This window comes from Alligator mississippiensis, chromosome 4 (assembly GCF_030867095.1).
Source record: "Alligator mississippiensis isolate rAllMis1 chromosome 4, rAllMis1, whole genome shotgun sequence".
In the NCBI taxonomy this organism is placed as follows: Eukaryota; Metazoa; Chordata; order Crocodylia; family Alligatoridae; genus Alligator; species Alligator mississippiensis.
Genome location: NC_081827.1, coordinates 142,690,672 through 142,820,672, shown reverse-complemented (window position 1 = coordinate 142,820,672; position 130,001 = coordinate 142,690,672). Strand labels below are relative to the sequence as shown.

The 130,001-nt window shown below is 43.1% G+C and overlaps 2 protein-coding genes across 6 annotated transcripts; both read right to left on the bottom strand.

The window, feature by feature from the left end:
- Window positions 1–23,902: 23,902 nt before the first annotated feature.
- Window positions 23,903–44,088, bottom strand: PARP11 (poly(ADP-ribose) polymerase family member 11). Of its 5 annotated transcripts, none has more exons than XM_059726701.1 (9): window positions 43,966–44,071; window positions 39,654–40,009; window positions 35,984–36,112; window positions 35,766–35,886; window positions 33,289–33,364; window positions 31,966–32,038; window positions 31,706–31,836; window positions 27,051–27,202; window positions 23,903–25,854 (listed from the first exon to the last, which is right to left on the bottom strand). In XM_059726701.1, the coding sequence occupies exons 2-9, from the start codon at window positions 39,681–39,683 to the stop codon at window positions 25,541–25,543; spliced, it is 1,026 nt and encodes a 341-aa protein (XP_059582684.1). In that variant the 5' UTR covers window positions 39,684–40,009; window positions 43,966–44,071; the 3' UTR covers window positions 23,903–25,540. The 5 variants fall into 5 exon arrangements, with proteins under 5 accessions (XP_059582684.1, XP_019337725.1, XP_014461889.1 ...); XM_019482180.2 differs by lacking the exons at window positions 39,654–40,009; window positions 43,966–44,071 and adding an exon at window positions 43,741–43,833 and having other exon boundaries at window positions 23,903–24,613; window positions 25,497–25,854; XM_014606403.3 differs by lacking the exon at window positions 39,654–40,009 and having other exon boundaries at window positions 43,966–44,088.
- Window positions 44,089–49,188: 5,100 nt separating this feature from the next.
- Window positions 49,189–84,167, bottom strand: DYRK4 (dual specificity tyrosine phosphorylation regulated kinase 4). Its single transcript, XM_059726210.1, has 15 exons — window positions 84,117–84,167; window positions 82,790–82,864; window positions 78,467–78,550; window positions 76,371–76,520; window positions 73,320–73,461; window positions 71,726–71,889; window positions 70,335–70,471; window positions 68,609–68,749; window positions 65,319–65,457; window positions 63,761–63,842; window positions 60,880–61,052; window positions 58,877–58,937; window positions 57,886–58,015; window positions 55,042–55,223; window positions 49,189–54,498 (listed from the first exon to the last, which is right to left on the bottom strand). Exons 1-15 carry the CDS (start codon window positions 84,165–84,167, stop codon window positions 54,341–54,343), a joined length of 1,869 nt encoding a protein of 622 aa, XP_059582193.1. The 3' UTR covers window positions 49,189–54,340.
- Window positions 84,168–130,001: the final 45,834 nt, after the last annotated feature.

Genomic DNA, 130,001 nt, shown 5'->3' with positions numbered 1-130,001 from the left:
TTGGCCGGTGTCATAGCAGAACCACTGGCACGGCTGTTTGAACACTCGCGGTGCTCAGGTCAGGTCCCGGAGGACTGGAAAAGGGCCAACGTTGTCCCTATTTTCTAGAAGGGAAGGAAGGAGGATCCAAGTAATTATAGGCCAGTCAGTCTCACCTTCATCCTTGGAAAAGCCTTTGAAAAGATTATTAAGGATCATATTTGTGGTAGTCCAATGGGAAAAATAATGCAGCAGGGCAACCAGCATGGATTCGTAGCAGATAGATCATGCCTGACCAATCTGGTTTCATTTTATGAACATGTCACAAAACGCTTAGACACAGGAGTAGAGGTGCATGTCATTCTCCTGGATTTTAGGAAGGCCTTCGATACAGTATCTCATCCCATTCTCATAAATCTAAAGAGACTTGGGGGTCATCATTGACCACAAGATGAACATGAGCCTGCAGTGCGATGCTGCGGCTAGTAAAGCGACCAAAACGCTGGCTTGCATCCATAGATGCTTCTCAAGCAAATCCCGGGACGTCATTCTCCCCTTGTACTCAGCCTTAGTGAGGCCGCAGCTGGAGTACTGCGTCCAGTTTTGGGCTCCGCAATTCAAAAAGGATGTGGAGAAGTTTGAGAGAGTCCAGAGAAGAGCCACACACATGATCAGAGGTCAGGGAAGCAGACCCTGCAATGACAGGCTGAGAGCCCTGGGGCTCTTTAGCCTGGAAAAGCACAGGCTCAGGGGTGATCTGATGGCCACCTATAAGGTTATCAGGGGTGATCACCAGTATCTGGGGGAACGTTTGTTCACCAGAGTGCCCCAAGGGATGACGACTAGGTCGAATGGTCATAAACTACTACAAGACCGTTTCAGGCTGGACATAAGGAAGAATTTCTTTACTGTCCGAGCCCCCAACGTCTGGAACAGCCTGCCACCGGAGGTGGTTCAAGCGCCTACATTGAACACCTTCAAGAGTAAACTGGATGCTCATCTTGCTGGCATCCTATGAACCCGGCTGACTTCCTGCCCTTTGGGCAGGGGGCTGGACTCGATGATCTTCCAAGGTCCCTTCCAGCCCTAATGTCTATGAAATCTATGAAATAAATTAAGAGGCTGTGACTTGGATGTTTACACAGTCCGGTGAGTGGTAAATTGGCTTGGGGGGTCGCACCCAGAGAGTGGTAGTAGACAGGTCGGTATCAACCTGGAAGAAGGTGGGTAGTGGGGTCCCCCAGGGCTCTGTCTTTGGACCTGTACTCTTCAACATCTTCATTGGTAACTTGGATGTGGGTGTGAAGTGTACTCTGTCCAAGGTTGCAGATGATACTAAATTGTGGGGTGAAGTGGATGCACTGGAGGGTAAGGAATGATTGCAGGTGGACCTGGACAGGTTGGTAAAGTGAGCAGAACACAATAAGATGCAGTACAACAAATTAAAACGCAGAATGCTGCACCTAGGGCATAAAAACATCCAGCACACCTACTGGCTAAAAAATGACCCTCTCAGCAGCACAGAAGCAGAAAGGGATCTCGGAGTCATAGCGGACTCCAAGATGAACATGAGTTGTCAGTGTGACGAAATCATCAGCAAAGCTAACCACACTTTATCATGCATCAGCAGATGCATGACAGATAGAACCAAGGAGGTGATACTTCCCCTCTGTGCAACATTTGTCAGACCGCAGTTGGAGTACTGCATCCAGTTCTGGGCATCGTACTTTAAGAAGGATGTAGATAGCCTTGAGAAGGTTCAGAGGAGAGCCACTTGTATGGTTAAGGGTTTACAGGCCAAGCCTGTAAGAGGAGGCCTTCTGTATGAGGAGAGACTAAGAGACCTGGACCTCTTCAGCCTCCACAAGAGAAGGATAAGAGGTGATCTTGTGGCCACCTACAAATACATTAGGGGGGCACAGCAAGGTATTGGAGATACTCTGTTCACCAGGGCACCTCTTGGGGTAACAAGGAACAATGGTCACAAACTAACAGAGCAGATTTAGGCTAGACATCAGGAAAAAATTCTTCATGGTGAGGGTGGCCAAAATTTGGAATGGGCTTCCAAGGGAGGTGGTCCCCCTACCTTGGGGGTCTTTAAGAAACGGCTGGATAGGCCCGACCCCTGTCTCTTATTTCCTCTGTGCCTCCCCACTCCCAATCACTTGCCCTCCTACCTGCCTCACATGCTATGCTATCGGATGCCTCTGCACCAGGTCCCGTGCCACCCTGTGTTGTCGCTCCCTTGGCATCATTGGCTGCAGAAGCTGGTGTGCTCTCAACCACACTAGCTGGACAGCTGTTCAGGTTCTGACACGCCTTTGTCAAAGCCCTCCATTTTTCCTACTGTGGTTTAATGTTAAGCACAAAGGGTAGGATTTTCAATAGCATACTTTCTTAGCCCAAACTCTACTCTTACTGGAGTCATGGATAAGAGCCCCATTGTTTTCTCTCAGAGCAGTTAAGCCAATGCTGAGAGCTTTGGAAAATCCCAACCAGGATGCCCGGGTATTACAGCTTGCTTTGGACTGTTACACTAATATTAAAACAAGGAAGCTGGTTCTTCTACTAGATTATGACAATGCTAGAGCCATAAACAGCAGCAGATTCCTAGCAGAGAGCCACCTGCAGTACTCAGCCAAGGAATGCCAAGCACAATGAAAAAAATTATTTAAATAAGACTCTCAACATTTCAGTTTACTCAGGGTGACAGGTGCTTATCTTATTCTTGAGAACTATCCTACTGTGGTGCTGTGAGTGCAGCTGAACAGCCAAATGCTTAAAGGAAAGTAACAGACCCTTGCATTTTCCATGCTGATGTGCTTCTTAATTGCCTATGAAGCACATGAGCCTGAGGAAACTTGACAGCCTGGCCAAATCTTGGATTACCAAGATAATTCCTTTCATACCACTATAAACCTTGCTATATCATTGCTGTCAGGAAGCCTGGCTTGGACAAATGAAGCTTTGTTTTGTTGTTTTCCATATAAAGCAGAGGCAAGTTCACAATAAAACCCTGGCTCTAAATGTTCTTGCTAAATTTTGGGATGGGTATTATCTTGGAATCAAAAGCCCAAATCTTGACCCAGATCAGATCTCTGTGGCACATACTCCTTCTGGCTAGGCAAATTAACAGCCAGACACAATAGAATGCAATAGGAATTTTTGCCTTTACTTCTCTGGACTTTGGATAATTCTCAGTTACAAATTAGTGGAACACTGCCAACATTTTTTTAAAAAGGGCTCCCTCATATATATATATATATATATATATATATATATATATATATATATATATATATATATATATATACCCTGCACTAAAACTTAAGATCACAGAGAATAGGGATCCTGTGATGGATGAAAATGGCTCCTGTATCACAAGAGTAACCCAATAGGGAGGCAAGCCCTGCAGAAGAAACATACACTGCTGGAGCACTATCCAGCATCCTAGAAAAATGGTTGCAAGTGTTGCGTGTATGGAAGCGGGGGGGGGATGAAGAATGAAGGGCTGTTTAGAATTATTTGTAAAAGCCCAAGTGACAAGCAGTGTTTGGTGGGTGTGATTTGGCACTATCCAAAGATGCAGCGGAGCAGGGAGGAGGGTGGTGTGGAGATGAAATTCCCACCCAGGCAGATTGATCAGCCGAAACTTTTCCCTTTCATCCAGTCATATTTTAGCAGTAGAGCCTTCCCAAAAGTCCTAAATCTTAATACATTTGAAATCCTGCGTACAGAATTGTAAATTGAGCCTACTTCGTATATAATACCCTGCATCTATCTCTAGATCAAATTAGCTTCCAAAATAGGGTTTTAACATTTAATTTTAATTATGATTGTCTGACAAACACAAGATCCTATCAAGCTTCAGACGGATATTAACATAGATCTCTCTTTTCCAGTTAATGTAGGGAAGTCAGAAGTAATTTTAACATTAGGCTTTTTATTGCTGTCTCATTTAATCACATTTTGCCATTCGTTATGTCCTTTCAACAATCAAAGGCTCTCTCAGCAAATGAGAGAACATACAGTAATAATATAATGCCATTACACAGGACTTTTTATCTTTAAATTTCAAAGGAGGTCAATATCATTATCCTGGTTTTAGAGATGGGGAAACCAAAGCACAGGGCAGTGAACTGACTTGTCCTGGGTCATCCAGCAAACCTCTGCCAGAACTAGGAGTTCAGTGATGGTCTCCTGAATTGGAGTCCAGTGCCCTATCCATTAAGCCATGCAACAGCTCACAGAACCTGATGCTTTATCTCCTGCAGCAATCCTATCAACATTGGCACAACGTTGTCCTATATGTTCCAGAGAGGATAACATACCTGCACTATAAATTCAGAGGAAGAAGCAGCTGGCAAGTTTTACCTGTATTCACCCTGGAGTAATTCCATATCTAAGATCCTCCAGATAAGAACCGTTTCAACATATGCCCTAAAGAAAAGTCACATGTATTTCAAAAGCAAAGTAAAATCATTGGCAAAACTGTATTTTTCCCTGAAAAGTACATTAGCAAACACTGAAAGTGTATGTTTGGTAGCATTTCAATATGGGACAGGCTTGTTAACAAGTTAGAGTTTGTAAAGCCGAATTTTAAACATTAATAGAGGTATTTTATAGAAATACCTCCATTAGTTTCACTTTTAGATATTCCCCTGTGCTTCACAATCCAGTTACTAGAGTGCTCTGCTAAATGATACAGGTCAGAATTTTTAAAAGACCGATGGGTGTTGGGTATCTGGATTCCAGTGAAATTCGCTAGGAATTATGTGCCTAACCCCCTGAAAATTGTACGAGCTAGAACAGGTGACTGGGAATCACTAGAATTCTATTTTTGGATCTGCCATTAGTTTCTTTCTGACCATCCAAGTGACTTTAGCTATGTGTGTCTCAGTTTGTCCGTCTATAAAATGGAGAAAAATACCATCTAAAGTACTACAAGAGGCTTGGAAGAAGAGGCAATCCTGTCTGCATGGAAAGTGTAATTATTAGCACATGAAACTCAGATGGGAGGCATCGCTGTAGAGACATGAAACTGATTGCAAAAAGTAAGCAATATAAATTGTGGGGAAAAAAAGATTTTAAATCAATTTCTACTTGAATGTTTTGTACATGGGACTGCTTTAACAGAGCTGCCACTTCAGGAGCAGCCAACATCAGAAGAAAGATCAGAAAGAAACATTGAAAAGAAAGATATGATTGTCTGCAGCACATGCCAATTCACCAAACTTGATAGCTACTGTATTTGCTCAATGTAAGGGGGAAATACCCCTTGTCTTGGATTTGAGTACAAGGTGTTGGGAGCAGGACTGGGGCGCAGGCACTTTCTGCAGCTCTGAGCCTGGGTTAGGGCTGGAGTTAAAACATGTTGCAGCCACTTGCTCCCCCTGTCTTGAACAGCCACTTACCATCAGTCCTGGATCCAGCCCAAATCCAGCCTGGGGCACGGAGCACATAGTAACTCAGGTGACAGGGGGCAGGCACTGTGGGGCACAGGTACGATGGGGAAGTGGGCACAGGGAGGAGGCTACAAGCCCTGTGGGGGCAGGGCGGTGCAGACAATTTCTCCTCCCCCACCACTAGCCCGCGCTACGCTGTTTTCCTTGCAGCAGCCATGTGGGGATGAATTTAAGATAATCCCCCTATAATTAGATTCTATACATGGAAATTGATTACAAATTTATTAAATTTTCCATGTACAGAATCTAATAACTGGGAGATCATCTTTAACTCAAAGTTGTCTTGGATTTGGGTAAATATAGTACCATGCATTTCTCTGGCTCTCAGTTAGCATCACATCTCCTAAAATGTGACCTGTACCTGTTGTCCCCAAAGGACAGTGAGTTCGTGCCCGGTGCGCTTGTGCCAATAAACACACAGGGGTGAAGGATCCAACTTAATCTTTATTTCTGAGCAGAAAGCAGTGCTTGGCAATCGTTCGCAAAGCAAGCACACCCACCCAAGTGGGCATCAGCCTTATATAGCCTCTTCCAGCCTTACACGCTATGCAGTTACTATAGGTTGCCCCTTTTGGTCCATGCGCACTTCACCCTAGCTACAGACCCCTCCCTAGTCAGTTTAAACTTGCCTTTGTGACAGTGTAATTTGCTGATGTGGCACCTGTTATTCAGCAAGCTCAGCCAGTAACCCCCCTTACCAACCCCTTAGGGACCTTGCTGATATGGCTTTCCCTCTAGCAAGGCCAGCAATTAAGCAACTAGGCAACAAGCGATCACCCCCAGCCTAAACAACCTACTCTATGCCCTTGGTTAGATAAAATACTTTTTCAAAACATACAAAGCTGTTACCAAAGTATAAAAAAACCCTACGAAAGTTTCAGGGGTACTCATCATACCCACTAGGTCAGAGGTTCCCAATCTGTGATACATGTACCACCGGTGGTACACAGACAACCTGTCAGTGGTATGCATTAACAGACTTATTATAATTACTTTATATGACAAAAATTTGCTGGTGGTACTTAAGGTTGTATCATTTTAAATTGGTGGTGCCCAATCTGTCAGAGTTCGGGAACTGCTGCAGTAGGTGGTATCAGAGAGAAAACGTTTTGAAGGAACCTTCCTGAAGAATGGGCTGGCTGTTGAGGACAGAGGTACAGGAAGAAAAAGCATTGACGGCCCTGTCAGGAAGGGGATCTTCAAACAGGAAAGTTGAGGAAGGACTAGAGATCTGGCACTATGGCTCATTTTGAAGGGGAGAAGTGAGCTAAAGGGGGCATAGGACAAGAAGGAGGGACAGAAAGGTATTGAGAACACAGCCTTATCCACAACTTCCTAACAGAGGATAATAGGCGGACAAGGTTCCTTGGGTGAATTTGATATCTTTTATTAGACCAACCCAAATGGCTGGAGAATAGTTATTAAGCAAGCTTTTGGGTTCAAAAACCCTTCGTCAGGCTAAGGAAGTTTCAGCAGTTGGTGTGTGCTCTTCCTGGATGGAATGAAAAGTAAAGAAGCCAGCGGCTGGGCTGGGCTGGGGAGTCAGTTGCCAGGCGGATTATAATGTATCAAAAAGGAAGCCAAGAGACAGCTCTCTGACACCACCTACTACAAAGAACTACAAGAAGATCCTACTCCCCTTTTCACCAAAAAACTCAATACCATCAAATCATTTCCATCAAGACTATAAGAAAAACTACAGACCTTGAATCCCCCGCTTCCTAACCCGGGGACTTTTTACATGCTCCCTAAAATCCACAAACAAGGGAACCCTGGCAGACCTATCATATCCAACCATGGGACCCTAACTGAGGAAATATCAGGTTTCGTTGAATCAATCCTAAAACCGCTTGTCACCCACAGAGCAAGTTTTGTACAAGAAACCACAGACTTTCTACAGAAACTTAAAAATATAGACCACCTTCCCAGCAGCACACTCCTAGCCACCATGGACGTTGCCAGCCTATATAGCAACATCCCATACCAGGATGGCATCCAAGCCTGCCTTACATATCTACAGGAACAAGATTACAACCCAGAATACAGGCCCAAAGATATTACTGACCTTATACACTTCATCCTCACACACAACAATTTCACTTTTAATAATCAACACTTCCTCCAGATGATGGGAACAGCTATGGGCACTAAAATGGCCCCACAGTATGCCAACCCTTTTATAAGCCACCTGGAAGAAGACTTCCTTAAGAACTGCACCATCAAACCCTTGCTATACTTAAGATACATCAATGACAACTTCATCATTTGGACTGAAAACCTGCAATCTCTGATTGAGTTCCACCAGAAATTCAACAATCACCATCCCTCCATCCGACTTTCTTTAGAATACTCCAGCACCAACATCTCCTTTTTAGACACAATGATCAGTATCCAGAAGGGTAAAATACAGACCACAGTATACAAGAAACCCACAGACCAACATACATATCTGCACAGAACCAGCAATTACCCTAAACACACCAAAAAAGCTGTGATATACAGCCAAGCCCTCAGATACCACCGCATCTGTACTGAAGAGAACACCCGGGATTGCCACCTCACCAATCTTAAAAAGGCTTTCACCCAACAAGGACACTGCTCCAGAGAGGTAGATCGCACATTTGAAAGCCACCTGGATACCACGTGAAGAACTGCTGCAGTACAGAAGAAAAACACCCACAAATCGCACACCGCTGGTTATGACGTATCACCCCTCCCTTGAACCTGTACGGAAAATCCTCAAAAAATTGCAACCCATATTAGAAAGAGACTCTATTCTTAGAAAGATCTTCCCAGAGCCACCCATCCTAGCCTTCAAACAAGCACCAAACCTTGCCAACCTCATCACCAGAAGCAAACTTCCTCAAGCCCAGAACACACCAAAAGGATCCAGACCGTGCCAGGACAAGAAATGCAAAACCTGCCAACACATCTCCACCACCCCCACAATTACTACACCCCACAACAGAGCCATCAAGCATCCCTGGATCTTACAGCTGCACCTCCAGAAATGTCATATACCTCATCCAATGCACCAAATGCCCTGATGGAAGATATGTAGGAGAGACCAAATAACAACTGCGCACCAGAATGAACGCACACCGGAAATCCATCAAAGACAGAAACACTCAATTACCGGTGGGGGCACATTTCTCACAGGAAGGCCACATTCTCTCCAATCTCTCAGTTCTGATCCTCAAGGGAAACTTACCCAACACTTCCCAGAGGCGAGCCTATGAGCTCCATTTCATCAACCCCCTGGATACTAGAGATCATGGACTAAACATAGACATTGGATTTTTGATACATTATAATCTGCCTGGCAACTGACTCCCCAGCCCAGCCCAGCCCAGCCCAGCCCCTGGCTTCTTTACTTTTCATTCCATCCAGGAAGAGCACACACCAACTGCTGAAACTTCCTTAGCCTGACGAAGGGTTTTTGAACCCGAAAGCTTGCTTAATAACTATTCTCCAACCATTTGGGTTGGTCTAATAAAAGATATCAAATTCACCCAAGGAACCTTGTCTGTCTATGTCCTTAGACCAACACAGCTACAACCCAAACCCCTGTAACAGAGGATAAATCATTGGACAGTATTCTCATGCCTTTCAGCATGTAATGTAAGCTATAGTCAGCCAAGTTTAGATATGATTTTTTTTTTCAACATTCCAATCCAGCAAATCAAAATCTTGCCACAATCCACAGCGTTTCTTTTTGTTGTACAGGTAGCAGATTCTTTCAACTGGAAAGTAGGCATAATGGTCAAGATTTTCCAGTGACACAGATGTTTTGTTCCTGGACACACAGTACGTAACTGAAGTCATTAGTTGCTTTTTAGAATTTTGGTCAATGAATGTCTTTTCCATAATGTAAATAGAGATATTAAGAGCAGCACATACACACACACACACACACACACACACACACCCATAAGCTGGTAAAGCTGCTGAAAATCAGTGTTGTTATGAACGTATAAAAAGTAGAAAACACTAGGGCTGTGAGAAATGGAAGCATTCCATTTCGACCAGCGTTTTGATGTTTCGACAGAGCAGTGATTTGTTTCAACTTTTGTTTCAAGTCGAAACGGCTGTTCCATTTTATTCTGTCAAAACATTTTGCCATTTCGACGTTTCGCCCATAGGATATAATGTGGAAGGTCGAAACAGGCTATAACTTTATCATTTCTGGCCAGATTTGGATGAAACTTGCAAGAATGGTAGCCCCTTCTGAGGGCATGCGGTGTGCCATGTTTCAAGGAGATAGGTGCAGGGGGTTTGGAGCAACTGTACCCCAAAATCCTGAAAGCAAAACTTGTGTCATGTATGTGTGTTAAGACACAGTGGAGTCAAAACTGCAGGCTTGCTAGCCCCTGCTGAGGCCATGAAGCCTGCCAAGTTTCAAGAAGTTCAGTGCAGGGGTTTGGGAGGAACTGCACACCAAATTCTTGAAAGCAAAGCTCATGTCACGTGTATGTGTTAAGCCACAGTGTGGTCAAACCTGCAGGGGTGGTAGCCCCTGCTGAGGCCATAAAACCTGCCAAGTTTCAAGGAGATAAGTGCAGGGGTTTGGGGGAAACTGCACGTCAAGCTGTGGACAAGCAAAACTTGTGACATGGGTGCTTGTGGAACTGTGTCTGTCTTGGGGCACAGGGACAGGGGGACTACTGCAGGCCTGGCTGCTAAGTTACTGTGTTACCAGTTACCAATTAATCATGATTCACTCAGGGACCAGCTCAATACACAATACCTAGCTACTACATAACAAGTTAACGAGCATGGATTAACACCTACAAAACCACAGACTAAGCAGAGGAAATAATCAATACAGACAATCAACTGCCCCAAAGTAGACAGTCAGTTGCCCAAGCACCCATGTCACAAGTTTTGTCTGTCAGCAGCTAGGGGTGCAGGGCCCCAGAACCCCCCTGCACCTATCTCATTGACAGCTGGCAGGCTTTGTGGCCTGAGCAGGGGTCACCACCCCTGCAGTTTTCAGCCCGCTGCGCCTTAACACATACAGGATCATCTATGTCACGAGTTCTGCCTGTCAGCAGCTTGAGGTGCAGTTCCCCCCAAACCCCTGCACCTATCTTCTTGAAACTTGGCACGCTTTGTGGCCTCACCAGGGGCTACCACCCCTGCAGTTTTGACCCCGCTGTGGCTTAACACATACATGTGACATGCATTTTGCTTTCAAGAATTTGGGGTGCAGTTCCCCCCGAGCCCCTGCACATAAACTCCTGGAAGATTGTTTCAGATTCATTTCAGACTCAACATTAGGAAAAACTACTTCACAACTAGGGTGTCCAGACTGACCATTACTCCTAGTTTTCTCCAAGGGTGCCCTGTGAACAGTAGTTCACCAAGCCCTAGACGTACGCTTCTGATGTAGTGGTAAGCTACTACCAAGTCCCCTCTCAGCCTTCTCTTTTTCAGGCTGAAGAGTCCCAGGTCCCTCAGCCTTTCCTTGTATGGTTTGCCGTGCAAGTCTCTGATCATATGGGTAGCCCTTCTCTGGACTCTCTCAAGATTTACCACATCCTTGTTAAGGTGCAGAGCCCAGAGCTGGATGCAGTACTCCAGCTGCAGTCTCACCAATGCTGAGAAGAACAGGAGAATCACTACTTTGCAATGGTTTTGCTGGAGATGCATCAATTGATGCACACCAGGGTATGGTTGGCCCTTCTGGCTACAGCATCGCACTGCCAGCTCATGTTCATACTGTGGTCAATTGGTGATAAGTGATGAACCTCAGGTCTTGGTGATAAGTGATGGGGGATCTTCAGTCCTGCTGCCTGATGAGAGGCAGCAGTTGCACAAGCACCCATGTCACAAGGTTTGCCTGTCAGTGCTAGCAGTGCAGGGCCCCAGAACCCCCCTGCACCTATCTCCTTGACAGCTAGCAGTCTTCATGTCCGCAGCAGGGACTAGCAGGCCTGCAGCTTTCACCCTGCTGAGCCTTAACACACACAATGTTACCCATGCCATGAGTTTTGCTTGGCCGCAGCTTGAGGTGCAGTTCCCCCAAGCCCCTGCACTTATCTCCTTGAAACTTGGTAGGCTTCCTGGCCTCAGCGGGGGCTAGCATACCTGCAGTTTTGACCCTGCTGTGGCTTAACACATGCACATGACATGAGTTTTGCTTTCAGGATTTTGGGGTTCAGTTTCTCTGAACCCCCTAAACCTATCTTTCTTGAAACTTGACACACTTTATGCCCTCAGAAGGGCCTACTATTTCTGCAAATTTTATCCAAATCTGGCCAGAAATAACAACGTTATAGACTGTTTTGACCTTCCCCATTATAGCCTATGGGTGAAACATCAAAACAGCATTGAAACGGGGCAAAACATTTCAACTTGCCTCGTTTTGTTTCGAGGCTGTTTTGACCATATCTGTTTTGTTTCAATTTTGCTGTTTCCACCTTGAAACAGGTCGAAACAGCCTCAAAACAAAACTGGTGGCAAAATTTTGCACAGCCCTAGAAAACACACTTTTTAATGTGTATGTTTGTTTAACTGAAGAATATTTGTATTGTATCTCATAGCTTTCTCTCTTGAAATAACTCCTAGGCAAAACAAGATGGACCTGATTTTCAGAAATATCTGAGCACCTAGAATACCAGCTGATATTACAAGGTCTCAAGATTTATGAAAGTGAGGTCTAGTAAATCAGGGTTTCAGCAATACTGAAGATAGTGGGGGAACTAAGATTAAAAAAAAATATACAGAATATATTCACAAGCAAAGCAGCAAATCTTACTGGGCCAAAGCAACTTATTTATGTTTATACAGATTGGTAAGAGACTGCAATTCTGTATTTGCAAGCCTGGAGTAATAGTTTGAGCTAGCATACAACATTTGCTCTTCCAGTCTTTTAAGTGTTTAAGTGACATCAACTTAGATTCCTTTACCTCACAATTTGGCCCATCGCTTTTGATGTTTTGTACAAACAAGATGTTCTCTGGTGAGATAATGCCATCTAGTGTTAAGCACATTTCAACAGAGCTCAGCTCGATTTATCTAGGCTGCCCTGGAACTATTAAATAATACATGGGATATACTTACAATCATTCTTTAATGTATCATAAATAAACAACGTTGAAAATAAGATTTAATATGCACCAATTTGGATTGGAAAGAGGGTTTTTAAAAACACATTTAAATTGTAATTAGCTCAAACTGACACGATAGTGTAGTTAATTAGGACTACTGCATAAATCAGTACTTCTTTTCAGCTAGGTTACATCAAACTCAGTCATAAAGAACAGGGTTTAACAAACAGAAAATCAGCAGTTCAAATATTAAGTAAAGACATTTACAAGCCCTTAAAACCTTTAATGAATGCTTTGTCTTGTGTCCCCTCCTGCACTCATGGCCCTTGCCACCTCATGCTCAGTGTCAGAGGGACTGCAGCTCAAAGTGTCTTTATGCCTGACAGAACTTAGAAGCATCACTTGCTCCCACTTGATGTTTTTCCAAAGCAAAATTAAAATAACCTTGTTATCTGCAATGGCTGTTTTTCCCCCTTCAGGCTGGTTTCATCTTTCTGTGCTGCTCTGAGCTCCTTCTCTTGGGGATAAATCAAACTGCCTCTAGAGTCAGCAAAAAATCCTATGGGAGCTGATGGAGAGCAGTGAAAATTCCCAGTGGGAGCCGTCTCATCTTGCAACCATATCCCATAAGATTTATCAATGCACCATGGCTTAGCTTTTGAATAGAAAATGTGTTTGTGAAACCCAGCTACAGAAGGTGGTGTCAGCAGTGATTCAAAAGATGACACTGTACCAGCAAAGTCTGTGCTGAACCAGTGCACCAATAGGATTTAGAACACTATGAATTGCTGGTCATGTAACCACCATCTTGCCAAGATATTGTCATCAAAGATTTTGGGAAACTTCATAAAAAGGGTGCCTTGACCCCTGTGCCAATTCAATTAATTACACGCTTTCTAAATCCTTGATAGTTATATTAGATACAGTATTTCTTTTGCACTTTCTGGGATGGGATACTATCTCAAAGATAATGAAAGATTTTCCTCCCCCATAGAAAAGGTTCAGGTTTTCCAGAGGATACGAGATATTGTCAGGCAGAATGATTTTGCAGTGGTTAGGGCTACTTGTATTGCCCCTTTATATACCCTTTGGAAATTAGATTGGGGGGCGGGAAGGTATTTACAGTTGGATCTCAATAATAAATGAGGACCCTCTTCAACTAGATTCAGGACCAAACAGATGCCCACAGCTGTTCTGAGCGGACATAGATTTTCCATTCCAAGGGCTAAAAGATGTTGCCCAGGCTGTCTAGGAGTTTTGGAAGATATTATACACTATGTTTTAGAACGTTCTTTATATAATGACATGAGAACTTGTTTATTACTGTTCTTGCAGAAATTGATGCATTTTTCAAACAAATTAATTTGGCTTTTACAGCAAACAGATCAAATTTAGAAAACTGTCTTGCAATTTTTGCTTATAAGGCGGAGGTGATTAGAGTTAAATATCCTTTATTACTGATATGAGTGATACATTTCAACATTAGATTTGATTATCTCAATTATGAATCTATGTACAATATTATAGATTCATGTCTTGATTTACTACTGTATTTATATTAATAATGTTTTTCTGTTGGTGGGCTCTATTTTTAGTATAAAATTTGTAGTTCGGTTACTTAGTTCGAACTTATTTATATTATGATCATATATGTGTTATGTTGTTTTCAGGAGCATGGCATTTAGCCAGAATCCTTAATAAATTGAAATTAAAATTGATACAGTATTTTTGTCCATGGCCTGTTCATCTATTATATATTACTGCTGTGAAGAGTTTCACAGCTTATGTGGTCTATCCCAGAAGCACTACAAGTCATTGATGACTGTGAAGCTTAAGCTGAGCTGGGCCTACTCACAAAAGTTAAAATACAAAATAGTAATGACAATTGCATAGTGCAAGAGGATGTAAGCTTGTGGCTGGACCTTCTGAAAAGGAATAATGAGGCATTACTTTCAGCTTATCTTATTATACTTATGATGATTTTAAGCAGGCTCCTATGCGTCTGGTGACTGTATGAAATGTCTATTCTTGATTTATTATTATAGTAAATATTTCTTTGCAAATAACTCATGCTTATAAGCAGGAAGAGACATTCTCCATATGTGGCTTTAATAGGCGTCTACTCCTGATTTACTTGTTTTGCCTCAGAGGTTCCCTTGATCTTCCAAGGACAACTCCTCAAAAACTTTGTGTTTTTCCTGGTTGTTAATCAATTTCTTGATATATTCCAAGTCAGTAGAAACTGATAACCCTCCTGTTATTGAGGAAGGTAATTCAATCAAAATTGGGGCTTTCTGATAACCAATAACAAACAGTAGTGTCGTGCAAAATTTCGGCTGCTGTTTTGGTGCCCAAAATACCGAATCCAAATCGAAATGGAAGGCTTTGAAACATCTCCAAAACAAAATGAGGCATCTGAAACATTTCCGAAATGTTTTGGAAAATTTCGGAGTTTTGGAGCCAGGTTTGCAAGGAAACGGCTGTACACTGCTGCCCTGCCACATAACCTGGCTTTGCAGGGAGCAGAGATCTGTGCTGGGGGTCTCCTCGCCGCTGATGCCTACCCCACACTACCCCGGCAATGCAGGGCTGCGCAGGGCAGGCAGCAGCGGCGAGGAGACCCCCAGTGTGGATCTCTGCTCCCTGCAGAGCCAGGTTATGCGTTAGGGCAGTGCTGGTCCCTGCCGTGCGACCTGGCTTGCAAGGAGCGGAGATCCGGGGCAGCACGGGGCAGGCAGCAGTGACAAGGAGATCCCCGGCACAGATCTTTGCTCCCGGCAGAGCCGAGTCACACAGCAGGGACCAGCAGGCTTGCTTGCTGATCTGTGCTGCTTCCCTGCCCTGTGACAGGGATCAGAGATCTGTGTGGGGGGTCTCCTCACCTGCATGGAGGGCAGCAGCCCTTCCCCTCCCCAAGATGAACCACCTACAGCCCTGCCCTGCTCCCTGCTGGGGCCCTGCAGCCCTGCCTGGCTGGGCAGTAGGGCTGTGCGAAGCTTGCACATCGTTCGAAACAGATTTGGAGGAGATTTGCCAGAGCCAAATCTCCAAAACAGATTTGGCTGAAATGAAACAGGATGGTGATCTGAAACACCAAAATGAATCTGTCCTCCAAAACTGCTGAATCCGAAACCAAATCAAAACAGCTGTTTCACACAGCCCTATCGAACAGTTTGATTAACAGGATTTTCCTGTTAATTATTGCTTGGGTCTTCTCTCATGATTTACACAACTACAAGAATGCCTTGAAGATGCTGAGCTGAAGGATATAAAGAGGAACCAAGCAGCTAACAGGGCGCGCTTCAAGAATGAGAAATCATTCCAAGAACTGCTACTGCACCCATCTGATCTGGTGAACAGATCCATGCCTGGAGAAGCTGACAAGACTAAGACTGCCTCTTTGCCTATATAGGTGAGACACTATCACTTTTACAGCTAACTATACTGGACTGTTTTGCTTTAGGCTCATTTAATACTGAATAGTCATAGTAAATAAAACCTTTCTGTCATTTATCAAACAAGTTGTCGTATCAATCCTTTATACGCTAGTCCTGAATCCCATTTCATAACTTAATCATTACCAATAGCTGAAGTTTTCTATTTACTTACTTCATAGGGTCTTTAGTTAGGTTTGATTTAATTAGAAAGTGCAGTATAAGATTATATTTTTGCAGGAAAGGAAAGCGTCTGGTGAAGGGCTCGCAGGTCAAAGTAAAAATAGGTTAACCAGTGATAGTGGATGCCAGGAAGGGTAATGATTAAGGGATAGATCACTCCAGATATACCTGTTTCAATGCTCTCCCTAAAGCATCCATTCTTGTCACTTTCAGAGACAGGATGCTGGGCTGGATGGATCACTGGTCTGACCCAGTATAGCACTTCTTATACTTCTTATGTTCTGACTTTGTTTGGTAGAAACTTGAGCTTCCTCTGGTTCTTTTGGAAAACATTCTGGGACCTATAATTAATCAAGCGTGCTGATTTTAGTAATTCTTAAGTACTAACCGAGAAGAGTGTTTAATTGTACTAGGTACTGCAAAAACACAGACCAGCAGAGAAACAGCTTAGAAGCTAAATTGTTAATGTCTATTCTGTTCAGACAGCATCATTTACAGGTGAGTAGGACTGACCCTTCAGAAGGCAGAAACATTAGGGAAGTCTCCAAACACTCTATGTCTTCATCAGTAAACCTGGGGTGATCAGTTAGGACAAGCAAGTTAAAATAGGTATTTTTATCTTGGCCATATTCTCAACATCAGTTCAGAGTTTAAAACTTGGGGCTGGAACAAGGAGTAGCAGGCAGTTCACAATGATCCTGATTTTAGGCAGCTCCAAGGGCCAGACTGGAACTCAAATTTAGATATCCCTAAGGACCTATGTAAGTTACAGCAGTCTAACCCTAACACTATAATACTGTGTGCTTTGACTATGTCCTCACCCTGCCTCTGACATTCAGGGCTTATCAAGGGTTCTAAGACAAATCGCCCTCAGTTCCTGCCCTGACAGAATTATCTCCTGGTCAGATCAAGGCCTTTTTGGTTCCCTTTGCACTACCATGGCCCTTCATCTAGCATACAGAGGCCAGCAAAGACTTGACAAATCTTACACAAGGCCTCCCAACTCTCAATGCAGTGTTCTATTCCCACTAGAGTACACTGAATAGGAGATAAACATCAAGAAGACTAATAGCATAGTAGGTACATTTGGAACAAGTTAAAAGCAGAGATACTAGGATTTTTACATCCTACTTAACCTTAAATTTTATTTCAATGCCTTTCTTTCCTAAGAGTTGTTTCTTCACCTTTTTTTCTCTCTCACCTTCTATGTCAAAGGATGTGTCTACACATGTGCCCAACTACACAGTTGTTACTGCGCAGTCATTCAGTACTTGTTTTAGCATGGGTCGTTTCCAACCCTACTGCATGCACAGTAGCAATGAGTTACTGCACACTAACTTGTTGCTACTGCACAGTAGCAGTGGCATCACAGGACGAGCCCACTGATGCTACATTGCCACAGTGTCTCATGTAGATGCACACAAACTCAGCTTGAAGCCAACACTTGAAGCCAAGCAACTGTTAATACATAGTAGTTGGTTGGTAATGGGTTGATGTATATACAGCTGTAAGCAGTTTCCTTACCCTGCTCCCTTAGCAAAGTGAGTCAGCTCTGGTTTTAGGTTTCAAAAGTTTTGTTTCTTTCAGCAAAGCTTCATAGCTTTGAAAAATTTATCAATTGCTCAAACATTACCAAGATCATACACAGACCATTTTTTTCAGTAATACAGGCACAATTTGAATTAATGTGCTCAATAGCATCTAGAGGCCAAAACTAGGCTATGGGCACTGAGTTTCACTGTGCATTTGTACAGCTTCTAAACACAATCCTTGCTCTTGAGAGTTTATAAAACTACACAGACGAACAGCCAAACAGACAAAAAGAAGTGAAGTGATTTCCTCAAGGTGACATGTCATTTCATGGCAGAGCCAGGAGCAGAACCCAGTCACCTGAGTATCCATTTTGTTTCCTATCCATGGAACTACACTTCATATTTAAATTTAACTAGTTCAAAATCTATAATCTTTTTACATGAAAAATGTAATACTGAAGTCATGCCAGCAAGAATTGTTCATTTGGGGATAACAGTCTTAAAAATTTCAAAGGATTTCCTACATTGTTTCCATGTGAATAAGGTGTGTTTTAAGTAGCACTATTACCTGGGCTCCCAAACTCATTGCCCAACTGATGTTTGCTTAAGTATTAGATAAAGACATTAAGAGCATGACATACACTTAAAAATGCATTCCCAACTAGGACTTTGCTATTTTTTTATGCTCGGTGTACTACCAAATTGGTGAGGAAGCAGATTATTGGTGCACACAGAAGTGACAATTTTCACCTGATCTGGCTCCTGAAAGTGCTCTACAGCTGTGACTAAACAAGTGCATGGTTGCAGAGTGCTTTAAAAGGGTTACATGAGGGTTCAGATGAAGGAAGTCCAAAGCGGAGCACCTCCATTAACTTGCGTCTGCTCCCAGCACTGCTTTTAGAATGAGAGGCCTGGAAGGGAGTGGAGGGAGCTCATTCTGGGGATTGCCCAGCTGGTGCTGAAGGGTGAGGCAGGTGGACTTGAGCCTCCCTGAGGTTGAGGGCTCCAGTCCACTCAACCCCCCTCCCCACTGCAGCCCAGGCTGGGGAAACCTCAGAACAGATCTCTCTCTCCTGCCTTCTCCCCCTTCCCATCCTGAGGCAGCACAGGGAGCCAGAAGAGGGGGCCCAGGCTAGGAGAAAAGCTTGCATAGATGCAGACTCTCTCCCTGGATTGACTCCAAATTGGAGATCAACCCCCACACCCTCCTGACCCACCAGCTAATGTCTGCTGGGTTGGGAGGACTGGTCTAATTCATGGCACTTTCGGTGAAGCACCATCAGTTAGCCTAGGGAACTGCACTTCTGTCTGCACCTTCTATACCTAGAAACAGTTGGATAAAGTTCACAGTGATATTTCCCCTACTACTCATTTCTGAAGAGAAAAGAAGGGCAAGCATATAGGTGTGGGCAAGGAATATTTTTAAAAAGTAAACAAGAAAAATGAGTAAATTAAAAAGATTAGGAAGAAAGGAGGTGAGTCACTAACCCAATATCATATTGTTTGATTAACACTATTACAAAAAGTCATTTTGAATGCCAGAATAACCTATGCTAATGTCCATTAACTTTAGTTTACAGGACATATTTTAAATTAGAAGGCTGAACTTTCCCTTTCAGATTGTAAAATTGTCAATGATCTGGGCCTGACCAACAGACAATTACAGTATTTACTTACTCAACATTCAGAAGCATGAGTAGTGCAACTCAGCTCTTTTCTTCCTTAGGTTACTCTGTTGCCCTTGTGGGGAACTCCACCAAATTAAAAGTTTACACTACAGCATCACAGCTGGGTCAGCCAGGCACCACCTTCTTCCATATCATTTGCATACTACAATCCTATTAGTCAAAATGCCTTAAGCTCTTCAAGCACACAGCCAAAGGAGGAGCCAAGAAACTTTTACAGTGTTTACTTTTGTTTTCTTCAGATTTTGAAAAGTAGAAATATTTTAATTACACAGTTTGGTCCTAACACACAATTGGTTTAACTCTCTCCGAAACCATTCAGCGTTTCCTGCTTGACTATGCAAGCAGGAAGGACAGGAAGCAGGTTTAGGAGATCTCGATAAAAGGTTGGGCAGAGTTTCCATCCTCAGCCACCCTGTACAGATACACACGCAGTTTCTCAACCCTAACCCACAGCAGCTTCCGCTAATGTGGACAAATACGTTCTCTTCTCATTCTTCCTCCTTCTAAGGACAAATCAGACAAGGCTCAATATTTAGAAAATTTTAAATACTAAGCTCAAAAGTAGGAGGAGGTTATCTCCCCCAGCTTACAGAGAGCAAAGTGGAAGAACATCAGCTAATGACATTCCTAAGCTCACATGCTTAGTGGCAGAGATGGACCCAAACCCAAGTCTAAGCTGGGGCCCTCACATGTCTGCACCCATTTCTCCCTTCACTAGACTCCAGAGTTATTACTTCATAGTTCAAAAGTGCCAGTGCAGAGCTCGGGGCCATGGACTCAGACAACCTTGCACTAAGTCCAAGTTAAAGGTTTTCTTTGCAAGCATAAGCTTTCTTTTTTAAAAGTATCTAGATTGTAGCAGAATATGAAATTCTTAGCCTATGAACTCAAAGTTATCAATGCAATGCCTGCCCAACTCTGCAACAGGAGCTGAGATGGACCTGCGATTCGATCCACCTTAAGACAATAATACTAATATCCAACTACACCCTTTTTATGTTACCATCCATTGCACTGCTGATTAAAAAATGGAAGGAAGAAAGACCTTTGTATGAAGATCCATATGACTGGCACCTTATTTTGGTGTCAAGTATGCAGAATTCAGAAGACTACATTTTCCCTTCATGTGAATACTGCATCTTCCCCCTTTCTCCCCCACGCCATCTACCCCCTCCACAAAATGTCAGAGTTCTTCCTGCTTACTCCCATACACATCCATCTTTGTCACTTGTTTCTGCACACTAAAGCAGATACCATCATGCCTCTTCTTGTAATCTATTATATACAAACACACACACACCATGAACCCTCTTCCTCTATACACAGAATCTCAGACTGGTGATGTAGGGACCAAAAAAGCACCAAATTGTAACCACTGCCTATCCCTTCACTTCCTGTTTAACTGAGAAATGTTCTCTACAAAACCATTAGTTGGCCTCTGCTGAACTTTGCTGGAACATACTTTATTTTTAACTCCTAGATGGTGAGTAGAAGACTCCTGCAAATTACGTATAATACAAGAAGACCTTGCTTGTCACTACATAGTAAGAAAAATTAGGATGCTAACAGCTTAATTCTTATGTTGCTGCTTAAAGAATAGAGTCCCCCTCTGATTCCCAGTATTGTATCCACAGAGGGGAAAGGAAGGCAGCTGATCAGGTGAATGCTTGTCCTGACAAAGGTAGGCATAAATAAATATCCTGCAGTTGGGAGGTGGCTCCCTTTTCTAGTGGCCAAGATGGAAAAAGCAAGCAGTATAAATTAATTAACTATGACATACAATACTGTAAATTCAGCAAATGAAAGCCCACTTAGTACAGACAATGCTCTATGAAACAGCAAGTGGAAACCCCCTATCAGGTCTACAGTGCCAACAGGCCATGACTGCCAAAGGGAATAATCTTTGGATACCAATAAGTACCATGGTTCTAAGTGCTAAAGATAGCTGAAAGATTGGGAAGAAAGACTTAAGCAGTATCACAGGCACTCTGGGACCTTTACTGGTTACAGAGGGGGACCCATCATAGGCTATTTATTTATTGGCTACTCTTCAGCTGTAGAGTTTGAAGCAATCCTAACATGTAGACTCTTGTGCCTTAATTCTGCTGATCCGAAAGAGAAACTGAGAATATGCCCCTTCTTTCCTTTGCTCAAAGTTGTTCACATGTGGATCAGATTTAAGCAGTGGGAGTCTCAGATGTTGCATGCCTGGATCCTAGAATGGAATAACTACTAACTGAGGAAGATTTGAGGAAGAAAAGGAGCTTTATGTGGAAAGGTTTTCACACAGAACTCTAGAAAAAACAACATTAGGCATGTCTCTCTGATCTTAGTGTGCTTAGGAAGGGTGGCAGATGAAGCATCAGATGAATGTCTTCCTCCTAAATCAACCCCCCCCCCCAAAAAAAAACCCAAACAAACAAAAAACCAACAACAAAAAAAACATTTAAAGTGCCAAGCACTGAGTGGAAGAAGAGTTACATCTTAAACTCAGGAGACTTGATTTGCACCTTATCAGCTGGTACTGTACAGGAATGCCATCTCTGAAAAACAGAAATAGGGGACGGTAAAAATCAATGGCTAATAGGCAACCATTGATCCATGGTGTACTCATAGGAGGTCTATTCAGGTGTCTGATGAATCTGCTTGCACATAGTCCTGCAATTATCACACTAAGACCTTCAATGCATACACCTCAGCGAAAGTACAGAAGAGTGCAAGATGCTCAAGACATATCCATTCCCACTTTAGACCACTGAGACGAGAATCCAAAGACCAGACCAAATCCAAATGTTTAGTGCCTCGATGATTGTAGCTTCTGCCAGAGAGCAACAGATGAAAACTGCTGCTGACTACCTAATGCCTCAGCAAGGGAGCTTTTGTGAGGTCCCTTAGCCTTTCTCTAGCCAAGAAACTACCCACAGGGCAGTGGCGACTAGGGTTTTGAGGTGCCTTATACTGACCTCACTCTGGAGGTTATAACACTGTTATTTTATAGGAGCTACCCTACCAAAAGTAGGCCCACCGTGTTGCCACCAGGACCTCCAGTCAGATGCTGTTCATGATCATATCCAAAAATCAATGGCCAAACTGTATCCAATCACTAACAGCAAGAAAACCACAGATAAACAGGCAAACACTGCCACGGGTTCTGTCTTGCTGCCACAAGTGCTAATAAAACCTGTGACACATTTAGCTCATTCCATTCTTTGTGCCCTTGTGTAAACGGTCACTAGGACAGTTAGAGCACAGGTATGGCCCTAATGAAACCTGATGTCCAAAGGAATCCAGTGCTGGTCACATGTACATCAAGGATGGAATCCACATAGACAACTATTTGAAGAAGTTGCTCATAATGTATTCTCCAGGAATAAAATTTCACCCATGGAAACTGATTAGGCTACTGCTTTTATTTGTTAAGAGAGGGACAAAAAAACAGCTTTTCTGAAACTGGAATTACACTCACCTTGGCATCAAGTATATAGCTGAACTAAAAAAAAAATACACAACCCCCCCATAGCTTTCAGTAAGAGTCACGTTTGAACTTTCTGGCAGGCTACAGAAACTGCTGTAGCCTTTAAAGAATGGTTTTCTAGTAGCAGTATGCTTGCTTGTAATCAGCAAGTCTGAAAACAAAGGGCAATTTGTACAAGCAGCTCCTGTAATAAGATAGGACCAAAGGAGACTCTCTCTCCCAGTATAAACAATGTAGCCTTTAGATGGATTGCAACCAGTTCAGGTAACAATTGAACATATCTCAGAGCAGGTACAAGAGGATTGTAGACAAACTAGAAAGACTCCAGAGGATAGCAACAAAAATGATTGGAAGTCTAGGAAACATGATTATGAAAAAAGGTTGGAAGAACTGGAATTATTTAGTTGAGAAAGACTTTCAGTCTTCAAAGACTGGAAGAGTGGTTGTAAAGAAGGCGACAGATAATTCTCTGGGGTCAAAGGGGACAGGATTAGAAGTAACGGTTTTAAATTGCAATAAGGGAAATTTAAATTAGATATTATGAAGAACTTTACCACTATGAAGGTGATTCAGCACTGGACTAGATTACCTAGAGAAAGTATGGAATCCCCATCCTTCGAAATGTTTAAGAGTGGCTGGAAAAACAAAATTAGAGAGGCTCGATCCTGCCTTGAGCAGGGGGTTGACTAGATGACTTCCTGAAGTCCCATCCAGCCCTTTTTCCAGGATTCTAAGATCAACAGAAGCAAGCCAGCATTATAATAGAATGATCATATTATCATCCAAATGTAGGCCACAGTCACTTTCTAGTCAGGCTCTGTACGAGGCATGTGGGACAATTTCATCCAGTTTCAGCGTTGGTGCTCCAGCTGCAAACCAACGAGTTAAGTGGAGGCAGTACTACAGTGGTTCTCAACTGAGGTGCTGCAAAATTAAGAAAAAACAATTATGGATGGGTGCCTTGGATCTAGAATTGCGAACCACTGTTCTTGGCAATATAAATAATTAACTTTATTTTCTTTGTTTGTTTGTTAGTAAGTTTAGCACTTAATGGATTTGGGAAATTAGTGAAAAAACAAAATCAATACATGATGTTGTTGCATCCATGATTTTTATTTCAACAACTTTTCTTATAACTGCGTAAAGGAAATGCATTGTAGAATCTTTTTGTAAAAAATAAAGAGGACTCTAATATGGGAACTCTGTACAGGCTTTGCTATGAATTTTTTATGAGAAGTGGGGAGAGGGGTCTGTTTTTACAAGTCTTGTGTCTTAGCAAAGGTCATAATTGTTTGTGTTTGCCAAGCAGTCAGAGGCCCCAGATCAATGGCTTACTGTGCCAGGCAATTTATACATTTATAGTCTCTGCCCTGACCAGTTTAAAGACAGAAATCTAGGAAATGTTTCCATTAAATTTTAAAGAACACAAGAGAGTGACACATGGTCCAAGTGCACACTTTGCTGACAAGCAAAGATAACAGGACCAAGGAAGGAGAAGGATATATTTCTGTCACCTAGGACATACCATCAGGCTGTGCATGTACAGCAACCAGCTGCCTCCCATCCCATAGATGTAAGTATGTCTGTCAAAAAGATCTTATGTACAAATCCAAGAAGGCAATTTCAAAAAGGAGGGCCCAATTTGTTTTTTATTCATTTAAAACCTTAAATCAATTGTTGGTAATGTAGCTCCTCCCTTCTTTAGGTATTTGAGTCTCTGTGATCCTTTTCTTTATCCATTTCTGATCCCTCTTCTCCTCCCCTAATCAGGTTCTTCCTGGAAAAATAATCCATACTTTCTGAATCTATGTAAATAGAGAAAAATTTGGTTCACAAATAACCACCATGCATAAGCATTCTTAAAAGCTTCCATGAAGTGTAAAAAAAAGGAGGGGGTGGATTTTTTTTTTTTTAAAAAGAGCTCAACATTGGTTTAACTTTGTTTCCCATTGAATTTAAGACGATTATTATATTCTACTTCAATGACGAGGATAAACTGACAGTGAGTGCTGCTTTAGATCCCAGCCAAACTGTAGAAAATAAAAGTAGCAGTAGTGTATTGAAGCCATCCACACACACACATACGCCCCCCACCCGCCCAAAATGGAAAACCCTGCAATGTTAGTATGAAAACAATTGCATGGATCATAAGTATCCTACAATTAATACTCCAGCATTGGACTCAATGGTTAAATACCCAGCTAAATACTGACCAATGATCACACCCACTGTAAAGGTATTTATCTTTCTGTCACAATGAAAATTCAACTTACATTCTGAGATCACAGTATTAATGAAACACTGCCTTAAGCAGTACCAGATAACTAAGTTTAAACCTAGCAGCTGTTCAGATGGGTCTAAACCCTTTTTCCTCTGACAGACAAGTTTGGACATTTAAACCCCAGTCTAAAAAAGATACAAAATGCAAAGTTATAAGTAGTACAGTACATCAGAAGAAATACTAAGTCCTCTGTATTTTATAAAATTATAAATCTTTATAAAAGATTAGTTTTACTCATGCACATATTACATCATATATATATATATATTTTAACATGAATAAATACATACCGATTTTGAAAATATATAATAGTAAGACTAGTTCAAAGATTTCCAATGCCCCTTTTTACAAAAGAAAGCCAATTTTACAATTTATATATTATATTTCCTTTGTGAAGTCATACTTACCATCCGAAAAATCTAACCTAATATCCAGTTCAGCTCCCTGCAACTTAACTGAATTCTATTAAATATTCAGGATAGATTTGGTTGGCATCAAAGATAACAAAGATCTTCGGATTCCAAGTGTTATCCACACAGCTGTCATATAAGTTCACAAAACTCCCATCTTTTGAGGGAGGCCTTACGTATTTCGGTTCGCCATTGATATAGTCACCAGTTAATACACGGGCAAGAAACATGACTTTATATGTTCTTAACAGATGGCGCTGAAAGTTCACACCATGAATCTGAAAAGTGTCTCCATGTTTCATATCTTCTTTGCAGAACCGACTAGAGTATGAAGCATCTTTTGCAAAATATGTCCCTTTAAAAAAAAAAAAAAAAGAAAGAAAGAAATTGATGATCATGTTGTCATCAGTTATACAATTCTAGGTTGTCCAATTCTGATCCTACTTTCTTTAAATGTCAAAATGGTAACAGTTAAGAATCAAACCCTGGTCTTCTATGCTTGTATGTCAATCCAACTAGCTTAAAAGAATTACCATATTTACTCGAATTTAAGACAACCATGAATTTAAGATGACCCCCACATTAAGACAATTAGATTCTATACATGAAAAAATTATGTTTGTTATAATTTTCCATGTACAGAATCTAATTATTCGAGGGTCATCTTTAATTCATCCCTCAATACTGCAGGGGGGCAGACAGTGGGGATGCAGGTGCTATGGGGAAGTCAAACAGCTTGACCCTTGCTTGTGCCTGCTCCCCTGCCATCTCTGCCCCCACAGCCTCAGGCCCCTGCTTCCCCCCGCTACCCAGTCTCTGCTCCCTCCACCCCTCCCCCTTACCTTTGCTATGTGCAGACAGGCACCATCCCTGTTCTAGCTTGGGAAACAGAGCATGGCCCCAGCCCAGCCCCTGCAGTAGCCATGTGGACTTTGTGTTGCTGCTATGGGCCAGGCCCAGTGCCCCAGGCTGCAGCATGGACAAAGCCTCCAAGCATGGAACAAAGGTAGAGTGGGACAGGGGGAAAAGACGGCAGAGGTAAGATGGAGGGGTACAGGAACAGTTGGGGGGAGGGCATGCAACAGCTGTGAGTATGGCCCTGACTCTCTATAGAGGCTGCAGCCTGAGCTGCAGTGGTTCCCCCTCCCTCCCTCACTTGTGCATGATTCTAAGATGAAGGTTTCCCTCCCATGTTAATTGGGGCAGAGGTGACTTTGTCTTAGAATTAAGTAAATACCAAATATTAGTGGAGCACACCAAGATTTTAAGGCGTGAACATCATAAGAAAGACTGCCTCACAAACTACCTCACACTGCATGCCAATTCAGTTATGGAAACTATAAGAACTGCATACAAAGAGCCTCCAATCATTGTGCTAAGTTTAACTAAAAACAGTTAAAAGTATGGAACTAAATTGAACAGGTCTCCATACACATGCAACAAATACCTCATGCAAACCAAAGTATGGGAAACACTGCACTACAATGAGATAAAGAAGATTGACAAATGTACTATTCAAATTACATGGTTGGTAAAAATGTCATATTTTACCCTTTCCATATATGGAAGCATGCATGCCATTTATTCTCCAGTCAAAGTTATGAATGCATATTGCTTCTACAAATTCATTGCTAGTGCCATGAAATAACATGTGCTCATTAATGGTAGGAACATTTCTTTTCTTCTTTAGCTGAGCTTTCTTCCTGAAAAACAAGTACAAGAAAAACTTTTGTAATCAAAATGAAGCTAATTGTATTTCCAAGATGGAAAAGCTACTCCAACAGTTGAAGAATTTAAGAGCTAAAATTCAAAGTCACAAAGTTACCCAATCAAAAAATGACTGAGACTAGGAACAGTTGCACATAAACGGGTTTAAGTAATCAGGAACAGGTTTAAACCTGTAACAGAAGTTCAGTGTACTTAAACCACTTTCAAAATGGCCAAAACTAATTTAAAATAAACCTGATTGGATGTAGTATCAGACTTAACTGATTTAAGTCAAACCGGCTTATGGAGCTTCTGTCCCAGATCCAAGAGTTAAATATCGAAGCAGGTGTTGAATATTCAACATCAGAATTTTTACGCAGATTAAACAAAAATACGCCAAGAATGATTTAGGTATAGGTGATCCTGTCTTGGGTAAGAAGGGTGGATTAAATGAATTTGAGAGGTCCCCTCCATCCCAGTTTTCTGTGGTTCTAAACGTTGATACTATTCTTCCATCAGTTCAGACCTCTGCCATTTAAGATTACTTTAACATGACATACAAAACATTTATTTTTGGAAGTACTTAATATAGAATTATTGCAAGTAAAACCCAATATTATTAAAACAGAAAAAAATACCTCTTTTTCTTCTAATGGTCTTTTGTCCATCTGACAGCCCTTTTGGTACAGTAAGTCATTACTCATAACCAGGAGTAGGCCAGGAGGCATGAGCCCCAGACATTTATGGGTGCCAGAATGGACAGAGGGGTTTTGAGGCTTCAGCAGCCATAGGCTCTGGCTGCACAGAACAGAGGAGTCAAGGAGTTAAGCCTACTGCCTGCCCCTGACCTCTCCTCTCCTCTCCAGCAGACACCATGAAATTAAAGGATTTATATCATCAGTCAGCATGGGACTTGGTGACAGTTGTGGGGACATGGGAGCAGGACAGGCAAGAAGCTGAATTACTTGGCTAGGGGAGACACCTTTCCCTGCTCCAAGTAGCCAGAGTTTTTAGATGCTGAGAGCCTTGAGGCCCTGCCACTCCCTGGGTCCCACAAACCAGTTGGAGCCTATAGCTGCCTAGGATGCAAACCCTACCTATATCTCTGTGGTAACTTTCCGCAAATGGTCTTTCACAATGAAAGGAAAAAAATTAAAAAGGAAAACACAGGATCAAGTAATGTGTTCTACTGACGAACAAGGCAAAAATTAAAAATAGTATGTTCATTCCAATAAAGATTTTTAACCAACAGTCTTCAAAACTTAACTGCCTATTAAAAAAATTAAGTTAAATGGATACCAAATAAAAGAGTTTTAGTTCAGTAGCTGAGATTCGTCTTAAAACCAGTAGCCCACAAGAACCACAGTGCCACTAAACAACACAAACTTCCAAAAATTATTTAGGTACAAAATTTATGTGGTATTTACTTAGTATATACCACAGGCCTAGCTGTGCCATCAAAGCCACACTTATGGGTTTCACAAGATTTGAGAAAGGTGGTCAAGAGAACACCTGTGATAAGGAGTGAGTGCATATATTTCCTTCCCCAATTCTCTCAGTCATAGAATCATAGAAAATCAGGGTTAGGAGGGACCTCAGGAAGTCATCTAGTCCAACGCCCTGCTCAAAGTAGAACCACCCCTAACTGGATCATCCTAGCCAAGGGTTTGTCTAGCTGGGTCTTAAAAATCTCTAAGGATGGAAATTCCACAATCTCTTAGCACCTGATCCAGTGCTTTACTAGTGAGAAAGTATTTCCTAATATCTAACCTAAACTTCCCTTGCTGCAACTTGAGACCATTGGTCCTTGTTCTGTCATCTGTCACCACTGAGAACAGTCTAGCTCCATCCCCTTTCAAGCCACCCTTCAAGCAGTGGAAGGCTGCTATTAAATCCCCGCTAGGTCTTCTCTTCTCCAGACTAAACAAGCCCAGTTCTCTTAGCCTCTTCTTGTAAGGCATGTGCCCCACGCCCCTCACCATTTTCTATAACCTATCAGCATCATCCAGTCTTTTCTAGTTGAGTTTCAAACAGCTGAAAAAAAAAAAAAACTTTCATCCAAAGACTCATTCCCACTAGGCAACCAGCAAACCAGTTAACCTTTCCAACTAAATCTGTTGAAACAGACACAAAACTGAGATTTAACCACTACACTGATGGTGAACCCTTCTTCCCACCCATAATTTATTTGTCTGTATAATGACAGGAACAGAATCTTGCAGCAACTGGCCTAAAAGATAAGAATTTATTTCTTTTTCCACAAAACCGAGTCAATGTAGACAATTCTGATGTCAGCTCAATATGGTATCTGGAGTGGGAAGACAGAATGTATCTAGTACAGTCCACAGCAATAAATAATCTGCCCTCTAAAGAGTTGAGTACTACCTATTATTGAACTAAGTCTACAGTCATTACTCTCTCTTACTAAAAATACATAACAACTATAATATTCAATCACTAACATAAGAGCTTTTATGACAGAAAAACTAACATTATGGTGGCCAAAATGCATAATGAACAAATTGTGTCAGAAAGTGCATGCTGTTTGTATTCAGCTACTTATCTCCTCAAAGAAACAATATGCTTTTTTTTTTTAAAGAAGTGGAAGAAAAAAAGATGTAATTCTTGTTCTTAAATGGCACAGTATGTGCAGCAGTGCCAGGGAGGTGGTTTTCTGGGGGGAAAAAAAAAGAAAAAAAAAAGCCAGAACAGGTTTTTTTTAGTATTCAAGATCATATATTTAATGAGCTTCTGACTCTAAAGATATCAGTGTCCTGAATCCTCCTTTTTCCCCAATCATCAATCACAGATTAATACATGTTTTTAAACAAAAAACCAAGTTTTTACCCAGCAAAGCAGGCTTGTATTACAGCAGTGTTTTCTGCTTGCTCTGCTCCTCTGGAATGTGAGCTTTCAAAGCTGCAAACTCAAACACTAGAAATTCTGGACATGCTAAGGTTTACTGCATATCAACCAGTTTGTTACCCCATACAGGGTACAGGGGCAACCGTCTCTCTCTCCAATAGAGATGTCACAAGGAGTCTGGAATCCTTCTCTGTATCACAGGCTTCTGGAGAATGTTCACTTTATTGCTGATGAGTTCCACCTGCTCCTAATGACTGGGTAAGAGACACAAGATGGCTTATTTCACCCCAGACATACTTGGATGGATAGGCTGAAAGCAGCTGACCTTTGAAGATTGCTGCCAGTACCCTACACCCACCTCTGTACTGAAATAACCATACTTTATAACATTATATTAGATTTCTATTCCTGAATTCATGCTTCCAAGAATATAAGAGTGGGAACTTGACAACTTTAGAGCACAATCTACCACACTGAAGGAATAAAACAAGAGACCCTGCTGCACATCAATTCCTTCTCTAAGCAAAAAGTTAGAGAAATATAAAAAACATATCTGCACCAAGAACTCAGTAGTGAACAAAGTTACACTATAATTTGCCAACAGTTATTATTCACAAGACACTAGAAGTTACCGTATTTATTTACGTACTGTACTCACCTCTACCAAAAATTGGGAATAAAAAAATTAGGGGAAGGAAGTGTGTTGTTGTTTTTTTTTCATTCTGCCTTCCCAAAACACAGTGCATGGCGTATTTAAGGGCATACGGTATGTAAATAAATATGGTAAGTAGCCTATAACAATGGGGAAACCTTGTTTATAGAACTCTTGAAGCAGCAAAATGGCTATCTTTTTATTATATACATATTTATACATTTAAATATACTCCATACAAATAGGTATAACAATAGATTAAGACAGAAGAGTGACCCATTCAAAAGACTGGAAAATGAGAAAATTAAGACTGAACATGCAGCCATAACTCATCATCTTTTATTTGAAAAGTAAATTGTGATGAATATTTACAACAAACACACTGTACAATTAATTTTTTTATCTTAATATTATTCTTTACATTGATCTAATTCTCAGAATAATCCAATATATCTTTATGCTGCCCCTTATACATTTCTTTTTTAGAGTATGCATCTGCACCTCTAGGGGCAACACTGTAATAATTATTTATGGTTCAAAAGAGCTAAGGCTAACCAGGGAAAAGAGGAGGGAACAAAATTCAGGAACTTTTAATTCTTTTAGCACTGTTCAATACATAATGGGAGAAAAAAGCGGGGTTCCTCCCCAACCAGAAGAAGCTTTAGTAATACACTGAGTCTCAATTTATGGTGTAGAACTGTATCCAATACACATCACCCTACACTAGGTTTCATGATAAGAAGCTAATGGTAAGCATCATTAAGTTCTATACCCAGAAAATATTAGGATCTGTGACAGGAATACTGCCATATACAATGCAAGCAAATAACAATTAGACAAATGAAGAAAGAGTTGATGGAGAAAGGATGCCGACACTAAACAAATATTTAAAATACATGCACTTGAATGCTTCTGCTACATTCCTTTAAAATTTGTTCAATTAACTGACTTTACTCAACATTTATTTTAGAGATAATCTCACCTGCAATAAAACTCCCACAAGTCCAGGTTTTGAATTCTCTGAATTCTTTTAATTCGGTTGCTATCCATTGTTTTCGCAAAGAAACCAGAAACCTCATTATACTCATTTGTCTGTTTTTGCAAAGGAATAAGCTGTGTGTGGGAAGGAGGAGGGAGAGAGAGAGGGAATAAAAAGGTTAGTATTTTCATTGAGGTCTGTATTCCTTCATCCTGCATGGATGTATACATTTTACATTTTTCAAATCATATCTTATCTCTTACCTGATATGGTTCATCTGTATTTACATTCTCCCAGTGTGGAGGCATTGGAATAGCCTCGTTTTCACAGATGTAACTTCAAACACAAAAGAAAAAGTAAAAATAAATGACTCAAGAGCTGAAGCTTTTTCTTCCTCCTACAGAATTCCTACTTTGTAAAATATTTTGTACAGAATGGATAATTTAATAGGTAATTCGGTCTTGAAGTAGAATTCAAATTCAAAAGATGTTTACAGTCAACTACCAGGGACAAAAGCAAGAGATCTGCTAAAACCACCACCTATAGTTAACACCTGGGTGAATCACTACAAAAATGTTTCAGTGCCATGCTGTGTTTTTTTAGAAATAAAACAGTTTTACTGTGGAACTCATCCAAATTCGAATACAATATTGGAGGGCAGTAATAATAAGTAAGTTTTACCATGATCCAGCTACACCAAATGCTAAAAGTTAGGCATCCATAGATATTGATTTAGAAGCCTATGTGGTCTGCATTTTTACAGAAAACTGGGAGCTGCTTAGGGTCAGCTAACAGTTGAATTTATGATTATTGTTACAATGGCCAATTCTGGACAATTTCTACCACAGCAAAATTAACTGAAATTGAGAATTAAATTAAAATTCTAAAAGACTATATTCAAACTAGGAGATAGTTGTGGCAGTGTCACTGCAAAAGTCAGCTTACTTTGCTTACAAAACAAACATTCACAACTCATGACTAATGCCTGTTTCAAATGTGAAGACACCAATTTATAAAACTCAGTGCAATCAGATTCACATGTGTATTCTCATGTGCTGGTATTTCACATCCACTTCAGTGTAAATGACTACACAAGGTGGGAAGGCCAGACAGAATCTCTCGAGTGTAGGCTCGCTGACAAAAAGAAAAGTCAAGTATGTGTACTGTACAAATTAAAATGAGGTCATTAGCTATTATGACAAACCTGCTCTCTTACCATGTCTTTTCTTTCACATTTTTCTTCCAGTTTTTAGCTCTGATTTGGCAAGGTACTTAGCAAGGGCATCAGTGGGATTCCTCACCTGCTCATTGCTGGGCATAGGTTTCAGAATCATGTTGAATCAGGGTTTAGCCTTTGATATACTTCACAAGCTATTCATTCACATACTATACTTTCTCTAATAAAAAGTGTCCTTTTGTCATGCTTCCTCCACCAGACCTTTTATTTCTATTCTCACTTCAATCAGCCTCTTCAGATTTAATTTGATTTAAAAAATGAAGCAGAAACTGTAAAAAATATTTCCAGTTTACTTTACTCAGAGGTACGATGAATTAAATTCAAACAGTGAGTGACCTATACTTCTTACCTGAAAGCACTGATAGAAAAGGGAGCTCGCTTTATTGGACGTTGTTTTTCAGTAGTTAAATTCGTTTGCTTCATCACTGTACATAAAACCAAAATTAAGTGAAATCCAAAAGCATTCAGGCTAGAGAGAGGTGAAGCATTTAAATACAGTGTATTATGCAGAAAAATTACACTGTTAGAATTGCCCAAAAGGAACTGCTGTCTCAAGTTAATATGTTCAGATAAGCACTTCAAAACATTTAGCCTCCAACTCTACTCATATTGCAATACAGAAATATTAGGACTTCCAAATACCATGGTAGTTAGCACGCTTTAGATGAGGGCTATCCAGCTGGTGATGCCTGAGAAGCATTCAGCCTCTAAGCTCTGTGGGGCTGGCAGAGCTGACTGGAGTGCAGCTGGCTCTGCCCGCCTCTCAACTGCGCTCCGATCGTCTCTGCCAGCCCCGTGGAGCTCAGCCCGGTGGCTGAAGGCGGGCAGAGATGGCACTGCACTCCACCTCCCACCACTGGGCTGAGTTCCACAGAGCTGTGAGCCACTGGGAGCTGAGAAACTCTGTCCCCAGTGCTGGGAAACTCAGCCCAGCTGGGGGAAGCGCTTCCCCCAGCCAAGCTGAGTTTCTCAGTGCTGGGTCCCAGGCGGCAGAAGCAGCCTCCTGTCATCCAGCAGGAAGATCGGGGACTCACCTGCACCCCGGGGAGGGCTGCGGGCTCTGCCAGACTCCTCCCAGGGGTGCAGGCTCCCGATCTGCCTGCCAGATCACAGGATGCTGTTCCTGCTCCCCAGCTCCTGCTTGTCAGCAGCTTGAGGTGCAGTTTCCTAGAAACCCCTGCACCTACCTTCTTGAAACTTGGCTTCATGCTCTCAAAAGGGGCTACCATACCTCCAAGTTTCATCAGAATCAGGCATGAAATGACAAAGTTATAGGACGTTTTGTGCTTCCGCATTATAGCCTATGGGCGAAATGTCGAAACAGCAAAATTGTTTTGACGAAACGGAACAGAACAGTGCGTTTGAAACGAAACTCAAAACGAAATACTGTTCCGTCGAAACAGAAGTCAAAGCAGAACACTGCTGTTTTGCACAGTCCTATTACTGACCCTGTTTCCTCTTTAATGGTCTTGATGTTCCACTAATCAAGCTAGCCCTTTTTTCTCCAATTCTGCTCTGTTAGCTGCTCCTGATAATGTAGCTCCTATTTCACAGTCTTGGAGACTGTTTTTAACCCATTCCAATAAAGTTATATTTGCTTCTGTATCAATCTTAAACAGAATAATACAGCCCTAGGCCCCAAGCTTATTAGTAAAGCTTCTGGTTTCTTTTTGCTTGGAGAAAAATGTATATTGTGTTATATATGATGATGCACCTCATCATGCACACCTGCCTTTTCAAAATCCTATATCTGTCCATGAATATACTCATGTTCTAACAGTCCCTTTAGCCTCAGTACTGCTGAGCAGAAACACAATAAAGAAACTGTTTTATGCAGTACAGAATACCTGGGATCCCATAAGATCCTTTCAAGGATGCTGTGGGGTGCCAAGCCATGTTGGCACTGGTAAGTGTGCAGACATAATTCACAATATAAACCCACTATTTTAAACACAAAATAAGAATGAGTGTTAAAAACCTTCTGACCTATTATGATTCTTCTCAGTTCTTTGCAACAGAAGAATTGTTTTATTTTTACAAAGTAAAAAACCAGTGAAAGCTAAGAGCTGGCAGTTTCCAAGGAGTGACTTGAGTCTAAGAAGGCTGAGAACCACAGGTATAGAACATCCCTTCCCCTGAGCCTGATGGCAAGACTTTCCAGAATTTAACATGAAATACTACATACAACCATAGGTGCAATGGTTGGAAATACTCAAAGAGAAGTTATTACAGTGCAATTGTTAAAAAGGTCAAATGCATTTACAATTTAAAATGTTGTGGTAACTATAGTGAAAACTAGTGGTAACCTGTAATAAAGGGTATGTACAGTATAAATGAGATTTTGACCTAAAATAGTTTTCCAGTAAATTGTATCTGGTAATACTCTGATTCTTAAAGCAGAATTTGATTGTTGCATTGCCTGCTAGTTGAATTAGATCATCAATATTTCACAAAAAGCTTCCATTATGTATTAGTACTATTCAGTTTCTGAAATTGGCAGAAATCTTTTTGCAACACAGTTTGTGGGGATATTTAAAAGAAAACAAGCTGTGTGCCCTTTTCAGTGACTGTATGATAAAGCATCTCTTATACAATGAAAGGGTCAGGACAAACACTAGAGGCTTCTGAACAAAGCATACTACATACATTCTTTTGGCTAGAAAACTGAACCACACAACTGTCTCCCTAAAGCTTCACATGTATGTTCATGTAAGAAAGGCCTTCTCAAGCCTGACTCCTTTGCACTACCAAACAAGAACTGGTTAAATTCTGGTTAATTCTTGTCACAGGACACTTACAATTACTTTATTTTTAGAAAAGACATACCTGAAAAGTCTAACCTGTAGTTAAATTTTGCAGTAGTAAAACAAAGAGAGCCATGTGGATTCATTCTGAAGCTCCTTTCAATGTCTTCACTGCTAACTGAACACTGTGTGTTTGAGTCAGTCTTCAAAACAAACCAGAAAGCACAAGTTTAAATGTTTAAGTATAGCCAGTTTGATCATGTGGAAGTTATCATAGCCAATATCCCCATGTATAGTTACCTGAAACATATGCCATTTACCACATTCAGCCAAATAAAACCAACCCCACTGGGTATCAGTTGTATCCATGTCCTCCACAGCATTCTCCATCTTGGTACAGAATTCATCTGCTGCCCCTTGAAGAATCTCCTGAAATGTCCATAAGAAACAGCTTCTGTGAAAAACGCATTATTTGTGGAAACCCATAATTTCAGAAGCACAATTGAAAAAAAAAGATCAAGATAAATTCAGCATAAAATGCTTATTTAAAAAGAAAGTTGGGTAATAACTTTACAAAGGCAGATCCCAGATACCTTCACAACACTGCTACCTCTTAGTAAATACTGCTCCATAAATGTACCAGATTAATAGGGGTGTGGTGAAAGAACGGTTAAAACATCCCATTATGGATTCAGAGATGTGAGCTCCAGCCTGGCGCTGGATTTATTATAAAAGCTGCCCCCAGGCAATCTATCTGTAAAGGCTGAGTCAAAGGTGGCCAGATGTGATGGCCAAAGGTGGACACCCTTTCCTTTGTGCTGTCGGCTACCGACACTGGAATGCCTTAATTATGCTAACTCAGTGAGCAGCTAGGCTCAGGATGGCTATTTGACTGTATGCTCACTTAAACTCTTCCCATGAGAATCCTCTTAAATATACGAAAGAAACAAAACCTTGCAGCAAGCTCTAACAGACAACAGATCCAGGCTTTCTGAGACTAAGGGGAGACAATGAAAGAGTTCCAGAATGGAAGGCTCTGCCATTAGGCCAGTCCCTATGTAGCCAGGGGAGCTCAAACACTTCCACTGCTTTCAAGTCCTACCCAAACAAGGAGAAAGGTAACCAAAACCAGCTTTTTAAATTTCACTGGGTAAACAAACCGGAACTAGTGCCAATCATGGAACAAAGATGTAACAGCCATCTGAAAGTCTTCCAAGTTTGATCTTAATGGAGACTCTTAAAATAATCCAGGCTTGAGACACAGGTAGCTGCAGCAAACTGTGCATCCAAACTAAAGTTTACAGCATGAAAAAGTCTTGTGGGAAACTGCTGCTACTGGGCAGCCAAAACCATACAGAAGTTCATTCTTGTGGCTCTTTTGATAAAGTTGCCAAAAAAAAAAAAAGCCAATATGTGTTACCAATTCTAAATGCTGATTTAACTATTGAGAACAATTTTAAAATGCAGCTTGACACTTAACAAAAGTGAAAGTTATTTAGCAATCAGCAAACTGTCATTCAAAATACTCTAATAAGATTAAAAATTAAGAATGTGAATAAATGTATGCTGAAATATATAATTCTTAAAAACCTGTGTATAGAAAAAGTATACCTCTAGTTAGCAAAAAGTAACATATTTAGCATACAATGAACTAAATCAAATAAACTTTTTTTTTTTTTAAACAGAACCAGAGAAGAATGCAACCTTATTTAGGAAAACAACTAAGAAATGTAAATGCAAATTAAGAATAAATTTGATTAAGATGGACAAGGTTTCCCACTCGCTGATTTCCCTATGATTAGCTGCTGCCCACCCAGTTACATATCTCCCTCCCACAAGCAGAGTCCAAGACCCACTTTTCTAAATCTCGGCCCCCTTCCTCTGGTTCAGAGAAGTCTGTGTTGGTATGCAAAACTTCAAGTTTTGAGGGGGCTCCAAGGAGGGGGCTCCAAGGAGATAATGCCGAAGGTCTAAGGTGCCCACCTTATGGTGAGGCACTCCTCAATTATGGAATAGTTTTGTTCTCATGGGCGAAGCTTTTTGTCTTAAATACAGGACCATGTGTTCTCCGTGCCCAAAGCTCGGAGAGAGAACTTCTCCAAGGCCTTGCTCTGAGGCAGCTGTCTGTAAAATAAATTTCTGACTTGGGTCACAGTCAAGACTGCAGCACCACAGTAGTATAAAGTATCTGTTTTATTTTCTGAAGACACCAACACATGCTGGAGACCACTGCACTGCTCTGGGTGTTGTCTTGTATAGCTCATCGGTTAGTGGGGTAGTAATCGATGAGAACTGCAGGATAAAGTCTTGATAATAACTTGCCAATCCAAGAAAAGACTTTAGCTACTTTTTGGATTTGATACAGGGAACTCTACACCAAGGCCTTTACTTTATCAAAAAGGGGTCTAAACTCCCCACTGCCTAGCACTTACCCCAAATATCTGGCTTCTGTACAGCTCAGTCAGCATTTTGCTGGGTACAACATTAGGCCTGTGGCCCAGAATGACTGCCAACATGCTGCAGATTTTCCCACTACCACACTTGAGATATGCTTCAGCATACTCTTGGTGCAGCTGATGCATATTAATCCATTATAGGCTGGAATGTGGCTGAGGCACCAAGGAGATCAAAGGGGAAGGCTCTAAACTGGAAGAACCCCCAAGGTCTGGGGAATGCTATTAGTTCTCACAATTCCAAAGCAAGGAGGATTTGCTAGTACCTTTGTGGCCTTCCCCAGCTATTGTAACAATTCACCAACACAACACGGGGCACAAAGTATGCCTCAGCTTATGGAAATCAATGCAAAACCAGAGCATCTTGTCCACTTTGGGAACCAATACGATCAAACTACACCATTCATTTGACAATTCTTCAAGCATCCACACATGTGGCATATTCTGTACTTCCTTTCTTACCATTTCTGATACTTGCTCTGATACTCAGAAGAACCCCTTTTGGATGGGACACCCTGGTTTCAGGACAATATGATGACTAATTAGGGTGCTAACTCCCTGGTCAGGTTGTAAATGCTTCTGGAAAGTCCTCCAGCAGGGACCTTGTCTCTTTCTGATGAGCTGTGGACTGGTTTTCCCCACAGAGCTACCTCAGTGGTTGGGAGTCAAACTGTTTTCTGCATTTTCTGAATGTGCTTTTAAGGCTCACCAGTTTCAGATATGGTTTACGCAGTACATCTGGGACCTGTGCCATCTCCCTTCCAGATGAACTTCATAATCTACCACTCCAACTCATCTTATGATCTCAGAGGGAAAGTCCCTACCATTTAGTAAGCATTTTGTTTTCTAACAAGAAGAGCAATCCCCAGTCCCAAGCTGATACATGCAGAGTCATGCATTCTTATAACAGTGTTGTTCTTGAGTCCAGTGCATAGTCCTGGGATTCTCCTGGGTGAATACTCCCACTAGATTCAGCTGTCCCTGTAGTCAAAGTACATACTGTATGACATTATGACACCTCATGCCCTGCTTCTGCTAGGTCTTGTGAAAGCAGTCCAAAATGCCTCAGAGTTGTCTCCTGTGCAGGAGTTCAAAAGGAGAGAAACCCAATGAGGATTGGGGAATCTCATGGATAGCAAATAAGGTAGGAATGTATGCTATTTCTGGGGTCCTTGTGCCACAAACTTCCTCAACATCCCCTTCAAAGTCCAATTTAATTTTTCCACCAGACCATCCATCTGGGGATGGTAGCCAGAGGTCCTGATAGGGTGGACTGTTAAAAAGAGTCCATACTTCTTGTAGCACTGAGACAAACACCATAGTTTCTGCAGACCTAAACACAAAAATATTTTTAATAGCTATGTGGCCACTGTTTGGGCCAAGGCGTTACAGACAGCTACTACTGCTGCCTACTGTGCAGTGTAATCCATGAGCACAAAGATTAAATGACACCTAATTGCGTTTGGTTCCAACAGTCTAACTAAGTCTTTGCCAAACCATTCAAAGGGAGTACCCACCAAGGGCAGAGGCACCAATTCCTGGGGCATGATGCCACCGACTGGCACTCAGTGCAGGACTAGCAGTGGTCTTTAATATCCTGATAAATCCTGGGTCAAAAGAACCTGGCAAGTACTCTATCTTCATCTCCATCAATGATTTAGATGATAGGACTGAGCATACATTTAGCAAATTTGCAGATGATGCCAAGTTGCGAGGAGCTGGAAACACTTTGGAGGGTAGGGCTAGAATCCAGAATGACCTGGACAGACTGGAAAAAATGGTCTGCAATCAAATCAAGGAAAGTGATTCTTCCACGCTGTTCAGTGCTGGTGAGGCCTCACTTGGAGTACTGTGTCCAGTTTTGGACCCCATGCTGCAAGAAGGACAGATTAGAAAGTGTTCAGCAGAGAGCAGCAAAAATGATTAGGGGCCTGAGTTATGTTTAGAACTAAGACTTATAAGGAAAGGCTGACAGAGTTAGGGTTATTCAGCTTGGAGAAGAGAAGACTGAGGAGGATTTGATAACAGTCTTAATATACCTGAAGGACAATTCTAGAGAGAATGGAGATGGGCTTTTTATGGTGGCCATAGAGGACAGGACTAGAAGCGATGGCCTCAAATTGCAGTATGGGAAATTTAGGTTGGAGATTAGGAGGAACATTCTGACTGTAAGGGTGGTCAAGCACTGCAACAGGCTACCTAGACAAGGTGTGGAATCTCCATCCTTGGAAGTTTTCAAGGCCAGGTTGGACAGATACTTGGCTGGGATGGTTTAGTAAGGGATGATCCTACCTTGAGCAGGAGCTTGACTAGATGACCTTATGAAATCCCCTCCAGTCTTACTTTCCCATGATCCTACAGAGTAGGTGGCAGAGCACAGCAATGGCTCCAGCATCTCGTTAGGGACCCTTACCTTCAAAATCCCCCAGCAATTCACCCTATCCCTTTTTCTTCTTCAATGTCCTCATGAGGTCACTACAGAATTGACGAGATGATACCAATTCTGCTACTAACAGTAACCAATGACCCCAGATGCGTAGCTTATTTTTTTCCAAACATAATCAAGACTACCCCAAGGCTACCACAATATGCTTCCGACAGTGGTACTCCACCCCTGGCTTACAGATAACAGGTTGGATGCCAGATTCTTCAACACTGCTCATGGCCATTTACAATTTAAAAGTAAAGAAGGCTGACGAGGATTGCTAAGTATGGGTTGTCCACAGCTGCTTTACTTGCACAGTATTGTTGGACAGGGGACATCAGATGTTGAGAAACACTGGATTACAGGGTGGAATGAATTTGAGCTAGCAATCACAGCAAAACCCTGATTTCCAGGGTTGTTGATGGGTTCAGAACCAGCTAGAATTTTAACCACATCTTCAAATATACTCCTTCAGACACCTGCATTCCTTTGACAGGATACCAGTCACAAAATACAGGGGGAAAAAATCAAAGGAGTAAAGTATCCTTAGCTAAGATTATAGTGATACAATTATAAAATAATTTCCAGTGGTTTTCAAACTAAACTAATACACAATCACCTAAACGCTCCTCTTAGAGAAAGCTTTCCTACCAAAAATCAAAACAGCCAGATCAATAACCACCTGATAAGAACCATTTATTGAGGAAGGGGGTGGGTGGATGGGATGGGATGGGGGGAAACCACGACTCCATGAAGTCCACCAGGGATCTTCCTGTACAGATCAAATCATGGCTGATAGGCTATACAGAAAGTTTCAGATGGTGAAGCACTGGAAAATTTCCAAAGTTTCTCCAAAACTGGATCAGTTATTTTTTTTTGGAAGTTTATCTTCAGAACCATATGGGACAACAGGTTTTTTTTCGATCAGAAAATCAAAAGACCTGACTTCAAATCAATTCTGATTGTGATAATATACTAAGCCAGGGCTGCCCAACTTTTGAATAGCTTGGGGGCTGCATGCTATCAGGCCACACAGCAGGTGCCCCACTCACTCCCACTGCATTGCATGGGTCTCACAGGACCACAAATCTTCAGTGCTGTTAGCCTCTTGGGTTCCACAAGCTGCATGAAACCACTTTGCCCCTCAGGGACACGGGCAGGAAGCAGAAGCTAGCAGAGGGAGGGGGAGCCTGGAGGCCCCCATGAGTGCAAAAGGAACACTAGAGGGAAGGGTGCCTGCACTGAGAACCCAGAGGCCACAAATTAACCCTTCACAGGCTAGATATAGCCCACAAGCCGTAAGTTGGAAAGCCCTGTACTAAACAATCCCTGTTCTGTTTCTCTAAGCATACCTTACCATTTAAGCAATACTTAATTAGGCATGGCTTTGCAACATGCTAAGACTATAATGAAGATGAATGTAATTTGGAGCTGCCAGCACAGGTGCATCATGTCATGGTGGGGAGATATAATGTTTTTGTCCTCCGTACTGCTTTGGAATGCAAGTAGTTTTAGGAGACATTGACAAACTGAAGAGGATTCAGAGAAAGGCTTTGAAAAAAAAAATCTGAGGACCTGGGGGGATTGACTCATGAGGGAATGTGACTAGGTGACCACAGTAGCCAAAAGATGACAAATGGTGCGGGGGTGGGGGACACACGACATCATGGTTATCTGTATTCTACTGGCTCCAAAATATGCTATGTACTGTCACATACATGCATGCTCCTAGCAATGAATTTAAACTCTAAGGGTGCCTATACATATGCAGGGAGGCTGCTGCAACACGCTGTAATTACAGCATGTCTCCATTAATCGAGTTTGCTGCAGCATGGTAATTATTGCATTTCAGCAGACTCCAGCGTGACGTGTATCAGTGCCCTCATGCTGAAAAATGGTGGCTGGTGACTTTAAAGCTCATTTGACAAGCTGTAGTACACAGCATCCTGCTGCCATTTTTCAGCACGGGGATGCTGATACACGTAACACTCTGGTCACCTTAATTAGCACAACTCTGAGAGTGCCCCCTCCTGTCTTCTGAAGCACGTATATAAATGCCCTAAGGTCTCAATCCAAGGCGGATCCCAGCATGTGTTTTTTCCATAGGGTTAAGACCTAGACTTAAAGCAACACTAACAGAACAGGCAAACTGCTGTTTGGACTCAGTAAAAATGGCATTCTACCTTTGCCTATTCATGGTGCCCCCATAATTTTGCATCAAGTCTGCCCAGTGCACACCAAAGTAGATCTTGCTGATTATTCAAGTAAATATTAACTGGAGTTTGCAAGTTGCCAGGGGTCCCTTTCTCACTCAGAGACCCAAGCCAGCAACTGGAACTTATTGAGGCAGCTGGTAATGTAAACGATAGAGGAGACATCAGGTCCCATCCCTTGGCCTGTGGTGGCAACTTTCACAACAGCACCTCAATCAGTCAAGGAAGCCTGGGCTTGTCTGAACATACATGGCAAACCTGCCTCTATTTCTCTAGTTGCAAGCCAGCTGCAGCATAACAGCTGACCCTTGACTTGAGCCACCTCTCTCACGTCATGCAGGACAGGTGTCTGACTTGGACAGCTGACCTGCCACTCGGGTAGCTATGGGCTGGGGAGGGCAGTGGCTATTCCTTATGCTCTTGCTGTGTGCCCTGTGTGCTCCCATCTCATCTGCCTTGCTTCTTGGCTTCTGGTGGGCTAAGGATCAAGTTTAGTCACTGCACTGGTCCGATCCCTGAGCCAAAATGAATTTAAACAGCAGCGTATAGTGGAGAGTGCACCCCTGTTCAAGTACGGCCGGGACTCCTTAAGAGAGCCTCATAGTTAGCCTCCCACAGGCCAGTTTCCAGTGGGAGGATCTTGGTTACATGCCTACTTTATGGAAATAAGGGACTCCTCCCTAGCTCGCTCCTGCTGCCACTGGCTGAGGGCAAGGGGTACATCTGAACTGCAAGTCTCCCGGCCTGGGCCTGCACGTAGGATGCCGGCAGAGAAGCCCCACTGCTGACAAGTCCGGGGTGGGGGGGGGGATACTTGCCGGTTGCAGGGGCACATACAGAGCTTGAACAACGCTTAAATCAGAAGGATTCAGATCGGATCTGACTAATTTGACCTGGGACACGAATTTTTTTCCAAAAAATACATTAAAAGGTAAATAAAAATCTGCCGCACAGCCAGGTCCTCACCCACGTCTGCCTCACACCACGGGGGTCCCAGGCCGGGCCCCTTGGCGCCTGCCACCACATAGGCACAGCTGGGGCCTCTCCTTTGGGAAACACTCCCGGGGAGAAGCCTGTTTGGGGGCCGCGCGTGCGCAGGAGGAAGAGGCGGCGGGGGGGGAGGGGGCGGTTGAGGGGAGGGAGGGGACGCCCCGCCCCAGCGCGCCCCGCCCCGCCCCTCCTCGCACTCACCGCGTCGGCCGCGGGGCCCGGGGCCGCTCCCCACATGCTGCTGGGGGAGGGGGGCCGGGGCCCGGCCGCTCCGAGCGCGACACGGCTGCGGCCGCCGCGCGCTTCCGTTAACGACAGCGCGGGAGGGGGCGGGGCGTTCCCGCGCGGGGCGCTGCGGTCACACAGGGGGGCGGGGCGCTATGCAAATGAGGCGCTGTGGGGGAGGGGCGCCTCGCACCAGCCCGTCGGCCCGGCTGGATGGCAGCGCCGCGGTGCGTCCGGGCCAAGCTGCTGCCTTGCAAAAGACTTGCCCCCGGGAAATCCCAGCATCAGCTCAGTCATACTCTCAGCACTTGCCTTCGGGAAACATCTCGAGGCCCAACCAACCCTTCTTGCACCAGCCGAGGTGGTGGTGCCGCGTGAGACCCGGAGCGGTGCTGCTCAGCCTTTTTGGACTCGAGGCCCATTTCCGTAGCTTTTGTGATCTGAGGAGCCCCCGATTTCAAAACTCGACCGATCCCTTACAACAACCTTCTCTGCCTTTTTCGGACGCGGACCCGCTTGCAGACATGGATGGCCAGGCTCCGCCCGGTGCCCCTCACCCCCGACCCGCTTCCCCCAGGCGCAGCCAGTGTGTGGGCCATGGCGGGTGCCAAGCAGCCCGCCACAGGCTGGAAGTCTCCTCTAACAGAAAACCCATTCTTAAAGCTTGTTGATCTGTTTAAAGTTTGTTCAGGACCCTTTCATATAGTCTTGTGTTTCGCAGGTTGAGAAACCCTGCCTTACAAGACTTACCTTCTTGCAGAGGGGCTGGGATCTGCCAGGCAGGGACGGGCCTCAGCTTGTCCGTATCTGTTTAGCTAATCTGTTTTATCTCCTCACACTTTGCTTCTCGCCTCACAACTGGAGGCATCCCCCCCTCCCGATTTTTGTTGCACTCCCCTGGGCTCTCTCCAGTTTGTCCACATCCTTTCTGTAGTGGGGGGCCCAAAACTGAACACAGTAGTTCAGATGTGGCCTCACCGGTGCTGAATAGAGGGGAATAATCACTTCCCTTGACCTACTGGCCACACACCTACCAATGCAGCCCACTATGCCATTTGCCTTCTTTGCAACAATGGCTCACTGTTGCCTCATATTCAGCTTACTGTCCACTGTAACCCCCAGATCCTTTTCTGCAGAGCTGCTGCCCCACCAGTCAGCCCCCAGCCTGTACTGGTGCATGGGATTGTTCTGTCCTAAGTCCAGGACTTCGCAATTGTCCTGGCTGAACCTCATGAGATTTCTTTTGCCCCAATCCTCCAACTTGTCTAGGTCACGTTGAATCTTAGCCCTACCCTCCAGCTTGTCTACTACTTCCCCCAGCTTGGTGTCATCTGCAGACTTGCTGAGGGTGCACTCTATGCCATCTTCCAACTTGTTGATGAAGACAGTGAAAAAACCGGCCTCCGGACTGACCCCTGGGACACTCCACTTGATACCAGCTGCCAACTAGACATCGAGCCATTGATTACTACTCTGAGCCCGATGCTCCAGTAAGTTACTCCTTGTTGTGGCAGCCCAGCCCCTTCCCTACCATCTGCCCCGAGGTACACGGGCCAAACAAAATGTCTTTGTGTGCCATGCTCTGGCACCTGTGCCTACCCCTGGGCTAACGTAAAAAGGGTGCATAAAAACTGTATAAAGCAAGAACCAAGCACAGGGGGTGCATGGGAATGCAGATCTGTAATGATCAACAGTATCTCCATACCTTGCCTCTGAGTACATAAACTGAAAGGGCCATTTTTTCCCCAACATAAGCACATGCTGGCAGATCACCAAAGGTGTTTCACTAACATAAACACTGGATGGTCAAGGAAAGTGTGTGATGCTTGCACCTTTGGGACCAAAGGTCTTTTTTTTCACAACCTGTACATCTGTACTGATGGGGTTGAAATGCCCAGAATAATTCTGAGGGAAGCAAGCCACTTCTTTGAAGCTTTGGTTCATGAAGCCAGCCACTGGACAATAGGACAATGAGAAAGAAGGATTCAGTTACCATTTAAGCAGGTCCAGGATTACTGTCGAATGTGCTATCCTTGACTTAAAAGACTTACAATGTCTTGTGACTAGTCTAGGTCTCAGCGAGTCAGCTTCTCTTGTTGTTACTGCTGCATACTTTGTGTTGCATATTTGTGAAGCAAATGGGGGAAGCTTTGCTAGCAGGGAGGCAAGAGGAAGTATCTGCTGAACTTGAATTATTAGGTATAAGAGCTGTTACTAAAATCCGCCCGGGAGCTTTTCTACTGAGAGAGGCCTTCCGAGATCACTTTAGTGTTGTGTCTTGAAGTGCATGTTTATTGTATGTTGAGGTTTTTTTCTATTGAATATTTGTAAAAGACTGAATAATGGAATGTGCACTGTTACTGTAAAAGCATCTCAGGTGGAATAAGGGGATGCAAGATGTTACTGTAAGAGCATCAAAGATAACATTGTTATGTTACACACAATGACTGTGTTCTCAGCAGTCCTGTGCAGATGTGAAGCTTGGACTCTAACAACAGCACTACAACACGTTAAGCCTCTGAATTTAGATGTCTCAGAAGAATTCTACAGATCCCATATAACAGACATACAGACTAATAATTCTATTAAAGAAGCAGTAACTGGAATAATTGGATCTTATGAGCTTCTAATACTAGAAGTAAAAAGACAGAAGCTGAAATAGTTTGGCTGTGTGTCCAAAACACTGGACCTCACAAACATAGTACAGCAGTGAATGGTGAAAAGGAAAATGAAAAGAGGCTGTTCAGAGACAATGGGTGTGTATACACGTGTGCCTGACTGCACAATTGTTACTGTGCAGTCAATTAGTATTTACTTTAGTGCAAATCTGGTGGCTCATGGCTTGTTTCTGACTCTACTGCGCAGTAGCGTCAGCATCATGATTCATGCCCACCAATGCTACGTCACCATAGTGAAGAGTTACGTTGCTGTATCTCATCACTACAGTGACACAGCATCTCATGTAGACAAGCCCAATGTGATGCAAAAATATTACCACATGGACAGGAAAATCACAGGTGGAATGTGTCCAAGTTGCTAAAGCCATTTGGAAGTGGAGAGAGATTATGATGACTGTATCTCAAAATGGCATCCCTACAAGTGTGTTGGTCATGAGGTCAAGGAGGAAGGAAGCTACTGAGATATAGTCTTGATATATGCTATTTCACAGTAAATGAAACTTAGGCATTGTAATAAAGAGTACAATGAAATCATTCCATGCAAAGACAGACAGTAACTGCAGCCTGTGTGCAGAAAAACATGAAAAATACACTCAAAGCATTTGGTCAGTGTGAAAAAAAATTTTTTTTTTAATTAAGTGATTTCAGAACTATTGCATCATCGTTAAGGAAAGTGCAAGCTTTGCATGGAGCCTGTAATACCCAGGGTTTATGTATTTGGAGTCCGTGCCTAGCTTGTTTTCCACAGACATGGAAAGGAATAAATAAGAGTGTTAGTTCTACCAGCACTTTTCTGTAGGGCAGGGGCGCTCAACCTCTGGCTCATGGGCCAAATGTGTCCTGCAGAGCCATCACGTCTGGCCCATGGGACTCCCTATGGGGCTCCTCACAGGCCAGGAAATTTGGTGGTGGTGGGGAGTGGTGGCCACTAATATGGCTACCCTCCCCTTTGCCAAATTCCCAATTCCCAAGCCCTCTATGCCCAGTTGGGGCAAGACTACAACCCGTCCTTGGGTCAGGCCACCCCCACCTGCTTCTGGATTGGGGCCTGGCCATACCCCCTTCCCTCCCATTGGGACTTACTTGGCGCCTGGCCATGCTCTCCCTAACCCCCAAGGACAGGTCACACCTGCTTCTTTTTGGGCAGGGCCATGTCCCCTTCCCCCATAGGATTGGGTTGAGACTTGGCCAGGCCCCCTTCCCCCTCCACAGGGCCAGGTCAAGCTCCTTTCCCCTTCAGGGCTGCAGTGGGGCCAGCCTACCTTCCCCATCTGACTAGACGGTGCCCGTTCAGGTGCTGGATTGGGAATACCAGCTGGATATGGCCTGCAGATGGACTGGGCACTGCCAATCCAGTCTCCAGGCAAAAAGGTTGAGCACCACTGCTTTAGAGGGGTGTTAAATTGCTCCTCAAACAAAGCATTGCTATGTGAACCACAGGAAGGATTCTTATGGCATTTCTGCCCATACTAGTCTGCTAGATCTCCTAATTCTTTCTGTTGGCAGCCTCTGTGGAGTGAATACAACATGTCATCATCTGTGTGCTTCTTTGGTTTCCTGACCTGGCTCAGTCCTTTAGAAGGAGGGTTGTGGGATGAGGAGATTCAGGATATCTTTTCCCAATCTAGGCAGGTCTCTTCAGCTTTATACTTTATCTGTCAGCTTGAAAAGCCAAGCTAGCACAGTATTTTTAAAACAAAATGGAGTTCAGTGAGGAGCTGGACCTTCTGGTCACTGACCTCTGTTTAGCAGAGTTCAAAATTATAACTGGAGGAGTCACAGTTGCAAGAACACGCTTATAGTGGGATTGTGGATGGAGGGTTGTTGAGACAAGTAACACAGTGTCTACACTGGCTTTCCAGGTGGAAGGCTTATGACATCCAAGAGGTAGTGGTACCAAGCAGACTGAAGAGTTGGGTTTACCAGCTTACATGAAATATGTGTGTGGGCACATGCAAACCTATAGTGACAGATGTTAATTCATGTTAATAAAACTTTGTAGGGAAGACCAAATGTACAATCAAATGTCTAATTGTGCTGAAGCTTGGAGTGAAATTTCATAGAAGCTGGTGGACATAATTACTGCCCTTCATTCAGGAAACAGCATTAAGCTCCTTTATAAACCACAGGACCACATGCTAAGAAGTGGTCATGAATCTAACCTGCGTGGCAAAGGAGGTTGTGGGGTTGTGGGGGGGTCACTGGGAGGTATCACTGGGGGCTGAATGCAGAATGGGAGATGTGGTACTGTTTGGTGAGAGAAAGAGAAAACAGACAACACACAACAGAAGCAGAGAACAAAGCCTTACAGGCTGCCAGAGAAGCACTTATAGCCTGACTGTGAGCAGAAATCAAGAGAGAGAGAGCTTTTGGGGAGAGTGCTGGCTGGAAGAAAAAACAATCGTGACTCAGATCCCACAGTTGGTGTCGAGGGACAGCAGCAAAACAAACCATCTCTGTACTTATAAACCAAGTGGATTTGGTCTAGAGTCAATGAGCTACAATAAGCATGAAACCATAATAAATGGTTATGCCATTTATTAGAAATGCTTTACAAATCTAAACTTGTCCTTCAATGCTCTACATAGTAGATCTTAATCTGTGTTTCACCAAAGCTCAAAGTGAATTGATGTAGCTGCTCTTTGCATGTGTTTTGCTTCAGGACTCAAAATGTCCATATGTTATTTAATACATTATGGAGGTTGCATGATATTTCTGTTCTTCACAGTAGATAAAATAGATATAATAGAAAGCCATATTAGGGACACATCAATACAAATAATCTCCAACAAAGTGTAAATCAGGGCATAATAGCATTTTTGTTATACATAATGCTTAGCACTTTACACATTCAATGTTCTTGACAAACATTAAATTAGTTCTTACAATGTCCAAGTGATGTTCATACATGCATCACAGTATGAACATTTTTGAACGACTATCTAGCAGTTTATAGTTCCTGTCATGTTGCCATTGGAAATTATTGGAAATCTTCAGTTGCTCAGTCTGTACAGTCAGTTTCTTTGACTTCTCTGCAAAGCCAATTTGAAAGCGCTACCACCTTCTTGGCTCAAAGTAACAAAGGTTTGACATGAAGGACAACTGACAAAAGACTTCTCATATCCTGGCATCAGTTACTACCTATGACTTAGCATTAAAAGTGGTTCACATCCCTGTTCCATGACAGAGATCACTGTACTCTCAGCTCACAACTTTATTCTCTGCAAAATTTTTCTTGTATAAGAGAAAAACGAGAATAAAGTATGAAGTACAGAAAAAAGTAATTCTGAGAAGGCTTTTTTCCCAGATTCCTCACACTTTGTTCTTAGGTTTTTGATCTGCATTGTGTCAGGGGGGCAGTAACTAACCTCAGATTTCCTTCCAGGTAAGGACTGATGGATTTAACACTGGTGAAGTCTGCACCTAAAAGGACTTAAGGCACTGTTTTCTAGTTCAAGGCTGAACCTTGTTCTAGCACTGCTTGCCCCTGCTGACTCAGGGTACTAGATTCTTGTTATAGAAATCCTCCCAGTGTTGCACATTGCTCAGTAAGTAGACTTAGGCTGTAAACAGAAGTCTCATTTGACCCAGATTAAAACTGGAGAGTACAGACATCACTCTTGCAAGTTGCATTGCTGTTCTGTCACCAGTAAACAGCCAGCGAGAGCACACAGACTAAAAGGTTTGCCCCAGGAATAAACCTCAGTAACCTTGCAGATGTACAAGAGGCTGTTCCAGGAAAAAGTATTAGTGCATTTTATACAGCATACTTCAGAGAGCCTTAAAGCAGGATAATGGACATTTATGTGTTTATGATCCCAGGACAAAAGACTTTCTCCTGAGACAAGTGCGAAATCTGTTCATTCATACCCCAGTAGCCTGGCTACATATTTTTTTTCTTGAGGGGTGTAGGCAGAGTAGAGAGACATGATAGTAAACAGAGATTCCAAAGAGTTGCAATAAAAATTTTCTCAAAATTCAACATGGGTAACTAGTTTCAACACTAGATGGCAAGAGAGCTCTGAATGGGTATCTAAGCAACACTGTAAAGACAACATCCTGTAAAGCTCTGCTCCTTGATTGGGTCATTTATATTTACAATTTAGTATTTTAAGAATGTTACATTAATTACATAACACTCTAACTAGCAACTTTAAATAAATTACAAAAAACAACAAACAAACACAACCCCAAACAAACAAACAACCAACCAATTAAGACCAAGCAGAAATGGAAAACAAGAGATACAGGGATCAGAAACCCTGAGAGTGACCTGACATATGACTTTGTGCACGACATGTAAAAAAACCTCCTAGGGATGTTGTAGAATTTAGGATCTGCAAAAAGCTTTTGGTTCCTGAAATACCAGGTGCTACAGAAGAAGTACTGCTACTATTATTTATGGACAACAGTTTCTATAATGTGATTTCAGAGAGAAAGTAAAATATTAAAATGACAAGAATAATGTACATTTATTCCAACAGGGAAAAAAAGGCTGAATTAGGTCACTCAGTTATGCCTTCTGCTTATAGCAGTCTATCACTTGCTGTTTGCAGATGAAATGAGCAGAGCAGTGATCACAGGACTGGTCCTGATTTCAGAGACACCTTTCTTTGCACAAAGAGCAGGATGGCTACAAGTGCAGTGAAGGTACTTGAAGAGAAGATCTATCTGTCTAGGCCAGTGATTCTCCATCAGGGTGCCATGACACCCTGAGGTGCTGTGATATCCCTTTAAGGGTGCTGTGGAGTGCCACTCCATATTAGCATGGTTAGGTATGTAAGGACATCAGCTTCCATGGTACAGAACTAATATGGTGACTGGGAAATAGATTGTTTAAAGCAGGCATATCAAATGTGTTTCGGTTCTGAGCAAGATCTGGACAATGGGGCTCCATGTGGGCTGCATCCAAATCGTGAGAAGCCTTGCAGGGTGGATCCAAACCCACCTGTACCAGTGGGGTGAACAGCATTAGGAAGCTGTGGGGGTTAAGACAGCTGTCACTTGCCCCACCATGGCCAAAATACATCCCCACTGGGGCTCTGCACCTCAGATTTTGGCTGCAGGCCCTACTCCTGAGTTCTGGCTGCTGAGTTTTCTTCTCTCCATCTCTAACTGACCTTCATAACTTGCTGAACCTTGCTCTTAACACACACATTTTAAAGACGCATTGCTAATATGAATATTTGGTTCCTTTTCCTGCTTAATAGGCATCAATAATGGCAGTTATTCTGTGCTATGTTGTTTGTTTGTTTCTTGCCCACTATTTTCACCTGCAAACAGCCTTTGTATGTCTATGACCTGCAACACTATTTGACCACTCTCAGCAACTTCATTCAGTCCCCTGGAAGGGTGAAACTCCTTCCTCTCTGCAGAACACCGAAGTTTCAATGTAACACTGAAAAACAGACTATCACCCTGATGTGATGACCCATTTCTTGTAGAAGGCTTACCCTGTCCTACTGCCTGTCTGAGGTCAACGTTATGTTTGCACTGCATGTCTTGGAAGACCCAGGCTTCTGAAGTCACTGTTATGGGTCATTTGTATATGCCATAGGACAACTCACCTGGTCTGGGGCCTCTGTAGACTCATGGATACAGTGTCTGCTCTATTCTGTAAAACAGCTTTGTGACACCACTGGTATGATCATTCCTGTGTCCAGCACTACTTTTTTGCTTGCCTGTGAGAGGCTGCTGGTATGGTAAATAATAGCACACTGTAACAGGTATCCACTCTGGGCCGACCTTAACGTGTCCCGCGCACCTGTTCCTGGGGCAACCACCCGCCTACTCGCCTGCCATGCCTTGTTGATAATCGATTAATAGGTATTAATTAGCGGGAGGCTGCCCTTGTACTGCCCCGCTGCCAGGGGGCACTACCTGCGGCTCCGTTTCCTCCCCTACACCGCAGTCCACACCTTGCCAATGGAATCGCCGTTGTCTCAATTCTATCACTGTTTGGCCCCTTCCTGTTCCCCCTGGGCCATCCCTCTCGGTGCCCACACTTGGGCTTCCCAATAATGCTGCCCCCTATCTGGGGCTCACGGTGCCCACGCTTGGGCTCCTCAATAATACTGCCCCCTTTCTGGGGCTCCCCATGCCTACACTTGGGCTCCTCAATAATGCTGCCCCCTATCTGGGGCTCCCCGTGCCCACACTTGGGGTTCCTAATAATGCTGCCCCCTTTCTGGGGCTCACCGTGCCCACACTTGGGCTTCCTAATAATGCTCCTCTCTGGGGCTGGGGTCTATGTACCCCGTACGCTGCGCCCCTACTGGCGCTGGGGTCCCCACGCTACTGTGGGTCCCCTATGAGGCCTCCTCCAACCCCTAATAGCCTCACCCAAACCACCGGTGTAACAAACAACAAAACACAAGCCCCTGGGCTGTAACATAAATTAAAGCCGCCTGGCTAAAACAATAGTCTGGCCTACCAGGGAACACTCCTTCCCTCAGCAGTGTCAAAACGCTGCTCCTGTAGTCAGGCCTCACCCTTCTTCCCTGAGAGAGTTCCTTCCCCTTGGGCTGCTGGCAGGGAACTGCCTCTGGCCTCCTGTCTCTGCTTTATATAGGAGCCAGGCCCTGCCCCTTTCAGTCAGCTGACCTCCTGGTTGCCCCAGCAACCCACAGCTGGGCTCCTTAGTCACTGCTAGGGCTCCCTCCCTAGCAGTTTCCCCTCTTCAGGAGCAGGGCACCACAGTGCTCTGTGACACGCACAAAGGCCTTCATTTGGCTTAGATCCACTGTGAGATCATCAATATGGTAACAATACAGCAGGATCTATGGATTGCAATTAGGGGTGAGAGTTTTACTGTGCTGGTTGTTCTACACACACGTGGTAAAACATTGGTCCTTTGTCCAAAGTGCTTACTGTCTAGATCTAAGTTAATGACTGTGATTGGCAGTCATACAGATCTGATTCTGTAGCGAATTAAGTCAAATTCCTGTTGCAGGTTAATTCACTAGAATGCTGACCCTATCTCATTCACCATTTTGGTTTCATATCAAAGGGTCTCTGCAGAAGGGCACGCAGAGCACCAGAGCTAAACATTCTTCTCTGCTGTTGCTGTGTACAAATTCCTGATCTGCACCTCACTATAAAATTTAATCTGAGTTTCTAATTCTGTTAAGGTACTATCAGTGACTCCTCTCTGACTCATCCCTCGCAGACAGGGAGACAGTATGGATCTGATTTCTCTTCTGACCTTTTATATACACTAATGTCAATTCACTAACACATCGTTCAGTTACTCCTGATTGATTAACTGAGACGTAAAAAAAAAGTAAGATTCAGATTCTGTGATTTAAATGAACATTTTAGGATTTAGCCACAGGAAGTTAAAGAATTCTTGAATGCAGGTGTCCAGTGTCATATCAAGAATAAGTCACTATCCATTGCTATAGTTGCCTTCTTATTAAAAATACTGCTGCTGGTTGTGAAAAATCTGTAATCACAACAAGAATATTGGTAAAGGGAAAGGATGTTTTCCACATGCATTCTGTTTTGGTTACCTGGGCTATTCTATATTAAAATGTGCATTAAAAATGTCTACAAATGTATCTACCCATCTGTGGACAGTTATAACTTAAAATACAGTTGTAACTGAGTACAGTGTTAAGTAGTTCAAACATACCATGTATGGAAACTGGACCAGTCACTGTTTATGCTGAACATTACTTAATCGGCGGCAAAACCACAGCATTTTTCTGAAGAACTGTTTCACTGTCGTGTTCTGCCTGGTCTCTCTTGACAGTTTTTTCTGCTGGGTTTTCTGCTTCTTTCTCTGGAATAATTTGTTCATTTGTGTTCCGCTCTTGGTTTTCTATTGTGTCTGAGGGAGATATGATGGGAGTTAGTCTTGCATTTGCAGAAGCAGACTTTCCTGTCAGTTAATAGTTCACTTTGCCAAGAGGGTCATGAAAGTTGTTTTCTTCTGGGAAAATTACAATAAAATTATAGTATGATACTGCAGTTAAATATGTAAGTTCTGTAAACCTTCAATGAATCAATCAGTTATTTCTCCAGGATTTCAGAAAAACCATCAACCCAAAAGCAGTTTTTATGCACTTAAAATGGAAATGCATTGTGACAGGATTGGTGTCTGAGACAAAGGCTGTTTTTAAGTGAACCTATGAAACTTTTTATTATTTACTCTGCTGGCTACAAATAAACCTTAGGACCTTTTATTTCTACAGAAGCAAGAGGTGCAAGTGGGTGTGGGTATGGCCAACCCTAGAGATCGGTTTGTTTTACTTCAGCCACTAGTTTTACCAGAGCCATTGTCTGAACATTAAAGAATAGAGAAATTATGATGACCATGATGAATATTATTAAGTATATACAGAAAGAAGTTAAAATATTAAGAAAACTGTACCTTCTTGTCCAGTTAGTGCATATGTATGTACATTCTCTTTTTTCTTCTCTGGGGTTAGAAAGGAGCTGTCACTTACTCCCCTTGTAGTCTGGGGTTTTGGTCTGGGTTTCTGTGTTTTTGGTTTCTGGATCCACTCATGCTGCATTGCTTCGTCTGGAGTCATGCGTTGTGCAGGTTCCCACCTTACATATTAGTGTCAAATAATTAGGTAACAGTAATTGTTATTCTTTTTATAACAGTATGAAAATCCTGCCATGAGGGCACTTTTCACAGTCAAAACAAGAGGAAATCTGTGTGATTGTAGTCACATTGCCATTTATTTCACTCTTTTGCTTCCTTTCAACTTGCCTGAGTTACTGTGCAGTGACAAAGGGCCCATTTTTTTCACAAATATGCACATGAACCTTCTAGTATTAACCAGGAGGAGGTTTATTGTCTATTTATATCTGAGATGCTTAAAATCTTAAGAATGTTGATCTTCATTTTCAGAAGTGGTGTGGTAACTGAGGTGCTGACAATCAGACAGACACCTCTGGCCACTGATGCCACTGCAGCAGCCACCAGGAGACCTGTTCGGTTTCCCCAGCTTCCAGCAGCTCCTTGTCATGTCCGTGCTGCCGCACCTCCTCTAAGCAGCAGGTGGGAAGCTGCAGCTGGGTGGGACCATGGGCCTGGGGCTGGCAGGAGTAAAGAGCCTGGGCCCTACATCCAGTGGGGTGGCAGGAGTATGGAGCTTAGGTGATCAAGGTGTGCGTGTGTGGGGTTTGTGGGGTAAGGAACATGGGGACCCCCCACATACATGACCCCATGGCACACAGCCCCCACTGCTGGCAACAGAAGCAGGCTGCAGGCCCTTGGGATGCTCACAGCTCATGCAGGTGCAGCCACCTGGTGGCACGGGGCTCCCTGCAGCTCATGTGCTGCTCCCAGGGCTTGTAGGCCACCAGGGGGAAACCCCACTTAGCCATACTCCCTGCCACCACATGCAGCTTCTGGGACTCCACTGGAAGTGGTGGGGAGACCTGGACCTTCCTCCCAGTGGAGCCCCAGGAGCTGCACATGGTGGTAGGGAGTTGGGAAGGCATTCAGCTCCATTATTTATGGCTTCCCCCCCAGGTGACATGCAAGTCCAAGAAGCTGCATGTGGGCCCTGCACAACAGAGGTGGGCAGGCCTGGCTCCTCTCCTTGCCACCACGTACAGCTCCTGAAACTGGTTGGAGCCACGCATCACTGGGCAGCTGTGCCTGCGCAGGCCATAAACACCCCAAAGGCTCGTTGCTTGCTGCTGCTACCACCAGTGGCAGGGATTGTGCACCAGTCCACTTCAACATTATTCTTTTAATATTTAATTTGTTTAGAAAACCAGAAATAAACAAGTATTTACAGTGCACAGAAATATTAACAAGAGCTGCTTCTTGTGAAAAGGAGAGAGAAAGATTTTTTTCTTTAAACACATCACACTCCAAAACAATGCAGCTGCAAAGACAGCTGCAGGAAAAGCAGCCTTCAAGCAGTCTAGTAAAAAGCTGGTGAGTACTAATCAGATACTAAGTTTATACAGAGCTTAGTTAGTGAAAATGCTGTGGGTTTTGATTCTTTTGTCATTTACACAAATATAAAGCAGGAGTAATTCCACAGTGCCCAGTTTACACCTAAGAGGGAGCACGATCTGGTTAATTGTCCACAGTGCCTTTACAAAATTCTAACTATACTCAAGGTAGTTATTTTGACAGGTAAGTAAAATAATACTATTTTATGTATTAACAGGTGAATGCATTTTGTGCCCAGCTCATAAAGTTTCAGAACACTTTGTTTTTAAAGAAGAATGATGATTTGTACATTGCAGTGCTTTCTCTATTGGCTTTTTCCATAACACAGCATGGAAACCATAGGCCAGAAGGGCACATCGATGTCCAGTACAGTGCCTATTGTAGTAAATGGAAAGGCTATCATGCACTGCCCTGAGAGGGTTTTTTAATAGAAACAGAAAATTTCTGATCTTGGGTGGTGCACAGGGTGATTTCCTGTTGCCAACACCCAAGAAGTTACCTACATGAAATTTATTTTCTAACAGGTAATCACTAGGTCTTTATCAAATGAATAAGGATGTCTTTCACGGTTCACCTGATGGAATGGGAAACAAAAGATATGAATTTTATTCCTGAATCTGCACAGACTTCCTGTGTGGGGTTAATTTGCTCCCACCTTGCTATCACTCCTGCCATTGCTGCTGCTACCGGGGTCTTTGGGCTTCCCCTCCATTATCCAATTTCTGCTTTCTGCCCCTGCCCTAGGGTTCCTGTGCAGGAGGGTAGGGGTGTGGCACAGCATAGTGTGGCATGGCATGGTGCAATAAATGGGTCCTTGTGTGGTAGGGGTCACCAGTAGAGTTACCAGTGGTGCAGCAGGGGGTTTGCACAGGGTGTAGCTGAGGGAGGCCTGCAGGTTCAGCCCTTGGCTACTCTAAAGTTGGACAGCTCTGACCTAGATCTTTCTATGTACCAGTTTCCCCTTGCTAAACAATAGGAATAATTATACTTTCCTGGCTAAGGTCATAAACTTTTGTAAGGAAATCAAGTTCCACAAGGATAATCCCATAAAAATTAGGACCCTTCCTTTTCTGTGTCCTTGTGACAAGGTATTTAGTAGAGTTTGCAGATTTCATTGGAATCTGATAGGCAGCGCCATAAGCACTTCTGCTATGGCCTTGAACTTGTGACCTGACACTTATGCATCTTAGTACCTGCGCCACCCGAGCCCCCGATATTAGGATTAAAATACTAAAAAAGAAAGGCATAAGAAAACAAAACACAGACATAAAAGCAATAGTAAAACTAACTTACCTTAGGCATCTTTTCAGAAAATCCAGGAAAATGCCATCGTGGGTTTTCAACACTGTACTTAGATCCTTAGAATCTGGATATCTCTTTTTCCCCCTGCTGTTAGTGATAGTTCTAGGAAAACCTCTGGAGTCTTTAAAAATAAAATATGGCTTTTCAGTCCTGTGATGAGTCCTGCACACAACCCTCTGAGAAGAATGGAAGTTTTTTTTTATATAACACCCATCCCACTAGCACAAAGTTTCCCCTGTTGGGTGGATGGCTCGTCTTGCAGAACCATTTCAAATTACACAGGTTAAATGCTGCAGTGTTATTGATGGAGTTGTGTGATATTCAAGTCAAATTATAATAATTTCTAGTCAGGTGCACATAGGATCCATTTGTTCCTGAGTGCCACTCTACACCTTTCATGCTCAGAACAATGAAAAAAATGTGTTTTTTTTTTAAATGGGAAAATGAATACACAGATTTCCCAGACCCCCTCCCATCATCTTTGCCTTGAGATGTCCTTAACGAATTGACAGCACATGACCAGGTTTTCCTATAGACCTTGTATTACATAAATGTTCCTCAAAGCAGTGGTCAGGTAAGTTAGAAGAATCTGAGGTTCCTTTAATTCAGGGCTGCCCGACTGGGGGCCTACAGGAATTAATTGCAGCCTCTGGGCTTCCCCTCCCTCCTCTAGCTTCCATTTCCAGCTGCCACTGCAGGGGGTGGGCAAGGGTGGCGCAGTGTAGCACAGCCCACAGCGCTGGGGGATCCCATGGCTGGGGATGATGAGGCCGGTGCACATGTGATGCAGCATGTGGCTAGCGTGCTCATGCTGGTACAGCCTGTCTGGTGCACAGGTACAGCCCACAGTGCAGCCAGCTGCTTAGAAGTTGGACAGGCTGTGTTCTAACTCCCATTCTCCATATAAGCATAAAAGGCAACAGCAGACTTCACTAGCACTGTCAGCAAAACACAAGAAAATAAGACAATCATAGGTATTTACCAAAGAATGTTCGCCTTCTTGATGCAGTCTGAACAAAATCAGCTGGTGGAAGACCCAGTACCTTTAAGACACAACATTAAGAGAAGGGGTAAGTCACTGTTTCATGAGCCGTGGCTGGGGAGGTGCTGTTCCTGCTCCAGTTTAAAAGGCAGCCCCCACTGGGGCAAGTCACAGTAACATGTCTACTCAATTTACAATGCTCTTTCCCAGTCCTGAGGCTTACACTCAGGGGGCACATCTACATGAGACACTATGTCTACGGTGACGTAGAACTGGTGGGCACAAACCATGATGCTGCTGCCACTGCTCAGTAGCGATGAGCTACCGCGCAGTAGGGTTGGAAACAACCTGCGCGGCACCAGGACTGCGTGTGCAGTACTGGCAGTTACTTCTGCTAAAGCAAGTAGTAAATGACTGTGCAGTAACAACCGTGCAGTTGAGTGCACATGTAGACACGCCAAGGGACTCTCAGGAATATTATTCCTGCTGACTGCAGATGCGATCAGAGGCGGGAGACACAAGCTGTCCCTGGGAAAACTATGAACATATTAATTAGGAATTGTATGGACTGGGGCCTTGAAATGGTTTAGAAATCAGAGATGTAGACACTGTCTAGTACCAGGCAACAGCATGACTTGTTCTTATTTGTCAGCCAATCTAGATGACTAACTGCAGCACATTGGGCATGTGTACAAGTTCATTAATATGCCATAATTATTAGGGCTGTGCAAAACAGCAGTGTTCTGCTTTGACTTCTGTTTCACGGAACAGTGTTTCGTTTCGAGTTTCATTTTGTTTTGAAAGCACTGTTCCATTTCGTTTCATTGAAACAGTTTCACTGTTTTGATGCTGTTTCGATGTTTCACCCATAGGCTATAATGGAAAAGCACAAAACAGCCTATAACTTCCCCACCAGTCTCAGTTCCTCAGGGCTGTAGGCCATTGGGAGATGAGCCTGGTGACGGGAGGCACTTCCTTCTACCAGGCTCAGTTCCCCAGCACGGCAAGCCAATGGGAGCTGAGCCCAGTGGTGGGAGGTGCTACCCCCCCTCAGTTCCCCAGCACTGGGGACTGGAGCAGAGGCAGATTGCCTCCCGGCCAGGTTTGCAGGGCCAGGAGCGGGGCCCCCTTGCCTGTGCTTCAATCGCCCAGGGCTGGACAGTGGCAGGAGACCTCAGTGCCATGGGTCCTGGCCCATTGGAGGGGCTTGACACAGGCTCCTGGGCCAGGCGAGACCATGGGTGGCTGCAGAGGCTGCTGTTCAACCATTAGCCCTGCTGGCCTGGCCACCAGCCTGGTCCCTGCTTTGCCCAAACTTCCCAGCCCTCTGCTGGGGGGAGACACCTTCACACTGGAGCTGGGAGGAGACGGTTCCAGAGCAGGGTGAAAGAAGGCAGAGGAGCGACCCCCGATCTGCTGGCGGAGAGGAGCAGAGAGACCGCTGAGGGTTGCGTGCTCCCCCCCTCCCCTGCTGGGAGCTGAACCCAGTGGCAGGAGGTGCTTCCCCACTCTGGGCTCAGCTCCCAGCAGCTTACAGTGCTGGGTAACTGAGCCCAGTAGGGGGAAGCACCCATCACCACTGGGCTCACCTCCGAGCAACTGGCAGCTCTGGGGAACTAAGCCTGGTGGGGAGAAGTGGAGCAGAGCACCGGGCTCAGCTCCCAGCGTCTCGTAGCCCTGTGGAACACTATTCACCATGGGGAACCATTCTAGCACCTGAAGAGGAGCAGTGACTTCCCAAATCATCCTGTCTGCTTCAAGAGGTCCCCTAGATGTGCTAAGTGCTTCTCTCATAGCCAGCCCACCTCCAAAAATCTCCCAGAGTCACTTTTCTTTTTGTTGTTGAGAGTGTGGTTTAGCAAATGAAGAGCTAACATTTGATTCTGAAGCTCATTTCAATGAGCTCCTGGGGCAGGAATTCTTCAAAGAAGCCATGAAAATACAATTTCAGCTCAGTGTTTTATATATACATACATATACACAAAAGAAATTTTGGCAGCTACCTCCATGATACAGGCCAGTTGCTCAACTTCATTCTCTCCAGGAAAGAGGGGATAGCCAGAGTAAAGTTCAGCCATGATGCAACCCAGACTCCACATGTCAATAGCCATGGCATAGGGATGACCAAGAATTACTTCAGGTGAACGATAAAATCTGCTCTGAACATATGTGTACACTACATTTAAAAAGAAAGTTGGATATAGGGGTTACCAAGGGAATGTATTTATATCACAGAATTGTAGATGTTAGAGAAGGGGAATGCACATGAGGTTCCTGAATCCCTCTTGCAACTGCCAGAAGAGAATTACTCTACAGCACGTTCTTAACACTTTGCCCAGTGCCACTGTAGACTGCAGAAGTGAAATGTTTCGTATTACAGGTTTCCCTCGCTTTATGCTATACATGCATTCCTGGCAAATGGTGCATAACTTGAATTCGCATAAAAGGAACCCACTTTACAATGTAATGAACAGGTATATGTTCCAAGACCTCAACTATACTGAACCCAGACCCATTTCTATCACTTTTACAAGACAATTTTGATGCTCACCAACAGCAGACAGTTCACACAAGCACAGGGCACTATCATAATGGGGATGGCAACTATAGAAACGTGCTGCAGACAATGAGTGAGGAGCACAGATCCACCCAGGAGACTATATTTTGGCATGTATCATTCCCACAATGCACCGTCCAAAGCAGCTAACTGTGGGCTTTCACAACACCGATCTCATAAGAGTGAATTTACCTTGCATATAACAAATTTTTGGTAAAAAAAGGGTCACTGCATAAGAGCAAATTTGCATATACAGAACCTGCATAAAGCAAGGGAAACCTGTACTTCTTCTGGAAACTATGCCATAGTACAACAGATTTCACTGGTAGGAAAATTCTCCTAACAGGCGAATTTAGCCTAAAATATCTGTTGTCCATTTCCTTACTTGCATTTATACTACTCTTTCAAGTCTGAACAATTCTCCTCCTGTCTTTGGTAAGACTTCTTTATGGCCACACCCTCGCAGTGGGATCTGCTAACACTGAGCCATCTACCTCCACAGAGATCCACTGGGTGAAATTTTATTCTCAACTGATATCAATGCCAATACTCCCACTGATAACAGTGGGGTCAGGATTTCATCACTGTCCTAATTTGGATTCTGTGATTGCACAGGAGGCGCCACCAAGTGATTTCAGTCCAGAACTGGAACCACAGTGAACAAACTCACACTTTTAGTTCATATTCAACCAAACCACATACAATTGCAGTACAATAGCCCTGTTAATTTTTCCTCCTACAATCCTGCCAGCCTGTTGATCCTTTTATTTGTTTTTTCTTGTTTTAATATCTTCTGGTTCAACACCTTTGTGGGAGAGAGATGCTCTGAAAAAGAAGCAGTATTTTGGGTGTAGCTTTACCAGACCTCCATAAAGAGGGATTAACAAATGACTTTACACATAAACTCCTCAGCCCCCACCCCAGAGCAGGGGCTGGGAGCTCCCTGCATGGGGAGAGTTCCCTACCCAGCCTGGAACTGGCTTGGACTTGCCCCTACCTGGGACAGTTCCCAGCCAGCCCTGGGCAGTCCCCACCCTTTTGGGCAGTCCCCAGCCAGCCCTGGGCTGCACGTGCAGACTTCATCGCACAGCCTGGGGCTGACCAGGAACTGTCCAGGTTAGGGGCAGGTCCCAGCCCCATGCCCTGATCAAGTGATTGAGGTGCTGGGCTTGGAAAGAGCTGCAGGGGAGGGGAAGATCAGCTCCCTGCTCCAATTCACCCGTGGGGCAGCTAGCAGGGAGCCCCCAGCTGAGTGGGGAATCTCCACCCAGCTGGGGTCTTGCGGCTAGTTGCCCCACCGGCAGATGGGGCAGGGGGCTGGGACCTCCCCCTCCTCTGCAGCTCTTTCCAAGTCCCCTGCCTCCAATTGGGGAGCCAAGGCCAGGAGCTCCCTGCTGCTGGGGCAGGGGAACATTGTCCTCACCTGGGCTCCAGTGATGGAGCCCACCCTGGCAGCAGGCAGCTCCCAGGGGCACAGAGAAATGTCTCAGCCCCTGCCAGGAGACCGCTGTCTCCTGGCTTCATGCACCCTGCCAGCCCCTGAGCTGGCACCCAGGGGGAGCCTAGAGCTCTCCCTAGCTGCTGCAGGGGGGCAGTGCAGGGCTAGAGAGGGCGGGAGCAGACTGCTGCCAGGAGCTGCAAATCTGCTCCTACATCCACACTCATGTAGACACCTGCCCAGGGTAGGTTTACTCTAGAGTAATTTACTCTAAAGTAAACCCACCGCACAGTATTTGCATGTGTAGACATGCTCAGCATGTCTATTAATGTTATGAATAATTTGCTATCAGTTCAGTCATATAGCACATTTTATGGTTTAATTCCTTTTATAGGTTTTGTTTAAATTTTTTAATATTCTGTTAAAACTTGAAAACATAGTAAAAGAAATACTTAACATGGAAGGATAATCTCCATTCCTCCTAGCTAAGTTAACCATGTTGGACCTAAAGTATGTAAACTCTGTTTTAACTGTTCTATAAGAAGGAAAGCTAGGGTCTGAACCTTCAATGCCTACTCAAGTGAGTAAATTTTGTTGAAGTCAGCTGGACTATTCACATAGACTCATTACATTGCAGTTTCTATATTATCGTCAATGGAAAAGGAAGTACATCAGGCTCAGCACAGAGATGGAAGATGCCCTGGGGTGCCTGCTTATCTCTCTGCTACCATTACTGCTAATCCAATCACTGGCTTACTAGTTCAGTTGATGAAGGTAATGGGCATGTGTCACTATTAGTTCAATAGAATAAACACTTTTTCCCCCCAAATTATTTAGAAATTAAGAAATCTAATTCAGAAAATTACATCAATTTGACTTTTCTGCAAACCTCTTTGGTGTTCATAGCAGCTTGATCCAAAGTCAATAACTTTAACTGAACCTTGGCCTTTGTGGTATAGCAATATGTTCTCCTAAAGAAGAGAAATCATAGAGAAAAAAGGGTGTAATCCCCCACTAGTTTAGTAATGTACCATATGTTGAAATTATATTTACTTCTGTAATATTTAGTAGAAACGGTTATCATTGTGCTTTGCCTGTTCATATGCTTCACTGACAGTAGAGGGCAGTTATGTATAATTTTTTGAAAGAAGTCAAATGAGACAAATGGAAAAAGAGGATCTAAGCACCTGCCAGCCAGTGTTCATGCTGCACTGAGCAGCACATGCTAAACAGCCAAACATGCTGTCACTTATATAATGAGAACCAAAGTACACCCAAACAACATGCTCTGCTAACCTGCTCACATCCATCCAACAAATACCTGAAGGATGGCTCCTAGTGAGGATACATAGCCAGTAATGGTCTCCTCCCTTCCATACTTTCCTCCCCACTGCACCCAGTGTTGGATTTCATTCTCATTAGATAGTGTAGCCCAAAACTTTTCCTTGAATTTGGTTTTGATCATTCATTGTTTTCCACTCATTGGGAGAGAGTTGACTACATTCCCTAATTAGTTTTATACTGATGATGCTTTTAACTCTGAAGGGGCAGAGCCATTCCCAAATGAATACCAACTGGTGATCAATTAGTTTCCTGGGTAATTTCTACAACCATTAGGAAGCCGTGTGCCTGAGAGGACGGAAGGTCTGTTGCTGTTGGAAGACAAGACCAGAGCTCTTGCTGCTCTGGATCCAGCTGCCCTTACTTCTATCTTGGCAGGGATGAAGACCTCCCTCCTCCATTTTGAGAAGGCATCTATGTTTCCTTGTGAAGCTTCTTTGCAGTTACTCCTTCCTCTCACACTGCCCTGATGCTGGATCTCCCCTTTTCATGGTATGTGGAAGTTGATTGCAATAATAACTTTTGAGGACCAGGATTACCCAGCATAGGAACAGCTTTTCACTCCAGCTTGTGTTAGGAATACAGGATACAGGGGATGCTTAAGAGTAACAGATGGCAATGCTAGATAATAGGCATTCTTCTCATAAAATCTAAAGTGACCACAGAATTAGGATAAAATTCCCTTCCCAGGTCAGCAGAACAGACCCACATTAATATATTCCTCTCCTGAATATGTGACTATTTGGACTTACAAGTCAAGGTGCATTGTGTAGCTAAATATAGCAAAATATCACCCAGGGTAATTTTATTGGTCACAATGAAAGCAACACAAGTAGCTCATTCTTCATTTCACTGATAGTTCTGAAGAATCAAGTCAAGTCGATTTAACTTCAAAATATTTTGGAATATTCAGCCAACCCCTTCAAAACTGGGTTGGAATCTCCCAAGTAGCATAAATAATGAAGTACTCATTGCACTGGGGACCAAATGACCCCCATAATCTGATGGTTTCTAAATATTCTTTCAAGATCATTTTCATTAATAAGTAATAAAATGCACCTCACTTGCACTGTGCAAGCAACCCATAACAAGATGACCATACTTACAGGTTTGAGGTCACAGTGGATAATTTTTTCCTGGTAAAGTATTTGTAAACATTTCAGTACACACTGAGTGAATCGTCGAATCAAAGACAAACTAAAACCTTGGAAATTATTCTTTTTGATCAGCTCATATAAATTTATCCTGTGGAGAGCAACAGAAAAAAAGAGATCAGGGCACTGAATGTTTAAGATATGAAAAGATTACAGTCTATTAAAAAAGCTTAAATTTTTCTTATACAAGGGAAGGAAATCAGACAGAATAAAACAAAAGATGTATTCCTTTTGGGGAGCAGAGTTCTTCCTCTTATGTGCCTAGCCACCTGGGCTGGGGATACAGTCATTACTCTGCCCTTACCCAACTTGCTTTCAGACAGCTGGTGCAATGGAAGTACTAGCAAGGCACTGCAATTACATTTCCTCATGAATTACATTCAACCACCTGGACAGGGTAACAAGACTTCGGACACATCTACACGAGACATGTTAATGCGCATTAGCCTAATTTAATGCACATTATGGGCATGTGTCTACATGTACACACCCTTAATGCACATTAAAATGGCAAAATTAGGCTAATCGTGCCTAAATTTGATACCTGCAAATGCAGGTATCAGATTTAGGTGTGATTAGTTAAAGCACATGAACACACATGTAGACGCCACCCAACATCTGGTTAGTGCCAGTTCGGCCCAGCCTGTCAAAAATCACTTAATGCACATTAGCTTAATGTGCATTAAATTTAGTCATGCTTAAATGCACATGTAGATGTGCTCTTTGTGTAGGGAAGCTCTTTCTACTTCCTCCTTGTCATATCCACACAAAGGATGGACACTCTGCTCTCTAGAAAACAAAGGTAACAGGATAAGGCACCTTCATTCTGTGGGAAAAGAAATTCATGGATCAAGCAATTTGTGTTAGTAATATTTAAAACAATTAGGCCCATACATTTCATGTTACAAAGACTCCAGCTCTTTCAGAAATGAATGGACATGCTAAAACCCTAGTAAAGGTTTTCCTACCCATTTCCCATACTGAATTTTTGAGACCTCAGGCATTTGCCTTTACTGGACCCAAGAGGCCTCTGCTTATACCACATTAGTCAACATGTGCAGTACAGCACACCCACTTATTGTAGCCAGTGTGAGCTGGACATGACAGAGAGGTCTGAGTTAGAGATCAAACCTCTTAATAACCTGCTGACTCATCCAGATGACAAACATGCTAGAAAGAATGAGAAGAACAGCCTGAAAAATCCATTTAGGATTCAGGAAGAGATTTTTTTTTTAAACAGAAAAAAATAACAACCATTTGGACTTCCATGTGATATTCTGGTTACAAGTATGATGAATAAAACTGATTTCCTTAAACTCCCTCCCATAACATCCATTTACAGAATGGGAGCTATTTGCAGAAAGAAACAACAATAGCTGCATTTTTAACTTCTGACACATGGAATCTTTAAAAATAGATGAAATCATGGAAAGCTCACATTCCTGGTACATGTTACTGCATTTGTTGGCCAACAGGCACAACTGTAAAGGTCAAGTTCATTCGCTGTACAGATTTATTGGCTCCTGTATTTTTCTCCTGTTCTATCATTTGTACTTGTTACTACTGGAGGGAATCATAATTTCATGGGGTTTTTTCAGCTCATTGTCCTATGCGAGTTTGTCATGATTTGTTTTCTTCTGCTAAAAATTGATAGGCTGTACAGCAATTTTATACAGCACTAGACTTAGTGTTAGGACAAACCTACTTCATTCAGGTTTTTCATATGCAACAAGAGGGCAGATCAGCATAACAAACTCTGAAGTTCAGCAATCTTGCACCCTATTTTTTATCCTTTTTTTCCTACCTCCTTAATTCTATGAGGTAAAAACATGCATATGCACAGAATAAGAATTTGGGACCAGATTGTCTGAGGTATAATGAGGGTCTCCATGGTGTCCATGGAAAGGAAAGTTTAAAAGGACCTTTTCCAATCCAGCATCAAAAGCTAAGGTCAATCACAGGCTCTATGTTCAGAAATGGTGCCTTAGTTGCATTACACAGGGAGGCAAAGCACCAAAAAGCAGGTGGAGAAGAGCGAGGTCTTACCTCCTCGCAGCCATACCCACTGTGTACTGCAGCACTTACACGCAGTCCCCCTGCACTCTGGCAATCTAGGGCAGGGGTTCTCAACCCTTTTACACTTAAGGCACCTCTCATCAGACTCAAGACACTGCTTGGAAAATGCCAGCTCCTGTGTTTCATTTATTTCTTGAGTGCAGAAAAATAATAGAGCAATTTATCTGTTGCAAAGAACTTGGAAAGACCACTACATGTATCATGTATAGATGTCTCCACATCCAATATTGAGCAGCCCCTCCCCCCCTCCAGCACCCTTAAAATAATCTAGAGCAGTGATTTTCAACCAGGGTACTATACAATTCTGTTGAAACAATAAAAACAGGCCATGTTTTCCAAAACCTAAAATGTGAATTAAGGCATCCACTTCTCGTGAAAAAAAAAAATCTCAGTCCAAGGATTCAGACATCCATTCTGTTGTGAGATGGCAGACTGCTCTAGTGCTGATATACCAGTGATTTCAGAAAGCATGCCCCATCTCTGCAGAATTCCTAAACCAATGATTCCAACCAGGGTGATGTGAAATCCTTTTAAGGGTGCCACAAAATATTAGCACAGCTAGATGTGCAAACATCTGCACATGATTCACAAGATAAATTTAGAGATTTTAAATAGGAATACATAGCATCTAAATAGTCTGACTAGTTGTGGTCTTTCTAAGTTCTTTGCAACAGAAGAATTGCTCTATTATTTTTCTATAGTCAAAAAACAGGTAAAAGCTAAGAGTTGGTATTTTCCAGGGGGTGTCTTTAGCCTAATGAGGTTGAACACTGATTTAGGGAAAAGATGAGGTTGGAACAAGCATTGTCCCTCTTTGACTCCCCCAAGTGATGCTGCTGATAAAATTACCCTACTTAGGAATATGGCTGAAAGCTACAATCTGGCCCTATAAGGAAGTGATCTATTGGTGTTTTTTTACAGGCCATTTTTCTCTACTTTTGTTCTCGTCCTTTTTCCAGGACTCTGATTTTCTGAATAACAAAGTATGCGTAAATTACAACAAATGCCTGCATTCAACAATTACAAAGTACAATAAAAAAACCCCAAACAAACCAGAAAATCCTGCAAGGCAAGAAAATAAGTAACAAGATATTTTCATAACACATAGGAATCTGCAAACCTGTATCATTTGTCCCAGACTGTATGTAAGGGAAAACAGTCCTTACCCCAGCAGTTCAAAGGAAATGCAGAAGTGATTGCGAAAGTAAAAATATTCCTTCATGTGAACTATGTTGTGAGTATTGTCTTTGTCTTTCTTAAGGAGAGCCTCAAGAATCTGTACTTCCACCATAGCCTGACTATGAAATCTAAAGGCATAAGTGAATAGGACAAAGTTAAATGTTAAAGTGGGAACCCAATTAATAAAACCTAATTTTATCACAGTGCAAAAAGAATGCTATAATTGATATAATCTTGATGCAAACATAAAATAGATAAAGGGGTCCATTATGAACCAAGCTACCTCAAATAATCATACAGTGGAGTCTTGAGATACAACAGTTATTTCTAACCTAAATACATGAAATGCCCCTCAGTGACTTTTGTCAAATATTGACCTCATAATGGTTACGATGCTCTAGAATCCTTATTTGGAACCTGGTTGACAAAATAATGTAATGAAAAAATGCATCAGATGAAACTTGTCTGAGCATCTAGAGTGAAATCCTGTCCCTACCGAAAGGGTATCCTTCCATTACCTCAGTTGGTCCTGGATTTCAGTCCTAGAGTAGCAAAGTTTTGATTTTTAATAATATCTTTAGACCCAGGTCAATGGGGTAAAAAAGGTAACATACAACTAAAGGACCCGATTCCATTCCCTTAACAGTCAAAGCAGAGTTTACTCCAACATTGCTGGATCTAGCCTAAAGAACTTTGGTAGCATAGTCTACTGCGGTATGCCTGCACATTAGTAGGGAGGAAAAAATATTTAGAACCACAATGAGGATTTCCTAGGCCAAAACTTGTGTTTCATAGGAAAGTGACATCGTCCATCCTATTTTCTACCTCTGTAGTGTTGTTTTACATGACAAGAAGAGAGAAATTAATTATTTGCTTCTGAAGACGCTCTGCTTGGCCCTCAACAAAAATGTGGATATTCCCTGTACATTTTATACATTTTCATATAAATAAGCTAAATTGTATTATACTGAGTGCCTGAATAATTTTCTCTGTCCCTGTGTCATGGTGTACAAACTGAGTCTGTACTAAAAGAAAAAGTGTTTCCTTATTACCAATTTTAAACTTGCCATCTTTTGACTGGGTGCTCCTTTGTCCTTGAGAAGGAATAAACAGAAGCATCAACCTGGCTTTTTGCATGCCATTCATTATTTTATATTGCTTCTCCTTCTTCTTTTTATCAAACCAGCTAGTTTTAATATTTTTTCTCTCCCACAAAGAATCCTACTATTCCAGTGTTTTTCACCATGTGACTTGGACTTCTGGATTTTTCTAATGTGTACAGACAGCTCTGTAACAAGCCTCTTCAGGAGATGTGATGCAGGAAAAGAAAGTGCTGTGAGTAGGAGTGCAGCAAGTTGGAAAGTGTGGGACAGTGAAAAGGGCAGGGGATCAACAGGTTGGGAATGAGGTGAACTGTCAGGACTGGGGAAGGGGCTCGCACCACTCCTGCCTACTTCATTCCTGACTTTTTCAAGAGCCAGTGTTCTCTATACCTTCCCAAACAAGCAGCTCACACAGCAGAGGTTTATCTGAAAAAACTGTATTCCAAAAAGCTTTGGAAATGGTATAAAATGCATTTTTATGGTAGATAATTACTTCTGAAATAACTCAGCATGAAACCTGGGCAGATTACTCCCTTGAATAAACTAGTATTAGTATATTAACCAACGCTTTATGTTTTATATAATGAGTTGAAGTTACAAGATGCCATACCTCTTCTTGTTCCTTATTATTTTCACTGCCACTATTTCATTGGTTTTATGGTCTAAACATTTCGCTACTTGGCCAAAAGATCCTTTCCCAATGATCTCCAGTACTTCATATCGGTATGCAATGTGGTCATGTAAAACCTGCAAAGGAAAAGGAAACAAAATGCAAAGTTCAGGCACCAGGCAATAATTCAAGATTCATCTTCTAATATGATGCATTGGTATGTGAATGTCGGGAAGATTCCCATCTCAATTTATGCACAAAAATAGCAGTTACCCAGCCATATAAGTGTCATTTTTTACATGTATGAACCATTTTTTATTTTATTTGGACCTCTGAAAAAACACAATCCTCTGCATTCCTGCCTTCTGGAACCAAGGAAGATGAGTATGTTATGTTTTAGCCTAGGGACTGACAACCTATGGCCCGCTGAGCACTGGATACAGCCCATGGGGCCAGGGGGCTTTGGGGTCATCTCAGCTGTGGAGGCAGGGAGCTTCACCTCTGCCACAGCTGGCTTGGCTGGGAGACAGTGGTGAGGAGAAGTGGTGGCAGCAGCAGCAGCAGCAGTCAGGTCTTAGCAGAAGCCTGTCTAGAAAAAGTTGTTGACTGCTGTTTTAGTCCAACAGCCTAATGGTTACAGAACTCATCCAGGAAGTGGCCGGTTCAGATTCTAGACCCTCCTTGCCTAAAGGATATTTGAATTTGCATCTCCTCCTTCCCTGGACAGTGCTCTAACCACCACACCACGGGTTAGGCATTATCATGCCTCTCTCCAGTATTCCCTATGAAGCTGGCCCTCTGGCAACCAGAAAGGGAGATATGTGAGACCAGAAGAAAAAAAAAACAAGATAGAGGGTGTGTAGCTTAGGGAGAGGAATGGGAAAGGCCCCTGGGTTCTTGCTCCTAATGGAGGACAAACTTCTCCACTGCTTTCAATTAATTTCATCCAATGAATACTAAATGCAGCTTCACTGCACCCAGAACAGAATGACAAACTGTGCTTAAGTGCCAAAAAATGCATATAGGCAGCTAGGTAGCTGCCATGTAGGGACAGAAAGTGAAATTGGATCTAGCTCTCACTGTCCAGGAAATGTGTTGGACTGACAGTAACTGAAGTCATCTGCCCATAGGATAAATATGACAAATACAGAAGTGCAGGTTTCCCTGATGTATTTGTGTTTAAACAATATGTCTGGTGTCAATCGTGACAAAGAGGAAAGATGCACTAACACTCAATAATTCTCTGCTGAGATTTCAAACAGGTTGTCAGTACCAGTGGTTTCTGACAGGGTGGCCTGAGAACATTTACCCTACACAGACCAGATACCATGGGCAGACAGTCCTCATTACAAATATTCTTATCCAGATTCTAAATACCAGAATTTCCTTACCTTTAGGTAGGAACCATGTTCATCATCATAACAATTATTGTTCTGCGTTTCGGGCAAACCTTCAACCTTTTTAGCTTCTAGGCCAAGAAACCACAGCTCTGCATAGTTTAGAATTTCTTTCTGTTCATAGACTGTTAATTGGTTTCTGAAATATTTCAAGGCTTCTAAACAGGAGAAACAACAACAACAATGGGGAAGATGTGAATCACCTGAGCCATACAATTCTACTGCCATTCCTAAGAAGGGCCTTTTTCAGATTGGTCTCCTTTCTCCCACCCCTACTTCCCTCCACACTGTTTTCTAGCCCTGTCTCCTTGTCCAGCAAGTTCCAGTCCCCTCACTCCTTTCCCATGCTTCAGTTTATCTCAGTACTCCAAGCCCTCCACTAACTGCTTCCTAGTCCTTTGTGCCTGTCCTAGTCTCTTGTGCCTGTCCTGGTTTTCTTTCCCAACCAGTTTCATTCTTGCTTCCCCACTGTAACTTGCAATCCCAGCTTTCTCTCCCTCTCAGGTAAAGCTTTCTTTCACCCCCAGTTCTCAGTCTTCTTGCCCAATGGGTCTCATTTCCATTTTCTTTTCTCTTCTCCAGTTCCAATTTCATTACTGTCCTCATCCTTACTTACTCCTTTCTTTTTCCCTGATCCTCTGCCCTTCAAACCAGGTGACTTCCTCCTCCAGGTATCCTACATATTAGGCAGCAAGGGCATCCCTGCTTTTAGTTCATGTAACATGTACAAGCTCCCGCAGTGCCCAGATCCACCCTGGCCTGAAGCATTTAGGAGAAGCTGTCATGGAGAAAGTACTTCTGAGCTCTCAAAACCATGGGTTGAACTATGTTCACTTACTCTGTGGGGATGGCACATATGCAGTCTGATCAGCGCTAGAAGCTCTGAGAAAAACAGAGTGGCTGAGGTAACGGCAGACTGTACTGATTTTAGCTGTTAATAGCTAGCAAGTCTCTACTGAGTGAGCATGTGTTAACTGCAGTTTATCAAAGGTCTACAACTTAACCAAATTTGTACTTGAGGGCTACTTGATAGAAAGGTCATGCCACAACCCAGTACAAAGGCGCTGCTCAAAAGCATTGCGGTAAGGGAGCTTTGCAAAACAGATTGCAAAAACATTTTAACATAGGCAAAATAATGTATTTTCCCAAGCGTCATTCTCAGAAACATTTGATGTCTGAACCATTCATGCTGGAAATTCCATACTGCCCCTCTTCTATCCTTCCCCACCACCCCTCAAAAAATCAGGCTAAGGGTTCCTAATAGGGACATTCTGAGCCCAAATGGTTAAAGATTGGCAAAGTTATAGTCAACTGAAAATAGTATCATTTAATGAGATATGTCAAATTATGTTAATCACAGCATTACAATTTCTGCCAAAAATGGACCTTGAATAACACTTGACTATTTAAACTAGTCTATTTGCTTCCAATATGTAAAAAAACAATGTAATTAAAAAAAATCCTTAAACACATCCTTATTCCCTCCTCCCAAAAGCCTATATAAAGCATTTCAGTGAACATTTACTGCAGTAAGTATTGTGGGCTACTCCAGTTTCTCTAGGATACATGCTTTCTGTCCATACTGTACCTGAAGCTGTCAGAGGAAGCTTGAGACTGGTATTGGAACTTTCTATTTCTGATGTATTTGACTGGACTTTGATATCATTTTCAGGCAGGCTTTCTGCAATGTTAAATCGGGAAAAATGTGGCTGGACTCGAGATCTGTTTTCCTGCCAACCAACAAAGATTTTTATTGTGATTTTTTTATATTCCTCCATTTTCAGCTCACCCCTCTCACTACATAAAAATTCTATGTGTATCTTACTCACAAGAAAGCTCTGAAAGCTCTGGACTTTTTGAGAGATTGCAATGTTCATTTTGCACTGGAAAAGGACAAGCTGATTTGAAGATTACAGTTTTCCCTTTATCCACACAACAGGTACGGTATGGGCAATAGCAGTGGAAATTTCTGACTGCGTTTATGCCATAAACATTTACATCACTTGAGGATACAGCCCTTGGTCTTTCTGCTAATGGGTATGGGCAGGGGTGGGAGGCAAAGGGCAAGATGTTTTAAAAGGGTCCTGGCCACCAGCACCTTTGTCTGCTATTTAGACCCCTGAGTGTTAGCAACCTGTCCTTTCTATGAGGAGGAGGAGGAGGAGATGCTCCTCTGTATCTTCCTAGACTGCCCTGACTGTGTCTGCTCTTTGCCACCTTTACTACCCATTGTGGCATGCTGGACTTGGACTTCTTCAAGACTATGTATGTTTTCCCTACCCTGTCCCAAGTGGCTGAAAGGCGTGTGATCTCTCAGACCAATTTTCTGCTGAGCCAGGTCAAGATGGCAACACTGAAGAATTGCAGAAACTGGCTTGCAGGGGCCAGCTCTGATAATGCCCTTCAATTTTTCCAGTTCCTGGTCTGGGCATTAGGGGTATGTGAAACAGAATGTATTCGATTCGGATTTGGCCTGAATTGGGGACAGTGATTCGATTAGTTGATTCAGATCACTGTCTCCAATTCTATTTGGCCGAATCCAAATCTGAAGATTTGATGCTGATTCAGAGAATCAGCAATTCAGCTATACACACAGTTTTAATTTTTTTTCTACATATCTTGAGGTAGCAGGGACAGCTCATGAACGCTGTGATGGTGGGGCAGATGGAGCACAGGAGCGTGGGGGGGGGGGGAAGGAGCGGGGCCTGCATGCTCGGTGGCGGACCCAGAAGTGGACCAGAAGTACTTTCAGAACATCCACAGGGGGGCCCTGGGTACCCCTCCAGACCCAGGAGGCACCAATCGCTAAGCCGGGGGTCCCTTGTGCACTCTGCAGTGGACCCGGAAGTGGACTGGAAGTACTTCTGGTCCACTTTTGGGTCCACCACCAAGCGTGCTGGGGACCCCCCCATGCTCCTGTGGGACACTCCATCCACCCCAGCATCTCAGCATTCAGGAGCTGCCTGCTACCTTGAGGTATGTAGAAAAAACATTTAAAGCTGTGTCTATGTCTGAATCTCCAAATCTTTCTGAATCTCTCCAAATCAGTTCAGAGGGCTCTGATTTGATTTGGAGAGCTTAAAAGGGTCTCCTGATTCAATTCGGATTTGGAGATTCGGCCACCGAATCGGCCTGAATCTCCACCGAATCGAATCAGGGACTAAAGCGTTGCACAGCCCTACTAGGCGCATGTCTCCTTTGAGTTTCGATACTTTACCTCGCAACAAAATGTGGACCAGTTTTGCTGGTCCATCAAGGGGGCACTGTGCAGATTGGAAGATGGACAGCCAGTCCTAAATATGTAACCTCATGAAGGACACTGGGGAGGGTGTTTTAATCTCTGGTGAAATGGTTGCCAGTTTTGTTACTGGCAAGCATTTCTTGCCTGGCCTTGGGGGGGGAAATACTTTCTCTTTTTCACCTTTTAACTTCTTTTATAAGAAAGGTCTACAAATTCAAAATCGAAACGGTATTTTCCATCTCTGACTTCTGTGACTGAGTGATTCACCATCGGCATCTATATTGCTAAGATATAACAAACAGATTTAAAAATCAAGTAAAAATAGCGAGTCCTTCAGCTTGTTTTCCATATTGCAATTTTTATGCTTCTTCTAAATTTCTAAGCATTGCAGAAGGAGAGAGGCTATCTTCTTTGCAGCTTCTTAGGAAAGGAGTCAGCAACATACAGCCTGTGGGCCAAATCCAGCCCACTGAGCTACTAAATCTGGCCCACAGAGCTGGAGAGCTTTGCTTGTGTCACTGCTGCTGCTTTCAGTCACCACCCTGCTCCTCCCTGGCTGTGTGCGACCTCAGTGTCCAGCCAGTGGAGGGTTGTGCTGGGCTGGGGAGCTGCAAATTGCATCCATGCTGCCAATTGCTCACTTCATGCTGCTTCTGCTTCTCTCTGCTCACTCCCACCCCCTTGCCTCCCAGCTGCTCAGGGTACAGAAACTTCTTGTTATGCTTTTGGGAAAGGGAATCACCAACTTTAGATTACAGATTTAATCTGCATCACAAAAAAGAGGAATAAAGAAATTTGTGATAGGGGAAAGAGAAAGAAGAATGAGAAAAGGAGGATGTTGCTGGGTTTCTAAAGGCCAGCAGTAGAGAGAACGTCCACAAGTTTGTGTTACTTCAGGGAAACATTACAACTTTTGAGGGCATTTCCAGATCAAGGTGCCAAACCTGAGGAGTTTGGCCTTCACTGACACTTTCCTTAAGATAGAGCTATGCCAGCGAAAGTTACAAACTGAAGGAAATATATACAGTAATTTATCTCTATCTACAGAAGTGTGCACACACACACATACACACAGACAGATTGGTTGTTCTCAGAGTTTTGGGTCAACACTCCAAATTTGCACCACAATACTATTATATCTCCAACACATGTGGATCACCATTCTCCTTCATCACTAAACTCTTAATTGGAAACTCTTAATTAGATGTGGCGTCATCTACACACCACCTACCATGGCCTCAGTGGTCTGCACACTACAGTTTAGAAACCACTGATATTTAGAAACCAGTGATAGAAACTCACTAATTAGATTCCTTAAACATCCACAGGTCCATTAGAAACAAAGAGGTTAAAAAAACCCCAGGGGAATATGAGACTAGATGATGTTCTTTAACTTACATGCAGCGATGTATGTGCATTCTGCAGATTCTTGTGTGCTATCTGAGGAAGGCTTCTGTCTTGAGGATGAATTTTAGCAGCACTTGCAATCACACCATGCCTGGCATGGCCTTCCAGATGAGGGAGTGAACTAACACTGCTATTGAATTTCTGAAGTAAAAATAAAACAAATAACATAATAAATGACAAATGGGTTCTTTGGTTTGTTTTTTTTAAATAAATAGTTTAGATTGAAGGCCTGAGCTCAGTTATTTATGGTATTTTTAAAAATAATTTGTCAGAATATATTTTAAAAATATGTTCAAGAAGAAAAATATTAATAGATAAACAGGTACTGTATAACACAAGTAGATTTCATTATGGATTTATATAAAAAGTTTCCATGAAATGATCTGGTTTCAATTCCTCAACTGTTATTTTTCAAAATGTGCATCTTCTAAATTGAAAATTTCCTATATGTTATCAGCCCCAATATTTTATTTGTTGAAAAAATTGAGAAATTAATTAGTTTTGGAGCCAAACACAATAGATCTTTCTTATTATGAATAAAATGTAGGTGCTTTTTATCCATACACAACTAAAAAGTGGATGCACCCTATAATTTGAAATTTTCAGAAGAGATAGACTACTGGGGCAAGTGCTGTGGGAGAGGGGTAACTCAATTAGAGCGGCTTTCAGGAGCCGCTCTTATTAAAGTGCCCATAGACTCTCATGTATTCAGTGTCCCACTGTTCAAAATGGAGGTGGGGGTACTTTAACGAAAGCTCATTTGACAAGCTGTAGTTAAAGCTCCTCTGCCACCATTTGTGATAATTAGCATTAATTAAGTCTGTTCCAATGCACTGTAATTATAGCATGTCAGAGCAGGCATCCTGCATGCCCACAGGCACACTTGAAGACTAGACCCTTTCATTATATATGAAACATTTCCAGATCATAAGTGTTTTCAAGTCAGTTATTTATGTGGGTAGTGGTAATCTTTGTGAAAGCTGGTAGGCAATATTATCTAGCATCCAGAAGACAATATCCTCTTTAATATCTGCAAAGAAACCTTTCAAGGTAAAAAACTTCCTCTGTTGAATGGAACTGATGCAAAAAATAGGCTCAAATCCTGGAACACTTGGTCTGCGTGCTCCTAGCTGCCAGACCAGAACCTCACATTCCATACTGAAATCTTCATGCCCCAGTGGCAATTTTAAGCTCTTAACAGAAGGAAGTCTGATTCTGGAGTAATTTATGACAATTGAGTTTTTCAGTAGTATTTTAAAAACCAGACAAACAATCCAAACCAGCTGAACCTGACTCCTGTTAAATGAGTATATTTTCTCTTTTGTAGGAAATGCTATGGAAGGGTCTGAAAATTCTTAGAGTTGAGGCTCATGGAGATCTCCGTGGGCATGTCTACACGAGACATTTACTGCAGAGCTGACTAATTAGCTCCACAGTAAAATGTCACCATCTACACATGTGACCCTATTACAGTGGCATTCTTTCATGCACTGCAGCACATGTGTAAACAGTGACAGGGATAGCTGGGGCATGTGAGTGCTTCAGCACAGGGGCTGCCTGCCAGCCAGCCTTGCACTGGAGCACCTTTGTGCCCCAGCCAGCCCCTCTGCAGCACATTGAACCAGGTTGGAACAGCCCTGGGCTGGCAGGCTGCTCCAGAGGCTGCTGTGGAGTAGACTTGGGTCCCCTGCCAGCCCAAAGCTGCTCTGACTGGGCTCCATGTGCTGTGCACAAATAAACTCCGGTGCAACGGACTCTAGAGTTTATTCGTGCGCATTATTTGCATGTGTAGATGCACCCCATGAGAACATCCTGCAGGAGGGAAGTCTGTTTATCCCCCAACGGACAGAGGATATAGCTCCAAAATACTGATGAACAGCTCATGGGAGCCCATAATACTCACAGCTGCTAGGCATAAGTGACACAGCTGCAGGGAGGAAGGTATGAAATAATTTTTTTTTAAAAAGGGAGGTATCCTGCTCTCACCCTCGTGGGACCTCTGTCTGATCAGGTTTCTTACACTTGGGTGGATCTCCTGGAAAACAAGCATTAGGATATTCTTTAAAATTAACTGAAGATTCCTGTACCTGACGGAAGACTTTGTTAGATCCCAGACGATTGCTCTCTTGTGTTGGCAGCTGAGACTGAGAAAATGCATCTACTTGGGAAGACTGAAAAGATGATGGGACATTTTATTTCATAAAGACGATTCTAAAAAAATTACACTGCAAGATTTTCAATTTTGCTGGCTCCATTAGCACTACACTGAGTGCAGCTACCTAATCTATCATGAAAATGTAACGTAAAAATGCAATGTAATATTCTATTTACTCCATTAGATTGGTTTAGAAAAATGGCACAGATGATCATTTTAGCAGTAATCGTGCTTAGGTAAAACAAGTGGGCAGACTGCAGAGTGGCTAATAGTTTTTTTATTCTGCTGGGATTTTACCTGTGTTTTTATAAAAAAAACCCAATCACTTCCATGGTAAATGCAACTATGATTGTAAACTTGTATTTGATACCACACTTTGGTTATATTCCCACTATGGACTGGATGTGTCCTTGGAACAAGATAAATTAGTCCCTGCTGTTGCTGTTATGCTGCTTCTGGTGACCTGATATCACCATTTTGTAAGAAAATGGGAATGCAAGAAGCAAAATCACATTAATATGACCACAATTCAACATCTCTGAGTTTCATTTGCATGCAGTTTGGCTAATATTCTACTTTGTGTTTCATCCGGGGCAAAAGAATGTCACTGTCAGAATTGATTCACCTAGCTCAGTGGTGGATGCTCTTGCAACATAATTGAGCTCCTAACCTTTTTGAGCAACTTTTCCAGTTTATGAGACTATCTGCACCTGCACCAGTCAGTGTCCATGGCCTTTCATGCAACTGCCTCCATTCTGTCCAGCTGGACAGTGGGATATGCCTACAAACCCAAAGATGGGAGTTGGCAGCAAACATAGCCCTATTGTGGGATAGAGTGGGAACAATGAAAAGAGGTGGACAGTGATGTGCCAGCAACCTGTACACACTTTCATAAAGGTTTCAATCATGTCATTTAAAAACAATGTTGTACTGGCAATAAGGCAGAGGTACCCTGCATCACAGAGAACATGCCACTAGGAGGTCAAATGTCTCCCAAGAACACACAGGGGACATCTACATGTGCATTTTATTGTGACTGTGTACAGACTAATTAGCTCTGCAGTAAAGCATCACTGTTTACACCTGCAGCATTATTAGGTCAGAGTAAATGAATTAACTCCACGGTAGAATAGTACTGCTCGACACAAGTACTATCCGATGGTGGAGTTATTTAGTGTGCTGCAATGCATGTCTAGATGGTGACCTGCCAGCTAGCCCTGCACTATAACACCCTTGTGCCCCAGCCAGCCCCTCCACAGCACGCTGAGCCAGGGTGGAGCAGCTCTGGGCTGGTAGTCTGACCCCCAGACCCACTTCAAGCTGAGGCTATGCTGCCCCAGATCAACTTTCTGTGGTCCCAGGTGCATGTGTACACACTGAGCCCTGAGCAATAAACTTGGCCATGAACTGCATCGGAGTTTATTTAGCTGTGTCAACTGTATGTATAGATGTGCCCACAGAGACAGCATGTCTGCCACTGTACTGCAGTGCAGCTTATTTTCTCCTGAGCTGTCACTATAAGGGGAAGATGAAGCCAAATAATTTTTTCTTATACCATCTCTTTTCTCCTGTCCCTCACTTTTTAAACATTTTATTCTTCCTTTCACCTTATTGTATATAATGGTAGGTTGATCCCATGTGATGGAAATGGGTCAGATCTTCTAAATATATATATATTAGGAGACTGAACTTCCAGTACTTATTTGAGCTCCTCAGTGCAGGGGCTTTATGCACTACTTTTAAATTGCATGACCAGTGAACAGCTCTTACCTTCCTTAATGCTCCGCACTAAACACTTTACTGTTTCAGGATCTCTAAACCGAATGACAATCCCCCAGAACAAAACTCAATCAAATGTCCTTTGTGTGATGGATTTATGCAGAATCCAGGAGGGATGGGATAGTACTATAACACTGCAGAGCAGAGGTGGGCAATTATTTGGGCCCAAGGGCCACATAGACTCTTGGAGACCAACCCCCAGCCTGAGATGCATCTCTCCACCTGGCCATGCACAGTCTCTATGGAGACTGGCCCCCAGCCTCAGATGCAGCTCCCTGCCTGGCTTTGCACTGTCTTCATGGAAACCAGCCCCCGGCCCTGGTGCCCACCCCAGATGCAGCACACTTAGTTGGGCTCCCACCGCTGCTGCTACCCCTGTTCTGCTCTGCTCCACCCCACACCAAGCCAGGGGGCTGCCACCGCTGTGCAGGAATCCCTGGGTGAGATGCAGGCTGGCACAGGACAGAGGTGCCCAGCATCACCTGGCAGGGCTAAAGGACCTGCGGTGGGCTGGGCAAGGCAAAATTGCTCTGTGGATCAGATCTGACCCACAGGCCGTATTTTGCCCAGCCCTGCTGTACAGCCTCGATGGATGTTATTTTAGTGGAGAGCTGGAATATATACAGCCTCCTTCTTCTCCACCTGCCTCCACCCCTCCAAGAGGATTTTTGTCATTGGATTTGTGCGGTTGTAGACTCATCAGCCATTTGCCTATGATTCCCCCAGTACGTACTCCCCACTGGGGATGAAACCGAGCTCTCCCTTACAATCACATAACATAGTTGTCTGTTAACTCAGCAGTAGAGCAACATTCTGTAGAGGAAAATCTCCAAAGCTTCCAAGTTCCTGATTTAATGTCTCCTATAAAGAGCAATCTCTCCAGGTACTTTCCCGTACAGTAACTATAGTATTATCAGTAACTGTAGGTCTTTGAGATTCTAGTTCCCTACATAGGGCACACAAATATTTTAAGTACATGTGGTCAGATGAGAGCAGGACATGTTGATAATGGTCTAAGGCAGACTTTGAGAGAACTATGTGCAGTCTAGTTACAGGTATGGTTTATAGTCGAATGCCTGTGATATCAGAGACTCAGCTTCAGATTATGTTGGGTGGTTGTTCATAAGGGAATTAATTTCATAGTTTCATAGTTGGCAGGGTCGTAAGGGACCTGAGCAGATCATCAAGTCTGACCCCCTGCCATGGGCAGGAGTGAATACTGGGCTCATTTGACTCCAGCTAGGTAATTATCAAGCCTCCTCTTAAAGACCCCCAAGGTAGCAGCAAGCACCACTTCCCTTGGAAGTTGGTTCCAGATCCTAGCTGCCCTGACTGTGAAATAGTGCCCTCTAATGTCCAGTCTGAACCTACTCTCTAGCAACTTATGGCCATTATTCCTTGTTACTCCAGGAGGTGCTCAGGGTTTCTCCCATTCCCCGCTGGTCTACCCTGGTGAGTTTAAAGACAGCCACCTGGTCCCCTCTCAGCCTTCTCTTGTGAAGGCTGAACAGGTTCAGGTCCCTTAGCCTCTCCTTGTAGGGTCTGCCTTGCTGTCCCCTGATCATGCAGGTGGCCCTCCTCTGGACCCTCTCGATGCTGTCCACATCCCTCCTGAAGTGCGGCGCCCAGAACTGGACGCAGTACTCCAGCTGTGGCCTGACCAGTGTCGCATAGAGGGGGAGGATCACCTCCTTGGTCCTAGTTGTGATGCATCTGTGGATGCATGACAAGGTGCGCTTGGCCTTCCTGACCGCGTCCTCACATTAGCGGCCCATGTTCATTTTGGAATTGATAATGACTCCAAGATCCCTTTCTGCCTTTGTGCCTATGAGAAGGGAGTTTCCCAGCCTATAGGTATGCTGCTGCTTCTTACTGCCCAAGTGCAGTAACCTGCACTTGTCAGTATTCAATCCCATCCTATTCACAGTTGCCCACCCCTGTAACCTGTCCAGGTCCAGTTGTATCCTGTCACTCCCTTCTAGCGTGCCCACTTCGCCCCAATTTATATTTAGGGCAGTACATTTTCTTAGTAAATGACTTCCTGCCATATGTGTTGGGAGAAAATATTATTTGTGGGGTTGGTGGCAGTGTGGAGTGTCCTGCCTGACCCCTCAACCCTCTCTCCTGCACAGCTGTAGTGGGGCTGGTACACACTGCTGCTGTACGCAGTGGAGGAGCGTGCAGCAGGGGCACTGGGTGCGGTGCTGCGGTGGTGGGGCATGGCAGTGGGGTGACCGGAGCCATGGTTGGGGGGGGTCTAAGCCCTGTTAGCCCCAGCCTTCCACCACCTATGCTTCCTGCTCTGTATGAGGACTTCTTGAATCTGTCAGTGCTGCTCAGTCAGTCAAAATCCAAATCATCATGTTCAACAACTAAGGATCTAGTTGCAATATTTGGCTGTGATCCAGGGAGAGTAAGTCCAGATTGGTAGATGGATAAGGTAGGGAGAAGGGCAAGAGCTATGAGAGGGGCTTACTGAAATCACATCTGAAGATTTTGTGGATTTTGCAGATTTTGTGGAAATCACAAAATTTGGCATTGCTTGCGAAATCTGAGGGGGGGAAAAAAGAAAGAAAAGTTACTGAAAATAAAACAGTGGCTCCCCAAGTCTAAGATAAACTGAGGATTCTGCTTCTTTTCTGGAATAAGGAAATACCAGAAGCAGAAATCTTCTCTTCTGCAGATGGTAACTCCACTATAACCTCAGGGGTGAAACAGCAAATCCATTTACATTTAACAGGTTCTTACAACAAGTGTCAGAGGCTCTGATCAAGCAGGCCTAGCTGGGCCAAGCACGTGAGTTCCCACACCTACTCCTAATTCTGACTGATGTAACTGACTCATTTTTCTGCAACCACACTGGCTGCTGAAAGTACCACTTACCCCTTTTAAACACACCTGCAGCCTCAGGCTGCAAGCATGCCTTGATACAACCTCCATCTGTTCCAGCAAGCCTTGTGTTCACAGCTCTTCCTGGTTCTCCTGACTTCTGTCCCAGGCTTGGCTTTTTTCTGACCCCGATCTTGGATCTCCCTTGAAACTTGGCACTGGGTCTGCTCTCTCTGGTTTTCCTGGCATCCTGATTTGGCTTAGCTTCCTTGACCCTGATCTTGGATTTACCTTGGAACTGAGCACTGGATCTCTGACCCCTGGCTCCTGACCTTGGATTATGTCTTGGACTATGTCTCTTGGATCTTCCCTCTCAGCTCCAGTAACCGACACCCCCACTCTATCCCCCTAGTTGCCCCCCAGGACCTAGCTGCAGGCCTGGTCACCTGTCCCAACCAAACCCTCATAACAAGGTGGCACGGAAGAGAAAAGGTTAGGGCTTAAAGAGTGAAATAGCTGAAGTAGCTATGGGCAATGATCTCTAACACATAACTGTTCAATGCTACTGCAGATCAGGGATGAAGAATGCGATGGACAAGGACAGTTTCTGAGGGTGTAATTTCTTGGACTGGATCCCATATGGTCCCTGACAGTCCTGTCGAATTTGCTAAGGTGGCACAGGAATATGGTGTGCCACTGAGGAAGAAAGTGACTAGCAGCTCCTGTTGCATCTCCGCTGCTTCTTAGTATCATGCTTAGGTTGGCTCGAGTGACAAGATGGCCCCATCTGCCTCATCAGTATGACTTGTTATACTGGACTGCCATATAACTGTTCAGGAAGTGCAAGATGTCAGTTGGGGAGTATAGCTACCTGTTAGCTTTTTTGTTAATTAATGTAATGCCCTTAAATATCAGAGGCACAATCAATGCCTGTACCTCCAATGTTCAGAGCCATATTGTATGCACATACCCACCATCATGACCACAGATCTGGTGGTGATGTTGGAGGCATTCACTGTAGGCATTCAAGGATCTCAGTTTATTCCAAGTCAAGAAATCACGTGGCCAACAATGTCGTGGCAATTTGAAGTTGGAAGGAGGAAGAGGAGTGCAGTTTGTTCTTGAATAGGGACCTTTTACTTAGGGATACTTTTTTTAGCATTTGACTTCTCCTGTACTGACAAAACAGCTGAGGGCTCCATGTTGGAGTGGGCACAGAAGTATTCCTACTTAAATAAAGGAATCAAGCCCTACTCCTCTCCATGTTCTGACATCAAAGTTACTGTAGCTGCTATCAGACACAGTGCCTTACATGGATCAAGCAGCCCCTCATTTACAGGGAGAGTGATTCTGGCTGGACACAGCGTTGCTTGCAGTTCATACCTGGTAAGGTTTCTCAACAAAGATAAAAATATCTCTGTTTCTAGAATTGAAGCAATTCTCACAAAGAGCTTTTGTAACAACTCAGAGTCACCTGGTGCCAATATCAATGCTAAGGATGCTGTCTTGTTGAATGAAAGAGATGACAAGTCATTTAGTGCTGAAACAAGATGCTGTTGCTACTCCACCATGAGGCTTGGGATTTCATCATAGACTGGTGTAAGCAGGCTAGCCAAAGAGGTCTCTTCCTTTTCCTTGAATATGGCAGACACAACCGTATCAAGGCTTATTAAGGCCTAAATGATGGTATGCTATGAATGTATGGCTAGCTTGTTTGATACTGGCTAGTGCAGTACTATTGCTGCCATCATGGTAGCTGAGCTCTATAAGAAGAGCTTCAGTGCCACTGTGGGTGTTGATACCAGGTCATTCCTCAATGCCGCTTTCTCTGCAGTAGGCTGCAGCACTGCTTGCCTGATAGACAGTGTGCTGAATGGCATAGACTTGTCCCTTACGGTCATGGAAGCTTTGCAACTCCTCTCCACATCTAATGAATCCTTAATAGCTTCATCCAGACATGAAAGCTTAAACTCTGCATCTTGTACCTTAACAAACTCTTGTGGGTAATGAAAAGCACATCAAACATCTTCTTAATTCATGAGACTCTCGAAAGCAGAAGCCGGCTTGCTGTATCTAGGCTTCAGTGGAATTAGCTTTTCAGAGAATGGCTGGGCTTGAATCCCGTAGGTCTTGAATGTGCCGAGTTGAGAAGTCCTGCACAGAGGGGTGCAAGCACATGTATAATGTATGAATTGTTTTGATTTTTGTTCCCTTGGGAAGTATGAATTAACAAAGTTCCAAAAGAGTCAGATATGAGTTAGACACGTGGGGAACCCTGTGGGCCAGACAGTGTGACCCTGCACACTGGCTCAGGAGCAGAGGGTAGTGTGCAGGACCCAATCCCAGCATGGAGCAGGGGAGGGATTGTGCGGGTGCAGGGCCTGATCCTGATGGGCAGGCGTGGTGTGCACCAGGCTTAGGGTCCCACACAGCTGGGTAGGGGTGGTGTAGGGCAATACTGGCACATGGGGATGGTGCAGGGCCCCAGTCACAGGACATGGGACTTGGCAGAGCCCGATCCCAGTGGGCAGGGGTAGTGCAGGGCCCCTGCTGATCCCAGCATGCAGGGGAGGTGCAAGGCCTGGTCTTTGCACATAGGGCCTGATCCAGCCTACAGACTGGCCCCACACCACTCATTTGGCTCACAGTGCCAGAAGATTGAGCACCACTGAGTTACAAATGCACAACTGAAGCTTTTGATGAAGAATGTCTTACATTCAAAAGCTTGTCTATCTCTATCCCAACTCTGCAGTTTGTCCAATAAAAGATATCGCCTTAAGAAATCCTTGCCTCTCGCATAATTTCTGGACCATCACAGCTACAACATCAGTCTAACACTAACTAAGATCTAATGTAAGAATTTCTGCTTCTCTACTAAAAAATAGCCAAGTGTGCAGATCTTATACACATTGGGCTTGGTTCTAATTTCACTTATATCAACATGACACTTGTGAAGAGGCATCAGCTTTGGTGAAGTTCCTGCTGATTTATGCCAGTGTACTTGACAGCAGAATCAGTCCCATAATTGTAGCTCTTGTAACTTACAAGATAATATGAGTCTATATTTGGTCTTATGCCATTTCCAGAGTGCTGAAGTCTTTCTGACTGATAAGCATACTTCATTTGAGGCTTACAAAATACATTACAACTTGTACTAACTAATACTCACAATACCCTGTAAGAGAGATAAATATTATTTTCTCTCTCAGATGGATAAACTGAGACACAGTAGGGCCCAGCTCTTGCAAAAGGCCATACTGCCACACAGTGGAAGATCTGTACTTGACAGGAATTAAAGTAAGGAGCTGACAACAACAGCTGTTGGTTTATTGCTGGCAGGTACACCTTTAGCCAAACTGCCACAACCCCAGCTATTCCACTCTCCCTCCCACTTCCTGGTTTTATTTCAGTGCTATTCTGCTATTATAATACTGGGTCACTGCTCACGTCATTCCCAATGTACAAACCTCAATATTCTGGCCCTTTCAAAACAAATCTTACTGATCACCATCTAGTCAGTCTCAGTTTCTAAAATGGGTCACAGTACCTCCCACCATCTGCTACATAACCTGTAAGGTATAGAGCTTTGTATGCTTAGCACGTGTTACTTTGCTTAGAAATTACAATGCATACAATAGATAATTGCCTAAAGTGATAAGCTTTTCCTCATACAATTCAGGGCAGTGCCGTGAGCAAAACAGTAGAGTTTCTGCAACTGCAATGATATTAAAAAGGCAATTCAAACATAAAAAATATGAAACATATTAGCATTATGGGGCTGATCAAATATACAGGTATATAAGACCTGGAATCAGTTAACTCATCCTTTATATCAAAGCCTTATTCACTAAGGGCCATATTCAAAGAAGTAGCTAGGCATTCCCTTGTCTTGGTACCTAAACTCCTACTAAAATTAATCCCAACTGAAATCAATGGGAATTCAGGTGCCTAAACATCGCTTTGAATTCACCTCTCTGTTCTCTATCAAAACTGAATGAAGCCTGTAAAATATGCAGAGGCTATGTAATATAGAGGATGGTAAGTCCAGTAGCATAAAAGCTACAGATGCAAATGCATCTCCTTCATTCAGAGTACAGCAGAAATCCAAACATTTCCTCTTGGCTTTGTCACTTACTGTTGTCAGCACAACTGCTAGAACTATTAGCTGCTTCAGAGGCTGCTCATTCCCTTTTCAGAAAGCATTTTAGAAAGACCTTCTTCATCCTGTCAGGGCATGCCAAGTGCCATTCCAGCCACATAGTATCCTGATCTGAGAAATGGACAACACTTCCACTTGGCTTCAGATTGGAATCTTTCTGAAGATGTAACAGTGCTCTTCAGCCATAGAATTCTTGTAGGACCCATCTGCTTCATTCCTCCACTGCCTTCTAGCCAAATATAATTCTCCATATGTAACACAGAAAATCACTTGTAAGACAGGCTGTGAACAGAATTCGCCTTTGCTTTCCATTTTTTACTGAATCATCAGAAAGCACTGATGGTGTGGAAAAAGGGTTGTACTCATTTCAGATTATTTATTTTTCCAAATCTTTTAGTCATAGAAATCCTTCTCAACAGCCAGTGTAGCTTCTTCCCCAACATTGCTTGCATGGAAGATGGTTGTAAATGAAGACAGCAGGAGTGGCTGTTCTACCAGGCCAATAAACTTTGTTTACCCTTCCTGGTTTAAGTTAAACCAGACTCCCCCAGCATCCTGGCATGCTCTCTGGAGTGGACTGTCTGCTCCACAGCAGAGCTGGCTCCTTCCCTCTGCTCCCTGCTTGGAGCTCTGGCAGAGACTGCAGGCATCTGCCTGGTTTCCTCTTGCTCCTCTCCCTCCCCTCACCACTCCCTGATAAGCAGGGATCCCCCCTTCCCTCTGCCTTATACAGCATTATCTGGCATTAGCTAGCAGACCACATGCTGGCTACAGTCCGTGCTGTGTTAAATGAGACAAAGGCAGACAAGACTGTCCTTTTTGGAGCTAAGCAACAGGTAGCTGGTAATGTCTCTCCTTGGAATATTCCCTTCCTTGGAAAAAGTTGTTTAAGAAGAGCTTGACCTAATGAGGGGCTTTTTTCTGATGGGGTGTTAAGTGCTGTTAACAAAACTGATAAATGCTCTGTTATCAAGTGGGGGCGGGCCGGGAACACCTCCCTAATCAGAGCATCAAGCTGGGGCCTAGACAACCCCCACCCCCTGTCAGCTTAGCACTGTAGAAGGGAAGGGAGGGCTGTTCTAGTGCCCCCCAACTTCTAACATGAGCCATGCAGGCATGTGCCAACATTACTGGGATGTCTGTACAGTTACAAATCAGTTTAGCCTAGCCAGGTTAGACTAACCTGCAAAGATTGAATCAGTTCAAGCTCAGGCTGTCTGAATGTCTGTCCCTAGCCCTGAGGACCAAACTGTGGTATCTAATTACTGGTCAAAGTTGGGAATGGCATAAAGCTCCATTGTCACAGAATTCTTCCAATGGGACCTGACATGCTTTCATCTCTTCCCTGACCAGGAAGGGACAGGAGGCATGCTGGGGGGAACAGGGGAAAGGGACAGCGGTGTGGTTGCACCCCTCTTTCACTGCTGCCCCTAGCTGATCTGGGTGCAAGGGGAGTCCTAGAGCAACTCCAGCTGCAGGCTGTGGCTCTGCAGGGTGCCAGGCTCAGCAGGGAGCAGTGTCAGTGCAGTCATCTCCTTCCAGTGTCTTCTCACTGCCTGCCCCTCCCTTGCATGAGTCTCTCATTGAACCTGGGCTGGTGTCCCTGACTGACATAAGCATGGGAGGAGCCTTAGAACAACTCCTAATCCACTCTTGCCTGCACCAAAAAGAGCAGTTGTGTGGGGAGCTGGGCTCAGCTGGGGACTTAGGTGATGGTGTGAAAGTTTCTTCTACCACCTGTTTCTGGCCTACAAGGGTCACAAGGGAGGGAAGGGAGGATGAGAAAGGGCAGGCAGGGAGCAGGCAGTGGAAGGAAGGATCTGTGCACTGCTGCTATTATGGCCAAGTCTGGCATCCCATGCAGCCACTCCTCAGCCCCCAGATGAAGTGGGGCAGGAGTGACTGGCCCAACCTCCACACTCCCAGCTCAGCCTGGGACCGTGGCAGAGGTGTTGGCAGGGCTGGATGTCCCACCCTTGTGTGCCTTGGGTGCCTTCTCTGCCTGGCTCCCCAGTGTCCTCTGCTTCTCCCAGGGCTCTAGCCACACCTTGCCCCCATCTACCCATAGTTGGAGGGGCAGTATGCTGCACGCCCATTAGTAAATCTCTGATCTGCACATATCCTTGTCTCATTTGGGGTCATATGCCTACTTGGGTGAACACTCAGGGGGAAGCTCTTGCACTTCCCCAAGAGAAGGGCTTTTAAATGTGGGGATCCCTCACGTAGATCCTTATCCGGTATCTGTGACAGATTATGGTGGTGTTTGTAATATTCTAGGGCTAAATGTATTTATGTTACAATAATGTTACATGCCTCAGTTTCCTGACTATGTTGTACACAGAGAAAGAAGAAGTTAAGTGTAGCTTTGAGGTGGACCTGTGGGAACTGCAAAAATGCTCTATTAGTAGGGGTAGTATAAGAGTGAAGTTGTGAGGAACAGGGCATTAAGACAAAAATGAACAGATTTGTATATGAAGACCCATCATAGCACCACTGATCCAACCCCTGAACCTGAACAGCTGCTTGCTTTGACTTTGGTGCATTCCATTTCCTTGAGGAGGTAAAAGCCCTCTCTAGGAGATAAGCCCAAAAGTATCTCCTTGAGAGAGCCACAGATAACCAGGAGGATTGGGACCAAAAGGTTAGGGCTTAGAGTCCACAAAGCCAAGGATTCACCCACTCTACAAGCTGTGTGTTGGCAGCTTCGGGGGGCTCTCCAAGGCTAGGAAAAGATGCATTTGCGTCAGGAAAAGTGATGCCTGTATTTGTCCTGGAAGAGAGAAGTCAAAGCGTTGGCATATACATACATCACCCTTCCAATCAGGGTTTAGTGAGTAGCTGAATGCACTGCCACTTTTCTGGCATTGATTCAATGATGCAATCCTGGGACAACCATTCAGACGCACTTTGTGATGTCCCAGGACAAACTGTTAACACTTCCTATGAGCCTTTTTAGGGTTTGTCCCAGGACAACAGACATGGACACCTGAACTATTGCACTTTACCAATAAAACGATTTCTCCTGAGACAAATAGGACATCTGTTGTAGCCCAAGAGATTGTATAAGGCTGAGGATCCTAGACATGTACTCCCCTGGGGAATCCATGACAGTATCTCAGACATGTACCTACATACAGAATTGTCTGTTTCAATCTAGCCCTGGTTCTGTAAGCTGGAAAGAATGGAGCATCTGCTGTCTATAAACAGAACTGACTGTATAATTTGTCACCAGTGGTGGATATGATTCATTTCCACTATTCACACAGCACATTTTTAGGTGCTTGGGTTTCGGAGATTTATCTCTATTAATAGTCACAGAGAAGTTTTAAAATATTCAATACTGGCTCTAATTTCTAATAACACATTGCAAAAATACACCTGCTTCAGAGGAATGCTAATATATTGCCTTCATTTGTCTGAAAACAACCTTGCTGCTTCTTTCCCTGGGCCTTATTTTGTCTTTTGTGGTTCTTTTTGTAATTTAGGGCTTAATCCTACTGGATTCCATACAGGTTACATCAGGGCTTCAAGTTCTATTCTCTGTAGGGCAGGGATCATATTTTCATTAATGCTGTGCTAATTTATGATGCAATATAAATATGTAATACAAATAATGATTAATAATAATAATCATATTCTATTTTAAGGATGTTGACAGTTTCCTCTGAGAGCCTGGATCAGTAATGGTTCAGAGACTCCTCATGGAAACATAATACTAGGAATAATTAATCAAGAACAGCCCATCTTGTATAATTAATAGTCATTCCCTCACCTGTTACCAAAGAACAATCCTGTTTTTTCAGGGCACACAAATTACCACCTAAGCCTATTAATCTTTATTTCAAAGCTCTCATACACAGAAATACCATTTCCTATAAAATGAGGGGTTGATCTTTCAAACCTAACATTTACATTCACCCACAACAGCCACTCGACTGTTTTCCTACCATCTCTATTCATCCTCTCAAAATTATTCTCTGACAAAACTGTCAAAGGGGAAGCAAGTGTCTCCATAGTCTCAGAGATCTAAGCAATCCCCATGGTGTCCCTATTGATTACAAACACTGTTATACACATAGTCCATGAGGTACCTGCCTTAGGAACAAGATGTCACACTCAGCAACTGGCAGTCTCTCTCCTGTTTTCTAGCTTTCTATTCTTAAGCTTGAAGCTTCTCTAAGCCAATTTAGCCACTGCCAAAATTAAATTTCATACCAAAAAGTACACAGCCAGTTTCCAAAAGAAACACACAGTTTCCAACCAATGAACATGTTCTATTACTACAGCAAACCATTTTCAAAGAAAATGAAAATATAAAGTGAAGCCAAATAAAGAAATGTAACAAAAATGGTAACATCATAAATGAAATGAGTTGAATTTGAAACATGCACAAACAAATGTGTGCACAAAGACATGCAGACGTATGCATTTACACTGTAAATCTTAACTCTCACTTGTGAATCCAAAAATTATGAGTAACTTGATAATGAAGTCATCTGGCAACAAATAAATACAGCATATATTTTAACTGTGAAAAATACAGTTTTGATACTGGATGTTATCTGTGTAGTGCCCCAATTGCTGTAACATATTTGTGTTGCATATACATAAAAGTCTTGCTGTTACATTAAACAATAGCCAACTTCCTCACTTACAAGTCTGCTAGGCTATTTTTTCTGAACCATCCTTCCATGTGGACTTCTATGTGAACATCAAGTGCATGCAGCAGGGCAGGTGATCAAAAAGCACGTGCTGTCTATCCACTCACTTTGTTTGCAGCACTTGTTGCTTATTATGAAGAGCAACATTTGAAAGACAGCAGGTGAGAGGTACCTTCTTGGAATAAAACTGACTCTCCCAAAGTTAAGTGAAAAAGAGTATTGCAGAAAGCACAAACTATGTATTACAGATTCATAAATGTTTTACACATATTTGTATGGGATTAATCGCAGCAGTACATGAACATCTTAATGAAGCCCAACTATATCTCTGTGGGATAGGGACATATTATTATTCCTATCTTCTAAATGGGGAAACTGAGGCATAGAGCCATACCATGATTCACCCTGGTCACACACAAGAGCCAAGATAGAGCTCCTAGCTCCTAGATTTCTGCCCTGACATAAAACCATTGCTCCTGAGATTAACCTTAAAGAAACAGTGGCTCAGAAAAGAACATTACTAATGCAATAATAGTGCAGCAGTATAAAACATAAGCTTGAGAGATAAGAAACGAACTTTTGCCATTAGGGGAATGCAAGTTACGGGGACAAATAAGTGTATGTTCCCCAAGTGGACAAGCTCTGTCTTCAGTTAGATGAAAACGTTGTCACATTTCCTCTGTAAAACAGTTTTCAAAAACAAAAGCTACTGCCGCAAAAGAGGCACAGTTTCCTATTTTTTCATGTGCAGAGTTGTGTGAAAGATTAAACAGAAGCTTTGGAAATATATTCTTAAGGACTGCTGCCCCTGTGAACCTATAAGGCTCAGATGCTACTTACAGAACGTTTTTATTTACAAAAGATGGCCTTCCTCCAAGATCCAGACACAAGGACAAATTCTAGCCCACTCTAATAGCTCATTTTTATGGGCTTTACACATGGCTCTTTAGAATTAAAAAAGAGATGTTCAGATATCTGAAAATCTCATGGTTTTCTTCAGGTAGACATTATTATTCCTTCTATTAAGTTTTTTTTAGACATCGTTTGTTCTCATTGGAGGGAAAGGGACAGCTCTTGATTCTGGTAGAAATTCAGTGAGCCACTTCTGAACAAATGATTATGTCAAACATAATCATTGTCATTATGGAAGTTAAGGACAGGAATTATGGAACAAGGACTCCTAGTTCAGAAATCCAGTGAGCAGAAACCATTCATAGAATCATAGAGAATTAGGGATGGAAGGGATCTCCAGAGGTCATCTAGTCCAACCCCCTTCCTGAGGGAGGATCGTCCCTATGCAAACCATTCTACAGAAATCCATAATCTAACCTCTTAGTAAAACTACAGTCAGCCCTGACACTACACAAGGCATAACATCCTAACCTGCCACAGGTAAAACAGTGGGACCATGGCAGCCAATGTCTTTTGTCTATACAAGGTTGTTAATACACGCTCAAGAGATCTCAGGTAGAGGGCCAAAAACCCTGCACAGTCCATACCAATCTGACCATGGGGTACAATTACCATCAGTAAAAGCAGTAAACAGATTAAAAAACAAACAGGATTTCCATCTAGCTCTCAGTTTCCAGGCAAGGACTATCTGCTCCATGGAAGATTTAAAATTAGGTTTCAATGCCCCTTAATTTGTGTTCTTCTCTGACATTTGAGCTCATCCATTATCACCTTCCACCTTATGCCGTCATTTTCACCAATTCAAAGTGGCTATGAGTTATTTCTGTTTTAATCTGAAAGCATTTAATACACCCAAGCTGCATGCCTATATGTATGTGCATGCACATACACAGATGGTCACACATTTTGCACTGACGTAAGTAGCTACACAAGGTGAGCAGCAACAATGAATTGAACCTTTCGTGCCTAATAATTGGACTGGTGCAAATTGAGGGATGTAAATATGGATTTGATAACTGAACTGCATGGTAAAATGCAATGCTGCCACTCAGAAAACAGCCCGAAGCAGAAAAATTAAAAATAATGGGCCCCAGAGAGTAGTGAGATCAGTTGCTAAAGAATCCAAGCAGCACTAGTAATACCACTTCTGTCCCATTTGCTGTAATATATGAAGATCAGTAAATACACTTCTTAATCTACGCAAAATTAGAAATAACCTGATATTTAAAGAACTTTCAAAGGACCTGTAAATTCTAAGATTTACCTGGAAAAAAATGAACCAAAACAAACACCAACAAAACCCAGCTCCTTTGAAACAGAATTGCTAACTAGGTTACTGAACACATGAACTGTTGTTCTAAAGATTCCTGTACCAGCTTAGGATGTGACTGAATGAAAGCAAAATTCATAAAACTTTACCTATTTGGCAACCATCAGCTCTCCTAGCGCTTATTGTCAATGTGTTTCACTGTTAGTATCTGGACCTGCTTATAGTGAACAACAATACATTCATAATACTTGGCAATTCTGTAACACCTTTCACTTGCAGATTGCAAAGCACTTTATTAGGATGGGTAAGTTCCATGATTTCACCTATGAGAAAACTCAGGCACAGAGAGGGTGAAGGAAATAATTTTCAAAAGCAAGGGGCTCAAAATGGGGGTTAAGAAAATTGCTAAACTCTGTTCTGCTAGTGGTATTAAGTGCTCAGCAGCTTGATTACTCCAAGGAGACACACAGATAGGGCGAGTTAAGAGCCTGGGCTATAGACACATTCAAATTATCTGGAAGAATTCTCCCAAGTTTGTTCTCCTGGTAGAGAAACTTATCCAGAGTCACATGTACAAACATTCAAGTGCTGAGTCCCTGAAGAATGGAGAGCTGGCAATGGTAAGTAACCCTATGCAGCTGGGGGGAGGGGAGGGCCCTGACCACACATCTCATTCTGCTCTGCAGGCTCCCTTAGTCTGCCCAGGGACAGATGACAGCAGTGCATAGGGCAGCCCTGACTGGCTGACCAAGACTGCCCATGGTCAGCCTGCGTTTCCCTGCAGCACAATGTGGGGATTGTTAAGAGGATGTTCTACTTCCTGCTGGAGCATCAGAGTCCAGTGAGTGATGTGCTGGGGCAAGGGGAGAATGCTGGAGGACCATGTTCTCTTCTGAGAAAAGCCGTGGCACATACCGACATTTGCTTTCTCAGGAGAAACTCTCCAGGGAGTGATTAACCCTGGTTGTTTCTAGGTTGTTTTTTTTTTCCTGCAGTGACCATTTTTACCCTGGGTGGAAAAGGCCTGAACATCTGTGAATCTCCCAGCAGAAACTGAATGTCTGTACGAGGGCCTGGTTTGCTAAACTGATGTTCAACAGTATTCTCAAAACCATAATGATGTTTTCAAGGACTGTTCTAGTACTCTAAACAAAATAGCAGCTCCAAAGTCATGACTATGCCAAGAGGCATAATTTACAGTGATGAGAGATGGGGGAGTAGAATTAGGAAAAGGTACACATATTTGGGATGCAGAAATAATAGGGAGGGACTGCAGTGTGGCACCTAATTATATTAAGAAGAAATGGGGACTTAGGCAGCAGGCAAAGGAGGCTGAAAATTAAGAGGAATCCTCAACCCTCCTAAGCAATGTCTACGATGTTCTTGAACCTCACTGAGGCATGAAATCATATAGAAGTGCAAGCTTATATTTGTTGCCACTCATCATGTCTGTGATGAGCTGAATTGGGGGTTGGCAAGAAATGCTGAACTCAAGGAAACATGTCTTCCCTGTGTTTGTCAGGTTCACCATTATTGCACTTACCATCCTTACCACGGTATCTTTACAAAAGGCTGAGATCAGAAGAACGGCTGCCTCTCTGTCTTGACAACTTTGTGAACACTGCAATCTTCACAGTTAAAGACCCAGGTCCTGATTTACTACTGTATATTTCAGTTGAGCTATTCCAGTGTAAAACCGGAGTAGCTTATTCGTGAATGAGGGTTCACGTTATTATGTTCCTTTAGACAGAAAGTCAGTGAAACTAACAGGCTGTATTTAAATTTAAATGCTTAAAACAGTTTTCTCAAAGGCAAAATATTTGATTTCAGATAGCTTTGACTCATCAGGACTTCTACAGATCACATTTCCCTCTTTGGCAAATTATTAAATCAAGCTGTTTACAAAAGGTAGTTCCTTAGCAGACCACAAAAACTTAGTGAAAACCACAGGATGGATAGTTTGGGAATCTAAAAAACTACAATTTGCTGACAGGTTCTAAAGAAACCTTTGAAATAGCCCTATTAAATGAAAATGTAAACCTTGCATGAGCTCACAGCATTAATAATGTATATATTTTTCTTAAATATTTTCTGCTTCTCAAGTGGCCTCTTTTAAATTATGTGGAATACAAGTAATGATTAATCCAGTAAACGTGTCATACAGAATTGACTGCATACACTACATATAACTGAGCTGGCTTCTTCCCCCTTTCTGTCATCGGTTTATTCCATACAACACCTAAGTCAAAACATACGGCAAACCCATGAAAGGTTGCAGCATAAAAGCTAAACAAATGCCCATTACCTATTACCTTAGGCTGGATTCTTCTGGTTCTTCTCATTGGTAAGCAACAGTTACTGAAGAAGCTGAAATCACAACAGTTTTTGCTGCTCCTTTCTCCCCCCATAATGACAAAGCTCCATGTTTTAAACCTTTCTCCATTAAATTTTTCACTTTTAAAATTTCAGTCCATCACCACTAATCCAAATCTGTCAGGAAGGTAATGCCTCTGCAAATAATAGTGTGTCCTGTCTGACCACTTTTATGGTCGAATTCCTGGTATCAAATTATACACTGCTTTACCACAGTTCCAGAGAATTGCCATGAACCAAGTAACATCAACCCCAACTATGAATATTAGCATATTTGCTGACGTGCTAAGAAATCTTTGAGGACTTAGTGCCAGCACAACATGTTCGTCAATTAGGCACAGCATGATTGCAAAACTATCCCCTGAGGCACAAGGTGTATCATTTTCTTTCCATTTCTTTTGAAGAAGCATCCTTAGTGTTGGCTCTGCTGCTGTAAACACATACTCCTTAATTAAGATAATTTACAGTTTGAAAGCATCTTTCAGTCCAAAGAATACCATGCATCCCACCCACTGTTTTATGCTTGTTCTTAGAACAGTCCTAAAATGACTGCTTTTCAGTAGTCCTGCTGCTGCTTCTGGTTTAATCCCCCCACAAATCCTGACAGCCTTTTACATATTCCATTAGCAAAACAATGCTTGTGGAGTGAGAGAGAGCAGCTTTAGCTTGGAATACTAAGGAAACTGACTTCAGTGATCTTTTATTCAAGACTATATAAAAAACTCCATAATCTGGTTTTGCATTCTGAGCAGGCTCCATCTGGAAACAGCTATCAGTCTCGGTTCATCAATTTCCTGTATTTTCCTTCTAAGAATGATAAAGCAAACCTATGTGTCAAATGGTAGGATGTGGAGAAAAAGGCTCTTTATGAAAATAAAGTATAAAAGCAAGACAAGCAACATGACCCTGCACCAGTATAGGCTGGGGACTGACTGACAAAACAGCAGCTCTGCAGAAAAGGATCTGGGGGTTACAGTGAATAAGCTGAATATGAGCTAACAGTGTGCCCTTGTTGCCAAGAAGGCTAACGGCATACTGGGCTGTATTAGTAGGAGCACTGCCAACAGATCGAGAGAAGAGATTATCCCCCTGTATTCGGAACTGGTGTGGCCACATCTGGAGTACTCTGTCCAGTTCTGGATCATCCACTACAGAAAGGATGTGGACAAATGGGAGAGAGTCCAGTGGAGGGCAATGAAAATAGTGAGGGGACTGAGGCACATGACTTATGAGAGGGTGAGGAAACTGGGTTTATATAGTCTGGAGAAGACAAGACAAGACTGAGGAGGGATTTAATAGCAGTCTTTAAATAGCCTTTAAATACCTGAAGGGAGGTTCCAAAGAGAATGGACCTAAACTGTTCTCAGTGGTGGTAGATGATAGAACAAGGAGCAATGGTCTCAAGGTGTAGTAAGAGAAGTTTAGGTTTCATATCAGGAAAACTTTCTCACTAGAAGGGCAGTAAAACACTGGAACAGGTTGCCCAGAGAGGCTGTGGACTCTCCATCCTTGGAGGATTTTAAGACCTGGCTAGACAAAGCTTTGACTGGGATGATCTAGTTGGGGCTGGTCCTGCTTTGAGCAGGGAATTGCCCTAGATCAGTGCTTCTCAAAGTGGTGGTCTGCGGACCGGTGCTGGTCCACGAGCCACTGGTCATCAGTCCACAGCGAGGTGCCAGGAAAGAAAGAAATATATTCGCTGGTCCTCAGCGAGTTGCCAGGAAAGAAAGAAATATATTTTCAGAAGCATTACATTGATATGTCATAGTGCCACAGTTCGTACGTTCCAAAACTCCAGGTGACGTCACGTCGTGCGAGGTGAAGAAAGAGAAAGAAACAGCCAGTCACACATTTGTGTAGCGCTGTTACACGCAGTTGCTGACACCGGCTGAACCGGGCACTGGTCCCTGGCCCACTGGAAAAAAAATTGCCGGTCTGCCACATCAGATATTTTGAGAAGCACTGCCCTAGATGACTCCTTGAGATCCCTTCCAACTCTAATTTTCTGATTCTATGATTTCAGGTTTAGTTTAAAAAACAGATGTCAAAATCATATTGGTGTTCTTTGAGACCATCTGAAATTAAAGCTGGGCAACATTTTTAATTCAAAGCATTTTAATTAGAAGAGCTGTAGTTTTAAAAAAAGCTTTGATGACTTTTCTTTCCTAAATTTTACCGTAAAATTTGTGGTGGAAAAATAACATGCCAATGTTTTGGTTTTTCTTCCTTTTTTCCTTTTTCAGTTTGAGTGGCAAAATGGAAAAAAAAGGAGGGAACAAGAAAGAAATTATGAACCAAGAGAGAAAAGTGAAACCAAAACCAAAAGTTGTTTTTCCATTAAAAAAATATCAAGACATCCCAAGAAAATATTGTTTCCCCCCAAAATTTTCTACAAAGCCAATTAAGTATTTTTCAACCAGGTTGTGTAAGTAGACTCTCAAACCACAACAAACATGTTAGAGGATGAGAAAGTAGTTACTTTACATTGCAGGTGATTTATCAACAAAAAAACCCAAATGCTGTAGTCTGTACTACAAGGTCCACAAACACCAATCTCTACCTTTGTGGGGTAGCACTTGGTCTTCTGTACTTCTGGGAGTAACAGTTGGTGTTTGAAGGACGGAAAAAGAGACAGGAAACTTGAAAAACTGGAAGCTTCATAAAAATTATCACCCTAATTGGAAACTGTCTGGATAAGTTTGTAAATATTTCATTGTGAAAATGTAACTGAAAAGAAGTGCTTGAGTCGATGGGGTGTTTAATATGATTTTTGCTTTTGAAACGTTTCACACTTGCAATGAGCTGAATTTGAGAGAATATTGAGTTTGTGATGGTTGTAATTTTGGATCAAAACTTTGTCATGGTCCAGTTGGGATGGATGAAATTCTGAGATAGTCAGGAAGCACCAATTAAAGTGAGTTGCTGTTTAGAAAGTCTGAGTTAATGACAGCTAGGTAAGACAGGCAGAAAGTCATATGACTTCAGATGGAAGAAACTAGTACTTCCAAAAGCTGATCAGAAGAACACAAAATTACCTTTTGCCCATGTCTTATCAAAACTTTTGTAAACCTGGTATCAGAAATTGTTCTGCTTCTGCCAGTTACCATCCTAAATGTATGCCCAAGGGACAGTGGGGAATGTAATTATACAATTACCTGGTTAAAGTCCTCTTTGACCAGTTTGAGGCTGAGCTATGACAACTCTATAACCTTGACAGCATTGTCAATAAAAAAACCTCTTTGGGATATACATTCAGGTGTATAAAGTATGTTGACAGGATAGAAAGTTCATTAAGGTGAAACTCTATCACTATCTTAGATAGCAACCTTGGATGAATCTGTAACACCAATTTACTTTGACACCAGAAAATTACCCTTCCATGAAAGATTTGGAGCTCACAGCACAAAAGTGGTTTAAAAGCTTTCAACAAACCTGTCAGGATGACTTTAGTTTTATAGCAGAAGCTTTCTTACTGAGGTGTTTCAAAAGTGTCCATCACTTTATAAACCTGACAAGTGGTTGTAAGGACTTTAATGTGTTTTTGAGTACTTCATGATAAATTGCCAGGTAAATCTGGATAGAATTAAAGCTTTTCTTAGATTGGTGGAAAGAAATGGATTTTAAATGGGCAAGTAAAGGAGTCCATATGAAAACGAGTATACCACGCAACAAATTCCACTGTGTGACAGCGACCTACCATCTGTATATTGCTGAAGCTGAAGTCACTCCCAAAAGGATAATTGGAGTTGACAAGTGCTGAGCTTTTCTGAAACCCAGCAACTTCATTCGAGTACCTAAATGAAAACTGAGCTCTGTTGAAAAGTGAGCTCTATATGAATTGCCAGAGGCCACACACCAAATTAGTGACTGAGCTGGGAGTAGAATTCAGTTTCTAACCCCCAGTTCACTCCTTTAGTCCAAGTATTTCCACATTTTTGAAGGGTTAACCACATTTTCACAAAAAATGAAGCCAATTGTGCCTGTGGCCCTAATAATCCTACCTATTTCTAGACCCCCTTGACTAGTCATTCAGGCATACCATATTTTAGAAGATAATGTCTTAGACAGTACCCTGCTTTTGAGGACTTTTTAAAGACAGATTCTCCCTCATGCATTAGACTTCATCTTGCAGATAATTTACTGTTTCATGTAATAAAAGTTCTTTGAAGGCACTGTTCTTGATGGAGCCACAGTTGTCTACCTTTTTTCTCAAAGTGAGTTGGTTCATTTGCCCATAATGAGAGCTCAAAACAAAATTAAACTAATGGCTTATTAGTAGTGTACATAAAATACTTCAAGCACACACTTTGACAATGTAGCACATTATATCTAAGTGCTGTTATGATTCCATATACAGATAATTCAAGTTTTCCAATGAGGAACACCAATGTCCTCAGGACTGCAACATTAAGGTTTCAGATACTGCATAGATGCAGTATTAGATTTTTTTATACATATGTTTAAAATATTTGCTTTGTTTCCATTAGATTTTTAAGAGTATTGGAAATTTCTATTGTGCTATAGTTTCTATTAAAAGTTTGTTTTTAAAATATTTAAAATTCAGAAAGCCTTTGCTGATGTCCCTTCAAACTGCACAAAATCCAGATTCTACTCTAAACCGTACCTGTGTAAATTTGGAGCAACTCTACTGAAACTAAACGAGTTCCTCCAGATTTACAACAATGTACCTTGAGTAAAGAACTGACCCACTTATCTCCCATTTTCTCTAACCTTCTCCAGCAGGTCCTTTGGGTTTGTCTGCAGCAAATTTTCATTTATGATTTTGTGTTTTGGGTAACTGCCATCATGGATATTAGACTCTCCATGTTTCCATTTTTGGTCTACAGGTGTCTGGTCAGGAAAGGACTGTGATGATAACAGACCACAATATGTTGTATTTCTGCCTCTGTGCATGTATTTCCCAGTTACTAAGTAGTTCTTTAAAAACTTATTCTTTTACAATAAAAGCAGTCTGTGCTTTTTGATTAAGCATAAGCGAACAAAAGTATAGTTCTTATGGCTGGCCATACATTCCACTATTTTGAATACCTGTTGTAGTTGCATTGCTTACCAAAGGTACTTGAATACTGTTTGTCTCACTTGATTGGTTTTGGTCTGTTTTTCTTTTGCGTATTGAATGGCACACATCGCCTTTAGAAGCCCTTCCTGTTTCAAGGAATATCACGTGTGGGATAAATCCAGTAATAGTACAGAGGAAATAAAATCATTAAAACAACTAGAGATAACAGTGCACTTAAATTAAATAGGGAATGGGATCGAACTTGTCATTCCGGTAGGCAGGGCCCTAAATGTAATCAAAGGAGTAATTAGAGGGAGCTCATTAGCATATACTTTGTTCTTCTCAATGCCATTCTCTGATTTCTGTTAGTCCCTCTTTTTGAGGCATATCACAAATGACGTTGTTAAGATCTTCAGGGCAGATAAAATATTATTTTATTTGTATCGTAAAATACACATACAATTTTGGAGTGATGCAAGAATGATCATCATCATCATTAAATAGTAGCATAGTTTGTGAAATTCACAACAAAGTAATGCACACAAAAATTATTCAGATATACTCAATATATTCCAGATTATGCTATGCAAAAGTTTCTTGCCTGCCTATGTCCAAGATATAAGTTCTTCAAAGAGTTTTTTATTTAACCTCAGTTTTTCTAATTAATTCATATTAACTCATGTTAGCAACAGGACAACTTTGTGCTAAGTTTTATATTGGCATTAAACAAACAAAATAAACTAAAATCCCAAAAAGTTACAAACTCATTAAAAATGACAGGATGATATAGGGCAAACAGGCTTGGAAAGGGGGAAGATGATCAAATTATGTGAAACAAGTAATTTTTTTTTTCACCAGCTGCTTGGGCACAGTTGATAGGCAGGGGTTTGTATCCAGAAGCAGTTTGGAAGTTGAAAAATAGTAAGATTTAACTATCACGGTTAATCTTTAAAAAGCAGGCAGGCTATAAACATTATAAACTACAAGCAAAGCAAATTGCTGAACACAAATGCACTGAGAACAATGTAAAACTGTATGTACAATAGCCTGAAAATATTAACCCCTCATATCCTATTACATCTCTAGAATGGAAGAAAATCAAAGTTCAACCAACAAAACACGACAAGCATTACATTTTGGCACAAATGCATCTTGGCTGAAGCAACCACAGAGGCAAACGATTAAGGGGGAAGGGTGGCTCTCAGACTGCTGCTGTGGACTTTGTCCCGGGCACCAAAATTTGTTGCTGCGGCACTGCTAGTAGATTTAAAAAACACAGCAATACTGTTTAGTTATGATGAGGAAGGGAGTATACACAGATAAAAACTTTAAAGACAGCCCTATCCATGTATATCTTGATGATATATCAAAACAGATGCACTGAGAGAATTAAAATGCTTGTGTAACTTGGGTTGAACATGAGCAAATATGAGGAACAAAAGGAGTCCCAGCACTTATTAGCAACTACGGGTGACTTCATGAGAAACATAATGGACAAAGGAAAGGGGTGGATGAAATGAAGGAAAATGATTTGTTATGTTCTTACCTAATTCTAGCTTTTCAACATACCCCTTTTAATATATTAAACCAATGGTACTCAGTCTTTGGCCTGTAGGTCTGTATCATCTGGCCACAGGGCTCCCCACGGGTCCACAAATTTGGCAGCAGGGGAACAGTAGCAACATTCATTGCCACTGCTTCCAGGGCAATTCATGAACATTTACCAAATGCTGCCTTATCTCTATCCACATCAGTGTAATTCTTGAAACAGAGATAAGAAATTACTGGTAGTATCCAAAACACACACGTTTCCAACTGCGAGAAAGGTCTAAAATAAAGAAAAGGGCTTATATGTCATTTTTATGACACAATACTTACGATGGAACAGAAGCTCTCAGCCTGGTTTATCACTGTGTTGCCTCTAGCAATGTTCTTTTAGATACATCACTCCTGTATGGAAAAGTGGTGACCTGGACCACTGGGGACCATACCACAAAAATGTGTGACAACAATCAAAATGTGTGGTAGAGGTTCTTCTATATCCAGAAATGTGAAAATGGAAGAACCATTTTTCTTCTCTATCACGACCTGAATAATTTTGTGACCAATAATTTGTGATAATGCAAGCTAATGCAAGCAAAGGGAAAATCCAATATCCAGAAATCTACAACACTCCAAGGTGAGGAGGAGGTGGTCAGTTTCCTTAGATACATCATTTATTAAAAACCAGCAAGGGCAGAATACCAGAAAGGACAGATTATTTATTTTAACTGATTGGGTAAATCCCATTTCTCTCTCTTTTGTGTCTAGAACAGGGACGCTCAATCTCCAGCCTATGGGCCAAATGCAGCCCACGGAGCCATAGCTATCTAGACTGTGGGGCTCCCCACAGATCGGGAAATTTGGCAGCAGGGTAGCGGTGGTAGTAAATAGGACCACCCTTCCCCACTGCCAAATTCCCAAAACTGCAAGCCCCTTGCAGCACATTGGAGCCAGGTCATGGCCCTTTCCCCCCATCCCATGGCTGTATGAGGCTGGACCACACTTCTTCAACTGGCTGGATAGGGCCAGGTCATGCCCCTTCTCTCCTGTGGGCCAGGCTGGAGCTGAGCCACATCCCTAACCCCCATGGGGCCAGGTTGGAGCCAAGTCAAGCCCCCATCCCCCTTGTGGGGCTGGACCAAGCCCTCTTCCCCCTGTGGAGTGGGGCCATGCCCCATAAGGCTATGCTGGGGCTGGGCCATGCCCCTTATCCCTCGCGGGGCTGAGCTATGCCCCCTCCCTCACTTGGCACTGGGTTAGGGCTGGGTTAGCCATGTCCCTTTCCCCTGTGGGGCCAGGCCGCAGCCCTTCCTCCCCCTAGAGCCAGGTTGGAGCGAGGGTGGCCCCTGCTGTGACTGCTCCATGACAAATCAGCACCACCAGCCAGGTCTGGCCCACAGGCAGGCTGGACACTGCCCACCTGGGCCGCCAGCCAAAAACGTTGTTTACTAGGCCTGTGCGAAGTGGCTAGTACTCTCTTCGGATTCGGCCAATTTGGGGGACAGTGATTTGATTCGGTGATTTGAATTACTGCCCTGAATCAATTTGGCCAAATCTGATTCAGAGCGTCGGGCCTGCACCCAGGCCCATCCCCCGCTCGCTGTCCCAGCCCTACAGCGGCTGCCCCAGCTCCCAGCTCTTTGAAAAAGGCCCAACTCACTGGGTCTGCCGGGCATGGGGTGATCCCTGCTGTCCCCACTGCCCCACGCTGCGTGGGGGGCTCTGCACAAGCCCCCAGCCCTGCCCCCGGGATTAAAATGGAATAAATGTGAACCTTGATACTGCGTTCTTATTTTTTGCTAGGTTCTCACACGTTATGGGGATGATAGCAATACAAATTTTCAGGTACAGAAAGATAGATTTAAGTCAGTGATTCCCAACCAGGGAGCCACAACACCCTGAAGTGCATTGAGATCCTCCCAAGGATTCTCAGGCAGGTGCTTTCCCCTCTCTTTGGAGCTGTCTACTACATCCTAGATCTAACCAAGTTTTTTACCTGATGTGATGGCTGGGAGGCATTCCCTTCACATATCACAAAGGAAACAACAATGAATTACTACAGCAGTGGGGAAATGTTTAACTACTTACCTACAAGAAAAAAGACCCATATCTAATGATCAATTCTTGAGACACTGAGTCACCACCAATATGTTGCCATTGTGCTCTTTGCTGTGCATTTATGTTACACAAGTGCTCCTCAAATTTCCATTGTTTTATTTTTCCTCTTTGGATGGGAAATAGCAAGAACATTGAGTCCTGACATCCCCCTTTTGGTTGGACAGGACTTTATGAAAGAACAAAATCTATTATTTCACTTTTCCTCATTACACTGAAAGCAGACAAAGATTTCCAGCTTTGAATAGTTTCTGTGTGGAAACATCTATTACTTATAATTTCCTAACAAAAGCTGTAGCCCTGTGGTTCTCCATTTTGGGGAGGTGCATACTCCTTTTTAAGTTGTTGTATTGCTGTGTACCACTATGGTTCCACGTACCTTTAATGTGGCTATAGTCACACTGCAATCTCTCCAACAATCTAAGAGATATTGTAGAGATTTTGTTCTTTCTTTTTATTTTTCTTCCTTTTCCTCCGCTAATATTTACCTATCCCTTCTTCTATTTTGTCATGCCCACCTCTCATGGTACCCTCCAAGAGTTCATCACATATCCCAATCTGAGAAAGAGATGCAGGCTAATGACATGGAATAGGTCTTAGAGAATCCAACACCCACCTTAATGCATGAAGTATACAAGACTCCCAAAGATATTGTAAGGTAGAAGTTGTTATTTTTTTTAAAAGGTATTTAAAATCCTCTTAATTTAGACTTCTCTTACAAAGTAATAAAACTTAGCTCACAGAAACTCTGAAAGTCTCTTGTTCATTCAAACTGCGATGTACAGTGGGCACATCTACGTGAGATGTTATGTCGCTGTAGCGCTGAGTTATGGCCATGTAGTTCATTGCTATAGCAATGTAACATCAGTGGGCATGAACCATGACACCAACGCTACTGCGCATTAGCTTGCTGCTACTGCACAATAGCGTCAGAAATGACCTGTGAAGTGCCGGGACCCTACAGTAACGGTGGTTACTCTGCAGTCATTTAATACTTGCTTAAGCAAATTCAAAACGACTGCACAGTAACAACTGCACAGTCTGGCGCACGTGTATATGTGCCCAGTATGTGTCTCAAATTAAATTGACAAATAATTGAGAGGGCAGCTTCCTAATTATTTTTAAATATATGCAAAGCGTTTATTTACTATGCTTTAATGACAGGAGCCTAAATCCTATCAGCAAATGTAACACAAACACATGGGCTGAGTACAGACAGTCAAAAAGCCCAAGGTTGAATTGATTCAATCTTGGCAGGTTAGTTTAAGCTGCATAGATGGAAATAAGAAATGAACAGAAATTCACTTTTGATTCCAGAAATGCACATGCCTGCAGTGGCCCAGGCCAGAAGCCAGGGGGTGCTAAAGTATGCCTCCCTGCTCAGCTAGAGCAAACAGCTTGGGCCAAGGCTAGCCCGCTCACCTACCCTGTGAGGGGGTTTGTGGGGGGAGAGGGAGGGGGGAAGTGCAGAGGAAGTGGAAAGTATCCTGGGATGCTGGCAAACTGTGAGTTAACACTGAAATCTGGAGGGGATCTGGAATGGATCTGGAACAGAAGTTCAATAAACTGATTTAACTAAATCAGTTAAGCCTGATACTATATCTATCCAGGTTCATCTTAAACCAGTTTTGGTCATTTTGAAACTGGTTTACGTGCACTGAACTTCTGTTGTGTTACAGATTTGAACCAGTTTCTGATCACTTATACCAGTTTGTGTATAATTTCTATCCCTAGCCTCAGGGCCACATTTTTCATTATTTAGGTGGGTAAAGGTACCTAAGAGAGTTAGAAGTGCCTAGACACAATGGAAAAGTCACTGTGGCTTAGACTATAATCTATGCTGCATGTAGCAGTGAGCACTCACTGTGACTGTAATGAATATATATTAGTCATTTAGAAAAGCCATCTTAGTGAAAGAGAAGTTCATTAACTAATTTCCTTAGACCCCAGTCCAGAAAAACACTTCAGCAGATGCATAGCGTAAAGCATATGAGTAATTCCATGCATTTCAATGGGACTGTTCATGTGTTTCAAGATCAGCAGGTGCCTGCCTGCTTTGTTATATAAGGATATCAGTGCAGTATCAATTTATGGTATACTGCATGTGTAAATTTCACTGATTAATAATAAATGTGAAAAAACCCCAAAGTGTCAAATAAATTAACTTTGACTTTGAAGGGGAAGGGTCTAAGACTATTTTAAATTAATACAAAGACTATTTGAGCTTATAAAATTGATGTCTCCTCATATCCAAAAAGTTTATGTCATTATGGGAAGTGTGTAGGCAAATGTGGCATAATTGAAGCCAATGGGATAACTCACAACAAGTGCCCAGAAAAAAGTGGGAGACTTTGCAAAGGAGGCAGGCTGCACTGCTTATTGAACTCAACCCCCACAAAAAAACCCATGGCTCTCAAACAAAGCCACCAACAATTCCCCCCAAAAAAGCAACCTGGCACAACCCAAGAAAATAAACTAACCAAAATATCAAATCTTGTCCTAAAACGCCACCTGGCAGTAAAGTAGTACTGAAAGCATAATAACCCATTACATAGTAAATCACGTCCACTTTGCTAAATTAGTCATCATAAACTAAGAAAGGAAAATTAAATCAGGAACATTTTTAGCAGGTAAATGCCAATTATGTGGACAAGCACCCAATAAGTCTGAGAAAGAAGGGAAGAAATAAATTCATTTCTAATCAACTTTAACCTGCAAAGCTTTACTTAGAGAAGTAACTCCTGTTAGTTTACCTAAAAATCAATGCTTATCAATTTCACCTCATCTAGCAGCAAATGCAAAGTTTTTTCCCTTTAGGGAAAGAGGTATGTGCCCCATCTAACGTTACAGGTACTGCATAAGTAACTGGTTAATTGCACAATTACGTTAAGACCAGCTACACATGCAAAGTACTTATCACAGGATAAAAGCTCCAACCAGCTATAAAGTTGAACCTCAAAAATAGCTGGTTACTATCAAGCTTTAAATTGCACAAGTAGCAAAGTCTTCCCTGTGGCTGGGAACTTCGTCAGCTAGACAGGACTCCCAGCCACAGGGATGCACCATGCCCAGGGTGAAACCCACAGGCCCTGGGGATTCATAAATGAAACCCCTGGGGCCTGGGGAATCGCAGCTGCCTTGGGGTTTTCCCTCGAGCCTGGGAGGTCAAGGCTGCTACGATCCCCTGGTCCTAAGAGTTTCATGCACCCATGAGCCTGGGAGTACCTGGGAATAGAAACTATGGGTGTGTGTAGATGATATGGGGGCCTTAAATTGAAGTGGTGGGTTTTTGAAAATACTGCTTCGATTTAGGGCCAATTAAACTCCCATGTTGTGCACACACCCGACTTACCTGTCTCTCCGGTGGCGGGAAGGGGAGGGCAAGCTGGCAGCAGGCGAAGCATTCCTGGGCTGGGGGGGGGGGGCTGGTACTTCCCACCATGGCAGCAGTACCCCCCCCCCGCAGCACCTACCCACAGGCACTCGGCTTGGGCGGTCCCAGGGGGCACCGCAGCTGTGGGGAGAAGCACCAGGCTCCACTAGGGGGTGGGGGTGGGGGGAGCGGGGGGAAGGGAAGATCAGGCTTGCTATTTTTTTTTTTCCCTCTCGGGCAGAGCCTGCCTTCCTGGGCTGCTGCCAGGCTGCCTGCAGGGCTTCCTGCAGAGCCCCTGAGCTGCACGGAGCCTGGTGCTTCGCTCCGCAGCTGGTAGGGCAGCAAACTAAAACTCCTTGGAGGAGTTTTAGTTGCTGTGCCCCAGGTCATTTAAGGCACATTACACTGCTGAATTTGCTACAACAGCTGTAATTAATGCGCAATACACCGCTGACGCATGCAAACACTGACACCAGTCAAGTGGTGCGAAAGTATTTAGCCTGCTTTAAAGTCTCTTGTCATTTTGTCTACACACAGCCTAAACTGCACTATGGTTATTTCAATGGAAATAGTGTACCATAGAGGGGCTTTCTTATGACTTTAGGGAACTAGTAATAAGGTTCACTTATGTATTAGGTTACATGGATAAGCAATATTAATGGAACTTTAAAAGAAGAAACTTTCTCATTTAAATATGAAATATGATTATAATTTCATTGCTTACCATATGCACCGGAGTTGAGCTGCACTAGGTTGATATTTTTTTTCCCATGGTCTTGTTTCCTTTTGTAAACAACAGCACTCACCTCCTTTCCCTGTGTGGAAGGATGCCATGAGCAAGATAAATTTGGTAACTGTGTATAAAAGAATAACTGTATTTCTTCTTATTGCAGTGATATTAAACTATAGAAAATTTGATCGGAAATGCCTTTCTGGCAGAGAGGTGCACAGAAAGGATCAGAAGTGTATGCAGAAGTAATTCTCTGTCTCTCTCTCTCACACACACGCAAACACACACACGCTCCTCAAGTATTCTTAGGTCAAAAATTGTGTTACTAGCTACACATTTCTCATTCTATGGTCAGGAAGGGATTGTGGTACAGCTGGGGTGAAAAAACATTTCACATTACTTTAATTGTGACCTCCACAGAGGAGCTGACTCCAAATCTTATTGGCTAGACAGATGGGACAAAATTAATTAATTAAATATGGGAAATAGAAGCTGGTCTCTAATGAGCCAAAAGCCCAATAAGGAAGGTCACTTTGTGCCTGAAAGGTTGTCTATCCCAACTGTAGAGTTGGTCCAATAACAAGATATCACAAAAAACCACCTCCTAAGCATGCACGTGCACACACGCACACTTTCCACAAGAACATAGAATTCAGTAGAGAGGAGGAACCTATTTCTTATTTCACATTGGTGGACAACCTAATTTGAATGAAATGAATGGAGTTAGGCCATGCAAGGCTGATGAGAAAGGAGAACTAGATCCTATGTGGAGAATCTTATAAATCAGAGAGAGAAAAGATTCTATTACACAGCTAGAGTTTTTTCATTGTGATCATTGTGTGACCCAAGACCATGATGAATGGAATAGCTTACAGGTCCTGCACTCATATTTATATCTCCAGTGATACTGATCTCCTTTGTAAAGTAGTATGAGAACTACTGATGAAAAATGCTTGAGAAGAGTTAAGTATAGTTTTAATATAGCCGATAGATTTTGAATATACAACCCTGGAGTCTTAACAGTCCTTATGTCCTGTAAGAAGAAAGTAACTCCGCAATGAGATATTATTCAATGCAGCTAACCCCTCAAGCTCAGGAAACCCTCCTCACCACAAGCTGAATTTTAAACTCTAGCATTTTAGGACTTTAAAAACATCATTCTAATTACTTCCTTACTTTTCAAACTTTAATTGCAGAATGATTTAGATAGGTGATATCTAATGAACAGCTAGAACTAGAGATTTTGGACTTGATCCTGGAGCCCATAATGAAGCAAAACTCTTACTGGAGTCAGTGCAGGTGGTAAGAGTGCACTATATTATATAAAAACAGTTTTCAGAGTATAAGTAACTGCTCGTGAACTTGAGGCCAAAGCATTATCAATATGCAGTGCATTTTGAATAACAATTTGTATACTGGAGCCCTAGCCACATTACGTATATTATGCAATTAACTGGTTAATCACGCAAAAAGTTTAGACCAAGCATACATGCAAAGTAATTATCATGCCAGAAAAATATCCATCCAGCTATAAAAAGAGCCAACCAGCTGCGAATTTAGTGCTTGAAAATGTGTAACAACTTTATAGCTGGTTTCTATACAGGTTCAATTTGAATGCGTGGCATTAATGGTCAGAATGAAAAGAACTAGGTAGCAGCTGGTAAAGGTCTCCTGAGATGATAATGATAGCAACAGATGTTGCAATTGTTTCAGGACAAATTATGCCTGTGCTTATCTTGGAACAGAAAAGTCAAGGGATTGGCATGTACGCAATGTCCTTCCAATCAGGGTTTAGTGAGTGACTGCACGGCCACTTTTCTGCCATTGATTCAATGATGTAATACTGGGACAACTGTTCAAATGCACTTCATGATGTCCCAGGAAAACTGTTAGCACTTCTTATCCTGTGAACCTTTTTGAGTTTGTTCCAGGATAATGGACATGGATGTCTGAATGACTATGTTTCATCTTGGGATAAAATAGTTTCTTTTGAGATAAATGTGACTTCTGTAAACTAACAATACAAAGACTGCAGCAACATGAAGTACATGAGAGATATGCACTTGATGTGAAATGGGGATCAAACTGCAAGAGCAAGAGCTTCTGTTGTGTTTTATCATTACCATTAGTATTAAACATTTAAAATTAATATTCAGGTAGTGCTTAATGGTCTCAGCTGGGTGGGCTCATTTTTCTGGAGCTATATAAATATATAATCATTGACTGTCCCTTCTGATTTACTGTTCTTTAAATACAAAAAATACAATGGCTGAATGAGACAAACAAGCGGATTGTAAGAGGTAACAGATATATTAGGAGGTGCACAATTCTAAGCCAAGAATTCTGTAGCAACTTAATTAAACCTTTAGACAGTCTCTGTTTTTGGCTCAACGATTTTGGAATTTGGCCATAACATCCAAAAAACCCCTAAGCACTGTCAACCACATGTTTAACAGTATATGAACATGCTGTTATGCCCTTTATTATTATTAGTAAGGAAATTAAACACAGGCCTTTCTCCCTAGGGGGCTGTGAAATATTGCCTGGGCTGAGGTTGTTTTTGCTGGTCCTAACTTGCACTTCTCCTTGAAATGGGAATCTCAGAAGCCATCACACTTCATATGAGAGGGAAAGTGCAAACCCCTACACTAGTTTCTCAACCTTTTTAGACTCAAGGCACTCCTCAGAAAATGCCAGCTCTTAGTTCTTCTGTGGCAAAGAACTCAAAAAGATCATGACAAGTCAAAATGCTTTTGACAGTATGGATTTCTTTTTTGAAATCTGTGTGTTTATCCTGTGAACCTTGTATGTGTGTGCTTGTACATCTAACAGTGCTGATATTGCACAGCACCCCATTGCTCCCTTAAAAGGATCTCACAGCACCCCATGGTACCATAGCACACTGCCCTATACTCTTATTGCCGTATAATATATATCACTTACGGGCTTATACATGCTGCATAACCAAAAAGCTCCACATCTGCAGTTAGAGTTCTAGAGGTAGCCTGAGTATACATCCTACCACCAGAATCCACTTTCATTTTCTTGGACCAGTGAAGTTTCAGACTAGTCATAGCCAAGACTGATAGAGCAGTCATTTGGATCAAGGACAGTACCAAGATCTTGACTGTAATTATAGTGGCATATCAGTTCAAGCAAAGATCAATATTGCTATTATGTGTATAAGCAGAATTTGGACAACCCAACACAAGCAAAAATTATGAGAAACACCAAGCAGTGCCAGGAATCAATCAGGTCCCCCAAGGTGACCATGGTGCCTGTTAAAAACTCAGAGGCCAGGAATTACCAGTAACTTATTATCCAGTTAAGTGGGAGTGCCAATACAAAGAAAAGTTAACTGATTATTCAGTAAAATTCAAATAAGAATAAGAATAAGGAAGTAGGGCTGTGTGAAACAGCTATGTTTTTATTCAGTTTTAGATTCGGCCATTTTGGAGGGACAGTAATTCATTTTGATGTTTCAGATCACTGTTCTATTTCAATTCAGCTGAATCTGTTTCGGAGTGTCAACGCTGTTTCAGTGATTTAGCCATAGGCTATAATTGGGAATCACTAAAATGCCTATAACTTTGTCATTTCTTGCCTAGTTTGGATGAAAATTGCAGGGATGGTAGCCCCTTATGAGGGCATAAAGCCTGCCACGTTTCAAGGAGATAGGTGCAGCGGCTTCTGTGAAACTGCACCTCAAACTGTTCAAAGCAAAACTCATATCACTTGTTGGCAGTGGCAGTATGCTGTCATTCCACGTGCAGAGCTGGGGGCCTGTGCCCAAAGGGAAGGTGGCGGAGCTGTGCTAGACTCCTCCTGAGGGGTGCAGGCCCCCAGATCTGCATGCGGGATGAGAGTGGGCTGCCACTGCCAGCTAGAGCCAGTGGCAACATTGGGTTCTTTCCAGTGCTCGGCGCGGGCTGTGCCAAGCAGACTCAGGTGCTGGTGCTGGCTCCAGCATGCTGTCATTCTGTACACAGATCCAGGGGCCTGCACCTCCCAGGAAGGCTGTTGGGCTGTGCCAGACTCCTCCGGATCTGCACGCGGGATGACAGCAGGCTGCCACTGCTGGCTGAGGCCAGCGCCAGCACTGGGTTCTTTCCGGCACTGGGCACAGGCTGCGCTGAGCAGACTCAAGCGCTGGCACTGGCTTCTGCCAGCAGCTGCAGCATGCTGTCATCCTGCACACAGATCTGGGGTGCTGCGCCCCCTGGGAGGGCTGTACCAGACTCCTCCCGGGGAGTGTAGGCCCCCAGATATGTGCGCAGGATGACAGCAGACTGCCATCTCTCCCCCAGAGCACTGGGATTGGAAGGGGCCTCAGGGACAGATCACAGACACTGGCCAGCTACAGATGTCAATATCAGAGCAGTCCTTCCCCCCTCTTCCCCCTCCTTCTTCTTAGTTTCTATTTCTCTGCAAGCCCAGCTCTGAAACTCCAAATTTTTCCAAAATGTTTCAGATGGTTTCATTTTGTTTTGGAGATGTTTTGGAGCCTTCCATTTCATTTTGAAATGGGCTGAAACACCTTTGAAATGAAACAGCTGCTGAGGTTTCGCAAAGCCCTATAAGCAAGCAGTTTTGCCGAATTCTACATGCAGTCTCAGTAGCCAAGACACCCACAAAATTAATCAGTGTATTGAAGCTGCTCCTTCTGCCAGACCTGATTGGAAATCATTTTAAAACAGAATTTAAGGTTTTGTTTTCAGTGCTCTCTCTATATAGCATTACACTGTTATCTCCACATTTCTTTTAGCCACTCAGTCCCAAGTTTTGCTAATGCTCTATTACTAGGAAACACTACCCCTGGTTTGTCTGTGAAAATTCACTGTACCTTTCTGCTGAACCCCAGGCAAAATAGTGTGCAGCAGCAATGCAGCAGCAGTAACATGTTCAGCCCAACATGGCTTATTACTATCATAATATGGTAAAGATGTATAAATGAGCACGTGGAACCACAACTCCAGTGTATTTTCGAAGACTTTCTCTGAATCGCCAAGCTAGGAAATGAGTCACAAATTGGTTGGGGATAAAAAAGATCTTGCTTCAATTCAGTTTTTATGTTTATAAGGAGAGTGCTGTCAGTAGCTTATAGAAGGGTTTGGTCTGCTTTTCTAGGACTTTTTTCTTGACAATGAAAATCAAGATGACATTGGGCAAGGCACAGAGTTTTTCTGTACTGAAATGCAGAAGTAGAGAGAAAAGGGAATTACCAGCATTCCCCACTTCACAGGGATTTAATTAAAGATTTTTTTAAATTAAGGATTGTGAGGTACTTAAATACAGTACTAAGGAGACGGAGCTGGCCAATGTTACAGGTACATAGCTAGGATAACTCTAGAATTTTCACTGTAAACTTGTTTTCCTCAAAGCGTATTATGTTGACATTTAGCATAGGAGGATGGCAGCAACATGATGTATTCATGAGAAGAAAGCAAACAAGTATGAAAGCTGTACTGTGTGTTTTATGAAAAAGCTGTTCTCTGTCAAAAAATTAGACACCTAGAAAATCTTATTACTGTTAGTACCTCACAAAACCACTAACAGACTGATTCCTGTAGGCAGTTCTGTTTAGATAAACACCAGGTTTCATAATCGTAGAGAATGGACAGAAAAGGTATCAGCATTCATAGGGAAGAATAACAAGCCAGTGCTGAACTATGATTCAAGGAGGAAAGTGAAACTAAATGTAGTGCATGAAGGATGCTGACAGAAGTGGTATTTGTCATGCGATCGGTCCTTTGAAAGCACTCTATAGCCATGTCCTGACAGAAGTGCACAGCTGCAGAGTGCTTGGAAAGTGCCCAATTGCACAACAAATTAACTCTCATGTAATAAAGGTTTGCATGAAGGCTCGCCAAAGCGAAGTGCTATCGTTAACTTCTGTCTGTCCCTGCGCTGATTGGGACTGGGCTGCATCCCTGCCCCCAGTGCTGTCTGCAGGAAAGGAGGGAGAGAAAGGAAGGGGAGAATCCATGCACCCCCCTCCAGCTCAGGCTGGGCAAACCCCAGCCTAGAGCTCCCTCCCATCCCTTCTCCCCTCCCCCCATTCTGAAGACAACACTGGAGCTGGGAGCGGCCTAGAGGAGGCAGGCTGCAGATACGAAACTCCTCCTGGATCAGCTCCACAGTGGAACTCAATTCCTCCCCTCCCTGCCCCGTGACCCAACAGTGAACGTCTGCTGGGTTGGGGAGGTGGGGGAGAGAAGATGGGGATCACTAACTCATGGCACTTTCTGTGAAGGACCATGAGTTAGAGTGGGAAGCTGCATGTCTGTCATGCCCCAAATGACTAGAAGCTAATAGAACCCAAAGAAACAGTCTATGCAACAAAAGAAATCTATTTTAATAACACATTCCTTTGTTTGTGTAACTGCTCATAGTGTACTTGTCTATAGCTATGTGATTGTTAGTCTAGTACAGTGTTAGTAGAACACTTCCAGCTTTAGGCACTTCCAGGTCTAGACTGGGATTGGAAGGGGCCTCAGGGACAGATCGCAGACACTGGCCAGCTATAGATGTCAATATCAGAGCAGTCCTTCCCCACTCTTCCCCCTCCCTCTTCTTAGTTTCTGTTTTCCTGCAAGCCCGGCTCTGTTTCCCTGCGAGCCTAGACCAGATGCTATTACAAAACTAAATAAAATACAATCTTACAAGTCTGTGCTTCACACAGATTGTCTGCTCCTATCCTCATTGAAGTCAATGGCAAAACTGGGTGCAAGAAGAGAGGAGCAGGATCAGAATGGAGCTAAAATATTGACATTCCTATTCTCAGGAAAATCCTCAAATCCATTTTTGGTTAATTCATTATTGCATTGCTGACCTTAAGACAGAGAATAAGCACTATCTCCAACAGTAGGTGTGCACAACATGCTTCTAAACACAGTGGACCAGGTATCCCCATGTGGTACAGCTACTTTGTGGACTGCCATTAAAGTGTTTGGTCATAACGTTTGGTGTGTGGGGCTTCATTCAGATCACTGTATTTGCCAAATGATCCCAACTTCTGGCACTGCCCAGTAGTAGGGCATTCTGAATTAACATGACCTTACACTTACTTCTCTAACTTTTGAGATCCATGCATGGCAAAAAGTCAAGTGCTCTTACCTTTGCACGTGTTAAATACACTTTTTCGCTTGATTTAATTATGATAGGGAGGACACTAGATCTGCTTATTTGTAGTTTTCCACGCTTGGAGGTGATTTTCTTCCTGAGAAAGGAGAACAGGTTAAATTAATCAGTGGGACCACACAACCAAACACACACACATATATACATATCGCTACCAAGTTAGGTCTTAAATTCACTTTGTTCATAGGAAAACTATCTTGACTGTACATACTTGCCATGCTGAAAAGACATTCTGTAATGAAGCTACTAGATGCATTGAGACACATTGAAATGTTGAGATATATATGTTGATATATTTCTCAACATTTCAATGTTTTCTAGGAAAAAAAAGCATTGGGGATATATATATATATATGGACCAAAGTCAGACTGACTGGTCCATAGTTGGCAGGGTTGTCCCTCTTTCCCTTCTTAAAGATGGGAACCACATTTGCCTTTTTCCAGTCGTTAGGGACAACTCCTGAGTTCCATGTCTCCTTGAACAGCCTCGCCAGAGGCACCGCTATGAGCTCAGCTTGCTCTTTTCAGCACTCTCAGGTGAAGGTTGTCTGGACCAGCCGACTTGAAAATGTGCAAATGAATTAAGTGTGTCTTTGCCTGTTCTGGACTGATTTTACCAGGACCGCTGTCATTGCCATATTCCCTGAACCCCTGATCCGGTGACCAGTTCTCACCTGGTTGAAAACTCACTTGCTTTTTAGTAATATCTTTTGTTCAAAGAATCAAAGAAATTCAATGTGGGAAAGACTCAGAAGATCACCCTGTCTCCAACTTGCAGACAACATGATGCCAACAAGACACCCTGATGTTGCTTGCAGCTACAGGAAAGGTAAAATTTAAAACTTGCCCAGAGTGCACGCAGCGGCAGGAACTACCCTTCCCCCGGTCTGATGCCCCCCCAGATGAACCATTCCAGGCTCCGTCCTGCATCCCACCCCAGCTGGGCACTGCCTGTTGGAGCCCCTTTGCTTCGGTCTTTGGGGCAGTCGTCCAACTCTTCCCCCACCCTGCTACAGCACTGACTGCTGCTCATGGGCCAACTGCACATGGGAAATGCTCATCCAGAGCTTTGATCAATCTAGTTTTCAATGTTCTGAAAACTAGAGCTTCTAACACTTATTTTGCAAAACCAGTCCACAGCCCGATTTCTCTTTATTTCCCAGGTGCTTTCCTTGGGAAATAATGGATTATAATGCCATTAAAAAATGGAAAGCACCTGGAGTAGACAACATACCTGAAGACCTCTTGAAGACAGATGACAACATAACAAGCATGCTTCACAAAATTTGCAGCATGATATGAAATGAGAAAACTTGGCCACCCAGTGGATGAAGACAGTCATCATCATTCCCCTTCTGAAAATGGGGAATCTCCACCAATGCACAAACTACCACTCCATCAGTTTGATCAGCTATCCAAGCAAAGTACTTCTAAGAATAATACTGAACAGACTCAAGCCTCAAATAGAGACCGTGCTGGCAGAAGAGCAAGCTGGGTTCAGAGTGGGGAGAAGTACCACAGAGCAAATCTTCAACATCCAAGTACTGTGAGAAAAGTACAGTGATCACCAAAAAGAACTTCACCATAACTTCATAGACTTCAAGAAAGCTTTTGATAGGATATGGCACAAAGCACTTTAGCTCACAATGAAGAAGCATAATATCAGCAGATCATCGATAACACTAATAGAAAAATTTTACAGCAATGCCAGTAGTGGAATGCTGATTGACAAAATTGTTGAATAGTTTGCAACTTCAGTTGAAGTGTGCCACAGTTGCCTGCTCTCACCATACCTTTTCAACCTCTTCCTTGAACAAATCATGTCAGACGTCTTACAGAATTTCACAGGAACTATATCGGTTGAAGGGCGTAAGATCAATAACATGTGCTTTCCTGATGGCATTGATCAGGGATATCTGAAGACCTTTAAGAACTTACAAAATGCTAGACAAAACTGCAAAGAACTACAGAATGGAAATAAGTGCTGAGAAAAGCAAAGTGATAACAACCTCCAAGATCATCAACAGCAATGTTGATGTGAAGATTGGCAATGAAAAACTAGAAAGAGTAGCAAGTTGTAAGCATCTGGGAGCCACCATCACAGAAGACTTAACGTCTGAAAAGGAAGTTTAGACCAGAATAGCCGTTGCTACAAGGCAACTAACAAAGCTAAAGAAAATCTGGACAAGCAGCAATATTATGCTGAAGATAAAGTTACATCTGCTGCATACTGGGGTTATCTCTGTGATACTTTATGGCTGTGAGGCGTGGATAAGAAGTTAGAGAACAGAATTGACGCATTTAAAATGTGCTGCTTTAGGAGGCTGCTGCATGTCTCAGACACTGAGCACCGGACCAGTGAGTCGGTCAAGCAGCAAATCTGTCAAGAAACTGGAACCTACGAACCGTTGTTGGTTGTGCGATGAAGGAAGCTGCAATGGTTTTGACACATCACGAGAAGGCCGAACACACTTGCCAACACCATAATACAGGTTGCTGTGGAGGAAAAGAGAAAAAGAGGTAGACCCAAGAAGAGCTGGGGAACCAATCCCAAGGACTGGGTGGGGCTTCAATTGACAGAGTGCACAAAGCTATCCAAACACAGGGCAGAGTGAAGGACGTTTGTGACAGCATCTAAGGTGCTCAACAGTCACAGCAGCCTCAGGACCGACTTGACTTGGTTTGAATCCATTATTCCTAGTTACAGCATCTTGTATGCTCACACACAATTCATCTTCTTTTTTTGGTGCAAATGCACTGTGTCCCTGCCTTTTTACAGCCTAATCATGGTTTATTATGCTGCCATCTAGCGTTGATTTCCTGTGCACAGAGGGTTTTTTTAATGTTTTTGTATACACTAATGCAATGAGGGCCAACCTTTATGGCAAGCATGCCAAATTAGCCCCACATCCTCCCCAGTGCCATTGCAATCCTTTTCCCCTGCTGGATCTGCTGCTCTTCTTTCTGCTTCCTGCCCTATCTGCCACTTCCTAATCAGCTGTGTGCCACACATGCAGTTTGGCAATCTGTGTCTTCTTTGTGTTTCTCCTAACATGGTACCTTAAAATATTCTGAGAGAGGGCTGAATATAATCCTCTACAGCCTCTCAATCCAGATGGTAAATATGTTCTATTATATATTATTTTAATATTTTATGTGTCTTTATCATTTATCTGTTTTTATTCTAAGCCACCCTAAGCTTCTTTTGGGGAGGGTGGCATATCAATCTAATACATAATAAATAATGCTGTAAAATGCACAGAATTAAATTAAAGAGTTTTCTGTTCTCAGACCACGAACCAAGGAGAAGAAATGAGAGATGTCTACATAAAAACCTCACCAGTACAAGGAGAAGAACAATTACAGCTTTCCAACTTCAGCTCCCAAATGATTTCTTAGGCTTTCAAGTGTAAGAAGTTTTGGTGGCAGCAAAAATGTGGCTGCCTTGACCACAACGACTAAAATTGTGAATGTAAAGGTCAATAAAACAGAGAAATCTAGATACCAAACCAATGGGTATACTAAAGGTAAAGCAGACTCACACAGACTAGTTTAGTCAGAAATAAGAAACAGATAGGTCCCGTCAAAAGGTCAGCTATTGCCTTTTTGAGTCCTTGTCACCGAGCCTCACTGAACAACAGGGATACATTATTTTTGTTCTTTTTTTCTTATTAGAACAACATTAAGATGAATGATGCTTTTTTTGTTCTTTAGCAGCTTTGGAAGAATAAAAAACAAGTGGTGGATCAGAGATAAAATTAACAGAGAGCAAGGTAAGTGACTGGTATGGAAACAATGCATGTTTTCAAATCCTCACAGTTCAGACCTTTTTTCTATCAGTTATCAAAAAAAAGGGAAGACACTTGAGGCCTTTATTAAAACACATACAAATCACAGAAAAATAGGCCTAAAGGGGACCTCAGGAGGTCACCTAATGCATGGGGGGGCAATTATTCAGGGGCCTGGTAAACACCTCTCCCCCACCCCTGCATCAACTCACCAAAACTCCCCATGTGAGATGGGGCTGCAGGAGGGTGGGGAGTGGTGTTTGGAAGTGGGATGTGTGGGTGAGGCTGAAATCACAGGGCAGTGACAGAGCAGGGCTGGGGCCCAGGGCAGAGCTGCTATTTGCTGCTTGCCCATCCCTGCAATGGGCATGGGTTTTGCAGGCAGGGGCATGCAGGGAGCAGATCACGGCTCTGCCCCGGGATCACAGGGCAGGGTCACAGGGCAGTGACAGCATGTGGCTGAGGCCCAGGGCAAAGTTGGGGAGTGGGGGTGTGCACATGTGTGTGGGGAGGCAGTGCCTGGGCATTAGGTCCCAGGAGCTGGCTGGGGGCGAGGGGGAAGGAGGAGGGGGCAGCAAGTGGGTGTAGCAGAGCTTGCCTGGGCAGTGTGGTCCATGGCTACTCCTGCAGTGCTCTGCACAGGGCCAAGCCCTGCCTGCTCCTGTCCAGAGCTGCTGAGGGCTGGATCCTATCAATTGGCAGGCACCCCCTGTGGGCCGGATCCAATCACTTAGCAGGCTGGATCTGGTCCATGGGCCATATTTTGTCCACCTCTGACCTAGTCCAACCCCCTGCTCAAGGTAGAATCATGCCTGTCTAAATCATTCCAGACAAGTGCTTATACAAATTTGTTGAACCCTGTGTGTTTGAAGACAGTGAATATATAACCCAGCAGAAACTAATTTGATTCAGACAAGATCAGATTTTCGTTTCATTGGGCTTATGGCAGGATGATGCCACATGTCAGCTGAGATCAACCCATGCTTCTTTGGACTCTCTGAATTGTGTTGAAATGCAAAGGACATTTTTTTGCATAAAGAATCACAGAATTAAGTGACAACCTGGTGGTCCATCAACTGCAATCCCTGCTGCTGCGCAGGTTACTTCATTTTAAAGTTCAAAGTTTAATTATTTTATAAAATTTAAAATAATACTGCAGAATATTGAATTTTTTACTTTGTATTAATAAGCCTAAAATAACAAAGTGCATGTTTTCCTTTCTAATATTACTTAAAATATTTAATATTAGGATATACCCAAGTACAGAACTATGCTTTCCTATGCAGACCCTGGCTCATTGCTGATTTTAAGGGTTGGCCCACTTTTTAAAAAGGTTGGGCACCCTTGGTGTACAGTGACACAGCCATCAGCCTGTCAGATCAAATTCAGCAAAGACAATAGGACCAGTCAAACACATAAGCCAGATAAATACCAATGTACTTACAGATATTTATCTCATAGAGGGTAAAAGCATTTGAAACCTACTATGAAGCCCACTATGAACCTACTATGAAATATATGTTTTACTCATACCAAATGCACAAGCAAAGTTGGACAGAGTGGGTAACAAAATTACTGTATAGTTTTGTGGAAAAAAAAACAGAATGGCTTGGTCTTATTGTTTCTGTGACTGTGATTTCTGGTGACTATTAAATTCAGCAACGCAGGGAACCATAAGCCTTTTTTCTGCTTACTTAATTGTTGCAAAGATATTACATTAATATAATATTTTATAAAGGGTCACCAAACACGGATGTTGTGAGAGCTAAAACTCAAACCTTTTTCAATTCCCATTATTTAATTACACTGTAAAACTGACAAACTAAAAGCCTCTGAATGAGTATATTCAGTCTTCCTAGAAATACTGAAAGGTCAGAAGCTGATTCAGATTTGTGATTCTAACCTGGGATTGATTGCATGTCAAAAACAAGGGAAGAAGCCATCTGGTACCCAGAAATCAACTAAATCATTACTAATAAAATGCTTTCTTGCATTGGTAGTCACGTAATGACCCCAACACACACACAAAAAAGTTAATATTTCTTGCTTGATGGATTGTGGATGATGTCAGTTACAGATGTATTTGAGGACAATGGACAATTGCATTTAGTGTTAGTTAATTATTTTCCATGTTTCATAGAGATATGACATATGCTCGTTACATTCTGCAAGATGGTGATAAAAAATGAAAGTGTCTTCACATTATGGAATCACCAGTCTGTTAATTACCAATAATTTTCACCCATGCATTTTAAGCATTCCTCTCATACAAATTAACCTCTTGGGGATGGAGAAACAGAGACAAAAGTCCAGACTAACCAGAAGCAAAATGATCTATGTCCTGTCTTATTGAGCTAAGGTTCAAACAGAAATTTAATAACAGAACTTCAAAGTCACATAAACAGTAGCTTTATTCTCTTGAAACACAGAACCTTACTGGCCAAATGTTGAAAAGGCTAAAAAGTTCTATCGCAGAAAGATTTTCATAAGATTCATCAGGTTAAAATGTTTTATAAACTCTTAAGCTCTGCAAAGATTGGTAAGTGGAATAGAAATACTGACTAAAGAAATATTCAAAAATTGTACTTCATCAAGGCTGATGGGCAGAATTTGTAAAATTTTCTTCATCTGAAACTCCTGGATAGATTTTATTAGCATTTTACAAACAACTAAACAATCTCAACCTAGGCTGCAGAGTGAGCATGGAAAATATAAGCCTAAACAGACAAAGCTTTTTGAGATTTACGAGTAACTAGTAACTATTAACTATACATTGTATAATGTTAAACAATAGTATTTATTACTATGAAAGTGTTTATTGCCATGGCATGTTATATATCTACCCATCATATTGCTTAATTTCACTAATTTATAACAAACTTGCCACAAAGGCAGATATCTATATGCAGTTTTATTAGTAATAATTTAGCTGTATGTAGATAAAATTGCTTATTAGTTTAACTTGGGGTTTCTTTCCTTTTTTTTCCCCAAGTTCATTATTTATTCTGGCAAGTTACTTATCCCTGTACAGAGCACTGGAGAGCCAGGATGAGGATAACATCATGGCACTGTTCATAAAGTACTGGTTAAAGTTCTCTCTCATTTTAAGAAAACCCCATGTGTCATTAGAAGTCATCACCTCTCTCAGGTTCTCTTCCCATACCCATCAATGTAGTATTTCAGAAATAATCTGCTTGCGACTGTTTTATTTTTCCATCCTATGTTCCAAGCATCTGTGTCAAGTTCAGGAATGTAAAATATTCTTTCCATATACAGAGTTAGGACAAAACCTTGTGTCCAGGGGCAAAATGTGCCAGAGATCTTCATTGGTATCTGCTTAGAAAGGAAATCTCTCATTGAAGTCATTGGGAGTTCTTAAAGGAGTATAAACCTGGAATATGCCAAATAAAGCCCTGAACAATGGATAAGAATTATAGAACTGCAAATAAGAGTTGGACTCAAAGGGAAGGTTTTAACTTCAGCGTGAAAATAGTTTTCAGAAGTACATAGGTACTGCAAGCCTTTTTACAACTTCCAAAACATTCTGCATATACAGGACATGTATCCACCCTACTATTGTTTTCCACGCTCATTTTTAATAGGTTTTAAATTAATATTCCAGGCATGTTATCAAGGCTTTCAACCTCCCTTTCCAAGTATCACGTACCTTGTCACATAAATGTTATTTAAAGATTAGTTATCATTTGAAAACTTTCCTGTCATGACTCAATATAAGGTTCAGTTTTAACATACACATAAATCTTAATTTCCAACCTTTCATCCATTGATCTTAGCGTAGACAGAAATGTTTTCCACGAGATCCCCAGTGAATCACCATTTCCAAAAGCAGGGTCAGTGGGAGTTGCCTGGCACGAAGGAGAATAAGGAGTTGCAGTGGGAGTAGCAAAACCTTTGGCTCCATCCCACCAGTTACCAGTACTTAACTTCAAATTGTATTTATTAGGCCCCTGCCAATTTTGTACTTCTGGTGATTTCCTTTTTTTCCGTGGCATTCTCCTTCCCCTCAAAGGACTATGAAGTGAGAAATGCACAGTCTGATGATAAAAGAGACTGGCTGCAAGTATGTACACCTACTGCATGAACCTGTACAGAACCATCGTGCTGTACTGTTCCCAAGATTTAGCCGTTTCAAATCTATGTTTTAAAAAGCAAGTCAGAGCAGGCACATGGTGTGTTTCGTTCAGTGGAATTTTGCTGATTGCGTCTGTGACATGGTGGTATTCTTTATGACAAACTGGCATTCTTATGATCATAGTGACCAAACTGCAGTGGAACATTATGCAATAAGTGTATATATTTGCCCATGAGATTTAAGCTGTATTATTATCAATTTCATCTCTAGAAAAAGGCAGCTTGGTTTGCATATAGCACAAAATGCCCTCCTTGTTATTCTACATTGACAAGTGTCTTTTTGCGTCAGCTAGGCTGGTTATTCAGAACTATAATTTTTAAAGGACTTGCAAGCAAGATACATGCCTAGAGCACACAGCCAGGAAGCTTTTCTATGCTAACCTTTGTTCTTACCGTTACACTACCACCATTGCCTTTATATAGTGACCTCTTAGTGCCCTCTTAAAGCAGGCTGAAGATTTCTCAGGAGACAGAGCTTTTTATTCCAGGATCCTACCTGCCCACTGTCCTATTTCATGAACCTGTAAAGTATAAGAGATAACACTTTTCCTCCCTCCTGCAATCAGGACTAGGTCAAATTACTGTAATTTCTCACATATAACCTGTAACTTTCCCCCACAACCAGATGGGGAAAATTAGGGTGCATTATATGCAAGGAAAAGAGATCCCCATGGATCCAGAAGTTTGGCAGGAGGGAACAGTGGGAGGAAGAGCAACAGCAGCATTAATTGCTGTGGGTCTGGCACCCGCTCCCAGCTGCCTTCCACCTGCTCCACCTGCCCAGCCTGATGAGCAACCACTTGGGGGTGGAAGGTGGCTGGGAGCTACAGCTGGAGCCCCAGGTGCTAGAACAGGAGCTGCCCAGTTGAAACTCCCCCACTGCCCAGAGCAGTGCAGCAGCACAGAGGAGGAGCCACCAGTGGAGGTGAGGGGAGCAGAGCAGCACCAGGCCATCTGCAGCTGCACTGGGAACAGACCCACTGGAAGCTGTACACTGCCTGAGGCTGGGGTTGGGGCCAAGCCAGTGGGCATGGGTGGGAGTGCAGCGTGGGCTGCCCTGGGCAGGAGCGGGTAGGGCTTGAGTGCCACGGGAGCAGCCACAGACCACACCATCCAGGCAAGCTCTGCTGCATGCTCCCCCTGCCCCCCACCCCCACCCCCAGCTGGCTCCTCAGACATAGCACCCAGGCAGCCCCTTTCCCACACATGCACACCCCATACACACACCCCCACACACCCACCGTGTACACACCCCCAACCCCCGCACAGGGCAGGGGCATGCAGAGAGTGAATCGTAGCCTGGTCACTGCCCCTTGACGCGGCTTCATGATCCTGGCCTCACCTGTCTGTCCCACTCCTGAACACTGCTCCTGGCTTGCCTGCAGCCCCCTAGGGTGTTGCGGTGAGTTGTTGGGGGGGGGGGGGGAGCAACCCTATAGGGAGTTGTTGCAGGGATGGGGGAGTGCTGACCTGCCCCACAACGGCTCATCAAAACTCCCCATGTGGCCTTTGGGCCCAAATCATTGCCCAACCCAATCTTGTAACAAACTTACCAAAATGGTTGGCCATCTCCGACACAGCATCTTCAGCAGGACCTGCAAGTGCTTTACAAACTACAGGCAAAAGATACTCAAATAACACATAATGTTACACTGAAGAACAGTCATCAGAGGAGCGAAGCATGGAAAAATGCTGTGTGGTGTTGTACAACATTAAACAGCTTTGGGTAGGGCCTGAAGAGAAGAATGCCACATGTATTAGACTTTGTGGCCACAATTTGCACAGAAAGAGAACTTCCAGAGGTGGAAAGTGCCTAGGATTACACAAGCACATCTCTTTCTGAGAACAGAGCCAATTACAACAGATGGGTAGGGCCCTGGGTTTCTGCATTAAGCATCCTCTCACTTGGATACTTTAGTGTCCCTCAAGAAGCTGAAAGAAAAAGACATCCTAGCAGTGACCACCCCTACCAGTAAACGCAAAGCAACCTTGATAGAGAATCATAAGCCGGGTGGAAAGGATTCAGAGCTGTGTCTGATCAGAACTTAAATGATACTGTATTCCCCTTATGCTTAGAAATGACCTCTTAGAGAGGCTTTGCATACCACATCTCATAAAAAAGCATAAAAAGCAAGACTAATGTGGGGTTATGAAGTCCAAACCCTGGATGCTGAGACATGTTTAAGCTTGGGTACATTTTTCAAACAGCATCTCTGTGATTTACAAGCCTAAACCCCAGGTGCAAAAGTGACTCAGACACTTTTAGGTACATAATGGCAAAAAGTAGGGCAGGATGGCTCACACTAAAGCAGCATTTCTCAAAACTTTTTAGACTCAAGGTACCCCTCTGTAACTCCCTTTTGTGAACTAAGCGGCACCCCATTTCAAGAATATTTTGTTACAGTGCTTACCTCCTTGCAGAGGATCCAGACAACACGTGTATGGTAAGGAAATGGCTAGGGAAGGATAAACCCAAGCTTGTGGTTTACTGGCTTATCTCCTCACACCTTGCAGCACCCTTCAAAGGACCTTGGGGCACCCTGGCTGAAAATCACTGAGGTAAAGGGATCCATAGCATCACTGGGCTCCAGCTGAATGCGACAGTCCATCCATCTGCACTGCAGATTTAATCTGTCTCTCTAGGGCTTTCACTCAGCAGAAGACGTGAGGGAGAGCCCCACAGAAGACAGAAGAGTGACTGTTAATCCATAAAGGAGGATTTGGGGACAGGGGAACAACTGGAAAGCACAAATGCCAGGGCTGGCAGATGGATTTAAAGTCCAAATTTAGGTTTCATTCAAAGGCTGCAGGATGGGAAAGAGGAAAGGGAAAGGAGCTCACAAAAATGCTTCTTTGAAAGCCAATGAATAAATACAGGCATACTGGCAAAAAGCAAGGTTTGCACCCTCTTGTCAAGGACAGCTCTGCCTTGCAAACTGGGCAGGGCCAGGCACGAGAGCCTGACTCCAACACAAATGCATGCAGGGCTAGGATTAACATGCACGTGTGTGCATACACAGACAGGGCCAGGTTTTACACATATGTACACACACATATGGGACTGGGTTTTGCATGCACGCGCACACACAGGACTGGGTTTTACACAAATGCACACATGCACACAAAGCCAGGTTTTGCACATAAACACACACATACAGAGCTGGGTTTTACCCACATGGGACAGGGTTTTACACGCATGCGTGCATGCACACACACACACACCCCTGGGCTTTTTGCATGCATACAGAGGCACAAAACCCAGCCCTCCATGTGTGCAAAGCCTGCAGCAGAGAGACAGGGGGATCTGGAAGAGGTACTGATGGGGCAGGGAGGGGAAGGTTACCTGTCACCTTGGGGACCCCATAGAGCAGGGCTTCCCAGGGCAGGGCGGGGGGAGGGAAAGGGGTTACTACACTGCTCCTCTGCTTCCCTCTCCCTGGTGCCTGGGGCTGGTTCTACTGCAGGAGCCAGGTCCCTGCACCCAGGCCCCTGCCACATAGCATCCCATAGCCATCATTAAGGGGTTAATCACCTCTCAAGTCAGGACCTGGCCACCTGCCCCCTCCAGAGCCAGGGAAAACAGAGGAGCAGGGCTGGCAGGGACCTCCAGGGGTCATCTAGCTCCCCACATGGGCAGGATCAGCTTTGTCCAACCATCCTATACAGCCATAATCTCACCAAATAAAACCACCCTCAACCCTGACACAACACAAACCCAATGCCATAACCTGCCACAGAAGCAGGTGGGCCACGGCAGCCAATGTCCTGCTTCTATGAAGTAGGGTTAATATATAATTCATGGCAGGAGGAATCTCGGAATAAGTGCTGCACTTTGTGGCTGGCTCCCATCACACCTGTAATCCAACCTGGGGTCAGTGGTCCCAGCCTCGGTGCTCCTGAGTGGGGGTCAGCCCATCGGGGTCCCCAGTGAGCTCCCGCAGATAGGAGTCCTCATAAGCTGACAGAGCTCCCAGGTTCAGGAGCACAGGGTGCCCCTGCCAGAGCTGGGTGCGCCAATTGCTGCTGGGGCTCCCAGCCACTGCAGGGTGGGATGCAGCCTGTATCCCTGCAGCTGGGAATGCCGTCAGTGTTTGGAGCTCCCAGCCGCATGGGCACTCCCATGGCTGGGAGCTCTGTCAGCTGATATGGCTTCCACCCACAGGAGCAAAGATTGCCAGTTCACAGGGGAGCCTAGGATCATGATCCCAGCTTCTCCCTGCGCCAACCTAGTGTGATGGGATCTGATACTCAATCCCACAGTCTTGTGATCCCACCCTGCACATGGCATAGCAGGAGGTGCAACTGTTGGAATCATGCATCAGATCCCATCACACCTTCCAGTTTTTAATGGCAGTGGCCTGAATGTCACAGAGCATAATCCCCTTGGCACAACTAGCCCCAACTTGGAGATGAAGACAAACATACAATACAGTTAATGCGAAGTAAATTTACTTGGTAATCAGGAGCAGGCACATATGCATAGTAGGTCCTATCACAGTGCCAAGCCCAAAAGGTGCTGGGAGAGCTAGTTTGGGCTGGCAGCTACAGCAGAACAACACTGACAAGGAGAGAGGACACTTTGGGCATTTCAGTAGTAGTTTTCCCATGTAGCAAAGCTAGCACTTATTTTTCACAAGGTAAATCTGAATTTGAGGTATCAATGTGTAGTAGAGCTTTTTTCGTGTGCCTATTACACTTTTACCATGTAATTAAGTCAATGTACTTACTACACGACAGACTACATGCTCAAATCCAAATTTCCTTCTAGATCCTGCCAGTAGGTCAGGGGCATCAAACTCATTCAACTTGCAGTGTCCTGGGACTGGTCCGCAGGCTGGTGAATGGCATGGTACAAGCCAGATTGGGCATGTAGACTAGTCTCACATGTCAGATCCAGCGAGCGAGGCTGGGCCGGTGCAGGTGCTGTATGTAATGGGCATCCCAGATGAGCTGAAGCAGACACCATGTGCAGTGGGAAGAGTTCTGGATCAGCTGGAGCATGTGCCATGTGCAGCATGTGTCCCAGACTGGCCAGAGCAGGTACTGCATGCAATGCGCATCCTGGACTAGCCCTGCACACTACGTGTGATACATGTCTGTCCTGGCCCTGCACATCGCATACAGCACACAGGGCCAATCCAATGCATATTGCATGTAGTCTAGCACTGTGGACCAGACCAGTTCTGGCCCCCACACCGTATCTTTGACACCCCTACAACAGATAATAAATCTTCCCAGGTTAAGTCCGCAGTAAAAAATATTTCTTTCACTATTATTTTTATAATTATACATGTTCTAAGTATAGTTATATATATATGAAACATTAATTTCTATTAAATTAAACTTTATTGCAAACTGTTATATTTTACAAAACCATATTATTTACCTACTATATCATTATCCTGACCACAGGCCTATTTATTTCTTTAGTGATTCTACTACATATTCCTTATAGAAGGACAATAAGGAGGTAAGTAGTCAGCTATTTAAAAATTATTTTGTTTCACTTTTCCAGATATTAGTAGGCCATATTCATCCCTTCTATAAACTGGTTCAATTGACATAATGCACCCGACTCAGAAGCACAGATCTTGATCCGTGGATTCACTATTTCTATATTAAGA

Excerpts from the sequence above, each read along its gene's own strand:
- DYRK4 (XM_059726210.1), bottom strand. The coding sequence starts at position 84,167 with ATGCCTACAGTGAATGCCTCCAACATCACCACCAGATCTGTGGTCATG. Across the intron at positions 71,890-73,319 it reads GCTTCCTCTGACAGCTTCAG|AAGCCTTGAAATATTTCAGA; the intron begins GTACAGTATGGA and ends TCTCCTGTTTAG. Across the intron at positions 58,016-58,876 it reads AAGAAGGCGAACATTCTTTG|ACTCCAGAGGTTTTCCTAGA; the intron begins GTAAATACCTAT and ends TTATTTTTAAAG.
- PARP11 (XM_019482179.2), bottom strand. The coding sequence starts at position 43,800 with ATGTGGTGGCAGGCGCCAAGGGGCCCGGCCTGGGACCCCCGTGGTGTG. Across the intron at positions 35,887-35,983 it reads GTAAATGGCATATGTTTCAG|ACTGACTCAAACACACAGTG; the intron begins GTAACTATACAT and ends TTTGTTTTGAAG. Across the intron at positions 32,039-33,288 it reads TTTTCTATCAGTGCTTTCAG|TTACATCTGTGAAAACGAGG; the intron begins GTAAGAAGTATA and ends TTGTGTTTGAAG.